Source organism: Peromyscus maniculatus, chromosome 3 (genome assembly GCF_049852395.1).
Source record: "Peromyscus maniculatus bairdii isolate BWxNUB_F1_BW_parent chromosome 3, HU_Pman_BW_mat_3.1, whole genome shotgun sequence".
NCBI lineage: Eukaryota > Metazoa > Chordata > Mammalia > Rodentia > Cricetidae > Peromyscus > Peromyscus maniculatus.
Genome location: NC_134854.1, coordinates 63034942 through 63179120, shown reverse-complemented (window position 1 = coordinate 63179120; position 144179 = coordinate 63034942). Strand labels below are relative to the sequence as shown.

The window sequence follows — 144179 nt, the reverse complement described above, 5'->3', positions numbered from 1 at the left end:
CTACCCTCCCATTGGTCATTTACTCACCATTCCAGTTATCAGATCAATCCCAGGGCTTGTGTTATGTAATAGCCAAATGCTATGTTGCAGTGCCCATTTCATTCACTTCCCTTCTCCTCACATAGGCCTTTCATCACCTCACATCACCATAGCAAAGAGGATAAGTGCATAAAACAAGTCATGTCTAGAGAAAGAGGCCATGGTCACAACTTTTATCATACTATCTGGTTATAATTATTCCAATAATCATTAATTATGGCTATTAATCTTTTATGTGCCTAATTAATAAATTAAACTTTATCATAGGTATAGAAAAATACAGTGTGTATTAGATTGGTTCCAACTTCAGTTTCAAACACATACTGTGGGTCTTAGAACCCATCCTCTAAGTTGCTAAGGAAGGGCTACTGTGGTCATGCTCTTGGTCTCTTCAACCATGAGGCATCTATTTCTTAGACTGAAATTATTATGAATCACTATTCATATATTTAAATGTCTGGAGTCTTATAATTTTCCAACATAAAAGTTATAGCTTTTAGTTTCACGAATTTAGAGAACATAGAGACATACCTATAATTTGTGGCTCCCTCAGATACAATATTCTTTCTCAAAATCTTGCACATCAAACTACTTACAAAACACTACCTTTTTCAGTTGTAGGCAAGAAGAAGGTGGAAATATCACTTAGTATTAAAATGTCATGCTCTTGTGGAACAACATCTGAAAATGTAAAGACCATGGCACAGTAGTTATAGCAGTTTAAATAGGAATGACTCCCATAAGCTTACATATTTGAAATCTTCATCAGGGAGTAGCACTACTTGAGAAGGATTAGGTGTGGCCTTGTTGAAGTAGGTATGGCCTTTTTTGGATGAAGTGTGTCACTGGAGATAGGCTTTGGGTTTTCAAAAGCCCAAGCCAGGCTCAGTGGTTCTCTTCCTGCAGCCTTCAGATCTGGATGTAAAACTCTTAGCTACTTCTCCAGCACCATGTCTGCCTGTGTGCCACCATGCTGCCCATCATGACAATAGCAGACTAAACCTCTGAAACTGAAAGCAAGCCACCAGTTAAATTCTTTCTTTTATAAGAGTTGCCATGGTCACAGAGTCTCTTCATTGCAATAGAACACTGACTAAGACAGTAATTAATAATATTGTCATGTACCACCTACATGGATTTCACAAATTTCTTTTCAAAATGGGAGAAAATGAAAAAGCAGGGTGGGGGGATCTATCTTATTCTCACTCTAGACTCTGACCCACTTCTGAGTAAAATATAAACTATTCTAAGGAATCACAGGAAGAGAGAAAAGGAGAAAGGGTTAAGCATAGATCAAACTGACTTTCTTTCTTTCTTTCTTTCTTTCTTTCTTTCTTTATTTTACAATACTATTCAGTTCTACATAATAGCCACAGATTCCCTTGTTCTCTCCCTTCCTGCCCCCCTCCCCTTCCCCCCAGCCCATCCCCCATTCCCACCTCCTCCAGATCAAGGTCTCCCCCGAGGACTGGGATCGACCTGATAGACTCAGTCCAGGCAGGTCCAGTCCCCTCCTCCCAGACTGAGCCAAGCATCCCTGCATAAGTCCCAGGTTTCAAACACCTAACTCATGCAATGAGCCCAGGACCTGGTACCACTGCCTAGATGCCTCCCAAACAAATCAAGCCAATCGACTGTCTCACCTATTCAGAGGGCCTGATCCAGTTGGGGGCCCCTCAGCCTTTGGTTCATAGTTCATGTGTTTCCATTCATTTGGTTATTTGTCCCTGTGCTTTATCCAACCTTGATTTCAACAATTCTCGCTCATATAAACCCTCCTCTTTCTCACTAATTAGACTCCCAGCACTCCACCAGGGGCCTAGCCGTGGATATCTGCATCCAGATTCCTCAGTCATTGGATGGGGTTTATGGCACAACTATTAGGGTGTTTGGCCATCCCATCACCAGAGTAGGTCAGTCCCGGCTGTCTCTCGACCATTGCCAGCAGTCTTTTGTGGGGATATCTTTGTGGATTTCTGTGGGCCTCTTTAGCTCTTTGTTTCTTCCTTTTCTCATGTGGTCTTCATTTACCATGGTCTCCTATTCCTTGTTCTCCCTCTCTTTACTTGATCCAGCTAGGATCTCCCACTCTCTTTCCCTCGACTCTCGCCCTTCATTGCTCCCACTCATGTCCATGCTGTTCATGTAGATCTCATCCATTTCTCCGTGTCTTTCTTGGGGTCCCATTTTCCAGGTAGCCTTGCTGTTGATGTGAGTAGCAGTCCAGTCATCCTTGTTCTACATCTAGCATCTTCCTATGAGTGAGTACATACTATATTTGTCTTTCTGAGTCTGGGTTACCTCACTCAGGATGATTTTTTCTAGATCCATCCATTTGTCGGCAAACCTCATGATGTCATTGTTTTTCTCTGCTGAGTAGTATTCCATTGTGTATATGTGCCACAATTTATTTATCCATTCTTCAGTTGAAGGGCATCTAGGTTGTTTCCAGGTTTTGGCTATTACAAACAATGCTGATATGAACATAGCTGAGCAAGTAGGAAGTAGTCTTGAACTCATTGGCATAGGAGATCACTTCCTAAATATAACACCAGTAGCACAGACACAGAGACAAACAATCAATCAATGGGACCTCTTGAAACTGAGAAGCTTTTGTAGAGCAAAGGATATGGTCAACAAGGCAAAGTGACAGCCTACAGAATGGGAAAAGATCTTCACCAACCCCACATGTAACAGAGGACTGATATCCAGAATATATAAGGAACTCAAGAAATTAGACATCAAAATGACCAACAGTCCAATTGAGAAATGGGCTTTAGAACTAAACAGAGAATTCTCAACAGAGGAAACTCAAATGGCTGAAAGACATTTAAGGAATTGCTCAACATCCCTAATCATCAGGGAAATGCAAATCAAAACAACTCTGAGATACCACTTTACACCTGTCAGAATGGCTAAGATCAAAAACACTGAAGATACTTTATGCTGGAGAGGATGTGGAAGTCGGGGAACTCTCCTCCACTGCTGGTGGGAATGCAAGCTTGTACAACCACTTTGGAAATCAATATGGCGCTTTCTTAGAAAATTGGGAATCAATCTCCCCCAAGATCCAGCTATACCACTCCTGGGCATATACCCAAGAAATGCTCAATCATACCTCAAACTGACTTTCTAAGAATCCTGGAAGACCTGAAAGGAATGAATTCCATGTCCTGCCAAAATTAAGCGAAGAGTCTGTCTTTTGGTTACTGTCTTAGTTAGGGTTTCTGTGAGGAGACACCATGACCATGGCAACTCTTATAAAGGAAAGCATTTAACTGGGTAGGTTACAGTGTCAGAAATTTAGTCCATTATCATCACAGTGTGATGGCAGCGATGAAACAGAAACATGGCAATGTGCAGGGAGACATGGTGCTGGAGAAGGAGCTGGAAATTCTACATCTTGACTTACAGGTTACAGAAAGTGGTCTGTCTCACTGGGCATGGCTTGAGCATATATAATACTTCAAAGCCTGCCTCCACAGTGACACACTTCCTCCAACAAGACCACACTCACTCCAACAAAGCCACACCTCTTAATAGGGCCACTCCCTTTGGGGGCCATTTTCATTCAAATCACCATAGTTACATTAACATATGGTATTGATTAGCAGCTCTTCATTTGCCACTTTGATTCCTTTTACCAGTGCTTTTTTCTGGTTTTATATACATGTGTTTAATTTTCCTAAATTTGCATGTATTTATTTGTGTGGGGGCGTGTATACATGTATCATAGCATACATATGGAGGTTAGAGGACAACTTAAGGGAGTCAGTTCTCTCTTTCCACTGTGTGGATTCCAGAAATTGAACTCAATCAGGATTGGAATCAAGCACCTTTGCCCACTGAGCCAACTCATCCGCCTTCTAACTGTGCTCTATACCTCTATTCCTGAGTCCAAAAAGGGACCTATGTAGAACCTGATGTAGCTGGAGATTTCTCCAGTCCTGCCTGGCCCATGGTCAGGACAAATCTCTCTCACCCGCCAGTCCCACAGTCGCTCAGACTCAACCAAGTAAACACACAGAGACTTATATTGCTTACAAACTGTATGGCCACAGCAGGCTTCTTGCTATCTAATTCTTCTATCTTAAATTAATCCATGTCTATTAGTCATAAGTTGCCACATGGCTCGTGACCTTCTGGTACCTTACATCTTGTTTGTCATGGCAGCGGCTGGCAGCGGCTCCCTCACTCAAGCCTTCCTGTTCCCACAATTCTCTTCTCTCCTTGTTCCGCCTATACTTCCTGCCTGGCTACTGGCCAATCAGTGTTTTATTTATTAACCAATCAGAACAACACATTTAACATACAGAACATCCCACGGCAACCTGAAAATAATAGAATGATTAGTCTGATTAGGCAGACATTGTAAATTCTGCATGTCCACTTGGCTCTCTCATAGAACTGCCCCTAGGAGAACAGTGATGCTTCAGTGGATGTTAAATTTAAAGCATTTAGTGGGTAAAAGTGATTGTTTCTGGCCACCTTGTTTTAGAAGCAGCATGTTAGACTCTGTAAGAGAGGTTACTTCTCACCTACCTAGGAGAATCTAGAATGTTAAAGTCCCACTTGTGAGGCCTAGTCAGCTCCACAGAGGCAGTAGGCAGAATCCAGCATCCATTGTTTTTACCATTCTTTGTGCAGGAGCAGGGGACTGGACTGATTGAGCTCCATACTTCATAGCACATTGTTGTGCTTGGCCCAGCAAAGCCTTTCTCTTATTTTACCTTTCAGTTTGCCTCTGTCTGCTATTCCTTTTCTGTCTTTCCTTTTCAGATCACTGGCCACATTTTTTAACGTTTAATGTGTTTTTCTTTCATTGGACCACCCTTACTCTATCCTCAAGCCTCCTCCTAATTTCGGCATCCGGTTGATAGAGGCTTATCCCATCCCTCACCTGTGGTCATTCCATGATGACCACTTTGACACTTCAGTTACTTGACCCCTGCTTCTTCACTCATTCTATTCCATGCTGCACTGGTATCATCATGAATAACTGATTCATAACCTCCTCCCAAGCTCAGGGATGTAGGCTTGAAGGATAACCTAGCAAGAAGGTTCCTGGGCCTACCAAAGATGCCTTTGTCTCCCCAGAGCCCTGCTGTCAGGGATGCTCCATATAACACATATCCAAGACATCATACTTGTGAACTATGATAATGATGTGATTTTTCCTCCTCTGATTCAAAGTAGGGAAATGTGGAGAGCAGAAGAGGACCTAAGTGTGAGAGGTTCTGAGTGAATGCATATTTTTGACATAGGCACAGCCGCAGTCCTGGAGAGAACTGGCAAGGCCTTCCCTTCTGGTCTGCATGTGGATGTTAACAGTGAGTGCAGATGTCCATCCTAGTGTTCTCCCCCTACCCCTCATGGATGTTTGTTGCCTGAAGACTGCTCTCCTACAGAGACTGCTCCTACCAAGATTAGCTAAGCCTGCCTCCTTGTTTATCTATGTGCACTAATCCCAGTTCTCTGTTCAACTCTCTATAATAAACATGCTGAGCTTCCGGGATGCTGTAGGTTCTGCATCCAAGAGCCCAGTCCACCCAATTCCCAGCATTCCTGTACATGCGTCTATATGTCTGTCTATTCTTCACTTCCTTGCTCTCCCGGTCAGGTCTATCCTTGAGACCATGACAGATGCAGCAGGGAAACAACATGTATCTTCATACTGGCATTGAGATGTACCTGAGGGGAAGATGAAAACGCAAACAATGCAAAATACCTGATTGGTTCTGCTCTTGATCAATAGTGGCCTGCCCTTCAGGATTTTCTATGCAGCCATAACATGCATGCATAGACTAGCAATCTAGAATGCAAACAAAGTATGTCCTTACTTCTTGGGAAGCATAATGGAAAATACAATTGTGCTTATATAATGACACAGAAGAAAATCATCTATGCTCTGCAAAACTAGTACGCTACTTGTGTAGGCCAGTAGTAATGACCTCTGTTGTAGAGACAAGTCCTCCATGTCCACAGAAACTCTGGTTGCCTGCTAGACATACCATTCTCTGGATAGGAATTCCCACGGCAGACATGTCTTCAAGTGGGATAATAGAAGACTGTTAATAACTGTGTCTTTTATGAGAAAGGTTTAGAATATGCAATGCCACAGAAATTCTTTGAAACTCATTTTTAAATCTTCAGTCTGGCGGTGTCAAGCAGACAAAATGTGAAGCAGCATATGTTTTTAAGTATCTCACAACTGTCATCTAAAAAACTATAGACAGCTTTAATTCAGCCAGCATACTCACTTCCTGCAAATAAAGGGTTGAACAGACACTCATATCTCTACACTAAAAATGCATGTGTCTGGGTATTATTCATTTAGACATAGCACTTTTTATTTGCAGCAGGCTTTGCAATTGCTCCAGGTACTGACTCCATATGGTAACTCTTTCAGTGGTGTTTTCTGAGACAATAGCCAAAAGAGCTCAGATGTTAAGGTTGCACCATCATGTCTAAAGGCCTGCAGGCATTGAGTCCTGCAGCTCCATGTATTGAGATGAAAAGATATTGAAAACTGTGAGATACATTTTAGAGGTCTGTGAGCCACCATTTCTTGTCCCACATATGCTCCTAGGAAGTTCTATTAGATGATAAAGTCTCTCCTTTTCCACAATGTGAAAGTAAAACTGGTCTCCATTTTACAATTTTTGCCTTCTTTGTGATGGTGTCTGTGGTAAATATTATCTCCACTTTAGTAATAGAAAGTAGTTGAAACATTGAATCATAGAACTTGGAGCCTTCCCTGGCCCCAGCCAGCTGATCATTTTGCAAAGGATCATGCATGTAGACACAGTAGAAAGCATTATTATGGGGAAAAAAATGGAACCTGCTTATTTACCTAGAATAAAACTAAGAACCCACACACTAAGTCCCACACAGAGCTCTTTGTAGTCATAGTTCTCAGTAACTATTGAATGACTATAGCAACGATGATCAGGTTGTCCTCTGCTGTCTACTTTGGCCATTTAAACTTCTTTGCAAAGCCAAAAAATATTATTAGGGTATTTTGTATCTGGTTGTATATGATATACAGGACTTTTTTACATCATAAAGTGTTTATCTAACAAAATTTTGTGAAAACATCATGAGAGAAACAGGGGAAAAAGCAATAGAGCATCTTTGGTTCCTGTGGAGCATAATTAACCAGGTACTTCTTTGCCAGTGTGCATTTATTCATTTGATTTTCCAGCTCTCTCGGGAATCCAGGTGCAAAATAGAGCACTTGAGAACAACCCACAGATTCAGAAGGCCCTCTGGGGAGTGCAAGTCCTATAAACTGAGGCCCTCTGGGGAATGCAAGGTCCATAAACTGATCCACTACCCTTGTCCATAGATGGGGTAAAAAGTACTTTTACTACCACAATATGGTCCACAGTGTTCCTATTCCTGAAATAATTCCGTATTAGTAACCAATATAGCCTCAGTAACCAAAATTTCCCTCATTTCTCCTAATTGCTTTCGACCAATGGAAAAGTAAATGCAATTGAATGGGAATTGCTTTTCAAGGAGCTGTGTCTGCACTAGAAATGTGAAGAGAGAGAGGGAACAGCCATCTCATTTCGCTGGGCCCAACACTCAGAGCTTTCTATTTGAAAATATAATAGAAAGTTCCTATGGCGACTTCTCATACTGAATTTATATTGTTTTGGTAGATGACATGTTAGATACAGTTATTTCAAGTCAATAATCAAGGGTTTAAAACTCAACCTTGACTTTTCTCATCACCGAACTTGAGTTCTAGCTCAAGCTCTAGTGATCTCTATAGCAGGAGAGTTGATCTCTCCCATTTAAATAAGTTAAAATTAGCAGTTCTTGGACTGGAGAGATGACTCAGCAGTTAAGAACACTAGCTATTCTTGCAGAAGACCCAAGTTTGGTTTCCAGAACCCACGTGGTGCATATCAAACAGGGACTCTCCTCTTCTAAAGCCACCGATAATATCATGGGAGTTCTCCCCGGTGATGTTATATGTATATGATGTATATGATACTAATCCAAAATGTCCCTCAAAATACTGTCAACATATGACTTTAGGAATTAAGCATCTAAGACATGAATTCTGTATTTACACCCAAACCTTGCAGCAGTAAAGGCTGTGGACTCATGCTTGGTTACCAGTACCTACTTGTAACTCCACTTCCGTGGGATCCAGCACCATCTCTTGGCCTTTGTGGGCACCAGGTATGCATGTAGTATACATGCAAGCAACCACTCCTACACATAAAAGATATATCTCTTATCTAAAGAATTTTTCATACAATATATTCTGATTATGTTTTCCCTTCTCCCAACTTTTCCCAGCTCCTCCCAACTTCCCCATTCATGTAACTATATGCCCTTTCTTTTCCCTTTCTCTCTAGAAAACAAACAAGCAAACAAAACAAATAAATTAAAAAAAAAACACAAGAAACACAAAATCAGAAACCATATGATACAAGCAAAAGACCAGTAAGACATTTAAAAAAAAAAAAAAAAAAAAAAAAAAAAAAAAGCTCAAACAAAGCAATATGAGACAAAAAGTCTACAAAAGTACCATTGAGTTCATTTTGCATGGATCACCTGCTGCTGGTCATGGGGTCTGCCCTTAAGTGTGGTTAATTTACCCAGTGAGACACCACTGGAGAAAACTAACTTTTCCTTTGCAGGTGGATGTCATTGGAAATAGCTTCTTGGTTAGAAGCAGGAGCCTAGGTCCACCCCCTCTCAGCACTGGGACCCCGTCTAGCTTGAATGATGCAGACCTGTGCATGCTGCCACAGTCTGAATGGGTTCATATGTGCATTAGCCTCGTTGTATCTAGCAAATACTGTTTCCTTGGAGTCATCCATCCCCTCTGGCTTTTATAAAAAGCTTCCACAAAGCTCTCTGAGCCCAGAGGGGAGGGAATAAATCTTTTTTTTTAATTAGTGCTTCATTAGTCATGTTAAGGACAAGTTAGACAAATTCAATTTCATGCTTTCTCTTTATTCTCTTTAGATAATGTCAAAATACTATAAGTTTACATGTGTCACGGTGTGGAGAGTGAGGCAGCCTCTCTGTTTACATCCAATGGGTGCATGTCCACCTGCTTGTCTTTACTTATCTGCTTCTGTCTCACCTGCATCCATTGCTGCAAGGTTTGGGTGCAAACCCCAGAATTCATACTTAGAAACTTACTTCCTCAAGTCCTCTGTAGACAGTATTTTCAGGGGCCTTTGGGATTATATAAAATCGTCAGTGTGGAGCTTCCATGACTCTGTTGATGGCTCTATAAGAAGAAGGAAGCCCTGAAGAGCACACACATTATTTCTCACCGTGTGATACCCTCCATTATGCTGCGATATAACAGGAAAGCCCTCACCTGGAGCCAGAAGCATGTCCTTAGACTTGCCAGCTTCACATGCCTAGTCTTGGTATTCAGTTACAACAAACATAAAATAGTGTAAGACATCTGCCCAGTGTATGAACCAATGTGAACCCTGCCGCAGCTACTCAGCCACACCCACAATCCCCTCAGGGACACTGAAAATTCATACAGGCTTTCTTCTGACATACAGGAGATGTAGACTGGTCACACCTAGCCATGCTCTTTATTGCCCTCTCCACTTTGTTACAATATATTCACAGAGCTTATTAAATTCTCATATTCCACCCACAAAGCAAAACATGTCTTTCTTGCTCTTGGAATCCTTCAGATCAGAAGTTCTCAATCTGTGGGTCATGGCCCCTTTGGGAGTGGCATGACTCTTTCACAAGGGTTGCCTAAGACCATCAGACAACAGACATTTACATTATGATTCATAACAGTAGCAAATTTATAGTTATGAAATAACAACAAAAATAAATTTATGGTTGGGGTCATCATAACATTAGGAACTGTATTAAAGGGTAGCAGCATTAGGAAGGTTGAGAACCACTGCTCCAAACCAATCTGAACTCTTGTTCATTCTCATTCAAGGCTTGGTCTCTCAACAAAGACTCCAGCCAGACCTCATGGTTGCGATCACTGACTCTGTCACTGTGTGTCACTTTGATTGGGACCCTTGAACTCCATGTGTCTCATTTGTTCCAACAAAATGAGATCTCAGAAGGTTGTTAAGAACAAAATGGATTAAAATGCTTAAGCACACAGAACTATGTTCAACATCTAAGAAGTACCCTGTTGCATGTCACAATATTATTGCTTCTAATGTGCAGTAAAGGCTGGGGATAGGGTTACTTTACTAGCATCATAGCAGTACCTAACCTCCAAGCCAGTTAATAGAATTAGCTTTCTCCTCATTTTTTCTTTTCAGTATAATGTTGATTAAATGAACACCTACTTTACCCTTTCAATGAACAGTAAATTTTTTTTTCATTTTTTGAGACAGGGTCTCTCTGTGTAGTTTTGGTGCTTGGCCTGGATCGTACTACACTGAACTGTTGATAGAGGAGAAAGTAAGAAGTAGCCTAGAATGCATTGGCACAGGAGACCACTTCTTAAATATAACCCCAGTAGCACACACACTGAGAACAACAATTAATAAATGGGGCCTCCTGAAACTGAGAAACTTCTGTAAGGCAAAGGACACAGTAAATAAGACAAAACAACAGCCTACAGAATGGGAAAAGATTTTCATCAACCCCACATCTGACAGAGGGCTGATCTCCAAAATATATAAAGAACTCAAGAAATTAGACATCAAAATAATGAACAATCCAATTAAAAAATGGGCTACAGATCTAAACAGAGAATTCTCAAAGGAAGAATCCTAAATGGCCAAAAGACATTTAAGAAATTGCTCAACATCCTTAGTCATCAGAGATGATGCAAATCAAAATGACACATGTTGTGCTCCTGGGCCTAAGGCCTAGAAGCTGGGGTGATTGATTGGTTAGGAGAATGATAACACACCTCTTGGTCCAATGGGAGCTGGAGCTGGCAGAGTCTGTGTCTCAGAGAGCAGCTGTGGTCTCGGGGGATGGGGAGTGTTGGGGGTGGAGTGGGACTTGTAGGTTATAGGGTCCAATGGGGCATAATGATAGTCAGGCCTGCCTGCAGGATTCTTGCCTGCTGGCCTGCACCTGGGGCTGCAATGGGTATGGGTATCCCTAATAGAGTCTTCAAACTTTTATCTGAAACTTTGTAAATCAGGCAGGCTTCCATTTTCTGCACTTCTTTAAATATTCATATCTTCCAAGTTCCCACAGAACATCCCACTAAGGTTTCAACACTAAGTGGCTTTTCTAGCCCAAAGTTCCAAAGTCCTTCTACAATTCTCCCTAAAATGTGGTCAGGCCCATCCCAGCAATGCCCCACTCCTGGTACCAATTTCTGTCTTAGTTAGAGTTTCTATTGCTGCAATAAAACACTATGACCAAAAAACAAGTTGGGGAGGAAAAGTTTTATTGGGCTCATACTTCAGCAGATCCTGGAGGCAGGAGCTGATACAGAGGCTGCCTACTGGCTTGCTCAGCTCACCTTCTCTCTTTTTTTTATTAAGAAATCTTCTGATTCATTTTACACACCAATGAAAGATTCCACTCTTCCCTCCTCCTGCCTTCCCTGCCTCTCCCCCAACCTACTCCCCCCACACAAGAAGGCAAAGCCTCCCATGGGGAGGCACATCCAGTAGAGGCACGTCCAAGCCATTCCCCCTGCCTCAAGGCTGCATAAGGTGTCACATCATTGGTAGTGGGCTCCCAAAAGCCCACTCATGCACCAGGGATGGATTCTGAATCTACCACCAGCCGCTCCCCCCTCCAAGCAGATCAAGCTATACAACTGTCTTGCCATGCAGAGGGCCTAGTCCAGTCCCATGCAGTCTCCACAGCCATTGATCCAACTTTCATGAGTTCCCACTGGTTTGGTTTGGTCGTCTCTACAAGTTTCCCCATCATGATCCTGATGATCTTGCTCATAAAATCCCTCTTCTCTCTCTTTGACTAGATTCCTGGAGCTCTGCCTGGTGTTTGGCTGTGGATCTCTGCATCTGCTTCCACCAGTCATTAGGGAGAAGCTCTATGATGACAGTTATGGTATTCACTGGTCTGATCACTGGGGTAAGCCAGTTCAGTTCAGGCTCCCTCTCCACTATTTCTAGTAGTCCAAGCTGGGGTCATCCTTGGGGATTCCTGGCAACTTCCCTAGCATTGGGTTTCTCTCTATCCCCATGATATCTCCCACTATCATACTATCTCTTTCATTGCTTTCCCCCTCCATCCCTGTTCCAGCTCAACCATCCCATTCCCTTATGTTCTCATCCCCTATCCCCTACCCTCCATTGCCCACCCCTCATCCCCAGTTTACTCATGGATATCTCATCTATTTCCCCTCCCCAGGGTGGTCCATGCATTCCTCTTTAGGTCTTCTTGTTAGCTAACTGCCTTCTGCAGTCCTGGCTGCACCCTCAGTTCCCTATGCAGTGGGCTTCAGCTCCCAGGCACCTCTGGACAGAGGGGCGTGTGCTGATATGGAGTCTTTATCTGGTTCATTGAGACCACAATCATGGAGGTTGAGGCGATGGTAATGAACCTGAATCAAATTGAGTTAGTCAAGACAAGGCCCAAGGGCCGAATGTCAAGACAAGAATGAGGCCAACCAAAGGTCCCAGAAAGGATGGCAGGAGGGTGGTTAACCAGGGAGATGCAGAGAACCAATTTTGGAACCAGCCTAGCTCTTGGTCTCTCTTTTTTTTTTTTTTTCACTTCTCTAAGCCTTCACTGACCTTGGCCATGCTATCCCTTGCTACTCCTGTGTGATCAGTATAGAAGCAGCACTCTTCCTTAAGAGCGACACCGAGGCCTCCTTGCTGTAAAAAGAGGAGGTCGAGCCATCGGCAGTTTTGGAGGACTACCTCTGAAAGGGAGGTAAGAAAGGATTCAAGGGCAGAAATGCCTCCCTCAAGCTGCGCTATATCTTCATCTATGAAAATTCTAAGCTCTGAATAATGTTGATTAGATAAAACCAGGTAAGTTATGCCCATACCAGCCCCTGAAGCCCCGACCCCCAGGAGGACGGCCAGAGTGACCGCAGTCACGGGTTCCCTTTTCAAGCGATGGGGGGGGGGCATGAGGGCAGCTGTCTCTGCCAGAGTCTTCTCTTCCCATCTTCCTGAGAATTGATCTGGGGAATAATAGATTAGCCTAGGGATAAGTTGAACCAATATACAGAATAAGGGGGCAGAGGGATTATTTAAATGAAGAGAAATGCATGGTGTTAGGCCATCAGTACAGGCCCACCAAGTATCATTGGCAGGGAGAACATATCCAGACTTAAGGGAGGTATTTAGGTTATCTGTGATATTACAAAGGGATTTATAAGGGGGGGGAGGGGAGGATGGTAGTGCCATGGGTGACAAGGCAGCAGCCCGAGCCCATAACTTGGGAGAGTGTAAGGTGAGATGTGGGTGGCTATTGCCAGCGACAATCGTGTGGGTTAGTGGTTAGGGAGAAATCTAAATCAAGAGCTACTCCTTCATAAAATGGGGAGGGGTGCAGAATGATAGCAAAGCCAGCAGGAGTCAACCAAATCAGGCTTGGAGGTATTAAGTACCTGGTAGGTTTTTGTGATAAAGATGGTAATTATATCTTTGGTAGTTGGTGGAGGAGGTGGGAACGTGGGAGAAAAACCCGTGGATGTCTGAGATTTATTAGTTGTAGGAAAATCATTGTTGCCGAGAAGAGAGCACAAATGTGGCCAATGAAAACAGAATGGGAGCGTTCTCTAAATTTTTGTTGAATTTGGGTGAAAAGGGGAGTGGCATTGGAGGTGGGCTTAATGAAGGGGGCTGTATCAAGAAGGGGAATTGAATGAGCGATGTATGCACTATCAGTGTAAATGTTAAGGGGGGAATCATGGAAATCCTGAAAAACCTGCAAAACAGCAGAGAGTTCAACCAGCTGAGCTGAACGAAAGGGCGAAGGAAAGGGGAACGAGTGACCTTGAAAAGCATAAGCTGCAGTGCCATTGGCTGACCCATCGGTAAAAACGGCCAGGGCATCAGGCAAGGGGAAAATGACTTTTGGGAAAATAAAGGGATGAGTGGATGCAAAATGAAGGACTGGGTCATCAGGGAGGTGATTGTCAAGAAGGCCCAGGAACCCTGAGAAGGCAACACCCCCAACAATCCTGTGTCTGAAACAAAAATTGAGTTTGTTCGTGGGTATAGGGGGTTAGGATGGAATCAGGTTCTTACCAAAGATCTGACACAAGGTCTGGCGACCGCGCATGATTAGGGAAGAAGCAAGTTGGGGATAGGTGGGAATGACCTTAGTATGACTGGCAGGCATATGATTCCATAAGAGGGAATGACCCTTAAGTTTATCCTGGGCCCTTAATGTGGAAGGGGAACTCTGCCAAAGGACCCCAGTGGGCACATGGGGAGTAGATAGGACAACAAAAACCAGCGGGAGGGAATAATCAATCTGAAAAGAGGCTTGGGAGGAAATGGCCCTGGCGATTAGTGACAGGGCCTTATGGGCAGCAGGGGTCAATTGACGGGGGGAGGTGGGTTCACTGGGGCCCCAAAGAATGTCATAGAGGGGTAGAAGATCAGCAATAGGGAGTTTTAAGTATGGTCAAAGCCACTGAATATCCCTGAGAAGTTTTTGAAAATCATTAAGGGTGGTAAGGTTATCTGTGTGCAGATGGATGCGAGGGACCAAGACTCGATTGGAATGCAATCCAAAGCCCAGATAACTAAAGGGCGTGGAGCGCTGGATCTTATCATGGGCGAGCTGTAGGCCAGCAGCACAAAGGGCCTGTGACAGATCTTGGAAGGCTGTTTCTAAGATGGAGGAGCTAGGGATGGCCAAAAAAAGGTCATCCATGTAATGTAAGATATAAGTAGAAGGCCATTTTTGGCGTATGGGGTACACTGCCTGAGACACGAACTTTTGGCAGAGAGTCAGGCTATTTGCCATTCCCTGGAGTAAGACACGCCAATGAAAGCGGAGCATGGGGCCCTGAAAATTAACCCGAGGGAGGCTAAAGGCAAAATAAGCTCAAATCATCGGGGGTCAGCATTGGGAGCGCCAGCGGTGAACCCACAGAGACCTCAATGACTCGGGCACAAAAGGGGGCAATGGGGGGGCATCATAAGGAGGGGGCTGAGTAAGATTATATGGTGTCTTTGTTGGGAGTGGCTTTTGTGAGAGGGGGGTTAAGGGGGCCAAGGAATTATGATATTTGGTGGCCTCTTTTTTGACCGACCTCATCGCCAGGGTTAAGGGGGGCCAGGTCAAGACCGTGGAGGGAGGTGTAGATAGACTGAGATGGGGGTGATTGGGTTCCTTCTTCCATATTTTAAATCTCCTGTATAGAGGGCGCTCCTGAAGGGGGTCAGGGGGAGTGGGAAGAATGTGAATCAGCTCGAGTCGGGGGACAAGACTGTTCTTTCATGACTTTTTGTCCCTAAGAAATAACTGACTCGATGTCAGGGGAGGAGGAGGTCCTTTGGATCCTGAGGATATTATTAACAAGGTTCCAATAGGAAAAGGTTACAACAGGGACTGTCTGGGCCAAAGACGTGGTAGTAGTCAGTAAGGCAGTCGCCCACTCTTCTCCAGTGTTTTTTCATCAATCGTCCCTTATTGGGGAAACCAGGGACAACAGTCCTCTAAGTGACTAAAGAATTTGTTGAGGTCTTTTTTATGAACCCTTATCCCTCGTGTCTTGAGGGCCTCTTTAATGCCCTTAACGAAAAGATCATGGGAAGAACTTCCTTGTCCCATGGTTAAGTCTGAAGTTTAGACTAACCTCGTCCTTCTCGCTCTCCTCCGGAAGGTCAAGAAAGGGCATGGAGTCTGTCAGTCTCAACGAACAATCAGCAAAAATATCTTCACCAGACGTCTGGACTTTCCTGGAGAAGGACATTGAGCTCCCAAAGAGGCGAGGGTCAAGGCTCATGTTGGGTGCCAGTTGCCCCGGCCAGCGGGGTCTCAATAGGGGTGACCCACCTGTGGGAGAGAATAAAAGGGACGGGAGACACGAAGGAGGACAGCAAGACAGGGTTCTGATCAAGCTGCAAATTTTATTCTCCTCAGCAAGGCTTATATATCATGGGAGGGAGAGGAGGCAGGAAGGAGGGAAGGGGTACAGGACATGCAGATATGTAGCTGAAGGGGGACATGCAGGTCGTGAAGCTGCAGGATGTTGTGCTATGTGATAAGGTCACTGGTCAGGGCCCATTGTTCTGTTGCTATGCTACCTGACCTCAGGATGTTCTTTATTTTGGAGGGCATCTGGTTTAGGGCCTGTGGCTTGTTCTCTGGCCTAGCTAGTACTTTTCCATGGTTCATGTTTGGTCCCTGACACTTTTGATCTTAGCCATTCTGACAGGTGTAAGATGATATCTCAGAGTCATTTTGATTTGCATCATCTCTGATGACTAAGGATGTTGAGCAATTCCTTAAATGTCTTTTGGCCATTTGAAATTCTTCCTTTGAGAATTCTCTGTTTAGATCTGTGACCCATTTTTTAATTGGATTGTTCATTATTTTGATGTCTAATTTCTTGAGTTCTTTATATATTTTGGAGATCAGCCCTCTGTCAGATGTGGGGTTGGTGAAAATCTTTTCGCATTCTATAGGCTGTCATTTTATCTTATTTACTGTGTCCTTTGCTTTACAGAAGCTTCTTAGTTTCAGGAGGCCCCATTTATTAATTGTTGTTCTCAGTGTCTGTGCTACTGGTCTTATAGAAGTGTTCTTCTGTGCCAATTCATTCAAGAATATTTCCTACTTTCTCTTCTATCAGGTTCAGTGTAACTGGCTTTATATTGAGTTCTTTGATTCACTTGGACTTGAGTTTTGTGCATGGCGATAGATATGGTTCTATTTGCAATCTTCTACATGTTGAAGTCCAGTTATGCCAGCACTCAGCTCACTTTCTTATAGAATCCAGGACCAGCAGCCCAGGGATGGCACCACCCACCATGGGCTCGACCCTCATGCATTGATCACTAATTGAGAAAATGCCTTATAGCTGGATCTCAAGGAAGCATTTCCTCAACTGAGGCTCTTTCCTCTCTGATGACTCTATCTTGTGTCGAGTTGACACAGAAAACCACCCAGTACAATATCACTGCCTCTTCTACTTCTTAAGGACTGGAAATATAACTTATATTCTGATCCAGCTGACTCCACTAGTCTAGAAAATCCTTTCTTAAATGTGATCATGATCCCTAGCAACTCAACCTAAGAGCTCTTTCTTAGCCATCACTCTCCTTACATATTCCATCCTGTGACCAGAGAGGTAGACATCTGCTTTTATCAAAAATGAGCCAACAGCTTGAAAATCATCTTTTTTGCTACCCTTTTCTTGTTGTGCTATTTTGAGAATAACCCAAGTCCTCATGCCATGTGTGTGTAGCTATTTCCTTATATATCTTTAAAGATAACATTACTACAATGCCTCTATCATTTAAATATAAAAAGTATTGAAAGACCCTAACCCTTCAGGCTTACACCCCCCAAGCCCCAGAAAATAAGGAACTAAAAAGAAAACTAGTTCCAAGAGCCACCTGACTCAGCCATTATTCAACATGTAACAATGTAACAATGTAAAAAGATTTCTGCTAAGAGATGTGCTCAACTGTGACTGGGATAGTTGCAAGTGTTCCAGGAAGGACCACTGTGACCTTTGTGTAAACTCCACTCCCGCCCTGATACCCCCCTTGAGGTTTCAGGAAGAATGTACATGCTGACATGTTTGTACCTACTCTGTGATTAGACCATGTTCTTATGAAATTAAATTATGTGAGAATTGTAATCTTATGGCTTTTGTGGGTTTTTCCTTTAAAAGCTCCCATGGGGCTACAGTGAGATGTGACTCTTGCTCTCAGGACAAGAGTTTGCCAGTCTGTACAGTCCCTTCAATAAAAACCTCAGGCTGTTGCATCAACTGGACTGGAGTCTGGGTTCTTGGGGCACCCACTCGAGACCCTAAACCTTTGGGGTCCAACAGTATTACCTAATACCAAATCTCCACTTGTTTAATTTCATAAATAGGTGATATTTTATTCAAATAAATCCACTGATACTATCTTTAGTAATTGCCTAGCACCCAGCAAAATCCTAACCCCAGTTAATCTAAGCTAGCAGCTCCCAAGTGGTCCACTGAACAGCATAGCGGAACACACTACTGCCCTCATTATACATGTCATAGTTGCAGAGGAAATGTCTTTCTTGTAAAATAAAGTCTTTAGACCTTGAGTTCCACATCTTAGTAAGTACATGACCCCAAGTGTCCTTGAAGCTTTACAGTTCTGAGATTATAGCATCTTGAATAAGTCAACAATCTTTGGAAACATCTTTTACAGTAAACCATATATAACTTTGAATTTGAATTTTTACCTGTATGATGGCATTCGACTGAAGTTTTCTTCAACTCAGAATTTTTCTAATAGTTGCACATCTCTCCTCCCTACCAGATTCTGACCCTGTGACAGACAAAGGTCACTGTTCTCTCCTCAACCTTTCTAGCTGGTAACACCTTCTAGACACTAGATAAATCTCATTGCATTAGAATGAAGTACACGATGTGAGGACCTTCGAATCTTAAAAGACTCATTCATTGGGTGATGTCCTGGATTGCACAGATATAATTTGAGATAAACTCTGACAAAGGAATATAACAATCAGCTTACTTGTTAGTGTAGAGAAGGAATTAGCAGGACACAGTAATCCTATTTCAAATTAAACCTTTAAAATGCTTTCCAAATTCTTGGAGAGGCTTTCAAAAATGTAAGTAACTATCTAATTTTGATTTTTTTCTTGAGGAGAGAGAATGAGACAGAGAGACAAAGAAATAAGGTGATGGATGGTGTTTGTGGCCAGAATGTTGCAAATTCAGAACTATAGATTCCATAAATCTGCATCCTTGTAGATTGACATGGAGGTTAAGGGCAATGGGTTCTCTTTAAGTTCTTGTTTTGAGATACTGGTAGATGTACCTTGAGGCTTTGGTAGAGCCAGGTGTAGCACAGCGTGGAGAAGTGAGATGGATATGTGTGGAACTCTGCTCTGCTCGAGATCTTTACATTTATACTCCAAGAGCAGCAGCTTTTTCTTCTGTTATAGGAAAGAAAGTGCATGAATAACAATGTTAAAATTAGTTACCATCAGTGTGTTCAAGACTGGCTAGGCCCATATGTTGGTTATTTAACCAAGCAGGAGGCAATATAAGCATCTAGCATTTTTGTTAATGAAATGGTTTGCTGGGGTATCCCACTGGTTTTTGCAAAGCTGTGCAGGCCTTCCTATAATAAAATACAGTTCTTTACTTCCTGGTACATAGCTTAAGAAGGATGTTGGTCAATTAATACATTAAACATATACTATTTTTCTTTTTTAAATTTAAAAATTCTGCTTCTGGGAACATGGGATAGACATACTTTTCCCCATTACTCCAAAAAGAACTGTGAAAAATCCAGAAGTTATTTATGAAATGAACACAAGAGACCTCCGAAAGGTCAAGAGGCAAAGCATACTTCTTCAGAGTATTTTGAAGCCACATTCTGTTACAAGATTCTCCTTGCAGTATCTATTTGCTCTTACATAGTAGTTTAATGTTTCTTAGTTATACCCAGGTAATAGACTTGGGAAATGTGACTCCATGTTAGATGGCTTGATGGGAAGGTTTTTCACCCTCACAAATCCTCCTTTTTACCTCTCTCCTACAGGCTTGAACAAAATCAAAACAACCTTCAAAAGCACACAAGCAGTAGTACAGTCATGGTCTCAATTAGTTATGAGGCCCCTGTGTGGCCTGACCACTGCCCTATTCCAGGATGTGAGCTTTCAAAACAGTCTCAGAATGATGAGCATCCTTGGTTCTTCACAAAAATTTAGATATTAGTACTATATGTAAGATGTGTTAAAAATTTGTTATACAATTGGCATTCTTACATGCAAGGAAAAGTTAATGTTGATCTAACGTGTGTGTGTGTGTGTGTGTGTGTGTGTGTGTGTGTGTGTGTGTGTGTGTGTTTCATAAGCCATTATACTTAAATGGTGTATTTCCATAGATTAACAGAAATAAAACTTGTGGGAATCATATTTAAAATATTGTAGGCTTTCTGCTATTTTGTTTTTAATCTTCATCTTTTTAGAGAGACTATTATGGACACACCACAGACATTGGTTGTGGCACAGCAGGATTTCCAGTAGTTTTCTGGAATTATAGGTAATAATGAGGCTCCAGGCTGGTGGGGAGGTGGCATGGCCGGGGCATGTAGCTTAGCTGTGGGAGTTGGTGGAGAGGTAGGGGAGACTGAACAAAGGGGAGAAAACACAGAGGAAGGAAACAGAACAAACTTGCCACAAACTGGGGCTGATAGTGAGGCAATTTAAAGCACTGGGTTCTGCAGGGATGTGGCAGAAAGGCTATTATGCCACATTGTCCTCCTTTCCAAGGAACAGTGGGCAGTGTGGCTTCCACTAGGGAAGAAGGAAATCAAAGATCCCAAGTAGCCCACTGTCTGTGCAGTCATTCTGGTGGTATTCTTAATGTGTGCTTCCGTGAGTCATGGGCATTTAAACAAGTCCTGTCTACTTCTGTTGATACCTGTTCCTCCGTGAACCTCACACCGCATATCCTGTGAATAAAGACAGCCTGTTTCTTCTGGCCATATCCATCCTTACAGAGCTGTTTCTTATAAGCCAATGCTCATACTATAGGACTTGGTGAACTTAAAGAAAATGTGGACTTTGGGAGACTATCATGGTACTTCTCAGGTCTTTATGCAAATCTATCGCTCTTTGAATCAGCTCTGGTGAACTATAGCACACAAGGACACTACAACAATAAATATGCAAATCAATGGTGTCTGTGATTTAAGTAGTGAGTACCCTCTTAGATGTGACACATTATTGTGCAGTAGGCACTGGGGACACACACTGCTTCCTGACTGTTCTCATGAGTAAAAGACATAGAAGAAAAGGAACTGAAGTTCTTCAGTAGGCCAGAGATCCAGGGGAAGAGGGAAACTGGGTCTTGGTTGCCATCACAGGCACCCATAAGGAGGCTGCCTTCACATTCTCCCACCATCATAGAATACAATAGCATAGAAGGTAGTAACTGACCCTCAAAACAGATCTCAGTCAGAAATAGGTTTAAAAAAATCTCAATTTTTGATTTCTCTATGTCATAGATTTGAAAGAAAATGGCCCCCAAAGGGAGTGGCAGTATTAGGAGGTGTGGCCTTGTTGGAGCAGGTGAAGTTTTGTTGGAGGAAGTGTGTCACTGTGGGGGCAGGCTTTGAGGTCTCTTTGCTTGAGTTTCCCTCAGTGTGACTTCCTGTTGCCTGCCTATGAAAAGGTAAGGACTCTCAACTCTAGCGCCAAGTCTGCCTGCATGCCACCATGATCTCCGCCATAATGATAATGGACTGAACCTCTGTAGCTAGAGTTTTCCTGCCTTGCCCACAGTCAGGACAAATCTTTGTCACCCGCCAGTCCCACAGCCGCTCAGACCCAAACAAGTAAACACAGAGACTTATATTGCTTACAAACTGTATGGCTGTGGCAGGCTTTTTGCTAACTGTTCTTATAGCTTAAATTAACCCATTTCCATAAATCTATACCTTGCCACGTGGCTGGTGGCTTACTGGCGTCTTCACATGCTGCTGGTCATGGCGGCGGCTGCAGTGTCTCTCTGCCTCAGCCTTCCGCTTCCCAGAATTCTCCTCTCTCCTTGTCCCACCTACTTCCTGCCTGGCCACTGGCCAATCAGTGTTTTATTTATTGACCAATCAGAGCAATTTGACATACAGACCGTCCCACAGCAAACCTCTGAAACTGTAAGCTGCCACCACAATTAAATGCTGTCCTTTATAAGAGTTGCTGTGGTCATGGTGTCTCTTCACAGCAATGGAAACCCTAGGACATGCCATATTTAGGAAGGCATTGAAATTAATTGAACATTGGAAGTCAGCAGAGACACTGTGGTTCCAAGTAAGTTGACTAATCTTACTTGTTACTTGGTTATCTTACTAAGTTAAAGTCAGTAAGACATTTGACTACCTTAAGAATGCTTCCTCTGAGCTGGGCCTGGTGGTGCACACCTTTAACACCAGTAATCAAAGGGCAGAAGCAGGCAGATTTCCATGAGTCCAAGGCCAGTCTGGTCTACATACTGAGTTCCAGGCCAGACAAGGCTACATAATGAGACATTGTCTCAAAAAAAAGTACCTCCTCTAACTGATTGCCAGGGATGTTCTGTAGTTTCTTCTATGAGGGATCCCTTTCAAAATATAAGACATCATCACTTGAGTGCCTGGGTAAACCATGGAAATGAGGAACATATAAAAAGAGGTATGTAAAACGAATTGCTAAATGGTCTTACTAATAGAAAACTTGGAGCCAGATACTGAGGTGAAAGCTGAAAGATCACAGACGCAGAACAGCCAGCCACTAGCTTAACTCTACAAAATCCTCAGCCTCAAGAGATCGAGTTCCTGTTTCCTCATGCCTTATATACCTTTCTGTGTCCTGCCATATTTCTTCCTGGGATTAAAGAAGGTGTGTCACCACTGCCTGGTTCTGTTTCTCTCCTGTCGCACAGTGTGGCCTTGAACTCACAGAGATCTGATGGATCTCTATCTCTCAAGTGATAGGATTAAAGGTGTGTGTCACCACTGCATGACTTCTATGTCTAATTTAGTGGCTGACTCTGTCCTCTGATCCCCAGGTAAGCTTTATTGGGGTATACAATATATCACCAAGAAAAACTATATACAATAAGTATATACAATATATACAGGCAATAAATTCACCAACAATGTCTAGTTCATTTGCATTTAACAGATTCAGAGAAAATACTCCATTATCTATCCTATCTTTGTGAATCCAAAGGACTGTATCTAATTTACCTTCTATCCTAATTTGCATTACCAACCCAAAACTATCTTTTGATGTCTTTCAAACTTATACACTTTACACTTCTTTAGTGAGTTTCTTTTCTGAATTTGTTAACAAGGAAAACTATAACTACAACTATCTAATCTTTAAATCCCTCAGAGACCTGAGTAAGAGATAATATTAACTAAGTAAACAGGAAGTGCAGGCAAGTAACTACCAAAAAATGTGAGAAATGAAAGAAACACCTGGCTGCCTGGACATTCATCCAAGGTTCCTCTGCAATGTTAGGGCATCCATATTCAGCCTACAGGCCTTGCATACCTGAAAGACTTTTCTGTGAAGCAGGATTTTTCCAAAGGGCTATCCTACTTTGTCTTGGCAAAGTACAGCAATGCTTTCTTTAGTGTCCTGCTTGTCCATTTTGGACATCATACTGTTAGCAGTCGATGTAAGGGCACTTTCTTGTCCAGTGGCTAACTTTTGCTCTTGTGGGATGTCATTCAATATGCTGTGAATATGTATTGCTCTGATTGGTTGATAAATAAAACGCTGATTGGCCAGTAGCCAGAAAGGAAGTATAGATGGGACAAGCAGACAAGGAGAATTCTGGGAAGAAGGAAGGGCTGAGACAGGAGTCACCAGCCAGACAAAGAGGAAGCAAGATGTCAAGGCAGAACTGAGAAAAGGTACCAAGCCATGTGGCTAACCATAGAAAAGAATTATGGGTTAATTTAAGTGTAAGAGCTAGTCAGTAAAAAGACTGAGCAAATGGCTGAGAAGTTATAAATAATATTAAGCCTCTGAATGATTATTCTATGAGTGAGCCACAGGATGGCAGAGGCTTGGCAGAACAGAAAAACCTTCCAGCTACAAATGGTGCCAAGATGTGGTAGCAGGAGTTTCCACCTAAAACCTGAGAGAACTTAATAAGAGATTCTAAAATGGAGCTAAAATCAGCTTCCTAATTGATATGAGCTATAGTATGGCAGGTTCACAGCATGTGGGCTTGAGCTACAGCATGATGGATTCCCACCAAGTTACACAGACATTTCTCCAAGCCATGCAGCACACTGCATGGCAGATTTAGCTTTTGCTAGTACAGACAAAAAGAAAGAGGTTTTAGGACTACATGCTGCTTTGATAAAGGCACAGACCCACTGCCTCCCAGAGTCAGTCGAGAGCATGGCTCCCAGAGCTGGCAGTGAATTATCTCTGCCATGTTGAAAAGCTGAGATGGGCAGAGTCAGCAGCCAAGGCTGCTACTTCACTACTAGCCACTGCAGTTTAAAGCAATAGATTCACAATAAGGCAGATTCAGATGGAATAAGACTTTAAATAGTTTACAGTATGTGTAAAAATGTATGTAGGCTTGGAAGAGAGAGGAAAATAAATACAGACAGTTATATAAAGAAATAGATAGTTTCAATAAATAAAATCTTTAAAGAGACAGTAAAAGTAATATAAAAAATAAGCCATGTAGTTAGGTGGTGGTGGCTCACGCCTTTAACCCCAGCACTCTGGAGGCAGAGGCAGGTGGATCTCTGTGAGTTCGAGGCCAGCCTGGTCTACAGAGTGAGTTCCAGGAAAGGTGCAAAGCTACACAGAGAAACCCTGTCTCAAAAACAAAACAAAACAAAAAATAACAAAACAACAACAACAAAAAGCCATGTAAAGATGGAAATCACACACAAAGTCTGGATTGTCTATGGGATTTTTAAATGCAGAGAAACATTTGATTATAAAGGCTACTAAGTTAAACCAATATGTACATTTTAAAGGTATCTTGACTTCAAAATTTGTGTTTAATTATATATTGCTTTGGAAAAGAGGTTCTGCTTTTGTTTCTACAAAAATGAGAACCTATGGATTGCTTCTAGACCTATATGGTTTGATCAGCCAAGACCCCCTGAAAGGTCTTCGATGACACCATGGCCCTGATAATCCAACATCCAAAAATCAGCTTCAAAGCAACTGGCTGAGATATTCCACCCTCATAGACTACAGCCAGGATTTAACTATAATTCTTAATTTAATTTTCTTAGGATTCCCATAAGATTACCAGCATCCCCTATCAGCAGGAAGTAGTATGAAAAACTATGCCCAAATTCTGAAAATATTGTTCATGAATGTTTATTTTTATTTAAAGCAGGTTGATTATAAATAAAATCTCTTTCTAAAAGAAGAAAGGGGGATATGATATAGAAATATAGAATAAATGTTTTACATTGTTATAGATTTTAGTTTATTACCAATTTATACTTAATTTTGTTATACTGTATATATATTTCTACTCTCATTTAAGGTATTATGTTTATATAACTCATTTAAATTGTAGTGGATAATTAAGAAATACAGATGAATAATTAGTCTTCTATGATAATCAAGCTTAACAGTCATGTTAGTTAATTTTTTTAGGTATACATAGATATATTTCAAAAACTTCAAAGACCTACAGAATACTGCATTTAAAATGTTTTAAAAACTTAAACTTTCTGGACAATGGGACATGTTTGCTCTTGGCAGCACTGATTTACTTCAAAGAGGAAGATGGGCATTGAATATACTCCATATGAAGTTTATCTTCTTCTTGGCAGAACTGGCCATTTGGGCAAGGAACTGTTCTTGCCTGGACTGCTTGACAAAATGTATAAACTGGACACACAGGACCCATAGGAAGGTGACTACTAAACTTTGCAAGGTGAGATGGTCCTTCAGGTTCCTGCTTCGCAGAAGAAACTTCCAGACATTCTATAGGACACAGAAAGAAGTGACTGAGAGACTAGACCTGTGGGTTAAGATGGATGTCCCAGCATTGCACAGGAACTTTGGATAACTGTCCAGGTAACCAGCTGTCTCTGTCATTCTAGAGTTTTGGAAATTGCTTATAATGCTATTCCTGTTTACTTAGGTAATATTATATTCCTCTGAGATCTTTGATGGAGTTGAAGACTGGATAGTTATAATTTTCCTTGGTTATAATAAAAGATAAATTAGATATGAAACTTTAGACTCACAAATATAGGATAGATAGAATATTTTCTTTAATTTTGCCAAATACAAATAGACTAGATATTATAACTGTAATTCTTGCTTGGTAACTGTTCTATCATATGTAATTTTACTATGTTAAAGTTAAAACCTTCCTTTTTGATTAGACAGAAAAGGGCAAGTGCTGTGAGATGTCGTTCTGTATGCTGTGAATATGTATGTGTTGCTCTGATTGGCTGATAAATAAAATGCTGATTGGCCAGTAGCCAGACAGGAAGTATAGGCAGGGCAAGCAGAAAAGGAGAGTTCTGGGAAGAGGAAAGGCTGAGTCAGGAGTCTCCAGCCAGATACTGAGGAAGCAAGATGTCAAAGCAGAACTGAGAAAAGGTACCAAGCCATGTGGCTAACCATAGAAAAGAATTATGGGTTAATTTAAGTGTAAGAACTAGTCAGTAATAAGCCTGAGCAAATGGCTGAGAAGTTATAAATAATATTAAGCCTCTAAATGATTATTCTATAAGTGGACCACAGGACTGCAGGGGCTTGGTGGAATGGAGAAACCTTCCAACTACATTTTGCCACAAAGAAAGTAAACTCCATGTGTATTTTCTTCGATACCCATCATCTTCTCTGAAGTAGATTGGTGCTTCCAGGAGCAAGTATGTATCATAGTCATAAAAAAAGAAAAAAAAAATCTATGTTATTAAAATATCTTAAATGCCATATTCTATAGATCTTTGAAGTGTTTGAAGATGACCTGTCTATCTAAAATATATTTCTGTTTAACCTTGAAAACATCTAATATGACTACAAGTTTGATTGTAATGACTATTAACTTGCATTTCTTATATCTTAATTAGTTGGTAATAATAACTTTCAAGGACTAGCAATTTGCGTTATATTTTTTTTAATTTATTTTTATTTATTTTTTATTTTATCTTTTTTTGCATTATATTGTTAAATGAACTGTATAGGCAAAATACCTTGAACAAGATTAGAAATACATATACAGTATTTTCTAACAAAATCAATCTCAAATTTGTATCAATATATATATTTTGTATACAATATACAAAAATCCAAGCCAGTGTAAAATACTTAAAACTAGTAGTTGCTTTTTAAAAGTAGATTCAATAATCTACCTTTTTATCTTATATCTATATCCTCCCCATTTTCTTTTCAGAGTGGATTCAATAATCTATCCTTTTATCCTATTATTTCTGTATCTCTTTCTTTTAAGAGTAGATTCAATAATCTATCTTTTATCTATTATCTTCTTTTTTCTTCTTCTTTTTTTCCAGACAAGAACCCTAAATCTAACCTCCTTGTTTAGCTTTTTTTTCCTGACCATTATCAATTAGCAACTTGTAACCAACCATCATAAATAATGACAGTTATCCAAAAGCAATTAGCAGGACAGTATTGAACCAAATTTATGATGGGGGCCTATGAGTGGCCCCTCAGTGATTTTACTGACAACAAAGTCAAAGGATTACTTTGTCTGTCCCTTGTTGGTCTACATTTTTTGGTCTAAAGTTTGCCTTTACCACACCTTCTGCATAATCCAGAAGGGAAGGGCATTCTGTTGCCATTGTTCCTTGAAAAAATATTATTTGTAGGAATGCCCTGTTTACAGTCCCTTTTCAGGTGACCTTGTTTACTGCAATTAAAATACCTGACATTACTATTTTTCTTCAAACCTCTAGAAATCACCTCTCCTATCCAAGCATCATCATGATCATGAGATTCATTATTAATTGTATCTCGGATCCATTCCTTCAAGGGTGCTGATCTTGCATTTAATGGCTTAATTATCCTTTTGCATTGTGCATTAGCATTTTCAAAAGCCATAGATTCAATTATTATCTGGCTAGCGTCTGAATTTAGTATCATTCTATTTACTGCTGAAGATAGTCTTTGTAAGAAATCAGGGAAGGTTTATTTTGGGCCCTGTATAACTTTTGTAAATGACTCAATTTTCTTTCCTACTTCTTCAATTCTGTCCCAAGCATTCAAGGCTGCCATTCAGCATAAAATTAGGGTGTAGTCATCATATAAAGATTGTCTTTGTATATCGGCATAATAGCCTTCTCCAAGAAGTTGATATTGGGAGATTTCCATACCTTTAGCCCTACATCATTGTTCCATTGTTTTTGCCTTACCTTTCCACCAGGTCCTCCATTGTAATTGGGGACCAGACTCGAAGACCACTGTAACCAAATCTTTCCAGTCTTGAGGGATAATTCTATTACAAATTGACCACAAGTTTAACATTCACTTTACAAACGGAGAATGCATATCATATGATACTATAGCTTCTTTGAATCTCCTCATATCTAACATTTGCACAGGAGTCCAATCAGCTCATACACAGCCTTGAGCATTTGGCAGTTCCTCTATGGTTACTGGATAGATTAAGGCTGACTATTTGAATGCCTTAGGCTGTTTCTCCGTAATCGTATAATGCAATGCTGAGATTGGTTCACCTTTAAATTCCTTTGTCTAGGTCTGAATTTCTCTATGAGCTGCTTGTTTTAACAAGTTTTTTTTTTTTTAATTTTTATCTTGGCACTCACATTAACCAACTTTTTTAATGATAAAACAGAAATGATCAAACAAATAATATTCATAATTGACATTACATTTATCCCATCAACATTAATTATCCTCTCATTTAGTAGTTCCATTTTCAGATCACCTAATGTGTTATCAAACAGAGACCAAACACCTTCCATTGTAAAAATATTTCCATTTTTTTAATGTGGGGGGAAAAAATCTCATTAAACTAATTTCTCCCTTTAAGGAATCTTAACCAACTCACCAACTCTGCTGTCTATGTAGAACAGTAGAAACCCAAGCTGATTTCAAGGCAGCTACCTTGTGTGGAAGCAGCCCAAGATGGGGATCTAGGGAGAGCCCACAACCCACCAGGAGAGAAGTGAAAGATCCAGCTGTCTGGATCCAGCTGGTTAGGGACTCCGGCCCATGTAGAGTGGAGATGCCACATGCAGCTCAGGACTGAGCTGGGGCCTGCAAGGCCACAGGCAAGTGGCTTTTTTGTGAATTTGTGCCAGAAATGCTGGGTGCCAGATGTAACACAAATCTTAAAAGGTCTTATAATAAAAAAAAAAAAAAAACCCAAAGCCAGATATTGGGGTGAAAGCTAAAAGATCACAGACACAGAACAGCCAGCCACTAGCTTACCTCTACAAAATCCTCAGCCTCAAGAGATCGAGTTCCTCATGCTTTATATACCTTTCTGTGTCCTGCCATATTACTTCCTGGGATTAAAGGCATGTATCATCACTGCCTGGTTTTGTTTCTCTCACGTATTCTTGCAGGCCGCAAAAATATATCATAGAGATTTAGTCGTGTATTAAAGCTGAACTTTGACCGGCCAAGGGTTTGTTCAAAAGGAATAAAGTTAACAGCCATTATGAATATTTGGAGTTACCCAGCCTTTAATATTCCAGCTGTCTTCTATTATGAAATCCTTGCATGCCCAGACCAATTGGTAAACAATTTAGCTCCCCAGACCTGCTGTACCTACTAAGTTACTAACTGCCCTGCTGAGCTTAGGAGACAAGATGGCAAGAGATGCCTAGCTTTGTTTCCTGTGCTAATGAAGCTCAGACCATCCCCTCTTGAGGAGGCTAAGTGGTTCTCCAGAACATTTGACTGAGAATAAAAGAGGTTTTTACATATCAAGGTGAGAGATAAAACAGCATTCCTGAGGAGGCAGGGCACCACCTGCCCAGGGAAAGAAAGAGCAAGCATTTTCTGTAGACAGGACAGAATAGCATGGTGAGAGAGAAGAGAGGACGACAGAGGTTTCATAGAGGGTAAACAGATGTCGAGTAGAATTTTCTGAGTGCCAGGAGTGTAGAGAGTAGCAGAGGTGAGAAAGAGGATACAGAGGACGAAGATGAGGTTGAAAGCATAGAAGTTAGTCATTAGATGGACTATGAGCTAGGGAGCTGGATGGAACTGCAGTTATGGAGACAGGATTTCATCCCAGAGAAATAAAGTAGACAGATATAGAGCTTGATATGTCTAGAGTTATTCCTGCCTTGAATGCCTGGTAGAACTGTAGCTGAATTGACGTAATTTTGTCTTAGAGGAATAAAGTTAACAGACATAAGAACATAGTGTACATAGATTTTTTTTCCCTGATATCCCACGCTGGACATAGCAAAGCCCCCTTGGACCAAAGGGAATCAATAATGTATCCCAGTGTGGCCTTGAACTTACAGAGATCCAGATAAATCTCTGCCTCCTGAGTGATAGGATTAAAGGTGTGTGCTACCACTGCCTGACTTCTTCTATGTCTAATTTAGTGGCTGACTTTGTCCTCTGATCCCCAGGTAAGCTTTATTGGGTTATACAATATATCACCACAGAGGTGACTAGAATGGTCTCGCCCCAGCTTCCCTTCCTCTGCTGCCATACCCCACCCCCAGCTTATTGACTGATGGCCTTCACCCATATGATAAGGAATTGCCAGCAAGTGTATTAATAGTAGCATTATCAGCCACCATTCTTATCTACTGGAGTGTGGAATGGAATTTCATTCAGGTGCATCACTTCAGCTTCAGCTGCTGCTTTTTTGCTGTCATTGTCTCCCCCCACTTCCATGTCTAGCTGGGTACAGCATGGTGTACTGAGGAGATCCTTAGGTCTAAGCATCCCCCAAGTTAAAACACAACCACACTCCCAGATGAGAAATATGAATGCCCACCCAAGGAGATCTTAGGAATGGCCTAGGATCTTGAAACCTTCCCATCCAAGCATGGTGGTATGCACTTGTATTCCCAGCACTTGTGAGGCTGAGGCAAAGGGACCATGAGTACACACCCAGTATGGGCTACAAAGTGACACCCTTTGCCATTGGTTGTGGGTTCTTTGGTTGTGTGGTTTTTTCTTTGCCATTGGATGTGGGACTTGAGACTTGGAAAGAAGTAGCCAATTAAAGGGAGTAGCCACTGTAGTCTGTTGTACTCTGCACTTCACAACTGCTTCTTCTGACAGTCAGTGATCCTCCTCTCGGAGTTTCTATCAGGGCAGGAGCCAAGGTTTCACACGTACTTTTCTGTAGACCTCTGCTCTTTGTACTTGCATTTCCACGAGTTCTTTGACACACTGGCAAGCTGCTTCAACACAATGTTTACATATTTTAGGAACTTCTGATAAAATTCTATTACTATCTTATTTCAACTTAAGGTTCTCAAGCCCAAGCATTCTATAAATTTACTATTATTATATAATAAACATAATTGAATATTTGGAATGAAAGTTGTATTTTCTGGCTTTTAAATCTTCTAATGAAATGCTTGTAATTAGTATAGACTTCTGGGTAGCTTAAAAATATTCAATTATCTTATACAAAAATTATGCTGTAAGTGTGCTGCATTTATCTACTTTGATTAATATTCTTAGTGGTTGTGCTGTGGGCTTCGAGAGACTAGTAAAAGGCTAAGATCCTGGGAGCTGAGGCTTATGAGAATGTGCCTACATTTCCACAGATTGGTTCAGATGGGGATAGACACATTTATCATCCATAGCCCGAGGTGATGGTTTAGTTTTTAGTGGGCAACTAACAGCCTCTCCAATGGTTCCATTGATCTTCTGCTCATACTATCCTTAGACTATTCTTTACTTCTTAATAACAGTCCTTTTCTCCTTTCTCAGGAAGAATTGATTTTTCAGTTTAGCCCTTATGATTCACATGAAAAAGAATATAAAGATTATTGCCTTTAGAAGATGAAAGATCATGAGGTGTATGTGGAATTAAAATGGATCCTTACTTTTTTTTTTTTTTTTTTTTGGTTTTTCGAGACAGGGTTTCTCCGCGTAGCTTTGCGCCTTTCCTGGAGCTCACTTGGTAGCCCAGGCTGGCCTCGAACTCACAGAGATCCGCCTGGCTCTGCCTCCCGAGTGCTGGGATTAAAGGCGTGCGCCACCACCGCCCGGCTTGGATCCTTACTTTTAATATGATATCCTTTCTGAAAAAAATCAATATGGTTTAAAAAGTAAAGCACACCCCCTTACAGTAGCTGCAAATGCATCTAATAATTCTAAGTCATGGAGAAACAGATCTAAGTTAACTTTATTTAAATTGAAAAAGAATAATAAAAAAGGTCTTTCCAAGAGAGAGAAAGAAACATGAAACCCTTGAGGGACTCTTGCTGCTAAATATACTCATGATGGCCTTGCTGCTTATCCCAGTTCAGGAGGGACAGCAATGGACACAGCACAAGAAAATAACAAGGGTGGTGACAGTGGCAGCAGTTAACGTTGGATGCTTTCTCTACATGTGCCAGGACATGTCTGAGGTATTCACGTGCTTTCCTTTATTCCTAAAGGAACTAAGAGATAAATACAATGCTTCTCCACTTGTGGTGGGCTGCATCCTAGTAACCTATAGTAAATTGAAAACTGCCTAGGTTGAAAAGGCACTAAGTACACCTACCACCCTATTGAACATCTGGACTTGGCAGCACAGGGCATTGCAGAGGAACAGTTGTTTATCTTTGCAACTGACTGGAAACAGCAGCTTGCTGTCACTCCCTGGGACCACCAGAGCATATTACAACACATACTGCTAGCTCAGAGATAGATCAAACTTCAAAGTTAGATTGCATACCTTCATAAGGCTGAAAATTTATAATTTAAACCAAGGCCAATTGAGTTATCATGGCTAAGGTCCATGGAGGGTAGGAATTAAATGGTCCAAGGAACAGCCAAGAAGCTGAGACTGAAGACATCTAGAACTTGAAAGTGCTGCAGAGTAAGCATGTTGGGTGGCCAGAAGTCAAATACTACAAGCAAAACCCAAAACTAAAATACAATATCTGGGAAGAAGAAAAACAGAGGAGTAGGCCTCAGCAATGGGTAAATGTCCCTACACAAGTGGAATACATAAGTGCTGATATGATATTCTCCCACATCGAATTAATAGAACTTTTAAACTATACAGAAAAGCTGGGAAATACTGTACTATACACCTGAATTCTCCCAATTCTCTCACTCCTTATTTGACAATTGTTTACACTTGACATAATATATTTATTCTTTTATCCATCCCTCTATCCATCTGTGTGCTTATGAGTTTGTGTGCTATGCTGTGTGTGTCTGTACACACCTGTGCACACACTCGTGCATGTGGAGGCCCAACATCAAGTGTCTTCCCTTTTCTTCGTCTGCACTTCCTTTATTGATAAAGGGTCTCTTGCTGAATTTTGAGCTCTTAGATTTGGCAAGGCTGCCTGGCCAATAAGCTTTAGGGATCCACCTGTCTCGGTCCCCCAGCTCTGGGATGGCAGACACACACCATCATGACTGGCTAATATATGGTGGCTAGAGATCCAAATTCATACCCATATGCTTACTCTATGGGCCCTTTACTGACTGAACCATCTCCCCACGCCCTCTATTTTTCAAATTCTGTTTTATACCCTAACATTTTGTTGTATTTAAATTGACATATTAATTCTTATACCCATACTCTATTCATCTTACTTGTTGTTGCTGTTGTTGTTGATGATGATGATGATGATGATGATGAAAATGGTATTGCTCTCTTTGAGACACTGTCTCAGTGTGCAGCCCTGCTTTGTCCAGAACTCATTATGTAGAGTAGCCTAGCCTTAAGTGTGTGGAAATTTCCCTGCTTCTGCCTCTCAAGTGTTAGGTCTACAGACATGTAATCAGCCACTGTACTTGATTTATTCATCTTATTTTTAATGCCTTTCAGAGTCAGTTTCAGACATTAGTCCATGTCACTTCTGAGTCCATCACTAGTGTACATATCATCAAGTAGAGTTCAATTTTTTCTAGCTCATTTCTCTTTTTGATAATAACTTTATATATAGTGAAGTGAAAAATTAAGACATTCATTACATATTGTCAAGTGCATACCACTGTCTAACGCAAACCCCTAACAAGTTATGGACCATTATCCCATTTCAGAGAGTTCCTTTAGATCCCTCTACAGCTAACATACTTCCCCCATATGAGAGGAAGCTATTGTTCTGAGTTTTTCATGATACATCAATTTTTTTTTAAATTTAGTTATTTTATTTTAGAACAACAATGCATTACATTACTGCTTTGTTAACATTTACATTAATATTTTTATGAAAAATAATCACTCCTTTCTCCAAAACAAAGGAAGCTTTTGTAACAAGGACAGTGTTGTTTTATATCTCTTATTAATCCCTTGCACTGTCAAGCTCAACAGAACAACTGTGTTTCCATGCAGTTCCAATCACAACCTATCATTTTAAGTGAGTATATGCAGAATAGCTGGTCTTTCATATTTTTGTAAGTGAAAGGGGGGTTGTTCTAGAAGTCTTTCCAGACCATGTTAGCCTTCTTTGATACTATACCAAAGTTCAACAAAGGTAGTTTCTTGGTAGTTCCTAGCAAAGTGTAATTTGAAACAAGAAAAAACAAAGTTCTCATGTTGTGCTACATCAAAACCTAGTCTGTGTTCTACTTTAAAAGAATCTGTTACTGGTACAGATCTATAACGTGGCTGCATTCTGGTTATTTGGAGAATACTAATTCATTGTTTGGTGCAGCTCTTCCAATATTGTCATGTCTGCTTACGTTGTAGAGTGTTATCAAACATGATAGAGCTCTGGAAAGTGCTGTTCTCTTTTGAGGCTAACACTGAAAAGGGCAAATAATATCTTAGTATTATCTGAGAAATCAAGGCTTGAGTTCATGGGGTTAAATCATTGGTCTGATGCCCCTTTGAGATGCTGTTCACCCTAGGAGCTCAAACTGTATCTGCAGCCTAAAGAAATGAATTCATGTCTCCCGGTAGTTGGCTCTCTCTGGAACAGAGAGTTGATAAGAAGGAATTCTTTGCTGCAGCCCAACCAATCCTAATTTATGCTCATACCTTGTACCTGGCTTCCTCCATGCTCTTTGTCACCTAGGTTATCCCATGTTCAATCACATGGTTGAGAAACTTCCAGTTGCCCTGAAATGATACAAAAGTCTGCTATTTTTCTTTGTCCAGGGAATTGTCATGAACGTTCCTCTCTAGGCTTCTGCTTCCCAGTCCCTGGACCCCATGGTCATGAAGCCACCATCTCTCTTTATGAAGCTCATTTCTGAAGGGCAATTTTGTTTCAGCTCCTTTCCTGAACCAATCTCTGCTCTGAGGGTCTCCAGACCATGCTCGGGAATGAGAGCTGGTAAGTCTCTCTGCATCAAATCTCATCGAACACACTCACTCACAAATGAAGCAAAGGAAAACTGCAGCTAAGGAGTGTAGCAACCTCAACAACTTCAGCGTTTGTGTGAGAAGATGACTTTTCTGTCTGTTCTTGTGAAATACATTAATACTGAGTTTCTTCTTTTTAGATCGACTGAAACAGTTTGTGAAGATAACCTACTGTAAGCATTAAGACTGCCTCAGATCAAACAGCTCTGTCAAAAGCCCCAAAACTTAACACTGTCAAACAAAAGAAAAATGTGTCTTGTCCCTGATGGGGCGCTTTTACTTTAAGCCCTCTCATAAAATCTCTGTTTAGTATCAAGATGTCTTATATATCCTATGGGGTCTACTGAAAAGGGATTTTCTATTGTGCTAATGTAGACTTTCTACCATGTTCTTTCTTCTGGAAGTGTGATTTGTGGTTATAGAATTTAACAGTGATCAATCGTTACAGAGGCCACAAAGTCCTGTAACTTCATGATGATAGTGAAACGCAGAAAAGCTAAACCAGGTGACCATGCTGAGACTGAGCAGACTGAAACCCAGATCACATGGCCTTCTGCCCAGTATTCTCTATATAGATTGAGGGCTCCCAAACTAAAACATTTTATCTTGTTTGTATTTCTCATGCATTATCCAATCCCAATTGCAGAAATGCAAAATTGTGTTCACTGATTCAGAAAAACAAGTTAGACATCTTACCATGCAAAACCAAGTGTCAATTTTTAAACTCTATTTTTGTAGCCCACCCATAAATCAGGGGTGATATTTTACTAATAGGGGACAAAGAGATATTGAAATAGTTTTTGTGATGTTCTTATACATTACAAAGTTAGCTACAATCAAAATTATTATCTACTTTATCTGTCTTGAGGATATTCTCTCAAATATAATAAACTGGGGCTCAGAGTCTTGAAATAGGCAATAAAACTGATACTTGCAAAAATGACTGAGGATAGGTGGAGTGCCATTAATTAAGCAATAATCCCTTTGAAATCAGTCATTACCAGCAGTTTTTTGCTATAGGCCATTAACACTCTAACTAGCAAGTCATTAATAGTGGTAATAACCAATTCTGAGGGGATTACTGCTTGAATAAACTATATAAAATAATTTTAAACTCAAAAAAATTCACACTTTTATGTTAACCTTTGAATCATAAGTGAGTGTGGACAGAGAATATTACCGGCTCATTTTAAAGAACATGAATACTCTCCTTCTCACTTTATCTGTTTCTGTATTTTTGTCTAACTTGTCTTTGCATTAGGATAGTATTCTTCACACTGCCAGAATATAGAGGGATTTTTCCATCCTGTGACATATAGAACCATAGCACTGCATTCACTTCTTTAAACCAAGTATTACTGTTGACTTCATCTTTAAAATACAAGCTCACTTGAAATCAATTTTTGTCCAGTGTCATTTTGCTAATTTTTTTACATTACAAAAATTTTGCATTAATTACACACACACACACACACACACACACACACACGGCCAATTGTAGGAGGTAGTGAAAGTATTCCTGATTATAAAGGTAGCCCAAATGCTCATTTCAAAACCTTGCTCTCTTCCACTCCCCATAGGCCCTAAATGCTCCAATGAAGCCTGTTTTTTTTTTCATTTTTCTGAAATTGTAATTCCATCATTCTCCACTTCCTTGTCCTCTCTCTCTAAATCTTTTCATATACCCCTCCTTGCTCTTTTTCAAATCCATGGACTCTTTATTAATTGTTGTTAAACGCACGCACGCACGCACGCACGCACGCACGCACGCACGCGCACTCCTAAATAGAGCTGACCATTTGGTATTGATAACCAATTGGTGTGCTCTTCCCTGGGGAAGACAATTTCTCTTATTATTCCTTAGGTGCCTGTACTTCTTTGTGTAGTGTTGAGGCCTCCTGAGTTTTCCCCCATCTGATTTAACATGTCTATCATGGTCCCTGTTGAGCTAATGTTTAGGCAGTCACGTTGGTGATAATTCATGGGTGGAGCTTCTGGTGTTGCTAGGAGACACAGTGTCACAGCAAACTCTCTGGTCCTCTGGCTCTGGCAATCTTTCTGGTCCCTCTTCCACAATTTTCCCTCCGCCTTGGGTGTGGTATAGGAGTTGTGTTCAGGATATATCCATTGGGACTGGTCTCCACAACTCTGCATTTTGATTGGTTGCATTTTTCTGTAACGGTTCCTATGTTTGTCTTGAGACGGAAACAATAACTGCCCAGCTCTCCTTGTAAAAGTGCCAAGGGAGTAGTTGAAAGTGACGACATGCAAGTCTTTCTCTTCCGTATTTATTCTTCCTAGGCGAGTGCTTCCTCTTCCTACATAGGAAGTCTCCTCTTGGGCATTATATCTTTATCACTCCACAGTCTTTTATGGCAAACAGTGGGTGTTCTGTGCTTTTTGTTGACCTGTGTAAATTAAGCTTCTTGTCCACAGGAATGGCCATCCGTACTTGTAACTGGGCCATATGAACTTGAGCACAGCATTGCTTAATGGAGTTTTCCAGCTGGTAAGACACTGTCTTCGTTGGGGTTTCAAATTTTGGTTTTCAGGTTACAGTCCATCATCGAGAGAAATCAAGGCAGGAACCCGAGTACAGGAACCGTAGCAGAGACCACACAGGAATGGCTGCTTACTGGCTTGCTCTCATGATACATCAATTTTTGCCTATCTAAAATTTTGCTGAAATAGAGTCAGGCATCACTAAATTTTTTTGTGTGAGGTTGGTTTTATTCCACATAATGCTTTGAGATTGATCCATGTTTTGTGGGTACTATTCCTGAGTTCTCTTTCTCTTTATTTTCAAGTAGTATCCCACTATATGTACATACCACAATTGCCCATTCTCCTCTTGAATAATACCTGAGCTGTTTCTACTAGTGAGCTACTATGAGTAAAGCTTATTTGAATAGATTTGTTTAAGACTTAAAGTAGACAAATGCTTTGATTTCCTTTATGTAATTACCTAGAAGTAAAATTTCTAAACATCAGATATATTTATATTTAATTTTATAAGAAACTTCTAAAAATTTTCGAAATTATAACTATACTTTTGCAGAGATCACAGACAGTGGGCTGTGAGGCACTGGGCAATTAGGTTGTCCACACAAGATTTGCCTTTTGAAGATGCACAGATTATTCACAAAAACATTCCTTATAATACCATACTATAATAAAGGTTGTGGTAATCTCATGTCAACAGACATCCTGCCAAGCAAGAATGATTGACAGGCCGAGACTGCTGCAGGGTTTCACTGAGGAATCTTCTCAATCTGCATTTGCTATGAGGTCCTTCAACTGTGGCAGGCCTGGAGGATGCCACTGTTGGAGGTCCCAGAAGGTCCTTGAGAGCATGGGCCAGTTGCTAGTGCTGACAGGAGGTATGTGTGAACTTAGCAACTGTGACAGATACTCAAGGACCACTGAAGCTAGAGCCACACAGTTGCCAGTCTCAAAGTCCCCATGCCTACAGGTTCTTATCAGGTTCTTTGATTTTTATGCCTACGATATAGTGCTGATGTGGGCAACTACTGGAGATAGTGGCATCCAAGAGGATGCTTGTCTACTTCTAGATGTTTCCTGGGCAATTAATCAAGAGAAGTAATTTCTGACACCCCATTGAATTGAAAGCACTGCTATTCTTTCAAACAGTCAGCACACAGCTATATTGGGGAGTGTGGAACGGAACTTTTCTGAGCACTGGGGACTTTCAGGTCTTGTCCTCATAGCTCTTTCTCTATGGATACAGACATTTAAAGGACAAGTATTGATCTGAGACAGGCCTGGCGGCGGAGACAAGCAGACGGAGGTGGATGGGCCCAGGGGCGGCGGCGGTCGCCCACAGGGACATTCAGGGGCGGCGGCGGTCGCCCACAGGGACATTCAGGCCCGGCGGCGGCCCACAGAAGTAGACAGGCCATGCAGCAGAGACAAGCAGACATAAGTAGGTCCTCAGCGGCGGCCCGCAGAGGTAGATGGGCCTGGTGGCAGCGGCCGACAGGGACATTCAGGCCCAGCGGCAGCCAGCAGAGACATACAGGCCCGGTGGCGGCCTGCAAAGGTAGATGGGCCCGGCAGCAGTGACAAGCAGAGGTAGGTAGGCCTGCGGCGGCAGCTGGCAGAGACATACAGGCCCGGTGGCAGCCCGCAGAGGCAGACAGATCCAGTGGCAGCTGACAGGGACATATAGTCCTGGCAGCAGAGACAAGCAGAAGTAGGTAGGCCTGTGGCAGCAGACTGCAGAGGTAGACAGGCCCAGGGACGGAGACAAGCAGACACAGCTTGGAACAGGGATGCCCCTAACCCCAACACCTGGGGAAGAAGCTATCTCTGTGGGTCGGAACCAGAACGAATCTGAACACTCCGTCTGAGGACAACCCAGGGCCCAACGGCTGATCCTGTGAAACCCAACAACTTGGAGGTGTTGGTGAGACTACCCGGCTCAGCTGAAACCCATCTGGGAGAGGATTCAGATGCCTACAGTTTGAAGTCTGAAGAAACAAGTACAGCTGAGGAGTTGACAAATGAACAAAACGTGACCTGGGAACACAGAAGAAGGCGCTACCCAGCCACCAAACCAGATCACCAGAATCATAAGTATATAATTCACTGACTGAAATCAGCTGTCCCTGAAGAAACAGCCCAATAGCACCAATTTAACCAAGAACCCCTACTAAACCAAGACTAAAAATTAGAACAAGAGAGGCACTCTCAGACACAGACACCACCTGCACCGCACAGAGGAAGAGATGAGTAGACACCAGTGCAAAAATACAGGCAACAACATAAAGACCTATATGGCAACATCAGAACCTAGTGATTCTACACCTGCAAGACCTAAACATACCATGACAGAAGAAACAGAAGAAATCAACCCTAAAAATGACTTTAAGAAGATGATAGAGGCCCTTAAAGAAGAAATAAAACATTCCCTCAAAGAGGAAATAAAAACTTTCCTTAAAGAGGAAATGAAAAACTCCCTTAAAGAGGAAATAAAAACTTTCCTTAAAGAGGAAATGGAAAAACTCCCTTAAAGAGGAAATAAAAACTTCCCTTAAAGAGAAAATGAAAAACTCCATTAAAGAGGAAATAAAAAACTCCCTTAAAGAAATGGAAGAAAAAACGAACAAAAAATGGGAAGAAATCAAATCAAGCCAAGAAAAAGCAATTAAACAGATGAAAGAAACATTCCAAGATCTGAAAAATGAATTTGAGACAATAAAAAAAAACACATGCTGAGGGAATGCTGGAAATAGAAATCCTGACTAAACAAACAGGAACTACAGAAACAAGCATAACCAACCGATTGCAAGAGATGGAACAGAGAATCTCTGACACTGAAGACACGATAGAGAAAATAGATTCGTCAGTCAAAGAAAACACTAAAGACAAAAAAGTCGTAACACAAAACGTACAGGAAATTTGGGACACCATGAAAAGACCAAACCTAAGAATAATAGGGATAGAAGAAGGAGAAGAATACCAACTCAAAGGCACAAAAAAATATATTCAACAAAATCATAAAAGAAAACTTTCCTAACATAAAGAAAGAAATACCTATGAAGATACAAAAAGCTTACAGAACACCGAATAGGCTGGATCCAATAAAAAAAAGTCCCCTCGCCACATAATAATCAAAACACTAAACACACAGAACAAAGAAAAAATATAAGAACCACAAAGGAAAAAGACCAAGTAACATATAAAGACAAACCCATCAGAATAACACCAGACTACTCAATAGAGACTATGAAAGCTAGAAGATCATGGACAAATCTCATGCAGACACTAAGAGACCACAGATGCCAACCCAGACTATTATACCCAGCAAAACTCTCAATCACCATAGGCGGAGTAAACAAAATATTCCAGGATAAAACCAGATTTAATCAATACCTGTACACAAACCCAGCCCTACAGAAAGCACTAGAAGGGAAATTTCAACCCAAAGAAGCTAAATACATCCATGAAAAATCAAGCAATAGATAATCCCACACCAACATACACCACAGAAGGACAACACAACACAACCACAAAAAATAACAGGAATTAACAATCACTGGTCATTAATATCCATCAATATCAATAGTCTCAACTCACCTATAAAAAGACACAGGCTAACAGAATGGATAAGAAAACAGAACCCATCCATCTGCTGCATACAAGAAACACACCTTAACTTCAAAGACAGACACTACCTCCGAGTAAAGGGCTGGGAAAAGGCTTTCCAAGCAAATGGACCTAAGAAACAAGCTGGTGTAGCTATCCTAATATCTAGAGAAAAAGGATGTTTCAAAAGAGAAGAAGTCTTGTGGCAATGCCTCAGTGGTCCAGGTAACTACCAGAACTCAGAAATCCGCGACGGAGACTAAGGCAGCAGAGACGAAACACATAGATGTACATACAGGAAATAATAAAGAAAAAGTCAGTAAAGCCAAGAAGAACAAAAGAAAGGTGGATGCTGAAGCCCATCCGTCAGATGAGCCTGTGAACGAGGAACCAGTGACAAAAAAGAAACAAAAAAGATGGAAAGCAAATCCAAAAATAGTACCGAGGTGCCAAAGGATGACAGCAAGACGGAGGAGACTAAGGGGGACAATAAAAAGCAAAATACTTCCATTAAAAAAGGTGCAAAGAAGAAACCTCAAAAAGGTAAATCAAGTAAGAAAGGCAGCAGACCTGCTCAGGAGACGCAGAAGGAGATGGCTCCGGCAGAGCCTCCTTCCATGGAACTGGCTCAGGAGGAGGTCTCTTCCGGTCCTGCGCTCACTCAGGTGGTGGTCACCCCTACAGGCTCTACTCAGCCTGGGCTTCCTTCTCCCATGGATATTGCTCAGACTGGGCCTGCTCAGATGGAGCTGCCTTCTCCCCTGGAGCCTCCTCAGAGGGAGCCACCTCCTCCCCTGGAGCCTGCTCAGAGGGAGCTGCCTTCTCCCCTGGAGCTTCCTCAGAGGGAGCCGCCTCCTCCCACGGAGCCTCCAAAGATGGAGCAGCCTCTTCCCATGGAGCTTACTCAGATGGAGCCGCCTCCTCCCATGGAGCCTGAACAGATGGAGCCGCCTCCTCCCATGGAGTCTCAGCGGGGACATTGTCAGAAGAAACTGCTTTGTCCTTTGGACCATGCTCAGGTGGAGGTTGCTCAGACAGGGCCTCCTCACATGGGATCTGTTCAGAAGGAGCCTCCTGCTGTCATGGAGCCACCTCTTCAAGTGAAACCAGTCACCAAAAGGTCTTCTCCCGGAAAAGAGAGTACCAAGGAGAAGTCGGGCATGCGGAGTGAGGTGGTGCAGCAGGAGCAAGTCCTTATTGAAGTTGGCTTAGTGCCTGTTAGAGATAGCCAGCTTCTGAAGGGAAGCAGGCACGCACAGGATCTTCCAAAGGGAAACTCAAGAAGAGACGAGACACCCAAGGACCAAGAAATTGGCTCTGATGGGGAAGGAAATAAAATGGCCCCTCTCAAGAAAGTGGGAACAGAGGAAGCTGGCAAGAGTCTAGCTATGCTTGCTGCTCCCAAGGAATCTACCAGTGTCTTATCCTTGGAACAAAACTCAAATGGGTCAGGTGGTGAAACGTTACATGCTAAGTGTCAGACTGGTTCAGCTGGGCTTTGTGAAATGGAAGTGGTCACTGAGCAGAACCCAGACAGTGTCCCTGTGAAAGCCTCAGCACCCGAACCGGCGTCACCATTGCCTCCTGTCCCATCACCAACCATAACGGCCTCGCCTCCTATCACTTTGGCTGAAAACGAGTCACCAGACATTGATGAAGATGAAGGCATCCACAGCCGTGATGGAAGTGACCTGAGTGATAATATGTCTGAGGGAAGTGATGATTCTGGGCTGCATGGGGCTCGGCCAGTGCCACAAGATGCAAGTTCAAAAAGTGGGAAGGAGGGGTTGGCAGTTAAAATAACCGAGGGAGAGTTTGTTTGTATTTTCTGTGATCGGTCTTTCAGAAAGGAAAAGGATTACAGCAAGCACCTCAATCGCCATCAGGTTAATGTATACTTCCTTGAAAAAGCAGCCGAGGGGCAGGAGTAGTGAGCCAGCCGGTGGAGGGCGGCTCGTCACAGTTTGTAAGCAATGTCTCACTTTTAGTTTAAGGCAGTAGACACACACAAGCTCCCTTTAATTAGTGTCCAGTGCTGATTTTTAAGTGACATTATTTCCTTAGGACTGTATGTGTTACCTAGTGACTTGCAAAAACCTTAGCAAATCCTAGGGAGTTAATGTAAGAAAACAGATACTTAATCTGTTAGCTTGTGCAGTGCAGTGAAGAAAGGCGGGATGGTAGGTGACGTTCTCCGGGGTGTCTACCTGTGTGGAACCGGTCGGGTGTTCTGCCCTTTTCACTTCACTTGCTATTTTTAGTTCCTTGTTTAGGCTGATAAAAATTGGTGTGGCAAATTACTTGAAGAATTTGCCTGCTTTATATAAGTAAAGTTAGCACTTAAAGGTTTCTTTAGAGATGAGAAAAGACATTTAAATTGAAGAAAATTTCTTTCAACAGTGGACATTGTATCTGTCCAGGTAATTGCTTCCTGACTTATGGTCGATATTTTGTGCTTCTATGTTAATCATTATGAAAAGTGATTTTTGGTGGGTTTTTAAATTTTTTTTATTTTGGTGCTTTACTGGCTTAAGATGTTGCACATGGTTTTCTGTTTTTCTTTTTTAACCTATGCAGTTAATTGCCCCCCCTAGAGATAGCATTGTGTTTAATAGTAACACTTTATACATATATGCATGTTATTTTTTTTTCTTTTGGGGGGTTACTTTTAGGCTTGTTTGCAAAAGGGCCATTTTTCTTTGCTTCTGTTGTCTTTTTTTGCAGAACAATAGTGTGTGCAAGTTTATGAGCAATGGAACATGCAGGTTCAATCCATTGTTTTTATTTTTTTAATCTTAACCTCTTGATCTATGCCAGAAGCAGTTTCATGTAAGTTATTTTGATGGTGAGCATATGTGTAATTCTACAACTCTCTGGGTCTGGTTTTTGCAGTAAGCCACTAGATCCCATATTGAACACAATTTAATCTCAGTATCAGCCATTAGAGTTTTTTTTTACTTTGCTGTTTCTAGCTTATTTCTTACAGAGTGAGAAGTCATTCTTTGAAGAGTTTCTTTTTTCAATAGATGGTTGATGTTGGGATGGTTACTCAAATCAAGTGATGAGTGATGAACTCCAAGTCATCCTTGGAAATAGCAAATCTATAGCCCAACATAATTATCCTTTAAACTAGAGAATATCACTTGTGAGAAAGCCATCATGGCCACATGGCTGATCTAGAGTGGAGTGCTGAGTTCTGGCAAACAGCTGCATCTTTCTTCCAGGCCTGGGGACTGATGAGGACTCCCTCATTGAAATCATCTGCTCCAGGACCAACCAAGAGCTGCAGGAGATTAACAGGGTGTATAAAGAAATGTACAAGACCGATCTGGAGAAGGACATCATTTCGGACACATCTGGCGACTTCCGCAAGCTGATGGTCGCCCTTGCAAAGGGCAGAAGAGCGGAGGATGGTTCTGTCATTGACTATGAACTGATTGACCAGGATGCCCGGGACCTCTATGACGCCGGGGTGAAAAGGAAAGGGACTGACATTCCCAAGTGGATCAGCATCATGACCGAGCGCAGTGTGTGCCACCTGCAGAAAGTGTTCGAAAGGTACAAGGACTACAGCCCTTACGACATGCTGGAAAGCATCAAGAAGGAGGCCAAAGGAGACCTGGAAAATGCCTTCCTGAACCTGATCCAGTGCATACAGAACAAACCTCTGTCCTTTGCTGACCGGCTGTATGACTCCATGAAGGGCAAGGAGACTCGTGACAAGGTCCTGATTAGGATCATGGTCTCCCGCAGTGAAGTGGACATGTTGAAGATCAGATCTGAATTCAAGAGGAAATATGGCAAGTCCCTGTACTACTACATCCAGCAAGACACCAAGGGTGACTACCAGAAGGCACTGCTGTACCTGTGCGGTGGAGATGACTGAAGGGTTCGGCATGGTGGATCACGCAGAAGTGGCCCTGCCTGTGCCCCCCGACCTAACGATCCAGAGAATCGGCCTGCCGCTAATGAACCCGGAGCTCCTCCCTGTGAAGATGACCATACGGACCCTCTCCCCATCTTAGCTGCCTTAGCATAGCCTGGCTTTCCCCTCGTTCTCTCCCTTATGCCAAAGACAGGAACATTCCGGGGAGTTGGTTATACCATTTGTGATGCGAGACACTTCACCTCTTATGTACTGTGGCGTGAATAAACCATTTTTACTTTAGAAAAAAAAAAGAAAGAAAGAAGCATCTGCCAACACACTTACAAATTTCATGATGTCATTTTTCTTTTAACAGCTGAATAACATTCCAGTGTATAAATGTACTACATTGTCTTTTCTATTGAGGGACATCTAGCATGTTTCCAGTTTCTGACTATGATGAATAGAGTAGCAATAGACATGGTTGAATAAGTGTCCTTTTGGTATGAGGAAGCATCCTTTTGGTATATGCCCAAAACAGATATCTTGAGGTAGACTGATTACCAACTTTCTGTGGAACCACCATATTGTTTTCCATAGTGACTGTACATGCTTGCATTCCTACCAGCAATGGAGGAGTGCTCCCTTTATTCCACATCTCTTCAGCATCAACTGTCACTTGAATTATTGATTTTGTCATGCCTTTCTATTAAAGAATAGTCATGGGACATTCTCAATGGACCATTTTCTTTTTAAAGGTGCAAGTGTCCAAGTAGAATAGAATGTAGCCTCATATGTGTCAGGGAAAATTACATATAGCCACTATTGTAAGTTAAATCTTACTTCTGCAAGAAACTGAATTCAAGTACAGCAATATTATTCAAGTGATATGTTCACTATATGTTGAAAAGAGTTTATAAGTTCTTTATCAGTTACCTCTTGCCCCTGTAAGAATTCTTACAAGGTTAAACAAGAAAAATTAATTTCTCCCACTTGGGAGCGCAACCCTGTAGCAGTTGGATTGAAAAATGATAAACTTTCCATGTGGAGACTGAGGGGAGCAGCATTCTGCTGCCATCTCTCTCTGCTGGATCTCAGCCCCACACATCAGTACAGTCGTGCTCCCTCTCCTTCTTAAAGCCAATATCACAGTACTTTAAAGTCTTAGTATTTGTGTTATGACATCTCTTGTCCCTAGGATACATTACTTCCAACTTTGAAGGCTTTTAGATGTTTCATCAAAATCACTAATATAATCAGGGTTGAACTACTGCTGTCAGTTTTCTCAGTTTCCTCACATCTGACAACACATTGCAAGTAATCAAAAATAATCACAAAACAAAATGTGTTTGATTATGAAATGGACTTTAGGAAAGTGAAAGAAACTTTTAATAATTGTGTCTACAAGAACACTGATCTTTGTTTCAATAAATTGTTTTATTTGCAAACTGAAATATGTTAAGTCCATCTACTTTTATCCCATGTAATTTTATGTACCAATGTTGTCAAGAATGATTACTCCACATTTAGAAATGATGCCAATAATAATAGATGAGTGGATGTCTCTTCTCACGCTATATGACAATGAATCCAAAGTAAAACCAAACACCTATCTTTATGAAATTGAATATAAATTTTTTATTTCCATGAAAATAGCATAAAAAATGACTGCTTTATTGCTGTGGTTACACTGTCAAGGTCAATGACACTCAGTAGTCACACCATTATAGCTAAAAAAAATGTTTAATCATTAGACATAGTCACTTTTTTGATAAAGCGTGAGGTTGGAGCATGGCATCATGTCATCTGTGAGGAAAATAATGTACATATCAAATTAGTTTCACATGGTTTATAAAAGAAAAAAATTAAGTCAATCAGATTAAAATATACATTGTTATAAAAACTATGTCTCTTAGGTGATGCTATTTCATTTCTCAATCCACTATATTATATATAGGAATATTTTCTCCTTTCCATAGAATGTTGATTGTTTCTTTAATTATAACTTTTAACTCATATCTGTTCTTGAAGATCCTTCTCTTTTGTTACAAGTATTCTACTCTGGCAATACCCATTGTACTCTTTCTTCATCATCTCTGTGTAAAACTATGCTACATCCTGCAATTACTTTTTATTAGGAATATGTCTTTTTCTAATTGATTAAGGATTTTAAATGTGAAAAAAAAGAACAAGTATCATGTTCATAGGTAATAGAGAAAGTGCATTCAGAAGACCAGTATCAGATCATCTTGTTTGGCTTATCTTAATGGTGATATATAATCATAGACCCTGGAGTAGTAGATAAGTAAAACATTACCAAAGGTTTGGTGTTATTTCATCTTAAACTTGGGTGTGAATATATCATCTTTGGACCCCTGCTAATACTACTAAAAAGAAACCTGCATGGGGCATTCATCATATTATTTGCCTAAAATATAATTTCTACACAGAGAAAATCATGAAAGCCATCACATGTGTGAGATTGCTAACTGTTTATCCCTTTTGGCTAGAAACAATTGAGGTTCAGGAATGGCATCAAAGTAAAACTGCAAAGTTAAGGTTTCTAAGCTGAGGAATCTTTGTAATTCAGCTCAAGCTGGTCATTAAGCACCAGCAGTTCAAGTCTGGGCTTTAACTTTATTCCCCCTCACTTACAAGCAACAAAGCTGCTTAAAGAGGAACTGTGCTAATGAGGAAGCCAACACCATGCTGAATAAAAACTGAAACCTGACTTCACGTCCTTTAAAGGGGCCAGCCAGACTAATTGTGATTGTTTGGGGCTTCAAGTCTGGGGTTGCAGTGTTTGGGCCTGACTCTCACTTGCATTATTTCCTACTGCTGCCATAACTAATGACCGCAAAGCTAGTCACTCAAAACAACACAAATTCCTAGGATACACTCAGGAAATCTGAAGTTTCATTAGGCAAAAATCAAGGTGTGAGCAGGCCTGGTCCTCCGGGAGTCTCTTCAAAGAGTCTTCCTTCCTTTCCTGTTTCCGCAGGCTGTTAGCACCAAAGAGGGCATTACTGGAACCTCAGATTCTGTCATCATGTCTCCTGTTCCAATTCTCCTGCCTCCTCTTTCACTTACCAGTACCCTTATGATTACACTAGGTCCACCTGGATTATCCAGTATAATCTCCCATTCTAAGAACCTTTTTGACTCCTTATGACATTTGCTATACTCATAGATCAATGTCTTACTCGGCCATCATCGGAGAAGCTTCCTGCTACAGCAGATGGGAACATACACAGAGACCCACAGCCAGACATTACCAGAGAATGAGAGACCTTGGGACACTCAGCCCTAAACAGAATATCTCCATAAAATACCTCCCCTCAGGGCTCAGGGAACCCTGTGGAAGAGGAAGTGGAAAGAGTGGCCTTTGCATATAAGTATGACTTGCAGTTTGGTGTTTTTTATGGGATGCCTGAGTGAGCAAATGAATGGATCCTGTTTCTTGTGCCTTCTTTTGAGCTCTTTTCCTTCTATTTGTTTGTTTTGTCCAGTTCTGATGTGTTAGTTTTTGTTTTCTCATTCATATCATATCACATCACATCACATCACATCACATCACATCACATCACACTATACTATACTATACTATACTATACTATACTATATTATATTATATTATATCATATTATTAGAGAAAGAAGAACCTGAGTGAGGGGAATCTGCTGCACAGTCCTATTTTTCTCATAAAGCACTAGAATCATAGACTTCGGGGATCAAATAGGCTTCAGGGAACATCTTTGGGGAAGTGGACAATTATTCTACTGACCCCTGAAGAACACCTACTGGCTTGCAGCTGGGAAGTGAGCCAGAGATGAGCCTCACTGGGCAATCCGTGCTCCAAGACTATGCTAGGGCACAGGATGCCTTCCTTGTCATGGAGAGAAAGGGAGGGAACATAGAGAGCAGGAATGGGGGAGAGAGATTAAGTCACTGTCGGAGGAAAGCCAGCTTCGGAGGAAAAAGGTCAAATGTTCCTGTTCCCCAGGGAAGGAACAAGCAAAATGCTAGCAGACCCTCGCTCTGCACGTGGGATCTGAAGGGTGGTGTTAATCATAAACTTCTGCTTGTCTAGAATGGAAAAGGTACAAAAGCCCCTTAAATTTTAGAAAGTGTTGTATCTGTTGGATAGATTCATTTTTGCCTATTAAGGTCAACATTTCAAATGTGGGCTTCTCTTTTTTTCTTTTCCTTTCATTTCGTCTTTTTTTTTTTTTTTTTTTTTTTTTGGTTTTTCAAGACAGGGTTTCTCTGCATAGTTTTGTGCCTTTTCTGGAGCTCACTTGGTAGCCCAGGCTGGCCTCGAACTCACAGCGATCCGCCTGGCTCTGCCTCCCGAGTGCTGGGATTAAAGGCGTGCGCCACCACTGCCCGGCTTCATTTCGTCTTTTTTAAATGTGCATTTTCAAATATGTTAGTTAATGGCACTTTGGAAATGAAAACAAAACAAAAATATTGTAGTTTCTCAGCTGTTTTGTTTTGTTTTCGGGAAGCCCTGGGCTACAGGACAATATATGACTCCTACAAGGAACATTGAGTGGAAGATCTAAGGATAATTAAGAAGAGAAAATCAACTATAAATACCTACCACTCCCAGTGATCCCTAAGCCAATTCACTATACTTTCTGTCCATTAAGAACCTTCGGAGTGGGAGATTTAGCTCAGTGGTAGAGTGCTTGCCTAGTGCAAGGCCCTGGGTTCAATCCTCAGCTCCAAAAAAAAAGAACCTTCATGGTCCCTTTCTCCTCATGCTCCAACCCACAGTTTGGGGAGCAGGACCCTGCCATACCTTTTTTCTGCAGTTCAAAAGAGACTCAACTTCAAGGTGAGGTTGGAGTTTTCATTATTTCAGAGAACAAGACATTTACTTGGGAATGTGTTAGGTGGTTTAAAATGAATAAAGAGCCTTTTTCATTATATAACAATGGGTAATAATTCATGGGGTTTGCCCAAGTGCTCATACAAGAACAGGGAAGGAATAAACCTCCACTGAGCCATTTTAAAAGAGCAGTTGAATATCACAATAGCAATTACTTTACAGTATCATACCTCAAGTTATGACCACACTACATAACTCTCGGAGATCAGGCAATCTTCTTAGGAAAGACACTAACATAATCTGAGGCAGCCTTCCAAACCTTGGTGCATTGGACTCGACAGGTCTTCTCTGTGTGGGACTTTCGCTTCCTGTCCTGTTATTACAGGACATTCAATAGCACCCGTCACCTGCAACTCACCACACTGCTACCTCATCACAACAGTCAGCCCAGTCTCTAGACACTGCTAAACGGGCATGCCCCCAGCCGAGAGCCACTGTTACAGGGGAAGCGCACCTCTTCCTGAGGCTACTCACCTAATCTTGATACCTCCGTATCAAGACCCAAAGCATCAGAAACTCCACCTTTCAGTACATTCACTCCTTATCCCATATTCTTCAAATTAAAAGTCCTCTGGTCATCAGAGGCACAAAGATCTTGGGAAGGCCTGTTGGTTCTTTGATTACCAAAACATCCTTTGACTCCAGCCTTCACCACCAATTCTCTTTCAGTAATTCCAGCCTTCACCCATATATGGCAGTAAACTTTCCAAGGTCATCCTGTGCCTGTTTTATATCCCACAAGCTCATTTTCCACATTATTTTAGAATTGTCTTTTTACTAAAGATCCACCATCACTGGAAATAAAATAACCAAGTTATTCACTAGACATACACCTAACACTTCATCCATTCTGAGTTATTTCTATGCCCAGACTTTGTCCTGCCCCTTTCCCTTAGGCTCCCCCTTTCATCTACTGGTAAAATCCATTCCACTCACAGTCAAAACTCAGATCCATGAGTCCTTGAAAACCCCTCTGTGGGTCACTCAGCAATACTGACATTCTCTTTCTATACTGCAGACAGCAGAACATATATATAATAGCTTAGCGGCAGATAGTTCTCATATATATATAATTTTATATATATAATTTATATATATGTTTATATATATATAAATTATATATATGTATATATATATATAATTTTGCCTGCATATATGTCTGTGCACCACATGTATGCCTAGAATCTGGTGCCTGCAGAAACCAGAAGGCCTGGAATTAGTTCTAAGACCATGCGGGTGCCAAGAATGAACTAAGCACCTCTGGAGGAACAGCCAACGCTCTTACCCACTCAGATACCTCTACAATCCCAATTAGCCCTACAATCTCTTTAGCCCTACTTTGGGCTGGTGAGTTCATCAGGATAAAGTGGAAGGGGATGCTGTTAGACAAGACTTCCCTTCATCCCAGGAGCCCAAAATGTAGTCTAAAGAGGGCTCAGGTTCCAGGTGGACAAATTCCTCCAATTAACAGGATCTTCTCACTGTCACTTGTCACCAAAGGGCCTGAATAAGGCCCTATAAGCATGGGGTCAAGAGCAGGGACCTCCCCTATTTTAGTCTGGAGGCAATCCAGGAACTAACTCCTCCCTGCACAAAAGGCAGCCCAAATAAAGTTTTTCTATGTGTGTTTTAAACCACCAAGAGTTAACTACCTTAAGAATCACTTAGCTGATAGAGTAAACTGTTGCCAAAACTCCATAAAATCTACAAATGGGGTTGGAGAGACGATGGCTCCTCACAGCTTGAGAGTGCTTCTGTTCTTCCAGAGGACCTGAGTTCAGTTCCCAATACCCACATCAGGCAGCCCATAGCCACCTGTAATTCCACCTCCAGCAATTTGCAATGCCTTCTTCCAGCCTTTGCAGGCACTTACATACACATGACCCACTCATGTAGATACACACACACAGACTCACAAATAAAAATAAAAATTTTAAAACTACTAACAAGTCTTATTAAAAGAAAGTGCTGCGTAAGGAAAAGTTTGAGATACCTATTTTAAAACAGACTTTCCTCTTGTAATGCAGAATTTGCAAAAGACTTGTCTATAAAAAGTAGTCTGTGAACCTCCAGATCTGCAAAATAAGCAGAAAATTTCCAAATTTGAGTGGTATGTGTGCATAGCCATATATCTATTGGTCCTAGACTTCTGAGAATACTATAAGTGAAACCAAACAAAAGCAGTGTTCTCAGTGAGAGTAGTTCTGGATTATAACAGAAGTACTTGTGCTAAGTTTAAAGTAGCAGAGGAACTAAACAAAAAGAGCAGAAGGTAGAGTCTTCAAGGGCCCCACATGAGGAGCCAGCAGCAGAGGACCACGCCTGAACAACGGGCAGCCCAGATGCCAGCAACCAGAGCAAAGAGCCCCCTCCTTCTTCCACCACTACTGAGATGAGTATCCCCACCATCTCCACTTCCTTGTGCTTTAAGGAAATGTCCATGAATAAACAGAAGCTGCTGTGGAAGACATTGAGCCTACTTCTGTCCCAAAGAAAGAGACGAGGTGTGCACTAAACTGTCTTAGAAGGAAATAAAACAAAACTTTAACAGTGCTTTTCTTTAGATAATGGCATTATGGGCAGCTTTTATTTACTTTCTGTACATGAAATATAATTTTTTTAAAAATAAACATTTTAAAATTACTTTTTCTAAGTGTAAAAGAAAGCTTTTTTACTGACAAAATTTGAGACAACATCTATATTAAAAATGTGCAATCCTTCCTGATTTCATAAATTTGAAGGGAAATTTTCTAATTATTAGATGACCTTTTAAATTTCATGTTACTTGATGGCTACGGATACCATAAACATTTTCAAGATCTTTCTTGACTTTTACATGAGTAACTAGGACAGTGAAGAAATTGCTATTTCAGTAAATTATTGGTAGTAGTGATGCCTCCAAGTTCTGCTGCCTGTAATTAGAGCTGACACTAGCCAGCACTGTTGGTGGCACCTTCCAAAGGAGAACTCTATGGTGGTGCTTGTACGCTACTTCAGATAAACTCATTTCACAGTTAAGCTCACCTCTTACAAATAAAATTGGCTCTTTATTAAAATAGCAACATAAATATTAATAAACTTATTTTTATTAAAGAAAGCAGAATTAACAGGGAAAAAATTCAGAACACTACCGTAAATTACACCAGTTAAAAATGGAGTAGAGACAGCCACTGTATCAGTAAGAGGCTCCATAATAAAGCTGTGCCTAGAGGTAAGTTTAGAGTCTTATGTCCTATTACCATATAAGAAATTTAAAAATTATCTAAGTCATCAATTACAAAGAAACACTCATAAAACAACAACTAAACTTGTAAGAATAAGAAAGAATTAGAGATAAATAATATTGATATAAGCAGAAAAACTAGAGTTAATAAAATATTTAAATGTTGGAGCCTTTAAAAAAAAACTGGCAAGTCTAATAAAAGAAAAGATACAACTAAACACTAAAAAGTTAGGAAATAAGAAAAACACTACAACCACAGATACAGAGAAAAATATTTTTAATTATAGGATAAATATATGCAGAAATCTAACATTTTTAAATTCTATGAAAATGCATGATTTTTTTTAAAAAATATAATTTTAAAGTTGCTATTCAAGAAGTATGGTTGCCTGTATAGGACAAAACCATAGAAATTTTCAAAATGTTCAGAGATTTATCTTTTGTCTTATAAACAGTGTTATGAGGGGGTTCCTCCAAGACATCAAGGAATATACAGCTCCTACCGTATTACTAATTTATACCTAAAGCAATAGAGAAATTCCCCTTCTGAAGCTAAGAAAGAAGAATATAAAAATATAAGATTGTAATCTAACCTTTTGTGAATATAAATGTAATAACCCCAATTAAAATGTAGGGAGTTGAATTTAACATTATTATACTTAAAATGTGGGAAAGTTCACCATGATTACAGACTCTGTCTTATGCAGAAAAAGCTCTGTATTAAGAAATCTGTTAATAATAGTGTATTGTGGTAATAGACCACAAAATAAAACCAAATGATAACCTCTAGTTGCCAAGAATGTTTAATATAATTCAACAAGAACATCCCCCAAAATGTTTGGTGTATTTGAACCAGAAAATCATTTCCTTTGACTGAAGGCCTGCATCTGAGTCCAGTAGTTAACATTAAAATCTGGTAAAATACTGATGGCATGCTAAAAAGCCAGGGTAAGAGCAAAGCTATTGCCATCACTTATTCAATGAGGTATAAGCATAGCAAAAGAAGCATGAAATTATTATTTATGCTTAAAGTGATCAGCTATGAAGAAAAGAATCAGTGAGGATCAGTGAGAGTTCTGAAAAGTTATCAAATACAAAATCAATTGACCCTACAAGGAACAGCTTTCACAAAAGCTCTTAAAAATGGGGGTTGGGCGTTGGAGAATGATCACAGTCAAATAGCAACAAAATATAAGACAGCTAAAATATAACAAATAAGTTTACAGCACATTAAAAAAAAATTGAAGGACACACAAGATGTCTTCAGTAACCTTGACACATGACAAGTTCCTCAATAGGAGACTTCAGAGTACAAACTTTACAACTCTTTCTCAAATAACCTAGAATCTTAAAGCAATTCTAAAGAAAATGACAGTAGACTTTCTTTTGGACTTTACCAAAATATAACTAAAGCTTATTGATGAGAATAAAGGAAAAACATAGCCAAAAAACAAAAATATTTTTAAAATAAGAGTAATATTACTTCATTGTAAACAGAGTAAAGCAACTGATACCACGGCAGTAGTTAATAGACTTCAGGAAGAGCAAACAAGTGATAAATCCAGAAACCACTCTAGGGAGAAGAATTTAATATCTGATAAATGTCAACTGTTCAAAACAGTAAAAAGGATTTTCAATAAATGATGATGTAAGAACTAAATAAATATTTAGGCCCTTAATCATACCTATGCCAAAAATAAATTCCATTTAGAGAAAATATTTAAATCCAAAAAAATGAAAATACAAGGAAACAAACAAATATGCATGTAACACTGACACAGAGAAGATATTTTTAAATATATCACCAAATGCAGGACTCATAAAAGATATTTATTGTTGTGAAAAATACAATGTTTCTGTATATCATAGACATCAAGAATTCAACTGGCACATACTGGAGAAGGGGCAGAATGTCTGCACAAACAGAATAAACAAGTGATTAGTGGTTTTAATATATAAATACCTCCTACTAAGTCAATAGAGAGTGAATCCCCAACAGAAAAAATAGCATATGTATTCCTTTATCCCTTCAACAGACATTTATTGTGCATCTAATATGCACCAAATTGCTATGGGCAGAGAATGCAGTGTTGAAGAATCCAGACATCCCCACACAGTCTCTTCTTCATACATTCTAGTGTGGGGAGAAGGAAATAAAACAGAATAAGCAAATAAATAAGATTACAAATAAACTGGGAGAGGAAATGATTGGGAGGTCATGACTACTTTCAATATGGTGCTCCAGGCAGGCCTCTCTCAAGAGGATGCACTGTGATGGAGGAGAGGGTGGCCATGAAGGGCAACTTAGAAACAGTAGCACTTACTAACCCCCTGAGGTACAGAAAGAAGCCTGCTTGGCCGGTTGGTAGAACTTGCATGGCCACACATGGTAAACAGCGAGAGGAATATACACAGGATGTCAGAGAAATAAAAAAGGGTCAGATGGTGAAGGACTTTGTGAGCCATGGTAAAGAGTTTCAATTTAATTCTATAACCAACAATTTATTTGGTTTAATGGATGAGAAAGGTCACTACCACCAAGTTATCACAAATGTCCTAAAGTAGGTCAAGAACAGTAGCTGAGAGACCATGCAGGACTGACACAGAGGTCACAAGAAAAAAATATTGGTCAGGATTAAGTGATAGTACTGAATTTGGAAGGAGGCAGATTAAAGACAATTTTGAGTCAGGCATGATTGTCCACACCTACAATTCCAGGCCTTATGAGGCAGAAGCTGGGAGATCACCACAAACTGAAAGCTAACCTACTCTACATAGTGAGTTCCAGCCCAACCAGAATTATGCAGAAAGATTCTTTCTCAGAAAAATAAAAAGGACTATTTGAGTAATAAAACTGATCGATTAGATGGTCTACTTTGTAAGGAACTAGTCACAAGAGAAGCAGAGGTGGCCTCTGGGTTTCTGACTAGAGAAACTGGCTGAAACGTGGTGCCATTTATTCAACTGAACAACTGATTAAGAGGAGGAAAAAGATGGTAACAAGAGAGAGAGAGGGGAACCTGAAGCTACTCAAAAGACCAGAAAGAATGAGATGCACAGAGCTGAGAGAAGGGCCTTCAAGCTTTTTTCACAGTCACAAAATGGAAGGTCATTTCCATACATTGTAGCAGGAAGATGAGGAGGTCTGTATACAACTCTTGTTTCTCAGAGAAATATGAAAGAAAAGGGACACTCTGAGGCGATACATGCATAAAAACAAGTAGGCCTAGACGTGGGGACCAAGATGACCACAGGGAAAAGATTTGCAATAATGTGTTCAAAGTAGGAGAGGTTGGTTGGGTTTTGTGATTTTCTTAAAGGCAATGGTCAGTTGTTCCGGTCAGGCCAGCGCGAGGCAGAGGTTACATACAGCCAGGGTTGGATTTTTTTTTTTTTTTTTGGCTAGGAAAATAACTTGGAAAAAAACTGAGGTTTGAGAGTGCTGAGAGAATTGCATTTCAAGGCATGATTACAATGGGATATGGAATCTGGGCTAGCCAAGGAAATATATACAAGACATGGCCTGCTCAACAGCAGAAAAGTGAGGTCAAGGAACCAAGAACTCAGGACAGGGGATGGTAATCAGAGGATGGAATGTCTGGTGTGTCAGGTCAGGTCCTAGCAGCAGACACCAAGACAGAGGTCACTGTGCAGCAACTGTGTTGAGGGGACACCTGAGAAAGACAAAAGAAAACAAGAGGAGAGAAAAGGGCCTCCATGCCATAAGGCAGGTCTGACTCACCTGTGAAAGGCAAGAGCAAGAGGGGCTACAGACTGAAGCCAGCAGTCCTAAGGAAATTTCCGCTAAGAGTTGAGGGGCCCCCACCCCAAAATCGTTCACTGAGGGACCATGAATGTCACATGAATGTCGAGGCTACCTTGGCTATGACCAGTCACGGGGAATAGCCCAGGAGAAGCACAACCTCCTTGTAAACCCAGGGGCAGAGTCCCTGGGAAAACAAGAGGGGCTCAGCCAACCAGCCTTCCCAGAGCAGCTTTGAGAGGCACGTGATCACCCCTGAACAACATTCTAGAGAGGGTCCAGTTTCTAAAGGTGGCCAGCTAGGTCCTTGGAAACAAGGACCGACTCCAAAGAGAAGAAGGGTAATTGGAGCTGAAGTTACAGGGAAGAGAAAGCCTAATGTTCGGAGTTCAATTACAGTTGTGCATGACACAATTCTGCATTTGTTAGCCACCCAAGGGCCAACGAGAATTTGGACAGCAGGAATCTTCGGCAGACGGGCGTGGGAGGTGGAGCTTGATGAGGCCTTGAGGTGAAGAAAACGAAGTTGGCTTCGAAGAACTAATAATGAAAAGAATCTGTGTGGGAACGGGGGGGGGGGGTGGCGGGGGGGGGGGGTCATCACAAGAATTACGGAAAAGGAATCGTGTGCGGTGAGATTTTCCAAGAAGCCGGGATTTTGAGGGCGGGCTGAAGAAACGCGTTGCACGTAGCACTGAGAGGCCCGGCGCCCCGAGGAGCAGGGCAGGAGGCGGCAGCGGGGGCCGGCGACGCCGCCCCGGCGACGGTGGACGCGGCGGTCTGCGGAGGCGACCCGGGCGCCTGAGGTCCGGCGGTGCGCGCGGCCGCGGGGGCGCGCGGCGGCGTCACGGGGCGGCCGACTTGCCGAGGGCGCGCGCCGCGTGCTGGCGCTCCCTGGCGGCGCCGCGGAGCTTGGCGCGGCAGCTGGAGGCGGCCTGGCGCGTGGTGACGGCGCCCGCGGGCGGACGCAGGATGGCGGCGCTGCGGGGCGACGGCTTCGCCAGGCTTCGGCCCCCACGGGCGCAGCGGACCCCAGGGAGGAAAGACAAAGACACGCCGGTTAGCAACGAGCGGGAACCGCGCAGCCCGGGGCTGAGGCGCCGCGTCCCCCGCACCCACCAGGTAAAGCTGCGTCCAGGAGCCCGGCACCCGCGACACCCCGCCGCACCCCGCGACGGGCAGGGTTGCAGTCACCAAACCCGCCATGAGCTTGACCCAGAAATTCTTTTAACAAATGTTCCCTTAAAGAATAGCTATGAATGCAAATAAAATTTCAAAGAATGTTCAGTGCAACATCCATAATAGAAAACGGGGAAAGGGAAGGAAGGAAAATTGAAAATTTTTCATATCCACCAATAAAGTATTATCTTGCAGTGCAAACTAACTTGCTAATAAAATAATGCTGTGAGATAATACCTAACAATATGGGAAAGTAGTCAATGACAAAATCCATTTCATCCGCATTTGTAGTGTGAGCGTATGTACTTGTGTAGTATTCAGACAACACAAATTTATAAAATGATGGAGAAAAACCACAACAGTGTGTTGTTATTTTCAGGTAGTAGGCTGAAGATAGTCTTTATTTTCATTTTATTTATAACTCCCAAAATTATACAATAAGTATATTCCACTATTAAAATAAAAAATTAATGATGTTTAAATTTTATTCCACTTATGAATTTATAAAGTCATCATCTAGGGTAGCAAGGTGGTAAGGCATAAGGAGTTTTAAAGAATGGGCTCACTGAGATCTGCCTATCTTCACTCTAAGCTCTGCAGAAATCACAGTATTACAGAGTATTATCCCTTAAACTTTTAAGTTAATCAAAATGACTATCTTTTATAAAATTATACCCTATTATATTCTGGTCATTTCTACTTGAGAAAAAAAGTTTCCTGAGCTTTTGACAGGTTAATTTCAACTTGTAATTTCCTGAGACTTCGGAACATGGTAAGCCAAAAAACAGAAAAAGCTACCATGATTTTGGAACAAACATTTTAGATAATACCAGTGTTTCAGTTTCAGTAATGGTGCCTGTATCTGAAAGCATTCAATCTAAGAAAAAATAAAATATTACATGAACTATTGGCTAACTATTGGTCTTTTAGGGAATCTGTTTTGCTAAATTATTCCAGGAAACTACAAAAGGGATAATAGTACCAATGTGTGCCAGGGCTTTGTTATTAGACAGAAAATCCATTGTAACATAATCTTCAAAAATATTTTAAACTAAAGCAACCTCCAAGTTGTCAGATGGATTTTATTCGGTGATAAGCAAATCAAAGGTTAGATGTTTATGGGCATGTGCTCTGTTGTTTAAGTTGATGACAGAATTAATCACACCACCCCGAAGTTTCCTTCCTTCTGAAGGTTTTGGATAGAATTATGCCCAGAGGCACAACTTTAGTTAAAAAAAAAAATCACATACCAGAAATAAAATTTACAAAGAGAACAAATCCTAAGAAGCCAAACATTTGTGTCAACTTCCTGAACAAAATGAAGGCTGTAAGAGCTTCTGAAGAAAGTATTAGGTCTTAAAAATCTAACCATCACCAAATGATGTCAAGTTAGTTACTTTTAATTTTTTTTAATTATTTACTGTTATGTAGTCTAGAGCATGTGGATGTCCAATAGTAAAGCCGAGTCCAGCTGACATGTCAGGCTAGGTAGCAAACACCTTCATCTGCTGAGCTAGCTCACCAGCCCTGATTTCAATTTAATTTAACATTCTGGGATGTGTATTATGTCTTAGGGGCTTTGCTCAGACAATAACAGTAGACAGATGATAGACAGACAGATAGATGATAGATAGATAGATAGATAGATAGATAGATAGATAGATAGATAGATAGATAGATAGATAGATAACCTAAGGTCCCTATTTCTGAGGATTGTCTAGAAAACTAGTTTCCCAGTATTAGGATGAGTCAGACTCTAAGGCTAACCTGAATCCCTAAAGCACACTGCAGACCTGCCAGGGCTTTTCTTCTCATATTCTTCAGATGAACCTTCTCATTTCCTGTCATTCATTCCTTTGCTCGGATTCATAAAAGCATCCCACTGTCTGCACACTAGATGAATCAATAGCTGTTAACCTTTGAGGAGAGCCAAAGACCAGTCTGAGGCTCTGCCTAAAAATGTCATCCTCCAGAAACTTGCACAGAACCGAACTAGAAACTGACTTCCTGAACACAAACGTGAGAACAAACAGCTGCTTCCCTCGAAATGCTACTTTCATATGTAGAAAACTACTGCTTCCGGGGCAGGGGTGTGTGTAATTTAAAAGGTTTTAACTGCTCAGTACTAAGTCTTGATGAGACCTGATTTACTTGATTTAGTTAAATCTGTGATCTGGCCTATATTACAGCAAATATCCTCCATCTTTACCGTCAATTGGGCCATTCCCCCTGAGGCAACAAATACCAGAAACCTTGGCTCACCAAGGTATGTAAAGCCCAAACAGAATGTCATACAGTGTTCTTGCCAGGTTAAGTTAGCCTGTATAATGGGACAACCAAATTCCTCCAAGACGCATGTTAGAATCAACACACATTATATCCTCTCCATCAAGTTCAAATAAGTGCTCTGCTAAGTCAGAAAATTTCTGTGTGCTACAGAGAAAATATACTCTGTTCCTATTTCTTGGCAAGACCTCTTGGAAAGACAATGGCTGCTGCTGATATGCAAAGTAATGAGATACAATAATGTGTGCCAGTCCTTTGCTCAGCAAACTGGAAAGCCATGCTACGTGCCTGGCATCACCAGGGCACTGTCTGACCTTCCCCTGAGCCTATGCCTTTCCCCCTCCATTGGAATATTTCCTTAAGTGGGACTGAAAGCTAGAGCGAATAGTATTTGAGGATGCTGACAGTCTTCTGCTGTGGAATACCCACAGTTCTGAAATGAATATATTTGCTGATACTAAAACAGACATGGAAACAAAAATGGATGTGCTGGGAGGCATCAAGTTTTATTCAGTTACATGCTAAAGAAAAACTTACTTCAGTTTTCTCTTATGGATCATTATTTTAGAAAATTTGAGCCAAAATATTTTATTCTTTTTACCTTAAAAAATGTTTCCCACCTGTGTGCTTTTCTTGTCATTTAACTCATTAAAGGGGGGAGGGGTCTTCCTACTATTCAAGTTCTCATTTTCTCTCTACGTCCTTCTGCCCCCCAATCCCCCCCACACACACACATATTTTCTATAGCGCTTTCTCTACTGTTTCCTACTCTATTTTGCTTTTCTTAAAAAACAAAACAAAACAACAACAAAAACCCAAGCCAATCCTCCAGATGTGTGGAGAAGAACACTAACAGCATTTATTGTTGATAGGGTGAATCATCTCTTCTGTACCCACATTCATACAGAAAGTTTTGACTTGCCTACTGTGTCTGCCAGATCAGCAATGTCGTTGTTGCCTGCTGAATTAACCAACCAATGTGCTACCTCTACTCTTAGCATTCCAGTCATTACCTCTCAACACTATGGCCAATTCCCTACTCTAAGACACTGCCTCCACTTTAAAAATAATTCTCTACTATATAAGAGAGAATTGAAGCAGAGCTTGAAATAAAAATGAATATGGCTTAATGGAAGAAGTCACAACTAATATCTACTCAAATAAAACACAAAATCAAATATATTATGAAGCCAAGCAGTAACATTAAGATCACATATCCCAACAAATTAATACTATAGATGGAAGAAACATGGGAATATAGTATTTGAGTACAAGAAACTAAAATCTTAAAGTAATAAATATCTCAAAATAGTTGTAAAATAATTCAGAGTGAAATGATATTACCCTAATTAGTTTAGAGAGCCAACATTAAGGACAAATTAAGGAAGTAAATGAAAAGAAAGAATTGCAAGAATAAAAATTACTCAGAATTGTTCAGTTGGGACTCCTGCTCCCCCTTGCACAAGCTGGGAAATCCTGTTTGCCCTACTTACTCCATCCCTCCCATGCTGAGAAAACTCTGAACAAAGGAATGCCATCCAAGTGCATGCCCAAGGACCAAGCTGGGCACAGTCCCAGCTCCTGGGTGGCACGTCATCACCTCTTGCCTAAAATCTATAAAACCTCCCTGCCTTAGCCTGGGCATGTGACTTATTTGGCCCTGCTTTTGGTGCTGGTGAACCTGCCCAGGAACTACGCCCAATAAACCTCAATTTACCAGTTTTTAATCTAGTCTGATCTGGCCGTTTGCATCAGCAGACACATATCAAAAATATGTAAGATAAAATAGAATAGTTATCTACAGAAGTGGCCCAAAAGGCTCTTTCTCACTGCATGTAACAAAGTGAGGTAGACCCAAAAGCTCTTTTGCTTATTAATAGTTACCATTCACTTGCTGGATACCAGACATTAAGCTATGTGTTTTCATATACATTACCTCAAATTTCTTTTTATTGAAGTCAGTTTTGTAAAATGCTAGTTTTAAAAAAATGTGCTCAAGGAGATAATCTATACCTCCATAAGAAATTAGGAAAGCAGAAATTGTCAATGCGCATGGCCTGGTCTAATATGAAAGGACACCAAAAATTGAAACTGTCTAGTCTGAGTAGCAATTGTGCTCATAAGAGAAAGATGTCACACTAAACTGACTCAATGCTTATCAAGAAACTAAGCTTACATTACCAAAAGAGAAACATAAACACCAACCCAGCCTCAAACCTTTTGATCTATAATAGTGTCCTGACTGCAAGATATGCTAAGTGCAATGATGGCACAAAGCTTATGTGAGTAACTAAACAATATCTAATTTGACATAAGGCCCAGTCTATGAGATGGAACGCATACCCAGCACTGCTTGTGTGATCAAGAACCTGAGACTAGATAGATATCCCAGGAACCTAGGTTAAAATTAAATACTTCTGTACTAAAACAAAACAAAAACATGTAGTAATAAAATGACTCCTAATGACATTCTACTATACTCATAGATCAGTGCCTTGCTCAGCCATCATCAGAGAGGGTTCCTCTTGCAGCAGATGGGAACAAATACAGAGACCCCCAGCCAGACATTAATTATCCAGAGAATTAGAGACCTTGGAGCACTCAGCCCTAAATGAAATGTTTCCTTCAAATCCTTCCCCTCAGAGCTCAGGGAACCCTGTGGAAGAAGAGTTGGAAAGAGTGTAAGAGCCAGAGGAGATAGAGGATACCAAGGAAACAAGGCCTTCTTAATCAACAGGACTGATGCACATACAAGTTCACAGAGACTAAGGCAGCATGCACAGGACCTGTATGGGTCCACACCAGATGGGGTCCTACAGCTGAAAGGAGAAGTGGGCATATGTCCTCATCCATAACCCAGAAGCTATCTCCAACAGATAAGCAGCTGCAAATGAAAATTTAATTTTCTCCAAGAGATTCTCACTGGGGAAACAAACTCTTAAGGGTAGGCTGTATGCCTAGCAGTAAATGACCAACAGAAAACAAAACTGAGCAGCATCTTTGCTTATCTCAATGTCATGGCAGAGCTCTTTTTTATTTTTATTTATTCTCGTCTTTTACTCTATAGGTCTTCTGCATATATATTATGGCTTCTAGTTTTGTGTTTTTATGAGATTGAGTGTGCAGATGAGTGGGTCTCTGTGTCTAAATATAAAGGCTCTTTGTGCCTTTTCTTGAGCTCTTTTTCTTCTGTTTCTTCTGATCTATTCCAATGTGTTTTTATTTTATCTTATTTTATTATATCTTGTTTTATTATTATCCCTTATAAGCCTGTTTGTTTTCCAGTGGGAAATAGAAAGGGGGTGGATCTGGATGGGAGAGGAGTTGGGCAGCAACTGGGAGGGGTAGAGAAAAGAGAAACCATAATCAGGATATATCATATGAAAAAATGTGTTTTCAATAAAAGAAAAAATATAAAAAGAAACTCATTATAATTTGCTTTGCCATATTTGCCTACTGGAGGAAAAATGCACTGACTGAATATTAGATGCCACTGTACCCAGTACTTCCTAGTGTAAATGAAAGGACTGGCACTGTGTCGTTCACACACCAGCACTTGTGAGGCCGGGTACAGTAAGTGTCCTCTAGCACTAGTCAGTTCTTTAGGGGAACCAGAGAACAGGTGGCTCGTGGAGACTGAGCATGGATCCCCAGGACCCATGAAAAGTGAGGGCATCCAGAATGCCAGCCACAGAAGGCTGGAAACAGGATGATTCCGGGAGCTCATGAGCCAGCTAGCCCAGTCAATGATGAACTCCCTGGAGTTCATTCAGGAAGAAACTCTCAGAAAATAAAGTGGAAAGCAATTTGGAAAAGCAGCCAGTGTCAACCTCTAGCCTCCACATCCGCATGTCCATATGTCTAGACCCACATGAACACAATCATACAAATACATCCACATGCCATCCACACACATAGACTGACAAGCAGTGTTGCTTCTCACTGGCCCCAAGACTGAACATTTGTGCATTACCATACAAATTTACATAAGTCTAAAAGTAAATGAATTTCTCAAAACCTTCCGACCATTTCCTTCTTAGTTTTTGCTTTGTTGTTATTTTGTTTTATACTAGGGACTGCACCAAGAACTTCACTTATATTAAGCAAGCATTCTACCACTAAGCAACATCCCAAGCCTTCTGCCATTTTTTCCTTTTTTAAATAGAAAAGTAAATATTCAGATTTCTATTTTTGGTAACTAGCAGTAATAGCTGCTTTATAAATTTCTCTAAATATTTTTAACATCGGCATGATTCATTATAAAATAAATCAACAACCATGACTTCTTTTTCTCTAAAAGAAATGTGAACAGTACATTATATTAAACAGAAAATTATTTGATATGATATACTAGAAATGTCATTATTTTAAAGTCTATTCACTTGGCTTAGCAAAAACCAATTGCCTAAATGGAATTTAGTGGAAAGTTCATGGAGAAAAAAAAATGTCTAGATTCTATAATTTTCAGGTATACTTTTGAATATGTCTTTTAAAAAAAAGATACCAAAACTGTGAATGATACAGTGCAATTTGCAATGGTTGCATTATATAAAACAGCTCTCAAAAGCCCTAGACACTGGTTACTGCCTGCCTCTTGGGGAAGGAAAAAAAAGAGAATGGATGTGGTAAAGAGAAAACTTATCTTCCACAGCACCCTTTCTGCAATGTGCTTTTTCAGATATAATGTTATTACCTAACGAAACAACCCTTATGAGACAGCTTCTTTCTCTTCAGTAACTACACATGACCTGGGCAATCAATTTTCTCCATTTTAAAATGAAGTTACACTAAGTCTCTACATCTCCATCTACATTTCAACAGAATTATGGCTCAACAAGTATACATGAAATGCCAGCTGGCAAAAGAAAACCATAAGCCTTACTTTGTGGCAGTTTACATCATGTAATTATTTACACTTCTGCCTGCAGTTTCCATGAAGGCTGTAAAAACAGCAGCGTAATCAAGAATCTGGAAGAAAATTCAGGTTTGCAAACTTAACAATGTTTTCCTTCTTTCTATTCTGTACCAAGTAAATTGTGGGTAAGTGCACATCCAAACTATTGCCTCCAACATACACATCCCAATGAATAAACAAATCATAGATGTACATACAAAGAGGTTGACTTTTATGATAGTTTAAAATAAATCCTAAAATAAGAAAATGTTGAAACTCACCCTTTTTGTACCCCCAGAATCTCCTAAAACCATTTATAATCTTCTTAAACAGAAGATAATAACAGAAGAGATAGCAAAAGTAGAAAAGTATAAAGATAGTACTAAGAACAATAGTGTATGAAGAAGGCACTATAAAGAGACCAAAACTCAGCTGCTTCCTTGCAAGGCAAGGAAAATGGGAAGAGGCCTGGTGGTTCATTCATTTATAACCATATATGCCATTGCTTCAAACTGATGGATAGTCTTGGTCTCCAAAGGCTAGATTTGATTCACAAGGACAGCAAAATTAATATGAATGCAATATTACTAAGAGTAAAAGTGAAAATAAACAGAAAGGCAGATACTGGAAGATCAATGGAAGAAGACGTGTCTGTGGGCTAAAACAGTCAGGAACAGATTTAGAGAAGACAGGCTTCGAAGTCTGTATGATCAGCAGAGGGATGGTGGCACCAGGAACAAAGGGAAGAAATCAACAACAGGAATCTCTTCTAATATGATGAAGCAGTAGTAAGATGATGATTCAGTTTATCATGGCTTGCTTCTAAGTAGTAAGTTCATTAAAAATGTTCAAAATTATTTTCTCAAATTTTCATTAGAGAATGATGGCATGCTAGTAATAGATTTCAGCTGACTACTAGGGGCTGAAGAAAGAGCTCAGTGGCTAAGAGCATTTGCTGCTCTTTCAGATGAGTTTGGTCTTGCACACACTGAGCGGCTCACAACCACCTGCAAACCCGGCCCTAGGCCATTCAACACCCACCATCCAGCCTGATGATACACACATGCATGTGTACATATAAACACATACACATAAATACAACTAAAAAATCTTTTTTAAAGAAACTGACTGTGTAATTCAACTACAAGATCAGCATGCACCTAGATCCACTTTTTAATAGGGCAGAGCCCTAGGCATGAGAAAACTGTACTTACACAGAATGTCTGGCACCCTTTCCCAGTGTTTTCTTGCAGGTACCTCATATTATTTCCTGTCATAACCTTCATACTCAGAAATCAGCTCCACCCAAAAAGCACAAAACCAGGAAATCAAGTGGTGCCAGTTTTCCATTAAAATTATGTACTGGGCCTGCTAAATGAAATAAACTCTGGGTCTTTACTACATGAAAAAGAAAGTCATCTAAATTAATATAAAACAACAACAACAAAACTCCCTTCGATCTTTGTAATCTGTTGATCTTAAAAAGTAAAGAAAAGGACAATGTATAAACAAGTATGGGCAAAATACACAATACACATTGATGGTGCTCACTGTGAGAGGGACAAAGAGTGGGTGTGCTACTGTTGATTACATACTGGTAAACCTTGCAAGAAATTTCCAAGTGAAATTTCTCTCTAGAATGTTGGCAGATAGGTGAGAAAGAACAGCATGTATAAAAATGCCATGAAACAAGTGATGTCCTCAAGTCAGAAAATATACTCTAAACTTCAACTCTACAGTTTTTTGTTATACTTTAAACACCTAAGCATACTATTACATTTATTATCATTTCCTAATGCTTTGCTGGAATGTGGGTTGGTATACGGAAGCCTGCTTGGAGGGACAGGATCAGTGTTCACAAAATTAAATGCTTAAAACTATAGTAAAATGTTATAGTTATAATACAGTTCAGTGGTACAGCAATCTGCCTTGTGTTATGTGATGGGGATATCAGGCCTTTATGCTAATTTTTAATGATTAAGTCAAAGTTAAAACATAAAAGAAACCATTTTCAAGACATTAGAACAGAAAATTATAAGCCCCCACCCCCAATTTTCTATAGCTCCTGTAGCTTTACTCTGTCTTCTAACTCATGTCTATTAGCATTCTATCGCTGAGCTTAAGTTTTAGGGTCACAACTCATCCAAAAACTTACTCTACTGGGACTTCCCACACACACAGTCTCTGGGGAATTCTTCCCTTTAAAATCAGATATTTAAAGTCAGTCCCCAAAAGTGGATAGCTCAAAAGGTATGCAAGCTTACACTTCCTGTATTAAATGAGTGGAGTTCATGACACGGAGTTGCTGACTTCTGAAAAGTCACTCGCTGTACCTTCCTGAGGACCTTGTCCTAGGGTAAGCAAGCTCCTTCATGTCTTGCGACAAAAATATCCATCTGAACTGTTGTATTGTTCAGCTCCAAGATCAAGGCAAGTTTTATTGCTAGGTTTTTCCTTCAGAAAGGTGGAACAAGGAAAGAATAGTGAAGTCCAGAGGAATGTATGTGGCAATGTATGACCCACGTTCTAACATCTAAGAATTCATCAGCCCAAAAGATGCAGCTCTGAAAAATAAAACTAGCATATTTCAGTCACTTGTTCAGCCTTTAATAGCATTTTTTCCTTATACTCTAGCTATGGTTACTAATTAATCATATGGATTATACCCTACTTAAGTACATATGTATGGTGTGTGCTGTATATGAGTTTTAGGAGTATATGTCAATGCATGCACACACAATGACCACAGGAGGATGTGGGCTATCTTCCTCTGCTTCTGTCCATCTTATTGCCTTGGGACAGGGTGTCTCATTGAACCAGAAGTTTGCAATTTGCTAGGCTGGCTGGCAGCTACTGGAATCAATCTAACTATTCCCACTTCACAATATGGGGTTACAGGTACCCCGGCCTTTTCTACATGGGTACTTGGAACTCAAATTTAGGTCCCTGTGCCCTGCCCCTACTTGATGCTGCTTAAGCTGAAACACAGGCCATTCCTTTCCAGTCAGAGACATAGAGACTGTTCATGGAAAACACCTACAGTTCAAAACTATGGGATTCAACAACAACAAAAAAATGTTCATTCCAAGAACATCAACATATTGTTTTATTTAAAAAAAATAAAATATTTCTCTTTAAAGGAGTGGTCTTTTAAAGTAAGTATCAGAGATTTACCTCAAAAGCCCTCTGAATAAAATGCATCAATTAACTCACATCTCATGCTACTACAGTTTATGTATGTGTATTTGATATTACCTTTAATTTAAGGTAATATCAAATACACATACACACATGTATAAGGAGAGGCAGACACAGAGATAACCAGTTCTTGTTAGACACCATTTCTCAATTGAACCATTAAAATAGAAACAGAGAAGCTAGGTGTTACCCTAATCACCAAGGAAACCAAAAGAACGCACGAGGTAGTAGATACAGTGACTCTATTATTCTAACTGGTAATTCTTCAAAACCTGTGGCTTCCACATCTACATCAGTACTAATGGACCCAAAATGTCTGCCCTGGGCAGTCTCTCCTGACCACTAACCTGAATGTTCTAGAGAAGAACCTCAAACTCAACACGTTGAAGTTAATTCATTCTCTTTCCTCCTCCTGAATTCCCTACCTTGGAGAATTCTGCCCAACCAAAATGCCTGACACTGGAAATCACCAGGGTTCGTTTCTTATCTTCATTGTCCAGAAAATTCCACTCATGAAATTGTGTTGGCAGCCTTCTTTTTGTCTCATTGCTATTGCCTAAATTTTGCCATTTACACATGTTTACAGGGCTGAAGCTCATTCATAATTAATTTTCCCACCACATACATCTTTTCACTCCACTCCACATCTGTCTCCTCAGTGCTATGAGAAGACCCCATTTAAAATCCTTCAATGGCTACTCCTAATCTTGAAAATGTAATTCAAAGTACTTACTGGGTCTATAACATCTCAATTTGGCCACTGTCTAGTCTCATATTCCTTCATTTAATCTAAATGTAGTTTCTAGTCTCTTAATCTAAATCTGGTAATTTTTTGTGCCTCTTTTAAAACTCAAGGATAAATTTAGGAATTAAAAGTGACTTTCCCAACCCCAGCGTGCCTTAAGATCATACCTTGTGTCCTTACAGTGCGCTTACTCCTCTTTCACAGCACCTGAGTCCACCACACAGAAAGCTGCGCTCAAGATGTCTGTAGATGAATGGTACAAAACAGCAAAAGCTGTACAAAACATATCCCATGGAATGGCTTTTGATAGCTGAACAACTAACTGCTGGGGGTGGGGAGTGTTAAGCGAGACATGGTGGCACATACCTATAATACCAGCATGTGAAAGACTGAGGCAGGAGGATTTGAGTTCAAGTCCTGCCTAAGTAGCACAGTATGTTCCACACCAGTCTGGACTATATAACAAGATCCTGTCTAAAAATCAAAACAAAGAAAATGTAATTCACTTATTACTGTAATACTAACTTCACTGTTGATACTTTAAAGTTTCTTTCACCTTTTACTAATTAAAGTTTAAACAATTTTTTAATCCCTAAAAGGGAAATAAATACCAAACTTCAGACACAACTTGTCTGACAAGTAATATACTCTTTCATTAACGTGATACAAAAGTGTGCATCAGTCAGGAATTTGGGTTAATTGGATCTAGCAAACACCTGTTTGACTACATGCCTAGGCTACTACCTATGCATCAGCAGCAAGTAAACAACTTACTGCACCACCCTCTAACCCCCACTACACTGCAGTCCTAGTGGTAAACTTCTTATCATGTATCATAGTCCCCAAACAAAACTAGTTTTCTTTTTTGCTTCCAGATTTTTTTGATGTGTTCAGTATAGAGGTAGACATAGTTTTACAGTCTTTAAATAACTAAATTACCTTTGCTGATAAGAATTCAAAAGAACCCAGCTAGGCAGTAGTACCACACACCTTTAATCCCAGCACTCAGTCGGAGGGGGAGGCAGGCGAATCTCTGTGAGTTCAAGGCCAGCCTGGTCTACAGAGTGAGTTCCAGGACAGCCAGCTACACAAAGAAATCCTGTCTAGAAAAACAAAACAAAAAACAAGCAAATAAAAGAAAGGAATTTAAAAGAACCCAATTTCACTGAAGCTGAAGATAGGAAGCTGAAAGGATCTGGGCCTATGATTAATGACAGGAAGTTTATAACAGTTTTTAAACACACAACAGGCATATTGATCCAAAAATCCAAAGTCAGAAACTTTTTGAGTGCCAATGACAACACAAATAGAAAATTCCAAACCTGACCTCATATGATGGATCACAATAAAAATGTAACCACATTAAAAATACTAAGTAAATATCTCCAGGCTATCTGTACAGTGTCAATAAAACCCAACCTAACTTCATTTTTGATGTTAGATCCCATTATTAAGGTATCCTATTTAATATGCAAACATCTAAAACCCAAAAACATCCCAAATCTAAGATGCTTCTGGTCTCAAACATTTGAGACAATAACTTATACACAGCATCACCCGCCACCACCAGAAACAACAGTATATAGACAAGGAGAAAGCCCAGGTATCTGTTGTTTCCAGTTTCAGTTTTCCATAGGAAATTCAAGTTCATATCCTGGTTAAACAACCACCCACCAACATAATCCAAGAAACTGGCTTTAGAGAATTCCTTTAAATACCAAACTCCTCTTGCACTTTGAAAGTAAGATATGTATTCACAGCACTGCAGGCATTCTGTAGTGTAAGATACAGCAAATGGTGATTTGTGTCTTTATATAAACTCCTTTTACACGAGATGCATAACATTCCTCTACAGAAAGGTTGAGGTCAACTAAGAAGAATGACTATTTCTAAAGCAGCAGTTCTCAACCTGTAGGTTGTGACCCCTTTGTGGGTCAAAGGACCCTTTCACAGGGGTCACCTAAGACCATTGGAAAACACAATTACATTACAATTCCTAACAGTAGCAAAAGTATAGTTATGAAGTAATAATGGAAATAATTTTATCGTTGGGGGTCACCACACATGAGGAACTGTATTAAAGGGCTGCAGCATCAGGAAGGTTGAGAACCACTGTTCTAAAGAGATCCATCCACAGCCAAAGAGATTGCTCAGTGGTTAAGAGCACTTGATGCTCTTCCAGAGGACTCAGGTTCAGTTCCCAGCACTCACATGGCAGCTCTGTTCTTTTCTTCCCTTCCTTCAACCATCTCTTAAGAGCTGTTATGTGCCAGGTATAGCACAAAGCACTGGCCACACAAAGAAAAGGCAACACTGGCCTGTAAATACGTTCATGCACCCACAGTAACATTACCAAGAAAAAGGAGTGGGAATGATGAGTGGAGAAAGGGAGGGACAGAGGGACTTCACATTGTACTGCTATCAAGTTACTTCGGAAATACTTTCTAGCACCTAGTTTCTGTGGGAGTTGATGACTGAGAATGATACACTGTTGAATAAGATATTACCAGTCAAGAAGCAAACTATGAAGTGGTTCTGCCAAAAATGGCATCAAACTCCCGCTCCACCACACTCCAGTCCATAAATAACATTTGCTCTAATTTAACTGCTGTGTGTCTTGGCTTTATCATAGATGTTACATCTGACTTTTCACTACACAGTTAAGAGTAATGCCTCCTCAAAAGGCAACGAACAGCAAATGGCCAGGAAAGATAACCACAGAAACTAGGTGCTAGAAAGTATTTCCGCAGTAACTTGATAGCAACTTCAGCGATCACTACAAGTCACAAGTATTTTTGACTATTAAATGAAGCAAAGAAGACTAAGTATATTAAATGCAATACAATGTGGTCTTTGTATATACTGTATCATTAATTTATAAAATTCCCACACCAAACCTATGTTGATGATAGTTTCTAAAATTGTTTTATAGACAAGAAATTTCAAGTTGATAAGTAACCTGCCCAAACTACAAAACTGTAAATAAATGAGGCAAGACTTGAACTTGAACCCTAGTTTGCAAACTCCATGCTTTAACAATGACATCATTCTCTTTTCACTAAAAGAGCAGAATGGTGCCAGGTACATCACAGGCACTATATAGTATCTGTTGTGAAAAGAATGACTAACAGAATGGAAAGCAGCTATCACAGCATGTCAAATTCCAAAAACACAAACAGAAAAGCAAGAACAATGCCTTTAGAATGTAGGGTTCACTACTCCCTATGGTGGGATGCCTCGCTCAGCCCTGATACAGGAGGGAGGAGCTTGGTCTTGCCTCAACTTGATATGCCATGCTTTGTTAACTCCCATGGGAGGCCTTAACCTTTCTGAGGAATGGATTGGGGGGCAGAAAGGAGGTGGGGAAGGGAACAGGAGGAGAGGAGAGAGGGGAAACTGTGGTTGGTATGTAAAATAAGGAAGGAAGGAAGAAAGGAAGGAAGGAAGGAAGGAAGGAAGGAAGGAAGGAAGGAAGGAAGGAAGGAAGGAAGGAAGGAAGGAAGGAAGGAAGAGCAAGAGAGAAGTGGAGGGTTCACTAAATTGCCAGCTTAAATTATACAGTGTAACAGTGTGTCTGGCAAATAGTAACAACTTGTTACAGAACAACCTAAATGCTGCTATAGGAAACACAGGGGCATTTTTATTAAAATAGCAGGATTTTTATGACTTTACAAAGCCAAAGATGGAAATGCATCAGACACTTCAAAAGGAACTGCAAACATTGATCAAAGGACTCATATTTTCTTAGTATGGTTAAGACTATTAATGTATTCAAGAACATGGGCTACCTTTAAACTAAGGTTTTCATGTATATTAGAATCCTTATATTCTAGCATTATCCTTTAAATAATACTCTCATCAAAAGATTCCTTCTATTGGGGCTCAGGAGCATGTTTTATGCTACTGACTTTCCTAAGAAGATCACATGACAGGAGCAGCAGAGAAAAATCTGTCCAAAGACTACTGCACTATAGACTAGCCAGCAACCTATGAAGAAACCTATCATGACAGAAAAATTTGCTAAATATACCTAATTCAACCAATCTCACTTTCCCTTAAGAGCCTGACAAGCTACATGAGAAAGCAGCTAAAAAGTGCAGAAAAGATAGGAAGCAGAAATAATGGGCAACTACAACTATATCGAGAAGACATAGAGTGAGATATCTTTTTAAAGTGAGTCTTAGAAGGGCTACAAGAGAAACAATACTTTTTGCTGCCAAGACAGCAACACCCAATCACTAGATTTCCCCCCAATTTTCGTATCACCTACGTAACGGAAATCTAGTGAAGCCAATTTAACTGGATTTCCACAAGACCTGGCCACTTCCTTCTCCCTTATGTGACCCACATAAAACTTTCAGAAAAACCTCCTCGCCTTACCAGATACAAGCCAGACAAAATTATGTGCTTGCAACCAAAAAGGAATGAAAGATCCTGACAGCTTCTTTACTGAGTGCACATGTACTAACACACCAGCTTCTAGACACTAGACAAGCCAGGTGGTGGCTGGCAAGCCCAGTCTTCTGATTCCCACATCTATTTTGCAGCATCTGTGGTTTAGATACTATATTACTGAGCCCTAGTTACCTAGTCTCAGAGCTCAAAAAAAGATACTAAACCTTAAAAATGAATGACTTGGGGCTGAGGAAATAGATAAAGTGCCTAGTGTGCAAGCATGAGGACTGGGTTCAGATCCCCAGCACCCACATAAAAAGTCAGGCATGGCAGCCTGTGTATGCAACTCCAGTGCAGGGGGTGGAAGTTTGGGAAAACGGGTGGAGTCCCCTTGGATAGGCTTCAGTCTATCCAAGCATTAAGAGCCAGATTCGTGAGACACCCTGTCTCAAAACATAAAAGTGGGTAGAAATCATGGAAGATACCTGATGTCAACTCTGGCCTGCATATGTGCATGCACCCATGCGCGCGCGCGCACACACACACACACACACACACACACACACACACTAAAAACTCTTCATTATAAATTCCATACTTCAATATTAACAAGAGCTCCAGAGTAATTACTAGAAATGAAACTATATCCTTTAAAAGCTCCTTGCTCTATGTGTGCATAAATGCATGTGTGAAGATTTTTGTGGTAAGTGAACTGGTTTTCTTAGAATCATATTGAATAAATGTTGATAAGTCAAGATAGTCAAGCACAAAAATGATAATTAAAAAATATGAAGATATCTTGTGGAAAAGTAAGACCCACTGGCCTATCTCACACCCTGAATCCTGTCCACACAAAGGATAATGCTAAAATATTCTCAGCATGATGCCCACAGATGCCCAATAGGCAGCACACCGTGGAACTGAATATAGCTAATAAGCAAAAACTATGAAAATAACTCCCCTACAGAAACTCCTACTTCCCTAACTACCTCTCTGTAAAAACTAGAGGACACTCCTTTCCCTGGCCACCCGCACCTCACCCTGTAATCCAGTTACTGTGCTTATTGTGCCTAGTGCCTCATTCCTTTCTCTCTTAGAGGTACTCCTTCCTTTCTTATCCCATTCATAATCAGAGCTACCAGTCACTGCCAGCACACACTGTGAGTTTAGGGCTGCTAAGGCACCTTTCTACTGAACAAGAATCTCAGTTACTTCTTAAAAACATTTGCAGAGCTGAGAATGTCTGACTAAATGATACAGTTCTGTTTCTCAGAGCTAGTTTATTTTCAATATATTCCCAGATATATTGTAGCAAAGTTCCATATTCAAAACCTAAATTATAATGAAAACTACATGCACTTAAAGTACATTCTTACATAGTAATATCTCATCTAAACAGAACATTATTAGATACTCTCAAAGTGTTTCCAGATTATATGGAGCAGTAAAGACAGAAGCTGGTTATTACTGCTCAAGCATCCAAAACAGGCTTTTTGTTTTCAGAGAGGTGGCTAATTTAACTATATCATTCTATCACTTAGACATTATTTCATTTGCCATAAATATACCTCAGCTACTAGACACAAGCTTTTGAGTACCAGAATCATCATGAAAGGTAACCTCAGCACTCAGGAGGCTGAAGGGGATAATCCTGAACCCGAGTCCATCCTGGACTAAATAAAATAGCAAGTGTCAGGCCAGCCTAAGGTACATAGTGAGACCCTATCTCAAAATAGAGAGGGCTAAAAAGGCAGTTCAGTGGTAGACCTCTGTAACACAGGCCCTGAACTCAATTCCAAGCCCCACTACACAAGCAACAAAAGCAGTCACATTGCTTTAGTTTAAGATCAAAGATTCACCTAGGCCCTCAGAGAAGCAAACTGAACCAACAAAAGCTCCAAGGTCGAAAACAGTTAATGACTGCCACTGGATGGGCTTGTTTCTTTATCTCTTTACAGCGCATTCACCAGACATTCCCAACTCAGATAAATAGTGTGCCCCTGAACAATCTATTCTTTCCATAAGTGAATGACTTCTTTCGAACAGGACTACATATCTATATGTACTTCTATCTATACTTATATCTATAAGTACTTATATCTATAAGGCTTGTCTTATTTTTAAAAATGCAACGTTATTTAATATTTGTTCCCAGTCAGTAGTTTGCACATGACCAAAAATATTTGTGTGACAGAGCAGATGCCAATGAGATTTTTGAAACAAATGGTTATGGGAGGGCCATAAAAACAAAGCTTAATTTACAATGAACATGCTTTTTAAAACTCCCCAGTATCTTATCAAGAGAAATGAAAAAAAAAACTGTAAGAAAGATAAGCTACTAACATCTGATTATTAAGTACAAATGCAACATATCTAGTGTGTAACAAAGTTCTCTTCCAATGCACAAGTTTCCATCTACACTTAATTTAGTAGTAATAATAAAGTTCCCAACTGACTATGTTGTTCAAGTCTTTTCTAGAAATAACATCTAACATTTATGGTAACATGCCAGGTACTGTTCTCAGAATTTTGCATGTAGTCTTTCTCTTCTGAAAAAACCCATTAAGTAAAATACACCGCTCCTATTTTATAAGTGAAATAACTAAGGCAGAGAACGTTAGTGTAGACTTGCAAAGGTCACAAGGGATATAATTTGTGGACCCAAAATTTTATCAACTACTCTAGCTCCAGCTCATTGTTATAAGCTACCAGTAAGATGACTAAGTAGTGAATCTCTCTGCATTTGATAAAATGTGCAAATGTTAAGGTTGTGTCAACTAAGGGTGTACACTTTATTTCCTAGTAGCTATGTGGCATAAATATGTTATTGAACTTTTCCAATCTTCAGTTTTCTTTCTATAAAATGGGAATAATAAAGAAACAGGTCTTATGTCACAGGTCTATCAGTAGGGTTTAGAGACATTACATATGTGATGTGTTAACAGAATGTGTGGTATACAAGTACAGCATAAATATTATTAGCTATCACTAGGACTTATCTTCATTTTCACAAACTCTTCTTAAAGGTAGTATTTCCTAAAGCAAATCTCCCCAACACTGGGATAATAAAGAGACCTAGAACCACACATGGTAACACACACCTGGACCCCCAGCACTGGGGAGGCTAAGGGAGAAGGATTGTGAATGTGAGGCCAGCACAAGCTACAAGGCAAAACCCAAGAATGTGTTAGGCACTGTAGCAACTTACAGTTAATCCTCTGACATCAAAAATATGCAATCAAACCAACTAATTGCAGGACAGACACAAATACCAAAAACTATCTTTGAGCTTTTTTCCTAACCAGATGTACCTATAGTTTCTAAGTTTTCCTTTGCTTCTGAAGGTGTGGTAGCAAAAATAGGTGGAGAAGCTTGAAAACTCCCTCCCAAATTCAGTGTGAAACATTGAAGCATCAGAAGAAAATGAACTGCATGTTCTTATCCTTACCTCCCCCAAATGATTTAGCTATCTGGGACTAATGGTCTCTTTTAATCAAACAGAAGGGAAAAGGGAAGGTAGGAGCTAGAAGCTCAGAAGAAAGAAATAAAGATGCAAATTAGTGAGGGGAAAATGAATTAGGAAGGGAAAATACTGGTTAGTAAGTTTAAGGAAACGTGTTGTTATTGTGCATTTTACCATGTGTCTATTGCCTCGGAAACCAATTGGCTGCTTCTAAGATTGTCTATCCTTACATATTTAGCTCATAAAACCAGAGTATAAAGAAAAGCACAGTGCACAGGAGGACTTTTATCTAAGAGCAGAGCCAACATCATACTATGTATCCTACAGCCTGGCTTTGAATCAACTCTCAGAAAGAACCATGGCTAAATGGTAATCCTCACAGACTGTGGATTCCATTAGAGAAGTAGCTTCTACAACTCCAAAATGAGGATCTAAAACATTCCTGTGGCCATAGCAGGAAACCTAGGAACCTAATTTCTAAATCATAAGGCCATTTCCATGTTGTCTTCAGTAGCCATGCTATTTGAAGACCTTTTGCAATGTCACACCAGGGAGTGATATTGTGCCTGTTTCCATACATATCTGCCACATACCTATAGGATAACTCCCTGTTCTCACAACATAAAGTCATAGCAAACCAAAAACAGCTGTCCACTGCTGCATCCACAGTTTCAAAGCAGAGCATAATGTATTGCCTATAAATTAATATAATAAATAATTTCTTTAAAAATGTTAAAGTACTTTTCAGCAGTAAAGCAGCCTGTGCAAACCAAGAACTCAGTTCATACAAACAAAACTATGTTAAAAATTAATAGAGAATGTTTGTCCAGGGGGTTCTTCTCAAAGATGAACAACAAATCCACCTGTGTATTCATTGTCTGTCTGTCTGTCTGATGAACACTTGCTTACTGTCACCCAGACCTCATCCAGTTCTCACCTGCACTATCCAATCCAGCCAAGGTGAAGTATAACTGTGTCTGTTACTGTTTCTGATCTTGACTACCCTCGGGAAGAGAAGGTGTCTTTAGAAAGGAAGATAAAGTCTTGAGAAAAATTCCTTTAAAATTTCATAAAGAGAGGTCTATTTCTTTTTTACTAAAATCTGGGTCACAAAAGATGGACAAGAATTCATTATTTTCAATTTTACAGTAGGAATCATATATTATCTAAAGCAGTCGTTTAAAATTCCCCTGCCTCTACTTCCTAACTGCTGAGTTATAGACATGTGCCATCATATCTGACTTGGAAAAAACTCTTGATCAAATAGCAGCTAAAGTGGATATAATTTTATAACCAGAGACAGGTCTAAATATAAATGACCAGTTTAGATGACTACTAACTCACTTCACAGTACACTAACAGGAAGTCATATGAACATTTGTTCATATAGACTATGTGCAGAAATACTTTCATATACCCTTATTTGTTCTACACTGGTCCCAGTTTAGCCTATTATGTCTTCTATGACAAAACGCCCCCACCTTAGGCAAGTCCTGACACAGCACCGCTTTTTCCATAATGGCCTAGAAAAAAAAATCTTCTGAAGACACATGTGTTTTCTACTTATAAGGTCCTGTTCTGTGGCACACAGAATAAGGTCCTTTAAGGGGGAAACATACTGTAAATAGCCCTGTGAGGGTAGTAAATAAAGAACTTCCAATGTTGTCTCCACCCTCCAACATCAAGCTATTTTTCTTTCCTTCCTACCATAATTAACAAGTCAAACAGACTGGAAAAGGTCAGCAGAGTATGTATTGTGTGTAGGAATGCACAAAAAAATAACACCTTGCAAATGTCAAAAATACAGGTTTAATAATGTGCAACTAATGAAGATGGTTTATAAATTAAATGCCACCTACTACACATTTGGTCCCTAAATATATTATGCTATTAGTCATTAAAGTTAGACCTCTAAGTACAAATTCTCCATCTGTGGAAAAGTTATCTGTTTTTAAATTAAAGAGAAATCATTACTTCTTAAAAATAAAACTATCAAGATATAATTCAAGTGTAGCTGCTCATAGTCACTGAGTAAGTTTGATAATAAAACATTTAAATTTCAACCAATGTACCTGTGTTGAAGCACATTTAGCTGAAATAACTTTTAGTCTGGTTTATTTTCATCACATATAGTACATTTTTCCAACAAAAACATGTACATTCAATATAGAACATTTCCAGCAACAATTACAGTCTAATTTCCTTTCACAGTATATTTTAGTGCAAAGCACTGAGAAGGGTAAATGTTTTTCTAACTATAGAAGCATTTTATTATGACCTTCTAGATCTTCAACATTTAAAAATTTTTACAAAAAGTATACAGATGGACAGGGTCCATTCTAAGTACAGCTGTGAACCTACATAAAAACATGGTATATTTTCTGCAGTACCTTTTAAAATAATTTGACACAAATTACTAAAAAATAAAATATTCCCTAAAAGTACAAAATATTGATACACAAAACCTGCCCAAAATTTCATAAAGATAAATGTATTTCTTTTTTCCTAAAATCTTGATTACAAAAGATGGACAAGAATTCATTATTTTCAATTTTACAGTAGGAATCAAATATTATCTAAAGTGGTCATTTAAAATTTTTCCTTGGGAGAAAAAAAAATTAGGATGGACACCCCTATCTTCCTTTTCCAGCAACATTTAAAGAAATAAACTAGAAACACAAGAAGTGGCTGCATATGGATTGTCTGCCCCTATAAAATATTAGTAAGCTATTTATTACCTTCATATAAACATTAGTAAATGTGTGTACTTTAAAAAAATAGGAACTGAGAAATAAGATCGCATCTATCATTAAAGTGCTTTATATAAAATTTAAAGAAAAATAGGGGAATGTTTAATTTTCATAAAAACTTCTGATGTTTACAAATGATAAATGTAATAATGATCTATGCATAAAATGAACTGGAACTTTCTTTGAAGTATGTATTTTAGAATAAAACTTTCAAACATTTAAGTGCTAAAGAAAAACTCAAATATAAATGGATGCAAAATAATTATAAATATTCAGTAGGCTACTAAATATTCATAATATATTGATACTAATTTGTCTTTTGATCCTAACATACTTTCTACAAAAAAAAAATCATATTTACCTATACAATCTAGATAAAATTTTGCATGTAAGTGAAATAAACTTAAACCACTAAAAATACAAGGTTTCTATCAATTAAAAATTAATATTTTCTTCATATTGTTGATCATTTTAATCAACAAATTATTTGGAAAGCAAAATTCCCAACATTTTTGTAGAAATTGTAGACCATATATACAGGGTCTATGAAGACAATATAGAATATCACAGCTACTCGAAAGTGCTGGAATGGGCATTGCCTTAGAAACTGGTTGGATGGTTATTGTTTTAGTCAGAAATCAGCAGTTACAGTTGAAAATTTATGAAAATGTTCTTTTTTTCCTCATAGTACCATGTGAAGACGTTTAGTGGTTCTAACAACTTAAAGTCTTTCCACAAAAATGAACTCCAAACCTTTTCGTACATCACTTGAAGTTATCTGAGGAGAAATAGGAATAAATGAACACTTTTGAGTTTACCAATAAAACCTTGGTCTTAAGTTACACAACAGTAAATAACTTCTAAAGGACGGCTTCATCTCAAGTTTTGCACACAAGTAAAACAATGTGACAATCAAACCACACTAACACCTAGGCACCCAAACTAAAAGACCTTTGCTCTAGAGCCTGTATCTCAAGCGTGTTTAATACTAAGTACATTAAATGTCTCATTGCAAGGGGCAAAGGTGCTATGAGCAAAACCTAAAATATCTAGACTTACAAAAAACAAGTATTGGGAGTCTACTCCTTACTTTATATTGCATTTAAAAATCTTTAATTTGTTCCAGAACTTTCTTTAAAAAGTAGAACTGTTCTTTCTTCCAAATGGGAGTTTTGCCTTCTGTTTGCACTCGCGCTTCCCCCCCCCACACACACACACACAAACACACACACACCTACTGAACAATACTAACTACGTTGAAATGATCACTGATAAGTTTATTAAACAGAAAGGGAAACAGGAGTGTATGTACCTAAAAAAATCTTTCCCCTATAGATCAAAACTTAAAAACTCACTAACACATACTCCCAAAGAGAAGACAAAAAATTCAAACTTTTGTTTGCTAACTTTTCCCCTTCCCCTGGAAGCTAAAAGTAAATAACAAGTGCTAATTCTTCTAAATTCCATCTGGGGATTTTTTTTTTTTCCTAAGTGATACACTTTATTTAACCTACAAATTTTTATAATTACAGTGCCTTAAAATGTTTTTCCTACAATTATCTCCTTCATAAATTCATTATGATATACTTAACTTTCCTACAATGCGTGAGGATTAGTAGACTAAATAAAATTGGTAGACTGAGTCAAATTAAACCTGTGCAAGTTAGTTCAACATGAGATTCTATGTAAACATAGACCAGAATAAATGTACTTTACAACGTTAAAACAAAAGCACTGACCCTGTGTCATCTACCTACAACTACATTGCATTGTCCTCTGGAAGGCAAGTTCTGAGATTAACTTTTGTTCCCAAGCTACTGGAATAAAGGTCACTGAGAGATAAAAGCAATAACCATCCCTCTTGCAGTTCCTACTGCTATATGATTTATCAAAGAAAGTGTTAAAATGGAACCAGCTATAAATTATGGCCAAATGACTTTTTTTTTTTTTTTTTTTTTTAAGTTCGATGAGGGGGAGGGGGAACAAAACTCTGTAACTGTTCCTCACCAGACAAGAGCCTTAGATCTTGTACTTCGGCCTTTGGTTTTGTTTCCTTCAGGTGAATTGGTAGCATTTGCCTTATGAGTTTTCTTATGATGTTCAAGGTAAGTCTTTTTGGCAAATGCCTTTCCACATTTATTGCATCTGTGAAGAGAAAAGTTTTTTGTGACTTTCACTTCAATACCGACGTCAGCTACTTCATACTTTTTACTAGGAGAATTGGAAGTGCCATCATGTTTTGAATCACTGTGTTTCGCTTCATCCCTTGAAGGGCCTCTTTTTGCCACTTTGTTTAGAACAAAATCAATAGGCTTTTTTATAGCTCTGATTTCTAAACTGGCTGTTATTTTCCCAAGGTAGCGAGATGACTTTTTATGAACCACAGTTATATGTCTTATCACATCACGTTTCCGACGAGTTTCGTAAGTGCAGAGAGGACACTTGTAGAATTTAACATAAATGTTATTTCCATCTGTGTGCAACTCAATGTGTTTAGTCAAGTTCTGCTTGGAAGTAAACTGGCGTTTACAGAGTTTACAGTAAAGTTGCTTAAAGTCAAAGCCAGCTGAAAGTTTTGGTTTCCTGACTTTTTGCTGGCCACCTGCAGCCGAAGGACTAGCTGATTTAGGGCTTTCAGAGTCCTGTTTAACTTTATTCTTCTGTGTTGCCGGTGTGTTCTTTTTCTCATTTGAATGGTTTGTTCCCTTTAATTCATTCTGTGGAGAATGGGCAATAGAAGGGGGTGAAGATTCCACAGACTCTGCTGGTTCAACTTTAACTTTTATTTCAGAACTGCTGGCAGTATTATTCGGGCCTTTCTCTCTCTTAGAGTTCACTCCAGAAAGAGTTATCTTGTGGACAATTTGCATATGTCTCTTAAGCATTATTTGTGAACTGTATTTCCTCTTGCAAAGGAGGCATTTGCATGCAGTTAAATTGTATTCAGCCTTTGAAGACTTTTGTTTCCGAGTCTTAAAAGATTTTTTAGGAGAAGCGGAATCCAGGAACAAAGGCTGCCCAGGCTTTGTTGCTATATCAGGAGTAATTGAATCCCTCCTCAGTCCTCGATGAACTTCATCAAAATGCCTCCTAACATTCGCCTTTGTAGCAAATGATTTACAACAAACCGGACAGCTCCTGCTTAATGAAACTAGAACACTCTTACTGCGTCCTTCCGAAGACTGGTTTGGAGCCTTCCGTGTTTCAATGTACTTTTTCAGTTCCTCCATCTTTTTCTTGTGCACTTTCCGAATGTGACGACGGACTCCTCGTCTAGAATTGAATTCTTTTCGACAAAGACAACATATCAACTGGTGACCAAGGTCAGAACTATCAGACGTTTCCACGTCAGCCTGGGATTCCTGAGGTTGCTCCTCAGAGGGAGGTGCAGCTTCATCTACAACAGTCTCTACAGGAGGAGGCTCCACAGCTTCCACCACATCTGGATCTGTGTCTGGGACTGCTTTTGGCTGCTCCGTGCTTGTCTCCTGTACTTGCACTTCAGTTTGTTCTGGGGTACTGCTCGACTCTGTGACTTCAGCAGGGTTATCAGTCCTTGAAATATATTGAAACACTGCATTCTGATTGGTTTCTATGGGTTCTAGCTTAATAATATACTCTCTCTTGTCCACTCTTGGATATATGGCTTCTAGGAGATCATTTATGGCTTGGCTTTGCTTATCATTTACATCAGGAAGGTCTGTTAAGGGAAAAAAAAATTGTTTTTAACCTGACATGATTAACCTATTCTAACCCTCTAATATTTTAAAATATATAATGAAGTTTACCTTTTAGTAGTATGTTTCTTTTTATAGCATTATCTACTTTTCAGCATTTTATGAATATAAAACCTAGTTATTAACTAAATTAAAACTTTGCTTTAATTTATCATCAGATGCGAAAGATAAAATATGAATCATTACTTCTAAGTTCCCTTATTATAAAATACATAAGCACATGGATAGTCCTAAAGAATAAAAATACTATTACTTATTTATAGTCTGAAAATTTTAGAGAACCAAAGCCAACTCAAGTTCTTACAACCTGGGTTGGATAAAATATCAGGAAGGATGCTATTATATATAAATAATTTTTAATACAATATAATAGTATTCTAGCTAATGTAAGTCTAATAAACAATGTAACTTAATTTTACTGGGACAGTTGAACATCTCATGGAAATAAAAAATGTCTGCAAGCCAACATAAATGGCTTGAGGTATAAAAACCCAGTCTTTTCTCAACATGACAAAATTTTACTCAAACAACCAGTTAGAAACTATTAATCTACAAATAGAGCTAGTTTTACTTACTTGTACAATAGCAACCTCCTCTATAGGCAACCAAATAGTCTACTGCAACAAGACTGGCTGACATCCGTTATGTTTCCACATACAACTCTAAAATCTAGTTACAAATATAATACTAAATCTAGTAACTATTTAGAAATCAAAACATAATCCATTGTAGTTCTTCTAATCCTCTTTCCCTTTTTCCTCATTTTTCATGGGTGTGTTTGGGTGTGAGTATGTTTACATGTATGTGTGTATGCATACGAAGGCCCAAGGTTGATGCTGGGAGTCATCCTCCATCAACATCACCTTATCCATTGAAGCAGGTTCTCTTAATCAAACCTACAACTCCCTAATGTGTCTGCCTGCTTTAGCGATTCCCGTTTCCACTTTCTGAGGCTGGACTTACAGGCAGGCCACCATGCCCACCCTGTATGTATGGGGGTTTTGGAGACACGAACTCTGACCTCAGCCTTGTGTGACAAGAGCCATTCTTTGTTTTTGTAAGTAGTAAAGCAGCACGGTAATACTTTCATAAAAGTATATGTAGAACTGCCAAAAGAAAGTACGTGTAGAAATGCCAAGAAGAATGCACAATAATCTGGCAAGTCCATTTATAATTTACACTATGTAAATTACCTCTACATCCTAAATATAATGAAAAACATCAAGAAATAAAGTACTACTTTAATTAAAATGTTAAAATTTTAAACTGATTCCTCTAGAATACCTTTTAATTTATAGCTCAATAATAAAAAGTTCAGTAAGCTCAAATACAAGTACATAGATTGTCTTAAATAATAAAAAGTGGCCAGATAATGGTGGCCCACACCTTTAATCCTAGCACTTGCAGGTGGATCTCTGAGTTCAAGGCCAGTCTGGTCTACAGAGCAAGTTCCAAGACAGCCAGGGCTACACAGAGTAACCATGTCTTGAAAAAACAAAAACAAAAATAAAAACAAAAAAAAGAAAAAGATTTAAAAACTAAAAATGTTACTATTTTTAGTCTCAAAGTTGTAGACTGGCAAAACCAACCCAAAGTTTCCATAACCCAGGATGGATAAACACCATGAAGAATTATCTTATAAATGAGTTCCATAAAATATAACCATATTCTTCATGTAAAAATTTCTAGACAAATATGAAATATTTATTCAATCTATAGCACACTTAACATAGTTTGATAATAATTAAAAAAAAATACTCCACTATTCAGTTTTTGCACTATATCTCCTTACCAAAAAACTTAAAAATAAAAAAGGTGAGTTGAGAAATGCAAAAGATCCAAAATATATCTATGGTATCAGGCTAATAAGATAAGTATCTCATTTTTTTTAAGTCCACAAAGTTTAAATCCCTGAACAAGAAAAAAGGAAGTTACTTAGTATTACTATGTTTTAAAGAATGAGTTAATTCTTTAAAGTAAGAAAATAATAACACTGTACATATTACTTATTTATTCATACAAATAAAGTACATTTAATTCAGACATTTGGTTCTACAAAGACTACTAGCATGTCACTTGCCTTCATCACAAGAAGTACTAATCCTGTTAGTCTAGATATACTCTAACACTGATTATGTGACATCTAAATAAATTCCACTAAGAATAAATCTGACCTTCAAATTAAGATCCAGAAAACACTAGAAAAATTAATAAATATTTTTAATGCTCTCTGCGATTCCCAAAATATCAACTAATTTTCTCATTCTCTGCTATTTATTGGAAACATTCTCATTTACTTAAGGAGAATCTAAGTAAGTGATCAATCACATTTAGCAACAAGTTGTTAAAAGAAATATACCATGAAATTGCTCCCTAAAAGATAGCTTAATATTGTAACTTTCAAATACTAACTAAACTATATGAACCACATAAACATTCAAAAACAATATTTCAATACAAATAAATATACTCACAGATACAAATTCATAGATTAGGAAAATCCAAATGGAAAACACTGATATAAAAGTACTATCCAAGGAACTAAATATAACAATGTCAAGTGATTCATTTTATTCTCCATCACTAAATTATCTATAACTAGAATACCACTTTAGTGCAAAATACATAAAAGCAGTAAAAAAAAAAACTTAACTCTAAAATGCATATAAATAAAACTTACTGTCATCCATTTGGAGACTTGGTGGGCAGTAAAATTTCTTATGGGTAATTAAATTTGGTAATCCTCTAAAAAGACTACGGCATAATTTACATTCAAAAATAGTGTCCACATCTTTTAACAAAATATGTTTAAGTTGTTTGGTTCCTGGAGGGAAAAGAAATACATGAAAATTAACTCTGACCAGCACTTTTAAATAAGGTATTAACTGTTGATAATTCAAAAACAGTTACTCTGAAAACAAAATACAGAAATAATGTCAATTTCTACCACAGAATATTTATTAACTAAGTGATAAAGTAAGTTCTAAGCAAATATTATATGATTTGGCAATTTACACAGCCAAAAACGATGCCCTTTTTCTACTTCAGTAGCCAATCAATTCACTGGCTATACGAAGGCAGTGGTTTTGACATCTGATTGAACATTCAAGTGAGGTGAGAATAAAGATATACATGGCCCTTCCTAGAGATTCTAAGTCAGTAGGTCTGGAATAGGGTGAGAAAATGTTTCCTATTACTCTTGAAAATTTTCTGCTAGTTCAGCCAGCTCTTTTCTAAATCTGCAAGTGAAAAATAAGAGGTTTTGGTTTTGGTTTTTATCACATTTCCCAATTCATTAAAGGTCTAAATTCTTATCACAGGATTATTTATAAACATCCTTTTAAATTTCAGTTATATTACTTCAGGCTCTGGGCCAATATAGAGTTATATTATTTCATGATAAAGCAGAGAATCTCTTTCTCTACTGAAAGAATTTTGAATTTTGCTCAGGCTTCTTGATAGCGTTATCAATTTATATATCTCAATCCTTTATCCATGAGAACTCTTACCCCAATTCCAATTACTTATCAATATAATTACTGTAGTCCAATATCTGTCTTATCCATTGATTATAAATCCTCAAAGCAGCCAACACAAAGCTTACTATATTTATAACCACAAGGTGTTCGGTTCTAATAACAGAGAAATGCTACTGACCTAAGGAATCTAAGCATTATGGTAGAAGATCAAAAGACATAAAATAATTGGCAAAAATCATAAACTCTTTAAAGCATCCACAAGGAATAAAGCATAAGACTTTTTGTTGTTACTTCCGACAGGTCTTTGCTATAGTAACTTACTAATTAATAATAAATACCTTAATTTTGTTACTTTCATTGACAAGGTATCCTGCATAATACCCTTAAGAACACTTAAGTACTGAATGTTCTATCATTTAACACGCATTTGACTGTCTACAAAGCTCTGGTACTACTGAAGAATATAAACTACCTTAATATAGTGAAATTAAAACTGTAAGGTCTGTCACACCCAAAGCATTAGATGGAGCTGGTAGATCTCGGAAGAGGAGGAGGAACAACTGTAGGAGCCAGAGGGGTGGAGGACACCAGGAAAGCACAGCCAACAGAATCAACTATGCAGGGCTCACAGGAGCTCACAGAGATTGAAGCAGCAGTCAGAGAGCCTGCATGGGTCTACTATAGAACCTCTGTATTCATACTGTGGTTGTTTAGCTTGGGGTGTTTGTGGAACTTCTAACAATGGGAGTGGGGTATCTCTGACTTTTTTGCCTGGGACCCTTTTCCTCCTCCTGGGTTGCCTCGTCCAGTCTTGATGTGAGGGTTTGTGCCTAGTCTTACTGCATTTTGTTATACCATGTTGGGTTGATATCATTGAGAAGCCTGCTCTTTTCTGAAGGGAAAGGAAGGAGCAGTGGATCTGGAGGGGGGGGGGGGGGGGACTGAGAGAAGAGGAAGGGGAGGCTGCTGTCAAGATGTATTGTATAAGAGAAGAATAAATAAAAAGATAAAAGAAAAACATCGTAGGGGCTATAAAAGTTCAATGTGTCTAACCCAATCTTTAGCAATCTATCTTTACTTAGCGCTCTACCACTGAGCTAAATCCCCAACCCCTTATCATCATTTTAAAGATGGGTCATATCTCAAAATTCTATTGCAAAATACTGCTTAAAGGGTTATTAGAACATTACTAGGTGTTTAAAGATAACAAATCTGATCCAGTCTAGTTATATTATCTTAAAGAGCTATATAATATCTGCATTTTTGGTTCATCCACCTTGTATCACAGAGCAAAACGAACCAAAACTAGTTATTTCACATGACAAAAGAATTTCATGATAGACAGCTATATTTGGTTCCTAACTAGCCCCAAAATGATTAACAAACTAGATGTGGTAAACCTGGGACTGAAATACTTTGGTTAAATCTCTATAACAGATGTACATTTAGTTTCACAAAATGTAGCTGAATATAGGACTAGTGGGAAGAAAAAAAAATGAAAATTTTACATACTAATTCTAAATTAAAAGATCCACTATATTCAAAATAGAGATTGAATCTTGCCTTTAAAAATTGTCAACAGAACCTACTGTGGTAAATGCACCAGCAGCAGGATATACTGAAGAGGCAGAGGCAAGAGGATCATGAGCAAGGCAATCTGGACTACACCTTTGGGGCTCAAGAGATGGCTCTGCAGTAAAAAGTACCTACTGCCTTTACAGAAGACCTGGGTTCGATTCCCACCACCCATGTGGAGGCTCACAACCATCCATAAATCCAGTTCCAGGGGATCCAACAACCTCTTTGGCTTCTGTAGGTACCAGGGATGCATATGGTACCAAATATGCATGCAAACAAAACACTTGCACACATAAAATAAAAATAAATAAATCTTTTTTTTTAAATAGTCAAAACATTGAAGGAAAAAAGGTTGAAGAAAAACAAAGGAATCTATTTAACTAAAAACATGCAACTAAAGGGGTTAGAAAGACAGCTCAGTGACTAAGAGCATGTGCTCTTGCAGAGGACCCAAGTTTGGTTCTCAGCACCCTCATCTGGCAGCTCACAACTGCCTACAACTCCATTTCCCCAAGGGTTCTAACATCTCTGGCCCATGCAAGTACCTACACTCATATGTATACCCACACACATATACACACACATAGACATAATAATTAAAAATAAAAAAACTAAGATTTAATTCAACTTTAAATTTAAATAAGTGAATAGCAGCATATTGAAAACATTACCCATCTTATATAAACATGGTTATACTTAATTTAAAAATAGTGAAGGGTAAAAGCTTATATCCTTAAATTAAGTAACCACTTTGTTCACTAGGATCTCTCAATCATAGAAAAAGAAAGACATCAATTTCTTAATTAATCCTAGTTAAATAGTTATATTCAGTAGCGAGCATATTACTTACTCCCAATAGGCATCAAAAAAATTATCTCCTCTAACCTATCAGTTATAAACACTTTCCTCAAAATGCAAACACACACACACACACACACACACACACACACACACACACACACACCAGTTACTGTTGACTCAGGCACACCAATTTCTTTTGGGTCAGAAATACAATAAACCCTTTCTGAATGGAGATGGAGGAGGAGTGGATAGGGGATAGAAGGGAGGTGGATGGGAGGAGAGGAAGGAGGGGAAACTGTGGTTGGTATATAAAATAAATTTTAAAAATTTAATAAGAAATACAACAAATGTTCTCTTGCTCCTCAGTCCTTTGTATTGCCATCACCCATGTTATTCTTACTATAACGTCTCCTTCCCTGGTCTGACCCACTTATGATACTTCAGATCCAGGTAAGAGGGCACTTCTGCCAGTGTGCCTTCTCTGACCTTCCTGTAAGATGCTCTCACCTGCACTCCCAGTACCCCTTACATCTACCCAACCTTCCCCACTCTCCTGTACGTAGTTACTGTTCTGTGTACCTACTGTGCTACGATTCCTAAGGGTAAAGTTCTCTTGGACATTCACCTGTACCACTATCCTCAGGACAATGCCTGAATGACTTCTAGTATAACTTTCTATATATTTATGAGTATCACTGTTTTCAATCTATGTGTAGTTGACTTGATAATCAAAAAGGTTTTCTAATTCCACATACAAACATTTTACAAAGGAAAAGGTAAGATGTGTCTTGTTGCATAAACAGATATTAAAAGATTTCCTCTAGTTTCAGCCACCATTTAAGATGTTATATTTTTCACATCAGAACAGAATGGATTTCTTCAAAGTCAGCTGTTGCTGGAGAGCTTCTCTCCAGGTTCCACCAAGCCCTGCAGTCCCACAATCCATGTATAAAATAATCACTCAGACACTTATATTGAAAAAAAAAAAGGCGAAAAGTGCTGTTGGATGGTCTGTATGTCAAATCTGTTGCTCTGATTGGTCAATAAATAAAACACTGATTGGCCAGTGGCCAGGCAGGAGGAAGTATAGGCAGGACAAGGAGGAGAAGAATTCTAGGAAGTGGAAGGCTGAGTCAGAGAAACGGCCAGCCGACACCATGACAAGCCGCATGTGAAGACACCAGTAAGCCACAAGCCACGTGGCAAGGTATAGATTTATGTAAATGGATTAATTTAAGCTATAAGAACAGTTAGCAAGAAGCCTGCCACGGCCATAGAGTTTGTAAGCAATATAAGTCTCTGTGTTTACTTGGTTGGGTCTGAGCGGCTGTGGGACTGGCGGGTGACAGATGTGTCCTGACTGTGGGCAAGGCAGGAAAACTCTAGCTACAATCAGTTACCATTTTTCTGACTGTCACAGCAGACACAGCCTCTGTCATACTAAAACTCCTCCTTACCCAAGAAACAGGCATGGTCATCTAGACAGCAACATAAAGTTTGTCTACATTCTGAATCCTGAGAAACAGAACCATGCTGATTTTCTCCAAACAATTCCTTTTTTTAAAAAATTTCTCTCTTTCTTGCTTAGGTTCTTAAATTAAATTAGAAGTCACTGCTAACTGCTTAATAGATCATCAACCAGGATCCAAAAAAAAAAAAAAAATGCCAAAGGGTAAGAGTTTTGATAATGGAATACTGGCACATAAATTTATAAGTAGGATAAAATTACTTTAAAACTATACCTACTTGCCGGGCATTTTTTTTTTAAGATAATATAACTTTAGATATAATACATATATACCAGAGGTTGAAGAGATAGTTTCAGGATTGAGAGCACTTGCTGCTCTTCCAAATGACTACTTTCAGTTCCCAGAATCCATGTCAGGTGGCTCACAACCGCCTATTAACTCCAGTTCCAGGGAATCGGATGCCCTCTTCTGGACTCCTCAGACACTGCACTCATGTACACAGGTGTACACACACACACACACACACACACACACACACACACACACACACAGAAAGAAAGATCCCATCAAAGAATCGAGCAATCTCTGTTATATACCTTTCACAGACCTTACTTCCATGCTAAGCTTATCTAGAATTAAAAACAAAGCATCATAAATTCAGTCATGGCTTATACTAACTTTAACTCAAGTTACGTCAATCAGAAAAAAAAGTAACTTTGAGATGATAAAATCTAGGAAGGCAACAACAAGAACCATTATACAAAATACTTATTTTTCACCAGCATACCACAAATTAACAATTTATTCTTTCCTGGGGAGAGGATGATGAAGTTCTTTGCATGAAGTAGTATAGTATATTCTATATGTACAGAACCTTTTCTCTATAATTTGATATATTATTTTTATAATACATTTAAATTTTAACATGTCAATTTCATATTAAAGACTAGTTTTGTTTGAATGCTGGACACCTTCCCTCATTTTCCTGTTTCTAACTTTAGGGCATTCTACAGCTTCTTTGCCTCTGTAAGATGACTAAGAGACTAACAAAATATAATCTCAACTAAATCAGTGTAAATAAATACCTAAAAGATGTTCAGTAAATATCTAAAGGTGTTGTGTTTTTTTTCTTCAAAACTGTGTTTTGAAGGGAGTGAGAGAGGAAGGAAGATCAGCCAAACATGTTAAGAAAAGGAGGGAAGCCTGAGGACATCACATCTCAGGTGTGATCCTACAAGCATATACTCAGGCATGATAAGACTCCTGGAAAGCATAGGGCATGGAAGAGGTAGTACCAGAGGCTAGTATTTGGAGCAAACAGTGGGTTTCAAGTCATTCATCAGGGTTCAGAGTAGAAAATCTAGAGCCACATTTAACTCTACAGTAATTTCAACAACCAAATCTACCCACAAAGCAAAGCTAGACAAGAATGTACATCTGCTACCATTTCTACTGGGAGGAAACAAGAATATGCTTATGCATGGATAAAAGGAAGAGGACACAACTAGGCACCAGTAGTCACTTGTGCAAAGGGGTAGGGGAAGCTTTCTTTTTGCCCTATAAACTGTTATATCCACATTATCACTTCTTACCCCTCCCCCACAAAAAAAACTACTTGAATTTTACAAATCAAGCAATTAGAAATAAATAGATAGCAGAGGTCAGAAAGAATTTTTTTGAACATTAATTTATTTTTTTTAATTTTCTTTTACAATACTATTCAGTTCTACATAATAGCCACAGATTCCCTTGTTCTCTCCCTTCCTGCCCCCCAGAAAGAATTTATTTAAAGCCAAGAAACTAGTGCAAAGCAAACACAAACACTGAAATCTAAAACAGTAAGAATGGGTTAAAACTGCCCAGGAGTCAATGCAGCACACATGAACTGGTGAAGATGAGTCAACTTCTTCTCCAGACAGAGGCCTTTATTGGTTTCCAGTTTGGGTAGGAATTAGTATCAGCTCAGGGACAGCCCAGTGTGGGAGGAAGAAAGTAAGAAACTCAAAGATGGCACAGTAGTTGAAGACCAACATCTGAGCTTGAAGATGAAGGCTGATCCTACAGCACTCCTATCCAACCTGAGTTAGCATGTCACTTACTAAGCAGACTCAGGGACTTCATGGTTGTACTGTCAAGTACCTATTGGATACACAGCACTACCAGGATAGTTTTTTCAACACAAAGTTGTGTGACCTAGATACAGTGGAAAGAGGCTGGAAAGAGATGAGTCACTGAGGGTGTGCTTATAGAAGACTGGGTCAGGGAGGAACTGAATCTCAGGTTAGAATGAACATTAAACCCGTAAATCAGTCTCCTAAGGTTTACCTTAGCCTGAAACACCTTTGTCCTACAAAGAGCTGCTTCAGTAGACTTTAGATTGACTAGGTATGTGAGAGATTATTGTCCTGAGGAAATAAAAATTTCTGATTTATGGGACACAATAATGAATTAATTCTCCCTTAATCCAAAATTAATTTCTCTGCACAACTCTGCACATTTCTAAATCACCTCTAATTTAAATTATAGTTATTTTCAGAATTTTTCTATTATTAAAAAATTATATATTTCAGAATATTTTCTATATTAAAAAATAACTCAATGTGTTGGGGAAATTTTTTTAAAAGCACTTGTAGCTAGTTTTGTATCAACTGTTTGTCAAGTTAGAGTCATCTGAGAAGAGAGCCTCAACTGAAAAAAATCCCCCAACTAGATTGGTCTCTAGGCCTGTCTGTGGGGCATTTTCCTGATTGATGACTGATGTGGGAGGGCCCAGTCTACTGTGGGTGGTGCCATCCCTGGGCAGGTGGGCCTGGGTGCTGTAAGAAAGCAGGCTGAGCAAGCCATGGGAAGCAAGCCAGTAAGCAGCATTCCTCCATGGCCTCTGCATCAGCTCCTGTTCCCAGGTTCCTGCCCTGACTTCTTTAATGAAGGACTGTGATGTAAAAGTATAAGATAAACCCTTTTCTTGACCAAGTCGCTTTTGGTCATAGTGTTTTATCACAGCAATAAAATCTCTAACTAAAACAAACACATTTCAGAAGACAAACAGCTATGGAATGACATCAATTCCGATCACCTATCTCAATGCCCCATCTTTAGCTTATGTCGTAAAGAACTGGCAAACACAGACAACCAATGACTGTAGTGCAGGAAGAAAACACTAATTTCATCTTTAGTTTCCTTCTCTAGTGGTTTGAATGAGAATAGCCCCTGTTGTGGAATACTGTTTTTAAGATGTGTTTGTTTATGCTGTGGAACATTTGTTTAATAATGCAAAGCTGTGCTGCATTCTTTTATGATGCATTTGTTTAACTCTGTGAAGCTGTGTTACTGTGCCTGTCTAAAACACCTGATTGGTCTAATAAAGATCTGAATGGCCAATAGCCAGGCAGGAGAAAGGATAGGCGGGGCTGGTGGACAGAGAGAACAAATAGAAGGAGAAATCTGGGAGGAAAAAAGAAGAAACAGCAAGAAAAGGAGCCAGCCACAGAGTAAGAGTGAAAGTAAGATTTACAGAAGTAAAAGAAAAAGCCCAGAGGCAAAAGGTAAATGGGATAATTTAAGTTGAGGAAAGCTAAGCCTGGGCATTCAAAGAAATAGTAAGTCTCCCTGTGTACTTATTTGGGAGCTGGATGGCGAGCCCCGCAAAAGAGAAAAACAACCATCAACAGCCCCTATAGGCTCATATACTTGGATGCTTAGTCACCAGGGAGTGGCACTATCTGAAAGGATTAGGATTAGGAAGTGTGATCTTGTTGAAAAAAAATTGTCACTGGGGGTGGGCTTTGAGGTTTCAAAAGCCCAACCCAGGCCCAGTGTATCTCTCTCTCTCCCTCTCTGCCTGTGGACCAGGATGGAGCTCTCAGCTCCCGCTCCAGCACCATGCCATGCATACCTCAATTCTCCCTGCCATGATGATAATGAACTAAACTTCTGAAACTGTAAGCCAGCCTTGATAAAGTCTTTTGTAAGAGATGCCATGGTCATGGTGTCTCTTTACAGCAACAGAACACCTTCCAAAATTTAAAAAACACACAAACTTTGTATACATAATCTTCTGAAAAGCATTTTATGAGATAAATCATTTATGTAGTAATCATAAAATAATACAGTAATAAACTAAGGCAGTAAAAAGTAACCTTAACTCTAAATTTTGAATTTTTTAAAAGAAACCAAGTTATACTACTAAATGGGAAAAACTGTTATTCTCATTTTCATTACAAAGAACAAAAAAATATTTATCTCTGTTTTAAAACTGCTAAAACAAACAGAAATGAACTAATATTCTCTTATGCAAGAAATATAAACCACTCCTAACAAATGAAAGTTGTTTATTCATCATAGGTGACTTTGACTTTAGATTCTTCTGTTAATCAAGGATGGGTATCAAAAGTAACAACAACAAATATTCAAAATCAGGTAGACACCTAGCATAAAGATAGGCATAAAGACAGGCACTGTGACACTTCTTGTAGTAAAGACAACAGACATAAAAGCCATGTCTAAGTCCACAAAATGGTTCTTGGAGCTCAGAGAAAAAGTTAATCTATTTTTTGAATCATAAAATAAAGCAAATGTTTATTTCACTTCTCTACAATTTTTTTCTTTAAAAACAATTTATTAATGTATTTTGTGTGTGCCTGAGTGTGTGTGTATGTATGTATACATACATATATACATATCACATGTATGAAGTCACCTGCATGAGAAGAGGATGTTGGTTCCCCTGGAATTAAGAGTTACAGGCAGCTATAAACTGTTACATAGATGCAGAAAACTGAACCTGGGTCTTCTGCAAGGATAAGCACTCTTAACCACTGAACCAACTCTCCAATCCCTCCCTATACTATTTTTAAACAAGGACTTCAAAAAACTTATTTTTTTAAAAAAATAATGATGAGATCCTACTATCCATTAATTAGGTGCCAATTCATTATATTTATCTGCTTATTGATGCTTGACTGAACGGTGATGTCAGAACATAAATCTATGAAAAATACATAAGGAGTTGTAGAATCATAGCAATCTATGATCTCACTGGTAACAAAGAAGCCCTCACTTCTCAATCACTTAAATGTAATGCATAACACCTATTCTAAAGCATTGAACTGTAACTGCACAAATATAACATAGCCAATTCCTATAATAATCTACAAGAAACAGAAGCTTGGGTTTGGACAAGTGGATGAGAGGTTAAAAGCACTCACTGCTCTTCCAGAGAACCCAGGTTCAATTCCCAAGCACCCACATGGCAGGTAATAACTGTTTATAACTATACTCCAAGGGCTCCAATGCCCTCTTCTGGCTTCTGTGGGCACCAGGCAAGCAAGTAGTACACAGACATACAGGTAGTCAAAACATTCATAGATGTAAAATAAAATTTTAAAGAAAAGGAATAAATCTTAATAAACGTATCTGAAGATATCAGGGCTAGAACAAGTCTTTTTTTCTATCCTGTGCTCTAGTAAAGATAATGAAAAATCCAGAGTTTGGCAGGAGGTAAGCCCTTAAAACAGAAATGATAAGAAATTAATCTAGAATAATATCTCACATAATTTAATATAATTTACACCAAAGTTTATAAAGAATCAGAATAATTGACTGCCTTAAGAAGTAACAGCATTTTATCTTAAAATATACTAGATTGGGGCTGGAGAGATGGCTCAGAGGTTAAGAGCACTGACTGCTCTTCCAAAGGTCCTGAGTTCAATTCCCAGCAACCACATGGTGGCTCACAAACATCTGTAATGAGATCTGGTGCCCTCTTCTGGCCTGCAGTCATACATGTTGTATAATAAATAAATAAATCTTTAAAAAAAAAAAAAAAATATACTAGATTCCTCTAAACTACAGTAAAAAAAAAAAAATTTAATTACTATTTAGTAGGTAGTATTGAATAAAAATTTCCAGACTAGGTCAATATTTATTCATTTGTCTTAAAAATATGACAACTCAAATATACTATAAAGAAAACCAATATACAGGCTTTCTAGATAGTCTTTAATTACTGTGTGATGTCTGAAAAATATAACTAAAATGTTCATACCTGATCGAAAGCACTCAATTATTTGTTGAATACCAGATTTGGATGTCTGTAGTGGTTGCTGTAACAAAGGAGGATCTCCAGGCTCCAGGATATAAACTACATGGGAGACAAACACACACCCCAACCCACAAAAAAGGGTTATTTAAATCACTTACTATTAAATCAAACAATAGTTTGCCACAATCATGTTAATAATGAGAATTATAAGACAAATGAAGCAATGGAGGGAAAATCTCAATCATTCTCAGTATTAAAGACTCAATCAAGGCTAGTTATTAGGTCTAACAGCCAACGCTTACTCCTTTGGCATCAGTATATACTGTTTGCCTTTTTATTCCCCTTAGAGAACTACCTTAACAAAAACCCTTAAGGCTATGGTGGCTTAACTATACCCAGTTAACCCTTCCAAAAGCCTTAAAAAAAAAATCACCTGATCAAGCACCCTGGACAATCATGAGAACAAAACTCAAACCCAACTGCCTAAGAAAGAAATAGACAAGTATACAATTATAGGCATACAAGACTTCCATTCAAGTACTCTGTAGCACTGTATTAACTGAGAGAAACTTCAAATTTCGAAGTCTCTTTATAGGGACCAAACTAAAAGCTATAAAATAGTCACGTAACAGCTGAAAAGCACCAGCCAGTACAGCTCCACTGTACTGACAACAAAGGATGTCAGTATTGTTAAATAATAAAAACAGGGTATAGACTATGACCTATTTACATTAATACATATTTATGCAGATACAGAAATACATAACTTTAGTTGCTATCAGTATGTGTGTAGATGGTAAGAGAAAGTTATCTTGGAAGGGTACCAACAGAATTTAGCAAAGGTTCTGTCAGGGAGGTTTATCAAGGATAATGTTCACTTTCTGCCTTGCATTTCTATTACTTCAGAGCATAAAAATTAGGCATTTTAGAAGTAAAGTAAAAATAACTTTTCCATTTTAAAAATAAAAATTTTCACTTTCATATCTAGTGCATTACTGCCCCTTCCCTTTGCAAAATTCTCAATGAGCAGAAAAATAAGATCATGTGACACAAGGTAGCTGTGAAGGACAACTGTGTTTCTATCACTTGTCAAATAGCAGGCTGTAGTGAAGAAAAACTGGCCAATTTAATTCCTTTTTAAGAATATAATGTCCTACCCAACTAATGCCATCATAACCCAGGGACCATTGTTTCTGTGTAGGGGTTGGGGCAGCAAGTTCCCTTCAACTGGATGTGCTACTGCTGCTTTACATCTTAGGCCTGGAGAGCAATTCCATTCCTGACACAGATTAGCTGAGGCTATGGTGTTATGCGTACAGATGCAGCCCTAGACTCTCCTTCATACTTCAAGTACTCAAGTAAGAGGAACCTCTTCTCAGGACCGTATCATCTCACCAAATAAAATTGTAAACACTTTAGGTACGTAAAAAGAATTTACACAGACAACTAACGCAGTCTGTGAACACTGACAGTAACTGCAGTAATAAGAAATTTAAGACTCCAAGGCACACTCCTGCATGTCAATTATGTGGCTCTTTGCTGAGGTATAACTAAGACAGCTAAATGCTCAGTCAGATCCCTTTTCCTTGTCTCTAACATGGAGCTAACAAATTACCAAAGAAAGGTACTTTGTAATTATTAAATAAGATATGACGAAAAGTAATCAAAACACAGCCTGGGATATAGCAAGTGCTCAGTAAACATTCCAGCAACATCAGCAGTATCACGTACAACTGTTTTCCTTGCACCAAAAACAATCTTTTCACAAAATGTAAGTCAAATCAACCTTTAAGAGAGACAAGAGCAGAGGTTTATTAGCAGTCTGTTAGTGCTGAGTTAGAGGGATCACTTTTCAGAACTTGTGTATGATAGCAATTAATAACTTTAAAGCATAACTATCTACAAAGAGAGTGAAAATCTACCAACTGTAGAGAACTACAGTTTGGCTTTCTAAGGGACAAGAAGCAGAGAAGCAGAGAACAGAAAAAAAGAAAAATAATAGAGACGGTAAAGGAGAGCTCTGAGGAGAAAGAGACTTTGTCAGAGTTCCTCATTTGGGAGTGTGCTCCAGAAACTTTCTGTAATACACCACTTCCACTTCCATGTGACAATATCCAACTTCAGGACTAGAGCAAAGTGTCTTATCAACCACCTCACAACACTTCCACTAGAGCACATACACACCCTGAGACAACATTCTAAATAAGCCTGATGTCTTGGCTCTGTCTGCATGGACACATTTATTCAGTAGACATATCTGTGTAGCTCCCACTGTTAAAATATACTTTTTCATTTGAAATGTGTTTGTAAATATATGTATGTATATGTATACATCTATATGTATACATGTGTGTATACATCTATATATACATATATATATACATACATGTAACATTCTAAAATGTCCTTTTATATAACCTGTTAGCTGTTCCAAGATCAAATGACCAGACTCATCCAGGCTATAAACATTTCAAAAAAATTATCTCCCACAACAAAAAACACCCAAACCCTCAGAACATTTTACTTTACACTCTTCCGAGAGCACCTGTTTTTGTAGTTCTTGCCTGCCTTAAAACAAGCTCCTTAAAAGATCTTTCTAATTATGATATCCAGGATTTGTTACCAAAATACAGAAGTTGGGGGAGCAGTTGGAGAATAGAAAAGAGAATTGTCAGGGAAGGTGAAGAAAAGATGATGGAAAAGAGATTTTCTATGTACTGATAAATGATTAAGTGCATGATGCTTACATCAGATTCCTTGTACCATTGTGCTTTTAACGGCTGAAAACTTCTTTTTAAAAAATTGTCAAAATGAGAATGTGTGTGTGTGTGTGTGTGTGTGTGTGTGTGTGTGTGTGTACTGACAGACTTCTAATGCCACCTCTCACTATAAATTGACCCATTCCATCAAAACATAATGGTCTCTTCAGGAACATTCTCATCTGAGGTCTCACCCTCTGTTCGTAATGCAAATGAAGACAGACCACTCATGAAACCCATTAAAGAATTTCTCAAACATCACATCATCATCCCTCCATCTGAGGACATCTTAATCACTATTATACCATACTTCTTTCAGATCTGGAAATGTCCCCACTCAGCACAGGCCTTTCCTGAAATAATGATAATGAACTAACCTAAAAGTCAGCAAATGTCTAGCTTTCCATTGAAATAAACATTCCTAAGTATTTAGTTTTACCTAAGGAAGAAAATATTAATAAGCAGTAACTTTTAATTTTTTTAATTAATGGTATTTACTAATTTCTTATTAATGGGAAAGAAAAAATTCAATCCACCTTAGAAAATTAAATTCCAGGAAGCATTTTTAAAGGCATTAAGTCTTTTAAATACTTAATTAACATAAATCATGTTCAGAAATTACCTTATTTATTTGTTTAAATCTATCTCTTCCCACTCAAAAGCTATAAAGAAAGCACTGTCTCCTTCACCATTTATATCCCCATTGCCTTGGGTAACACCTGGCACCTAAGAGATGCTCAATAATGACTTGTTAAAGAAATGAATGAGCAAATAGTAAATGCTATTCAACTCCAGACTGTAAGCAATACATCTTCACCTCAGATACACAAGATGTCAGCATGAAGGGAGCTGACGTTAGATGGGCCAGGAGCTGAATAAAAACTGGAGGCAAGTGTTCAATTAGGTTATTACTGATACAACAAAATACAAGAGACATAAGGCTGGAGCCAAATGGTTAGTGTCATGTTCAGCCATGTTTTCTTAAAAGGAGTTTCTTCCCCTTTATTACTACCATTTTTCCCTTCTCAAAAAAATTATTTAAAATAAACTATGGTAAAAACCTAAATACACGAGTGTAATTAAAATATTTCAATTAAAAACAAGCCAAAGTAGAAAACAACATACCAACTCTGGTAACTTTTAAGTAAAATGCGATAAACACTTGTCTTTGAACTAGAATAAAACAGCCTTTATCTGTAGTGACAGTATGTTTTCCATGATGCCCTTTTAAGTTAAGGCCAAAGTTCTAAGAACAATCTTACAAGTACAATCAATGTCTATCAAATTAGAATCCACTAATATTTTTCATGAGTCAAAAAGTTTTAATATCATAAATTTAACCGAATCACTTCAACTGAGAATACCTGAAATATACTTAAGTATTCTAAGTAATTTGCAATACAATAAATTCTATCCCAAACATTTTAGATGTTTTTAAATTTAAAAAAAAATTTTTTTCCCCTTCAAGTACAATCAATCTTCTTGACCCAAACTAAACATTTGAGGGTTTGGGGAGGGGGGCGGGGCATAAACATTATCCTACGGTTAAAAAAAAAAAAACAGCTTGGGAAACTTACTTCAGTGATAAGCAATTTTCATGAAGATGAATGCTAGCATTCCACCACCTGTCTATCTAGCTTTGCCTTTTCCTTCCGTTTGAAACATTCAGAGCGTGGAGTAAACCACTAACTGAAAGCTTTGAAAAAGGAAAAGCAGCTGACTGATCTTGTGGAAATGATTGACGGTGACACTTGCAGCACTTTCTCTAGGGGATCAAGCAAGGGAGATCTCTAGTTTGTCCAGGCTTTTGGTTTTACGCTAGAGAAACAGACCCTGCGTTAGTTAGCAAAGACTTCTTAGAGACAACACTGAAGGCACAGTGGCTCTGAGGAGAGCAAAGACACTGGGCAAGAAAACGGACTTACCTGGTTCACAGCATCCGTGATGGTGGTGGTCAGTTTGACAGTATTTGTCCCTCAAAGGCATTTTTAATGAGTACGACCTATTTTCTCTTTACTGTGAGAAGCTCTTCATTGCGGCTTGGCTGTGGACAGAAGCACAAACCCGTCACCGACCCTGAACTTCGCGGGGTGGCTGTGGCTGCAATCTCCACCGACCATTCCCACCAAGCGCCCTCTGCTCTCCCACCCCGGGGCCCGCACCTTCTGCTCGGCAAAGAAACGGACGCCCGCCGGGCCTCTAAGCCTCAAGTCCCCCCGCACAGGTTCATCGCCCTACCCGGAAACGCAGCGTCCGGCGCGCCGGCCAAGGCCTGGCGGGCTGCGCAGGCGGCTGCGGCCTCGCTGGCCGGGCCGGGCCGGGCGGGCGAGCGCGCGGAGAGCGGGGCGCGACCGGAGCCCCTGCGCGGCCGAGGACAAGCTCGCGCCCTCCCGCCACGCACGTGCGTCGGGGTCTCCCCGGAGCAGGTCGCGTCCGCGCCGCCAAGTGCGCCCAACTTACTCAACTCCCGGGACGGGCGGCCGGCCGGCCGAGCGGGCAAACGGGCCGCGGCACCAGCCGGGGCGCACGACGCGGCGGAGGGCCCCACCTGGCGCAGCCCCCCCCCCCACCGGCGCACCGCGCCAAGCCCAGCGGGCTGCGGCCCGGCGCGCTCCCAAAGAATCCCCCGGCGGCGCGGACGCGGAAGCGCTAGAGCTCACCACGTCCTCGGGCCGCGGCTGCGGCTCAAGGCGGCCCTCGGCGCTCCGGGCCGGCGAACTGGCGGCGCGCGGGCGCAGGCAGTTGACAGGAGGAACCGCCGGGCGCAGTAGCCGAAGGAGCTGGAACCAGAGCGGGCAGGACTGAGGCGCCCCTCGCCAGAGCAACGGCCGCGCCGAGCCCGGCTCCCCTCAGCGCCGCTCCACCTGCAACGGTCCCCCGGGCTTTGGAGAGGGGCGGGTAGCTGCGCGGGTCCCCCACCTGGGGCCTGGCGGGTAGCAGATGCTTCGGGAAACTTTATTGAAGTCAGTCCCGTTCTTCTCTCGGCCGCCCCCTCCCCGGACAGCCGGAGCGACCGCCGTGGAGAGGGTAGGAAGGGGGAAGCAGAGAAGTCTCCGGCTGCGACAGGGAGCGACTGACTGACCCCGGACGGAGATGGGGCGAGGGCAGGAAGTGACAAGCTCACGGAGTGGGTGGGGGGAGTGTGGCCGGCACGCCCGGCAGCGCGGCGCGCATGCGCTTGGCGGGCAGCCCCGGTGGGGAGGCGACGCGCGCGCGGGGCCCGCCTCGGGGGGGGGGGGGGGCGAGGCTGCGGGGCTGGCGGCGCCGAGGGCGGCGGGGCGGATGGCGGGCCTCGCCGGCGCGCGCCCGTGCGTCCTCCCGCCGCCGCCGGCTGCGGAGCCCCGGCCCCAGGCTGCGTGCGTCCGGAGGTGTGAGAGCCGCGGGCGCGTCCTCCTCCGGGCACGCGCTGTTCTCACTCGGCCACCAAACTGTTGCTCGCGCTGCGCGCTTCGGCCGACCCGAACCAGGCAGGCTGGGGAAGGCGACGCAGAGTGTGAGCCCGAAGTAGACTCGATACGAAAAGGCTGCCAGGTGTTGGCTAGCCAACAGTTGTGTAAGTGTGCCTTCTGGAACTTGGGAGACAAGAGTCTCCATCAGGCTCCCAGGAGGAGGACGATTGGTAGGAGATTGGTACTCCTGCAGAGTCCTGATGGTGCAAACCTGAAAGTGAGGTTGGATCCCTTGGCTAGCACGCACTTTGCTTCTTTGGAAAATCCCCGAAGGTTGAAGATGACCATCTTCTGTCAAGTCTGCAAACCTCGAGCTGCTTCTCATGTCGAGGAGCTGCTGCCCTTATCTTCCTAACTCTGAGAATGGAATTCTTGCCCTTGATAACTTCAAGTGTGTGTGTCAGGATAGTTTAAGAGCGCCCATTTGCCCTTATTAAGAATAACGAAAACCACGATTATCTTACTTAAGCTTCCAGTTTGCGAGCTTCCGAAACAATAAATTTTAGGAAGATTGGCTCTATTTTTGACATGGTCTTGCTAAGTCACTCAGCTGGCCTGGAACTCACTTGAGTAGTCCAGGTTGACCTTCACCTCAGGATTCTCCTGCCTTTGTTTGCACTTTACTTCTCAAAGCTGGGGTTACAGGCTGGCCACCCCACTCAGCTCTGTGTTTGTAAAGAAAATCACCAAAATCCATTTTGAAAATCCCAAAGTTTATAAACAAATGGAGTTTGTAAACAATTAGTAGGATTGTTAAATAGAATGCTTGCATAGGTCCTGTCCAATTAGAACAGAATAGGATAGAAAAATGATCTGCAGATCTGTCCCACTGTCAAGAAACATGGAGATTATAGGTCAATATGCTATAAATTGCTCCTTCTATGTGATGGTATTATACAACCTCTAAAAATCGAACTTTGGGAAGATGACATTGTCAGTAAAGTGCTAGCAAGAAAACCTGAGTTTGATCCCAGAACCCATATTAGAAAAAATACCGCAGAGCGGCGGCAGTGGCGCACGTCTTTAATCCTAGCACTCAGGAGGCAGAAGCAGGCGGATCTCTGAGTTCGAGGCCAGCCTGGGCTATGGGGTGAGTTGCAGGACAGCCAAAGAAAGCTACACAGAGAAATCCTGTCTCAAAAAACAAAAAGAAAAAAAAATACCACAAGGGTGGAGGGCAGATATGGACGGACTGGGAAATGAGTGTGATTGGGGTACATGATGTGAAATTCACAAAGAATCAGTAAAAAAAAAAATATGGGGAAAAAAAGAAAAAATACCAAGTCCGTGGTGGCAGTGCACCTGCAATCCCTGTGCTAAGGAGACCAATACAGAAGAATCCCGGGGCTTGCTGGCCAGCTGGCATAACCAAACGGATGAGGCCTGGGTTCAGTTAGAGACCTGAGAGCAACTGAAGACATACAACATGGACCTTTATCCTGTTCACACACAATCCGTATATCACATATGCACAAAAATTATCTTGTCCAATATTAGCTGTATGGAACCAAAATGATGGGTTTTTTTGAAATGTAATGGAGCTACAATTATAGACGCTTTTGTCTGAAGCATAGAAGATTTTAATAAGAGTTAACAGTCGAAAGGAAAGCTGTTAACATATCTTACAGTGTTCTGTAAATAGTTGAAATTCCACTCTTTTAAATGGCTATAGTTATGTGAAATTATATAAAATAGTAAAACACAAAATAAATACAAAAATATACACACCACTCAAAACTTCAATGGAAAAAATGAGAGACAAGACTATCAACGTTGGAGATAGTTGAGTGGTTAAATTTGAAGTAAAATATTTTTGTTTCAAATGATATTTTCCTTAATTTTATACAATTAAGTATTTATCCCATGCATAAAAATAAATACTAAATTTTTCTAAGCCTGGAAAGTACTATGTATGGGAATTTAAATGTTTGCTTGCCAGGTATTAGTTTTAAAACTTGTTTCATGGAGGCTGGAGAGATGGCTCAGTGGTTAAAAGCACTTGTTGCTCTTGCAGAGGACCTGGGTTTGGTTCCCAGCACCCACATGGTGACTCACAACTATAACTCCAATTCCAGAGGATCCAACCCCCTTCTGACCTCCAGAAGCACCAGAAACATGTGGTGCAAATTACATACATGCAAGCAAAACACTCATATAAATGTTTTTAATTTTTTAATAAAAATTATCACTTATAAGCGCAGTGTTACCAATATCTGGTCATCACTAGAAGGTCCTAAAATTGCTAAGTAAATTTTTTAAAAATATGAAAAATACAGACAAAATTGAGATATAGATAAAACAGACCCTAAACACTGGGTCATAGAATTTTAAAAATGAAAATAAATTATGTAGTAAACCTTACTTTATACCTAAGAAGACAGAGACCCAGAAATACTAAGTGACCAGACTAACTGCTGTCCAGACCTGGGTAGCTCCCTACTGTAATGAGAGTACTAATATAGAAGACGGCATTTAGTCCTTAAAATGTTTTCAAGTACTAACTCTTAATCCCATCAGCAATCCAATGATATTTCCCTCTTCCATTCTATAGTGAAACTGAGGTTAAAAAAAAATAGATTTGCAGCTGACAGGCTGATGAGCCAACATCTGAAGCAATTTGACATGGGAACTCATGAATTTAGCCACTATTGCCCTCACTATATCATAGCTGTTTGGGATCCATCACATTTATGTGAAGGATGAACCAATAGATCCCGTCAGCTTGAAAGGTGTGATATGTCAGGATACTATGTACACAGTGGACATAGTGATCCCAGGAGGCAAAGGTAGAAGGAGTTCAAGGCCATTCTTGTCTACATGACAATTTGAAGCCAGCCTGAGCTACAAGAGAACCTTACTCAATAAACATGAAGTCAAAATGGAGTAGCTAAGTCATAAGCACTTAGCTGAAATTTTATGGTGCTCTAGAACTTAAAGAAATTTTGGTTACCTAGAATTTTCACTCTACCTTTATAGACAGTGTTCACAAATCATCCCAGGTATGAATGTGAACTATATCCCAAGGGTCCATATATTGAACATTTTTTCCCAATTTGGTGACACTGTTTTGGGAGGTGTGAAAACTTTGGGACTCAGGGTTTGTCTGGAGGAAGATCACTGGAGATGTAACAGTGAAGGTTATATCTGGTCCAGGTCTCTTTCTCTGTTTGTTCTTCCTGCCTACCAGGAGATGAACAGTTCTGCCATATGATTTTGCTTGTGATGTTCTGCCTGCCTCACTTTGGGTCCCAGAGCCAATGAAGCCAAGAAGTATGAAATGGGACCTCTGAAAACATGAGCCACAGGCCCCCTACTGTTTGAGTTATTTGGTCACAGAAATGAGATATTTGGTCTAGATAATGAGATATCAGATATTTGGTCACAGAAATGAGTGGTCTAGATAAATTATAACAGCTTTGATTTTTTTTGGGGGGGGGGGACAGAATCTCTCTGGCTCAAACTGATATTACTTCTTAAAGTCTAGAAGTACATCCTATTGAGTAACCCAAATTCTACTATATGGTTTAAAGTTACTCTTTCTTATTCTCAGTGTTAGAGACTAAGACACATTCACACACATAATTATTGCATACCAAGCCACCACTGGAGCATCAAGCTATTGTATATGCTCTCAATTTGTAGATCAGTAATTTGGGTTAGCCTTGTCTGAGTCACCAAGTTGCTGCTCATCTGGAGGCTTGACTGAATGTATCACATAGCTGGCAGCTAGTGCTGTGTGATGACTGGAATCCTTCAGTGTAGCCTTTGATCCTCAAGGTGAGGAGCTTGGACTTCCTCATGCAGTAGCAGCATGCCAAGCCAGTCCAGTGAGAGCTGTAGCACCTCAGGAGTTCTATAACATCATATCCACCACATGCTTTTAGTCAAAGCAGGTCAAAAGTCCAGCATACTGTATTACATTCCCACAAGTGATGTATAAGGGCTCCTGTTTCCCACATCCTCAACAGTGTTTGCTATTGTTTTTAATGATACTTACTTTTTAATGGGTGAGACAAAAACCTCAGCAGTTTGTGTTTCCATGGTGACTAGATGTTTAGCATTTCTTCATGTATGGATTGGCCATCTTATATTTTGTCAGTTCATTAACTGAATTATTTGAGTTTGGGGTTTGCTTATTGTTTGTATAGTCTAAACATTAGTCCCCTGTCAGATGTGTAGCTGGAAAAGATTTTTCTCCAATTCCACAGCTGTCTTTTCACTCTGTTCATTGTTTTCTTTGTTGTACAGAGCTTTTTTTAAATGCAATCCTATTGTAATCATTGCCTCAGCTTTTGGTCCCTTTTTTTGTTTTTTGTTTGTTTGTTTGGTTGGTTTGGTTTGGTTTGTTTGTTTGTTTGGGACAGGGTTTCTCTGTAGTTTTGGTGACTGTCCTGGATCTCACTCTGTAGTATACTGGGATGAAAGGCATGCACCACCACTGCCCGGCTTGGATCCCTTTCAAAAAGTTATTGTCTATACCTGTATTTTGAAGTGTTTTCCTAAAGTAGTTTGATAGTTTCAATTTTTAATTAATTTATTATTATTATTATTATTATTATTATTATTATTATTATTATTGGTTTTTTGAGACAGGGTTTCTCTGTGTAGCTTTGCGCCTTTCCTGGATCTCGCTCTGTAGACCAGGCTGGCCTTGAACTCACAGAGATCCGCCTGCCTCTGCCTCCCAAGTGCTGGGATTAAAGGCGTGCGCCACCACCGCCCAAAATAAATAAAAAAAATTATATTTGTACATAGTGAAAAATATGTACAAATTTAGGATTTAGTTTCATTCTTCTATACATATATATCCAATTTTCCCAGGACCATCTATTGAAATCACTATGGAAGTTCACAAAAACTAAAAACTACCTTGTGATCCACCTATACCACTCTTGGAAATATATACAAAGGAATATAAGTCAGCATATTATAGAGACATCTGGTCATCAGGTTTCTCATGATACTGTTCATTATGGCTAAGTTACAGAATCAGCCTAGATATCCGTCATCAAATGGATGAAGAAAATGTGGTACATATATACAATGGAATGTTATTTAGCTGTAAAGAATGAAATGACAGTTTTAGACTAGAGTGAAACTGGAGATCATTACATGAGATAAACTAGATTTATACAGCTAGCACATATTTTCTCATGTAGAATCTAGTTTTAAATATATATACAGACAGGGATAGGTATATAGATAGATAGGTGGGTAGGTAGATGATAGATAGATAGATAGATAGATAGATAGATAGATAGATAGATAGATAGATAGATGATAGATAGATAGATAGATAGATAGATAGATAGATAGATAGATAGATAGATAGAAACTGAAAAATAGAAGTCTAAAGGGAAGGGGACTATAGAAAGAAGATAATGTGTGTGACACAAGCAGAAAATGGAAAGAGGATGGGGTAGGCAATAGGGATGAACAAGAGTAGAGTTTAATAATACATATTTATAAAGATTCCATCCTGGAACAGTGTTTTCTATGGTAACAATTTACAGAAGATTGAATGCACATCCTCCAGGTAATGACTCTCACACCATTATGATCCTGATCTGCCACTTGAGGACCACTGGTCCTGAGCACCCCCAAGTAGCCCCCACCTCTGCTACAGTTCCACCCCTGCATACCTCCCTCAGGTAATAAATACCACTCACTCCCACTTGGACCCTAGCCCTTGACACCTAAGGACCACCTATAAGACACTGTGAGCCTTCTACAGACTTCTGAGGATCTGCAACAAAAATCTACCCCTACAGAAGGTTTTCTCTTAGGCTCACAAGCTGCACCCAGCCCTAGCTGAGCTAGGACTACTTCTGATACCCTGTTTGCACATCAGCATTGAGTGGCCCCAAGACTGAAGTAAGCACCATTCAGCTTGTCCACCACCTGACAAGTTGTCATAACAAGAAAAAATATCAACTCAACAAAGGTAGGATAGATAAACCAAGAAACACTACCAGTGGCCTAACTACAGATGCCTAAGTCTCATCACAAAAATACAATATGAATAACTAAGACAATATGTCTGCTTTGAAAAAATAGTACTCTCATAGTAATGTCCCTAAACAAAGCAAATTAGATGACTCACAATGATTTCAAAATAGCAATTATAAATATATTCAAGGAACTCATAGAGGATATAAATGCTGATGTGGACACAAAGCAACAAAACAAGATATAAAATTTAATATAATTTTTGAAGTGCAAACTAAAATGAAACTGAAAAATTCAGTAAGTCAAATGAAAAACTCAATGGAGAAATTCACCAACAGAGTGATCTAAGTAGTCAACAGAATATCAGGACTTGAAGAAATAGTAGAGGAATTGGATTACTCATTCAGAGAAAATGTTTAAAAAAATGAATGGAAAATGTAAAAACTCTGGGACAGTATAAAAAGACCAAATAAACTAATTTGGAGAAGAACCCCAGATTAGGTGGAAGGCACAAAATATTTTCAACAAAACCATAGAAAAAATGGTCTCAAATCTAAAGAAATGCATGTCAAAATTCAAAAGGTATACAGGACACCAAGTAAAAACTGCACATATAAAGTACCCAAAAAACTAAGTGTACAGAACAGAGCTTTTAAAGCCACAAGAGCTAAAGACCAAGTCACATGTAAAGGAGAGCCATCAATGTAACAGCTGTTTTTCAATGCATATACAATACAATTTAAAAGCAAGAAGAGCCATGATAGGTATTCTACACATTCTGAAAAGCCATAGATGCCATCTAGACTACTACACCCAGAAAAATTATAGTAGGAGAAATAAAAACCTTCCATGATTAAAACATTGAAGGAATTTTTGCCCACTAAGCCAGTTTTACAAAGGATACTGGAAAGAATAGTTCGGTCTAAAGAGAAGGATAAATATACCCAAGATGGTATTGGGAATAGTCCTAGAACAGTTAATCAAAAGAGGTCTAAAAAATGCACAAAACAACAAAATGATAGGAATTAACATGTTGTTTGATAATAACGCTTAATGGCCTCAATCCTCAGGGAGGACAAAAAACAAAGACTAACAGATTGGATTGGAATATAGAAATCATCTTTTTGCTCCCAAGAAACATATTTCATATTGATAATAGGCATCACTTTAAGGTAAAATAAAGGGGAGTAAAGGGTGTTCCAAGCAAATGGAACTCTTAATATCTGGCAAGATAGACTTCAAACCAAAACTAGTCAGAAGAAAGGTCACTTCAAACTCATTTAAGGAAAAAAAGAAAATATTAAAATTCAAACCACAGATGAGCCAAACACAAGTACTCAATACTTTTAGATCTAAAAATATATTATGTCAAAGCCAGTGATAGTGATTTTAATAACCCACTCTTACCAATAGGTCATCTGGGAGAAAATTAAAAGAAACATTGAAGTTAAATAACATAAACCAAGTAGGTCTAACAGACATTAAGTAGGTTTAACAGACATCACCAGATGTCCACCCAAATGCTAAAGAATACATATTCTTTTTAGAAGCCCATAGAACTTTCTCAAAGTTGACAAAGTATTATGCTACAAAACAAGTCTCAACAAATATAGGAAAGTTGAAATAACTTTCATTCTATCTGATCACAATGAAATAAAATAGCAACAGCAATAGAAAGCACCAAAATTTAAGGAAATGAAACAATATTCTACTGAATAAATATTGGGTCAAGGATTTTTTAATCAAAAATTTTCATACAATATATTTGATCATGGTTTCCCCTCAACCAACTCCTCCCACATCATCCCCACCTCACCACCCACCCAACTCCACTCCCTTTCTTCCTCCTTCCCTCCTCCTCCCCAAAAAAAAACAGAACTAAAGAAAAAATGCACACACGGACAGACACAAACACACACACACACAAAAAAAAAAACATAAAAAACACAAAATTGGAAACGATAACATATAAGCAACAGGCAAGTAAGACAAGAAATGCCCAAACAAGGGAGTATGAGGTGGAAAGTCTGCAAAAATCCCAATGAATTCATTTTGTGTTCGTCACTACTGCTGAGCATGGGCCACCCTTTAGGTGTGGTCAATATACCCAGTGAGACTCCATTGGATAAAATTAAATTTTTCTTTGTAAGCAGATGTCAACTGAAGAGTGCTTCTTGGTTTATGGATGGCAATCCGTGTCCACTTCCCCCTCTCAGAGCTGGGACCTCATCTGGTTAGAACCTGTGCAGACCCTATATATGCTTCTACAGGCTCTGTGAGTTCATATGTACATCTTTCCTGTTGTGTCTGGAAGACACCATTTCCTTGGAGTTATTCATCCCCTCTGGTTCTTATAATCTTTCTGCCTCCTCTTCACCAGAGTTCCCTGAGCCCTGGGGGGAGAGGTTGGATGAAGACCTCCCACTTAGGACTGAGTGTTCCAAAGTCCCTTACTCTCTGCACTTTATTCAATTCTGGGTCTCTATATTTCCATCTACTTCAAGAGGAAGCTTTTCTAAGAGTGGCTGAGTGAGGCTCCAATCTATGGATATAGCAGAATGTCATTTTATCGTATCACTATGTTTCTTTAGCAGAACAGTAGTATTTGGTTTTCCCCTAGGCCCATGACCTATCCAGTCTCAGGTTCTAGGCCACACAGTATCAGGCATGGGGTCCATCTCATGAAGTGGGCCCTAAATCAAGAGAGTGGTTGGTTACTCCTACAACATTTGTGCCATTATTGCACTAGCAAGTCTTGCAGTCAGGTATCTAGTGTAGATAACCAGGTTTGTAACTTGGTTGATGGTTAAATTTCTCCTTTGGTATGCAAAGTAACTTCCAGTAACATGAACACTAGTCAGGAGAGGTAAGCCTCTAGATAAGCATCAGTTTAACTTCTCTATGTTCAACGGGATATATGTTATTAGAAGGAAATTTTAAAGTTCCTAAAATTGAATGAAAATGAAATTGCAATATACCAAATCTGTGAGATTTTAATGAAGTTCTAAGAGAAAACTCTATAGGGCTAAATGCCTATATCAAACACGTTGAGAGATCTCCAATTAATAATGATGTACTTGAAGACCATGTTTTAAAAAAAAAAAAAAAGAACAAGCACAAAAATATGTATATGGGAAGATACAATGTATTGGACTGAAATTTTAAATCAATTCAAAGAATTGTTGGAACAAATTGTGTCTTTGATAAAATTAAGAAAGTTGACAGAACTTTAGACAAATTAACCAAAAGAAAGAAAAGATCCAAGATAATAAAATTAGAAATGGGAGAGATTACAAAACCATTATTCTTACCCCTGAACTATGGAAATTTCACCTGAAAGGGACAAATTACAACAGACACTGAGGAATTACAAAGACTCATAAGAATACACTTAAAAATCTACATTCTTCTAAACTGGAAAATCTAAAAGAAGTGGGTAGAGTTATAGATGTATATGACCTACCAAAGTTAAAAAAAAAGATTAAGTAAATAAGTAAAAAATATTAATCAACAAGATGGAGCAGTATTTTAAAATTTCTCAACTAAGAAAAAAAGACCAAGGCTAGATGGAGCCATCACAGAGTTACCAGATTTTCATAGATGAATATACACCAATAATCCACCAATTTCACACAATAAAAAAGGAAGAAACATTCCAAATTATCTTCATGAAACAAGTATTGTCCTGATAGCCAGACCAGATAAAGACTCCTCACAAAAAAAATATATAAGCCATATCTTTTTGGTGATTATAGTAACAAAAATTTTCAATAAAGTACATCAAAAAGATCATCTACCACAAATCAGCTTCATCACAGAGATGCAGGGTTCAACATATGTAATACAACAAGTGTAATTCATCACATAATATGACTAATGGACACAAACCACATGACCATCTCATTAGATACAGTAAAGGCCAAGAACAAAATACAGCATCCTTTTATGATAAAAAGTCTAGGGAATTTAGAGATATAGAGGACACAACATCATAAAGACAATATGCAACAAGCCCACAACCAACATCATGTTAAATGGAGAAAAAGCATTTCCACTAAAATCAGGAACAAGACAAGGATGTCTCTTCTCTCCACTCCAGTTCAATATAGCACTTGAAGTTTTAGCTAAAGCAATAAGCCAAATCAAAGGAGAGATAAAGGAGATACAAATAGGAAAGTAAAAAGTCAACATATTTTTATTTGCTGATGTTATTCTATACATTAAAGACTCTACCAGAAAACTCTTACAGCTGATAAACACATCCAGCAAAGTAACAGTATAAAAATTGGCAAACAAGCCAGGTGGTGATGGTAGTGCATGATTTAATCCCAGCACTTGGGAGGCAGAGCCAGGCATATCTCTGTGAGTTCGAGGCCTAGTCTACAGAGCAAGATCCAGGACAGGTACCAAAATGACACAGAGAAACCCTGTCTCAAAAGAAAAAAAAAAGCAAACAAAAGTCAGTAGGCTTTCTATATACAAACAATAAATATATCAAGAAAGAAGTCAGGGAAACAATTCCATGTACAATAGCTTCGAAAAAAATCTAATCAAAGAAGTATACAACTTTAAAGCATTGATGAAAGAAAATGAAGATACCAGAAAAATGGAAAGATCTCCTATGCTCATGGATTGGTAAGATTCATTTTGTGAGCCACCATGTAGTTGCTGGAAATTGAACTCATGACCTCTGGAAGGGCAGCCAGTGCTCTTAACCTCTGAGAGCCTACAGATTCAACATAATCACCATCAAAATTCCAATGCAATTCTTCACAGAAATTGAAAAAATATTCTGAAATTTCAGATTGAAATCCCAAAGATTCAGGATGGTCAAATTAATTCTGAACAGTAAAATCACTCTTGGAGGTATCACTATCCCTTATTCCAAGTTATACAACAGAGTGATAGTAATGAAAATCTAATACTGACATAAAAGCAGACATAAGGATCAATGGAATAGAATTATGGACCCAGACACAAAATCACTCACCTAAAGCCATCTGATTTTTGACAAAGAGGCCACAAATACACATTAAAAAGAAAAGAGCTTCAACAAACAGATGTGGTCAAACAAGATAGCTACATGTAGAAGAATGAAACTAGATCCTTACCTCTCACCCTGGAACTCAATTTTAAATTGATAAGGACTGCAACCTAAGACATAGGTAACATAAATCTGATGAGAAAGTGGGGAATACACTTAAATGTACAGGCATAGAAAGTGACTCCCTGAACAGGACTCCAGTAGCACAGGCATTGAGACCAACAACAGACAAAAGGAACTTCATGAAACTAAGACTTTCTTATAGAAGGGCACTATCATTTAAGTGAAGTTACAACATAAAGAATGGAGGAAATCTTTACCAGCTACACAAAAGGTTAGTATCTAGAATAAAAAAAACCTAAAAAACAAAAAACCCTAAATATTAAGAAAACAAACCAAGTAAGAAATGGGGTATGGCCAGGCAGTGGTGAAGTACGCCTTTAATCCTAGCACTCAGGAAGCAGAGGCAAATGGATCACTGAGTTTAAGCCAGCCTGGTCTACAGAGTGACTTCCAGGACAGCCAATGCTACACAAAGAAACCCTATCTTGAAAAAAAAAAAAAAGGAATGGGACATGGAACTAAACAGGACTCTTAAAAGAAGAAAAAGGGAGCTCCCATCCTGCCCCCGACTTCCCTTCTGGACCAGAGGTGAGTATCCGAGCCCTTCCCGGACCCCCTCCCTGGGCTCCAGCCACCCCTGGGAACACCTGCCCAACTTGGCCCCAGGTTCTGGCCACCGGGCAGGTCCCCTTCTAGCCCCACCGGGAAGGATCCCCTTGTCCAAGCCCCCGGCAGCCCCTGCAATCTCTGCACAGAAAATAATATTCAACAAAATCATAGAAGAAAACTTTCCCAACTTAAAGAAGGAAATGCCTATGAAGATACAAGAAGCCTATAGAACACCAAACAGACTAGACCCCCAAAAAAAGTCCCCTCAACACATAATAATTAAACAACTAAATGTACAGAATAAAGAAAAAATATTAAGAGCAGCAAAGGAAAAAGGCCAAGTGACCTATAAAGGCAAACCCATCAGAATAACACCCGATTTGTCAATGGAGACTTTGAAAGCCAGAAGAACCTGGACAGATGTAATGCAGACACTAAGAGACCATGAATGTCAGCCCAGACTAATATACCCAGCAAAACTTTCAATCATCATAGATGGAATGAACAAGACATTCCAAAACAAAGCCAGATTCAAACAATACTTATCCACAAACTCAGCCCTACAGAAAGCACTAGAAGGAAAATTCCAACCGAAGGAAGTCAGATACACACTCGAAAACACAGGCAATAGATAAAGCCACAGCAGTAAACCCCAAAGAAGAGAAGTACACACACGCTACCACAAAAAAATAACAGAGATGAACAATTACTGGTCATTAATATCCCTTAATAGCAATGGACTTAATTCACCTATAAAAAGACATAGGCTTACAGAATGGATACGAAAGCAGGACCCATCTTTCTGCTGCATACAAGAAACATATCTCAAATTCAAAGACAGACACTACCTAAGAATAAAAGGCTGGGAAAAGACTTTCCAATCAAATAGTCTTAAGAAACAAGTGGGGGTAACCATCCTGATATCCAACAAAATAGACTTCAAACTAAAATCAATCAAAAGAGATCAAGAAGGGCATTACATACTCATCACAGGAAAGACCCACCAAGATGAAGTTTCAATTCTGAACATTTATGCCCCAAACACAAGGGCACCCACATATGTAAAAGAAACATTACTAAAGCTTAAACCACATATAAAACACCACACATTAATAGTGGGAGATCTCAACACCCCACTTTCACCACTGGACAGATCTCTCAAATCGAAAATTAACAGAGAAATTGTGGGAGCCCATTCTGGGGTTCCTCGTGGCTTTACCCAGCAGGTCCGAATAGAGGATGATCAGGACCACAGGCCTGAGTGCAGGTGTCTGAGATGGTCTGCACTTGGCTGTCGTCTCTATAAAATCCCTGGACCAGAGACAGTCGGGGCCCATTGGAATAGGTTCCAGGCCCTCTCGAGGCTATCCTTTATTTTCTATCTGTTTATCTCCGCAAGATGCTCCGCTATAAATCCTTCTATCTAATATTTCCTGCTGATCGCACTCAAGAAAACTCTGGGAAGCTGTGAGGGTGGTGGGTAAATAAAGGACTTAACTGATGTCATGACCCAAATGGACCTAATAGATATCTACAGAACATTCCATCCTAACAAAAAAGAATATACCTTCTTCTCAGCACCCCATGGAACTTTCTCTAAAATCGACCACATACTTGGCCACAAAGCAAATCTCAACAGATACAAAACAATTGAAATAACCTCCTGTGTTCTATCAGACCACCATGGTTTAAAGTTAGATTTCAACAACAACAAAAACTACAGAAAACCTACAATCTCATGGAAGCTGAATAATGCTCAACTGAATCACCAATGGGTTAAGGAAGAAATAAAAAAAGAAATTAAAGACTTCCTAGAGATCAACGAAAATGAAGACACCACATACCCAAACTTATGGGACACTATGAAAGCAGTGCTAAGAGGGAAATTCATAGCACTAAATGCCCACATAAAGAAGTTGGAGAAATCTCACACTAGTGACTTAACAGCACACCTGAAAGCTCTAGAACAAGAAGAAGCAAAGTCTCCCAGGAAGAATAGACACCAGGAAATTATCAAAGTGAGAGGTGAAATTAATAAAATAGAAACTAAGAGAATAATACAAAAAAATTAATGAAACAAAGAGTTGGTTCTTTGAGAAATCAACAAGATAGACAAGCCCTTATCCAAACTAACCAAAAGACAGAGAGAGAGCATCCAAATCAACAAAATCAGAAATGAAAAGGGGGATATAACCACAGACATTGAGGAAATCCAGAGAATTATCAGGTCATATTTCAAAAAACCTCTACTCCACAAAACTGGAAAACCTAAAAGAAATGGACAATTTTCTGGATAGTTACCACATACCTAAGTTAAATCAAGACCAGATGAACTATTTAAATAGTCCAATAACCCCTAAGGAAATAGAAACAGTCATTAAAAGTCTCCCAACCAAAAAAAGCCCAGGACCAGATAGTTTCAGTGCAGAATTCTACCAGATCTTCAAAGAAGAGTTAATACCAATACTCTCTAAATTGTTCCACATAATAGAAATAGAAGGGACATTACCAAACTCCTTCTATGATGCTACAATAACCCTGATTCCCAAACCAAAGAAGGATACAACAAAGAGAACTACAGACCGATCTCCCTCATGAACATTGATGCAAAAATACTCAATAAAATACTGGCAAACAGACTCCAAGAACACATCAGAACAATTATCCACCATGATCAAGTAGACTTCATCTCAGGTATGCATGGGTGGTTCAACATACGAAAGTCCATCAATATAATACACCATATAAACAAACTCAAAGAAAAAAACCACATGATCATATCACTAGATGCAGAAAAGGCATTTGACAAAATCCAACATCCCTTCATGATAAAAGTCTTGGAGCGATCAGGAATACAGGGAACATACCTAAACATAATAAAGGCAATTTACAGCAAGCCAACAGCCAACATCAAATTAAATGGAGAGAAACTCAAAGCAATTCCACTAAAATCAGGAACGAGGCAAGGCTGTCCACTCTCCCCATACTTATTCAATATAGTACTTGAAGTTCTAGTCAGAGCAGTAAGACAACATAAGGAGATTAAGGGGATATAAATTGGAAAAGAAGAAGTCAAGCTTTCCCTATTTGCAGATGACATGATAGTATACTTGAGTGACCCCAAAGATTCCACCCAGGAACTGATAAAGCTTATAAACACCTTCAGCAACATAGCAGGATACAAGATCAACTCAAAAAAATCAGTAGCCCTCCTATATACAATGGACAAAGAAGCTGAGAAGGAAATCAGAGATACATCACCCTTTACAATAGCCACAAATGACATAAAATACCTTGGGGTAACACTAACCAAGCAAGTGAAGGACCTATATGATAAGAACTTTAAGTCCCTGAAAAAAGAAATTGAAGATGTCAAAAAATGGAAAGATCTCCCATGCTCATGGATAGGCAGGATTAACATAGTAAAAATGGCAATTTTACCAAAAGCAATCTACAGATTCAATGGAATCCCCATCAAAATACCAACACAATTCTTCACAGACCTGGAAAGAATAATACTCAACTTCATATGGAAAAACAAAAAACCCAGGAAAGCCAAAAGAATCCTGTACAATAAAACAACCGCTGGAGGCATCAGAATCCCTGACTTCAAGCTCTACTATAGAGCTACAGTAATAAAAACAGCTTGGTATTGGCATAAAAACCAACATGTGGACCAATGGAATCGAATTGAAGACCCTGACATTAACCCACACACCTCTAAACATATAATTTTTAACAAAGAAGCCAAAAGTGTACAATGGAAAAAAGAAAGCATCTTCAACAAATGGTGCTGGCATAACTGGATATCAACATGTAAAAGGCTACAAATAGATCCATATCTGTCACCGTGCACAAAACTTAAGTCCAAGTGAATCAAGGACCTCAACATAAATCAGCTACTCTGAACCTGCTAGAAGAGAAAATAGGAAGTAGTCTTGAACGCATTGGCATTGGAGATCACTTCCTAAATATAACACCAGTAGCACAGGCACTGAGAGAAACAATCAATCAATGGGACCTCTTGAAACTGAGAAGCTTTTGTAGAGCAAAGGATACAGTCAACAAGGCAAAGCGACAGCCTACAGAATGGGAAAAGATCTTCACCAACCCCACATCTGACAGAGGACTGATATCCAGAATATATAAGGAACTCAAGAAATTAGACATTAAAAAGACCAACAGTCCAATTAAGAAATGGGCTATAGAACTAAACAGAAAATTCTCAACAGAGGAAACTCAAATGGCTGAAAGACATTTAAGGAATTGCTCAACATCCCTAATCATCAGGGAAATGCAAATCAAAACAACTCTGAGATACCACCTTACGCCTGTCAGAATGGCTAAGATCAAAAACACTGAGGACACTTTATGCTGGAGAGGATGTGGAACTAGGGGAACTCTCCTCCACTGCTGGTGGGAATGCAAGCTTGTACAACCACTTTGGAAATCAATATGGCGCTTTCTTAGAAAATTGGGAATCAATCTCCCCCAAGATCCAGCTATACCACTCTTGGGCATATACCCAAGAAATGCTCAATCATACCACAAGAGCACTTGCTCAGCTATGTTTGTATCAGCATTGTTTGTAATAGCCAAAACCTGAAAACAACCTAGATGCCCGTCAACTGAAGAATGGATAAATAAATTGTGGCACATATACACAATGGAATACTACTCAGCAGAGAAAAACAATGACATCATGAGGTTTGCAGGCAAATGGATGGATCTAGAAAAAATCATCCTGATTGAGGTAACCCAGACTCAGAAAGACAAATATGGTATGTACTCACTCATAGGAGGATACTAGATGTGGAACAAGGATGACTGGACTGCTACTCACATCACTAGTGAGGCTACCTGTAAAACAGGACCCCAAGAAAGACATGGGGATCACCCAATGACGGAGAAATGGATGAGATCTACATGAACATCCTGGACATGAGTGGGAGCAATGTACGGCGAGGGTCGAGGGAAAGAGAGCGGGAGATCCCAGCTGGATCAAGAACAGAGAGGGAGAACAAGGAATAGGAGACCATGGTAAATGAAGACCACATGAGAAAAGGAAGAAACAAAGTGCTAAAGAGGCCCACAGAAATCCACAAAGATACCCCCACAAAAGACTGCTGGCAATGGCCAAGAGACAGCTGGGACTGATCTACTCTGGTGATGGGGTGGCCAAACACCCTAACAGTTGTGCCAGAAACCCCATCCAAGGACTGAGGAATCTGGATGCAGACATCCACAGCTAGGCCCCCAGGTGGAGCGCTGGGAGTCTAATTAGTGAGAAAGAGGAAGGTTTATATGATCGAGAATTGTTGAAACCAAGGTTGGATAAAGCACAGGGACAAATAGCCAAACGAATGGAAACACATGAACTATGAACCAAAGGCTGAGGGGCCCCCAGCTGGATCAGGCCCTCTGAATAGGTGAGACAGTTGATTGGCTTGATCTGTTTGGGAGGCATCTAGGCAGTGGTACCAGGTCCTGGGCTCGCTGCACGAGATAGCTGTTTGAAACCTGGGACTTATACAGGGACGCTTGGCTCAATCTGGGAGGAGGGGACTGGACCTGCCTAGACTGAGTCTATCAGGTCAATCTCAGTCCTCGGGGGGTGGCCTTGATCTGGAGGTGGTAGGAATGGGGGGTGGGCTGGGGGGAAGGGAAGGGGGGCAGGAAGGGGGAGAACAAGGGAATCTGTGGCTGTTATGTAGAACTGAATAGTATTGTAAAATAAAAGAAAAAAGTATATAAAAAAAGAAAAAGGAATGACTGAGAAATATTATTTTGAAGGTTCAACATCCTTAGCCATCAGAAAATACAAATTAAAATCACTTTGACACTCCTGCCAGGAAAGCAGATAGGTCAATTGCAGATCTTCACCTGTTCCTCCTCTTCTCCAAATCCCCAGTCTCATCCCCAACTCTGTAGCAGATTGCCTGCTGAAACCTCCCCCTCTTCTGTGACCCCATCTCCAGTGGTCCATGCAGATCGTAATCTCAAAACTCCCACTCCATTCATCCCATTATCCCAGCTGCTAACTCCAGCAGACATTCCCCAGGAACCTTACACCCAGGCCCACCAGAGAAGCTGGGAGGACAGTGAAGAAGGTAGGCAAGCATCAGATCTTCACTCTACCACCTCTCCTCCAAACCCAGTCATCAGCTCTGCAGCAGATCACCTGTTGTGGCCTCTCCTAACTCTGCCCTCATCACAGGAGACTAAGCAGGGCCTGGTGGAACACCCTGCTTTCCTACCTCCTGTGGATCCACCTCAGTCCTTCCCTTCTAGCCCATACCCAGTCCTAAGTATCAGCTCCCAATACCTAGAAATATATGTTGCTCAGAACACTGAGAGGCAACAAATAGAAGGATCACAAAATTCCTACCAGGCAACACACAGCCACCACACTTTCCTAAGAACCATAGAGGGCAACAAAAACCAAAGAACAAAACATCTACCCAACAAAGACAAGACTAGATATCACACATAGAATCACAATTATCCCAAACCCAGATACCTAGACACAAGCCTAAAAACATTAAAAGCCAGGACATTCTGTCTCCACTAGAGCCCAGCAACTCTACCACAGTATGTCCTAGAATTGCAACATACTTGAAGGACAAAACAAAGTCCTTAAAATAGCCTTTATGAATACTATAGAGGTCTGTAAAGAGAAAATGAATAAATACCTTAAAGAAATCTGTGTAGCCGGGCGGTGGTGGCGCACGCCTTTAATCCCAGCACTCGGGAGGCAGAGCCAGGCGGATCTCTGTGAGTTCGAGGCCAGCCTGGGCTACCAAGTGAGTCCCAGGAAAGGCGCAAAGCTACACAGAGAAACCCTGTCTCGAAAAACCAAAAAAAAAAAAAAAAAAAAAAAAAAAAAAAAAAAAGAAATCTGTGGAAACACAGTGTAAGGAAATAAATAAACAGTACAAGACCTGAACGTGAAAATAAGATCAATAAAGAAAAAAAAAAACAAACTGAAGGAAATCTGGAAATGAAAAATTTAGGAACTCAAACAGGAATCTCAGAGGCAAGCCCCACCAACAGAATAGGAAAGGTAGGAGAGAGAATCTCAGGCATTGAAAACACAATGGAAGACATGGATACCATGGTCAAAGAAAATGTTAAATCAAAATTTAAAAAATTTCTGTCACAAAATATCCAGAAAGTCTGGGACACTATAAAAGATCAAATCCATGAATAATAGGAATAGAGGAAGGAGAAGAAACCGAAGGCAAAGGTCCAGATAATTCTTTTTTTAAAAAAAATCATGGAAGACAATTTCCCCAACCTAAAGAAGGATGTGCCTGTAAGGTACAAGAAGCATACAGAACAGCAAAGAGACTGGTTCAGAAAAGAAATTTTCCTCAACACATAGTAACCGAAGCATTACATAACAAAGAATATTAAAAGCTGCAAGGGAAAAAGACCAAGTAACATATAAAGGCAGACCTGTTAGAATAACACATGACTTTTCAATGGAGACTCTAAAAGCAAGAAGGGCCTAGACTAATGTTTTTAAGACTCTGGGAGACCACAGATTCGATCCTAGACTACTATACCCAGATAAACTTTCAGTAACAATAGATGGAGAACACAAAGGCATCCATGATGAAACCAAATATAAGCAATGCCTATCTACAAGCCCAGTTCTACAGAAGATGCTAGAAGGAAAATGCTGACCTGGAAAAGTTTACCCACACAAAAATTAATTAAATAAATAAATAAATACAAAGGCAAAGAATAAATAACCCCAGACCAGCAAATCAAAAGAGGTAAAACACACACACCAAAACAAATTAACAAGAATTAACAAATACCACTCAATAATCTCTCAATAGAGATGGTCTCATTTACCTCAGTAAAAAGACACAGCCTAACAAAATGGGTGTGAAAACAGGAACCATTTTTCTGCTACACCTACCATGAAGGATAGACATCATTGAAAAAGATATTCCAAGAAAATAGATCTAAGAAATAAGCTGATTTAGCCATTTTAATACCTGATAAAATAGACTTCAAACCAAAACTAGTCATAACAGTTAGGGAAGAACACTGCATACACATTCAAGGAAAAATTCACCAACAGGACTCACCTGGAACTCTCTCTATAGACCAGGCTAGCCTTGAACTCACAGAGATCTGTCTCCTGAGTACTGGGATTAAAGGCCTGTGTTATCACTGTTCAGCATGAAACTGCAACTCTTAACATGTATGTAACAAACACAAGGGCACTCAAGTTTATAAAACAATACTACAGCTTAAATCACGTACTGACCCTCATACATTGATAGTGAGAGACTTCAATACCCCACTCACACCAATAGACAGGTCATCCAGACAAAAACTAAACAGAAAAATGCTGGAGGTAACTGGCATTATAAACCAAATGGACCTAACATATCTACAGAAGATTTTACAAAAACACAAAATAAAATACCTTCATCTCAGCACTTCTTGTAACTTTCTCCAAATTAACTGCATACAAACCAAGTCTCAACACAAATCAAGTCTCAACACATAAAAGAAAATTGAAATAACACAAACACTGCATCCTATCTGACCACCATGGATAAAAGCTAGATATAAACAAAAACAGAAAGCTTACAAACTCATGGAAACTGAAAAACTCTATACAGAATTAAAAACAGGTCAAGGCAGAAATTAAAGACTAGAACTGAATGAAAAATAATGTACAACATACTCAAACTTAAAGGACACAGTAAAGGTAATTCTAAGAGGCAAGTTCATAGGATTAAGTGCCTACATAAAAAAAATCAGAGAATTCACACAACACACATGAAAGCTTGAGAATAAAAAGGAGGTTATGTACAGAGTAAGGGAGTAGGGGACAGATAGATCTTCCTAGGGAAGATAAATTGAATAGGTTTTTCTAAATGGATGGAGAAGGGATTGGAATGGGAGAATCAAGTGAGGAGGAAGAAGGAAGAAGGGGATGAGGGAGAGAGCATAGAGAGACAGCTGAAATTAAGGGCCATTTCTGTGGTAGTATGATAACCTAATACAGTAAAACCTTCCTAAAATATATACATATATGAAGGCAATCTAAATGAAATCACCAAATGGTGGAGGTGACAGAGCCCCAACTGGCCATCTCTTATCCCCAAATGAAGTTTTCAGAACTGAGAATGTCTTACATCTAAGTGAATTGTTGGCCAAATGGGTCCCATGAGATTCCCCCAAACAACCCAGGCTGATGTCAAGCCTATAGGTTACTCTCCACAAATTGATTGCCAGGCCTTATTGTTGAAGACACCTATACACAACTCATTGAACACAGAGAAGTCAATCTGGTACCTACATAAAGCCTTCATGCTACATTCTAGCAGGAAGGAACTCTGCACACTTACAGAAAATAAACATGAACACCAATCAGCCACAAATCTTTTGATCTAAAATAGTGTCCTGCCTATAAGGTATGCTAGAGCAATGATTTCACAAAGCTCATGGGAGTAACCAACCAACATCTGATTGGATTTAAGACCTGCTCCGTGAGGTAGAACCCATACCCATCACTGCTTGGGTGACCAAGAATATGAGATAAGGTAGGCCAGGGATCTAGGGGGAAACCAAATACTACTGTTCTGCTAAAGAGACATAGCCATAAAATGACATTTTGCTATATCATAGATCACTGCCTTGAGCAGCTATGACCAGTGAAATTTCCACAAGTAGATAGGTGGAGGGTCTTAGCCTACCTGAATGAGGATGGACTGGGTCTGAGGAAAGGTAAGTGTACCACTGCTCACCTGTTCCCCAGGTTACTTTTTGTCCCAGAGACAATCAGACACTGTAAAGCAGGAACTCATTTATTATTAAGCAATGAGCATCTTTTAAAGTAGAAAACTGCAGAACCCTAGGAGGGGGTGGAAGGAACCAGTCATTTTTAAGGTCACCCTATACTCATTCCTTCATCCACAAGCTGTTTATGTGTTGACATCATCTTGCCTGATTTTTGTATCCAATCTAATCTCAGCATAAACAACTTGGGATCCACCTGTCCAACTTCCTCTTGGTGCCATCATTGCAGCCCATGTGCCCCACAGATGGGAACAAACACAAGAGACCTATAGACAGACTATACATGTAGAGAGAGATCTTGGAACACTCAACCCTAAAAGTATGTCTCCATCAAATCCTTCCCCTCAGGATTCAGGGAACTCTGTTGAAGAGTTCAAAAGAGTGAAAAGTGCTAGAGGAGATGGAGGACACCAAGGAAATTGGCCCTCTAAATCTCGTGGTCAATGCACATATGAACTCACAAACAGAGGACACATGTACACGACCTGCACAGGTCTGCCCCAAATGAGGTTCTAGAGCTAAAAGGAGAAATGGACACATGCCCCCATTTCTAACCCAGAGGCTATGTCTAATTGATAACCACTTGCAAATGAAAACTTAGTTTTCTCCAAGGGAGTGACACTGGGGAAATAAACTACTCTTAAGGGTAGGCTGCATGCCCAGCAGTAAATGAGGAACTCAATGGCACCTCTGGAGGTTCCTTGTCTCATGTCTCATGGCATGTCAGGGCTTTTGTTCTTATCTTTTTATTTTATTTATATATTTTTCTCTATTTTAACCTACAGGTCATTTGTGTATACATTATAGCTTCCAGGTTAGTGTTTCTGTGGGATTCCTGAGTGTGTGAATGAGGGGACCTCTGAGTCCTTATCTGTTTCTTGGGCCTTTTCTTGCGTTCTTTTCCTTCTGTTTGTTTTTGTCCTATTCTAGTGTGTTAGTTTTTGTTTTATCTTATTATAGTTTCTTTTATTATTATCCCTTAGAAGCATATTTGTTTTCTAGTGAGAGACAGAAGCGGGTGGATCCATGTGGAAGGGGATGTAGAGGGTAACTGGGAAGTATAGAGGGAGGGAAACCATAAGCAGGAGCTATTCTGTGAGGAAAAAAATCTGTTTTCAATAAAAGAAAACAGTAAATAAATAAATACACTTTGAGATGTCATCTAACCCCGGTCAGGATATCTAAAATTAAAAGAACAAAATGGCAGCTGGGCGGTGGTGGCGCACGCCTTTAATCCCAGCACTCGGGAGGCAGAGCCAGGCGGATCTCTGTGAGTTCGAGGCCAGCCTGGGCTACCAAGTGAGCTCCAGGAAAGGCGCAAAGCTACAAAGAGAAACCCTGTCTCGAAAAACCAAAAAAAAAAAAAAAAAAAGAACAAAATGGCAACAAAGCTGTTATTGATACAGAAAAGGGGGAAATACTATGCACTTTTGGTAGGAATGTAATTGTTGCAGCCACTATAGAATTCAATGTCCTCAAAAAGCTAGAAAAAGATTCAACTATAACACTCTTGGCATGTATATCCAAAGGACTCTATTTCCAACTATACAGATAGTTGTTCATCCATGTTCATTGTTGCTCTATTCACAATAGCCAGGAAATGGAAACAGCCTAGTTGTCCATCAATTTATCAATGGATAATAAAAGTGGGTATATTTACACAATGGAATGTTACTTAGCTGTTTAAAAAAATGAAATGTGCAGGTAAATTTAGAGCTAGAAATCATTCTTAGTGAAATAACCTAGACCAGAGAGACAAATATCTCATGTTCTCTCTCATATGTGTAAACCAGCTTGGAATCTTTAGATATGTGTTTAAATTGGAGTACCCATAGAATTCAGGAAATGGGGAGCAATGGGATGGTTGAAGGGAGGGGAGACAACATAAGTGGCATGAAGGGGGAATAGGGAATAATGGAGCAAGAAGAAATAAGTGGGGTGGGGGAGAGCAGTGCAGGGTAAAAAAAGAAATATGAGGAGGGATAACTAACACCAAGGACCTTTGAAATGCCGTATATAAACCTACTGTAGAAGCTTCCCAAAATATAAACATATGCATATATGAAAAGAATTTAAATGGAGTAACACCATAACAAGGAGTATAATGCCCTCCTAGACACTGTAGGCTATAAAATTAAAAGTTCAATGCCAGAAATGAGTTACCTCTTTCAGAGTTGTCGGTCTATTGGGTCTATAGCTCAGACATTACAGGCCATTACTCTTGGTTGCCCTCCAGAACTTGACAGTAAGACCCTATTGATGAAGATACCACATACTTGAGTCATACAGTGTGGAGAAATCAAGCTGGTACTGATCTAGAAGCTTTATCTCTACTGGCCAGCTTTCAGTGATAGACAGTATTGTGTATGCCACCAGAGGGGAAATTAATCATCACTCTTATCTACCTATCAACTCTGAAAGCTACAATAACAACTCCCTTGGAAAAAGAGGCCCTCTGATGCAATAGTGGCATGAATATTATGGGAGTAACCAGCTATTTTCAGATATATTTAAGGCCCACTCCACAAAATAGTACTCATTCCTGGTACTGTCAGTGGGGACAAGAACCTGTGACTAGGTAAGTTATATGACCAGAGGGAGAACCTGCTACTTTCATTCTGCTAAATGGACACAGTCTTAAACCAACTTCTAAGATTTATTATATCCATAAACTCATGTATCTCTCAACTTCATCAGAGAAGCTTCTTTTTGCAGTAGAGAGCAATTAACACAGAGGCCCAGATGGGTCAATATGCAGAGAATAAGAGACTGTGGAATGCACAGCCATAAATGGGGTATCATTCCCCCTTTCTGCAATAACCTCTGAGCCTTGTGGGAGAGGCTCAGAGGTTATTGCAGAAACGGGGCATCAGAAATTCTAAGAGACAAAGGAATGGATGGCTAGAGCAGAACAGTGTTTTCTGGACACAACAGGGCTGTTGCACATATGAACTAGAATGATTTGACAATCTGCACAAAATTGAGCAAACCAAAATCCCAGAATGGACAGAGGATGGGGCTCATGAATTCCTACCTCCTGGCTGAAGAGCTATTGGCAGTTAATGGCTTCTGGACAAGGAAGAGAAACATTTCTTCAAGGATGAGACCCCTGAGAAGCTATCCATGCTCCAGTAGATGGCCCTACGCCCATGTACATACTGGCAGCAGTAAGTGTGCTTAGTGCACTCTAAAAATATATACATAAAATTGGGAGGGAAAATAGTGGTTGGAGGTTATCAGAGAGGAGATGGAGGGGAGAGAATAGGGAATGCACTTGACCAAAATGTATTATATGCATGTAAGAAATTCACAAACATTAAAAATTGAATATTGTTATAATGGAGTTTTTCATAAGTACCTCTATCATAATCTAATCATAACGATGGCAAATTCATCACCAGATTCAGACAATATACTTGTATTTTTCTCTCTGAACCCTCACAAAGATACTGAGTTAGATAGTATCTATTTATAAATAAGGAAACACCATTCTGAGCTAGCATTAAATCCCAAATTCAGAGTCTGTGCTTCAAGTTACCTGTAATCTGATGGTTCCTAAAATTTTAGCTACAGCTCAGACTTGCCCTTGGAGCCAATGAGATGTGTTTCTAACTGCCCATGAAACAGACTATGTGCACTTCCCCAGGCGTCTCAAAATAAGCACAGCCAAAACTAAGTTTATCTTCTCACCAAACCTGTTCTTCCCCTTCCATATTTTAATAATAGTGTTGCTATCCATTCAGCCACTTAAGGCCAAGTTCTGACTCCAGGGAATATTGTAAGGCTGTAAAAGCAATGAAAATTACTGATACAAGATCTCTCTCCTACTAACCCCTGACATCTAACCTGGAAAGCTCTTGGTTATAAAAATAAAATTCCCTGTCCAAATATGCACCATCATTTTTGTTACCCAAATTTCATTTCTAGGCCACTGAAATAACCACCTCTTTGGTCCTGGTAACCACCAATCACTCTAATATTCCATCAGTCAACACACACAATTACAGTCCAAAGGAGTCTAATGTTACTGCCGTAATTTTTTTTTTTTTTTAGACAGGATCTCACAATGTATCCCAGGCTGGCCTCCAACTCACAATCCTCTTGCCTTGGGCTCCCAAATATAATTACACCTGGCTTCAAAACATCCCTCTTGACTGCCAACTGCATACATAGTTAAGGTAGATATTGACAAGAAGCATTAGTTTAAAATGGCAATTGTTTTGGAGACAGTGAAACTTGGGAGTTCTATCTTCATCCCAAGGTTTTGTTTTATTTTTGGTTTTTGGTTTTGTTCTTTATTCTAAGCAGGTGAAGCTTTTCTTAGGCTTCAGTGGCCTCAGCTAATTTTAGGATCATGAGAAATCAGTTAATGAAGAAAGTCCCACAGAGCTAGACCACAGTACATACCGTGTGATGCTGCACCTTGTACCCCCTCAAGTTCACATGCTCAGTCCTCCAAACACACTAGGGTTCTTATCCTTTGGAGAACTTAAAGCAACATTGAAACTGGATAGGAAGGGAATATGGGACACATAATTTTAGAGGAAGAAATATGATAGAGTTATTAGTTATGTGATTGTTTCTGTTAAAATTGTACCACTAACATTTTTTCAATGTATGCACATTTAAACAATTAATAAATGGGAGCTCATGGAACTGAAAAGCTATGTGGGAAGAACACCATCATTCAAACAAAATGGCAGGCCACAGAATGCAATAAAGATTTTTTTACTAACTACAAATCTGTTAGAGGCCCTGCTAATATCCAAAATATGTAAAGAACTAAAAAAAATGGACATCAGAAAACCACCCAATTTTTAAAAATGGGTCACAGATCTAAACAGAATTCTCACAGGGTGAAATACAAATGGATGAGAAGCACTTCAAGGAATGTTCCATATCCTTAGTCATCTGGGAAATGCGTATCAAAACTACTTTGAGATTTCATTTTTCACTAGTCAGAATGACCAAGATCAATAAAACAAATCACAGCTCATGCTGAAAGCTGTGGGGTAAGGGGATACTCATTCATTGCTGTTGGGAATGCAACCTTGTACAGCCACTGCTGAAATCAGTGTGGCAAATCCACAGGGAGCTAGGAAAATATCTACCTAAAGCCACTGTTGAGCATATACCCAAAGAACATTTCATCCTACCACAGAGATACTTGCTGAACCATGTCCATTACTGTTCTATTCATAATAGCCAAAAATTGGAAATAGCCTAGAAAAATAAAGAAAATGTGGTACATTTACAAAATGGAGTATTAGCTGTTGAAAAAGTGGTGTGGTGGTGCACGCCTTTAGTCCCAACACTCAGGAGGCAGAAGCGGGTGGGTCTACATGAGTTCAAAGCCAGCATGGTCTACAAAGCAAGTTCTAGGACAGCCAGAGCTTACTTCGAGAAACCAAAAGAAAAGGAGGAGGAAGAGGGAGAGAGAGAGGAAGAAAAAGGAGGAGAGGGGGGAGGGAGGAGAAGGTAGAGGGAGGGAGGAGAAGAAGGAGGAGGGGGAGGAGAGTGATGGGAGGGGGAAGGGGAGAGAGAGGAGGAGGGGGAAGGCGAGAGAGGGGAAGGGAGGGGGAAGGAGAAGAAGAAGAAGAAGAAGAAGAAGAAGAAGAAGAAGAAGAAGAAGAAGAAGAAGAAGAAGAAGAAGAAGAAGAAGAAGAAGAAGAAGAAGAAGAGGAAGAATGGAAATCACAAGTAAATGGATAAAGCTAGAAAAAATTATCCTGAGTGAGGTAACCCCGACCTAAAAGGACAAATATGCAAACATGGTATATATTTGTTTATATGTATATGCTAGCTGTTAAAGACTTCAATAAGCAAGCTATATTCCATATAGTCACAGAGGTTAGGTATAGGGTAAGGGAATATGGAGGAGGCATGGATTTCCCTAGGAACGGGAAATCGAATAGACAGTTATGGATGAACTGGGGTGGGATCAGGAGGATCAAACTGGAAGGAGGGGGAGAGGGAGGTAAGGGAGGAAATAAAAGAAGAGACAGCTAAAACTAAGGGCCGTTGGAGGGATTATATGGAAATCTAATACAGTAGAACCTTCCTGAAATATATACATGTATGAAGGTAATCTAAATGAAATTGCCAAATAATGGGACAGAACCCCAACTGGAAATCTCTCACCATCAAATGAAGTTTCCAGTGCTAGGAATGTGTTACATCTACTCAAGTTGTGGGTCAAAGGGTTCCCATGGAAACCCCCAAACAACTAGGCTGTTGCCAAAGCAATTGGTTGCTCTCCACAAAATTGACAGTAAGGCCTGAAAACAACACCTACACAACTCACTGAACACAGAGAAGTCGAGCTGGTGCCTACCTAGAGTCTTCACCCCTATGAACTAGTGTTTATGCTACTGGAAGGTACTCGGCATGCTATTAAAAGAGAAAGGTAAACACCAGCCCAGCAAGAAACCCTTCAATTGACAATGATGACCTGCCTTCAGATTGTGCTACTGCACATAAGACTTCCGAGAGTAACCATTAGCCGATTGGATTTAAGGTCACTCAGGTGGACCCATCAATAACACTGCTCAGGTAGCCAAGACTCTGAGAGCAGAGAGGCCAGGGACCTAGGGCAACAAAGACTACTGTTCCCCTAAAGAAATGTAGCCATAAAATGACTACTGATGACATTCTACTATACTCATAGATCAGTGCCTACTATATGACATTCTACTATACTCATAGATCACCTATCATCAACAAAACTTCCTCCTGCAGGAGATGGGAACAAATACAGAGACCCACCACCAGACAATGAGCAGAGTGAGAGACCTTGGAACACTCAGTCCCAGATGAGATGTCTCCATAAAATCCCTCCCCTCAAGTCTCAGGGAACCCTACCAAAGAGGAGGCAGTAAGAGTGTAAGAGTCAGAGGAGCTGGAGGATACTGAGGAAGCAAGGTCTTCTAAACACAGCAGGACCAATGAACATATAAACTCACAGAGACTGAGGCAGCATGCATATGGCCTTCAGGGGTTTATGCCAGATGGGTCCCAGTGCTGAGAGGGGAAGTGGACACAAGCCCACATCCCTAACCCAGATATATCTCCAACTGATAACTGCTCGCAAATGAAAAATTAGGTTTCACCAAAAGCGTCTCACTGTATCCAAATGACTCTTAAGGCCAGGCCCCATGCCCAGCAGTAGATGACCAACACAAAAAAAGGCTTGATGGCATCTGGGATATACTTTGTCTCATAATGTTTTGTCAGGGCATTTTTTGTTTTTACCTTGCAGATCTTTTGCATATATATTTTGATTTCCAGTTTTGCATTTTTCTGAGATTCTTGTATGTACAAACGTGTATGTCTCTATGTCTATGTGTTTCTTGTATTTTTTTTTCTTTGGTTTGTTGTTTATTTGTTTGTTTTGACATATTCTGGTTTTTTCTTTTATGTTATTTTATTTTATTATTATTCCTTAGATACCTGTTTGTTTTTTAACAAGAGAAAGAAACTCCCCCGAGATTCTCCCCACCTCCCCTCCCATCCTAGTCCTGGAGGGGAGGTGGGGAGAATCTCGGGGGAATTGGGGGAGGTGAAACTGTAATCAGAATAAATTTTATGAGAAAATCTATTTTCAATGAAAGAAAAACAGAAACTAGAAGGTTGGGCCTAGCTGGAGGAAGCCAGTGATTGGGAGTGTACCTTTCTCTCTGCCATGAGGTAGCCACATTGCCACAGTGTCTGCTTCAGCATACATAGGCCCTGAATCCCTGGAGCCAAGGTCTATGATCCGTCAACCACAGTGACAATGGACCCCTCACTACACACCTCCCACTGAGACTTCAAACCCAAGAGCTCTTCCCCCGGCCCTGTCTAGGAGGTTGCAGTCTATCGTTCATTTCCATAAGTCTTTACTAAAAGGAGGATGTTATTTGCTCTTATGTAAGAGCACGGTCCACAAATTTAGAAAACTTAACATTGATGTAGAGCTGTTATTCAACCTACCATCTGTATCATAATCGTGATATGCCTCTTACTATGTTTCAGGCTTTGCTGACATTCCTGTTTTTCTTTTGATGTAAGGCCCAACTTGGGCATGCTGTTAGTATATCTACTATCCTTTAATCCATACCAGTTCTTTGGCCTTTCATGGTCTTTGTGACATTTGAAAGAATTGAAACAAATTGTTTTATAGGATGAGTCACTTTAGATTCATGGTTCTTCAAGACTAGATTGAGTTCATGCACTTTTAATAAAGTGGAAGATAGATCTTTCTTGGGTTGTCACATACAGAAGCAACATATCTATTTGATATTAATCTTGATCACTGGCTCTAAGGCAGTGGTTCTCAACCTTTCTAATGTCCCTCATGTTGTGGTGATCCCCAACCATAAAATAATTTTGCTACTACTTCATAACTGTAATTTTGCTGTTATGAATAGTAATGTAAATATCTGATATGCAGGATATCTAATATGCAATTCTTGTAGGGAGCATGTGTTGTGGAATATTCCCTTACATGGTATGAGGATATGTCACTGTAATTGGTTTAATAGAAAGCTAAATGGATAATAGCTTGGCAGGCTTTTGGGGACAGAGAGAACACTGGGAAGAAGGTGAAGTCACCAGCCAGATAGAGAGGAAGCAGCATGGAGAGTACAGGGTAAAGGTAACTGAGCCACATACAAGAACGTAGATTAAAAGATATGGGCTAATTGAAGTTATAAGAACTAGTTAGGAGCAAGCCTAAGCTATCAGCTGAGATTTTATAATTAATAATAAGTCTCCATGTCATTACTGGGGAGCCAACGGTCCTGATGAAAAAGTCCAACTACAGTCAGGACCCACACATTGAGAACCACTGCTCTAAGGGATCGTTCACTCTTCCACACTACACACTTACTATTTTTTTTCCTTTTGTTATTACTGTGCAATTTGTTAGAAGGATCAACGCTTTTAGAAAGTTCTTTTTAAAGTGCTTGTCATGATGCCACTTAGTTTTTAATCATTATCTGTGTCAAAGGAGTTAAAAAAGAATGAACAGTGACTGAATTAAATGTGTAATATTATAAGAAATCAATGTTACATCATAGAATCAGAAGTTTTTTTCCAGTTAATTCATGTAATATGAAGTTAGAAAAGTTTACATCTACCATAGGGATTAAGTCATTATCAGCAAATCCATTCTATCAACATTTACTAAGTGTCATATTTCAAATGCCATGACCAGACTGGGAGTATATTAAGGAATAAGAAAGTCTCTTCAGTAAATAAAACTCCCTTAGTGTCTGGGTACTAGATCCTACAACTATATCCATAGATAAGGAGGTTCTTGTTCATAGAGATTCTGATACAATGGTTGAGGGACTCCCAGCCTAAAAATGAAGGTGAGAAAAATTGCATGTTTTTGTGATAATCACATGGCATAGGAACAAGAAAGATGGTTAAAGCCGTGGAACACAGAAGGTACTTAAGAGGTTGGTCATGAAGACAGAAGAGGCGGAGAAGGAAATGTGCAGAACTGGCCTTTCAATCCACTTGAATCAAAAAAGAGATAATAATAGGTGATGAAGACAATGTGTTATTTCTTTCAAAGTAAATATTATGTTAGCAAGATGTGTTTTGTAGATACCTGACTAATAATCCTAGCTATTGTTATAAATTAGAGGGTAGTTCATCCCAGTATGTAACTTGGAAATGCTGTGATTCAAGTCGAATGGGCAATCACTACACAGGTTTGGACCCCATGTCATCAAAAGGTGTTTGTGTTTTTCATCCATTCTCCAGTTGCTCCTCCTCATGGGCAAGGAGATCTGTTTGCACAGTGAAGTTCAAGGGTGTGGAACACAATGAAGTTGGCTCTCACACACATGGACTTGTTACTCTAATTTCTTTATCATCTTGATGGATCTTCCTTAGAAAGTGGAAAGGATGTCTTTCCACAGTCTTATAAAGTCAAGATTTAAAAATACATACCCGTGTCTCAGGTCTCAAGTCCAGAAGAACACATTGACTATAATAAAATCACAATTTTCAACAAAACTCTCCACTAACAGAACATTTCACTTTGATGATGAATGGTTGTAGACATCACAATTCTCTGTTTTTAAGAGGTCCTATAAATGGCACACCGGTTTACAAAATGACCATATTTTCATCTTTTAAATTTAAAAAATTTTTCTCATTCAGACTCCCTACTTTCTTCCAATTAAGATTGCATCTGAGAAAGTTCTAGAATAAGAGCATAGGAATATATTTTGTATGTAGTCAGGGGCTCAAAGAGCATTTCTTCCACCTGAAAGTCATTAGTTATTGACAGTCAACATCCTTTTCATACAGCAATGTCAGTGTTGCTATTGTCCTCTACAGAGTGAAAGATGAGGTCAGTGAAGGATTTTGAAGAAGGAGATCAGGGGAGCCTTCCAGGTAGGAGAAAGCCCCCTAAAACCATTGTCCAGATCCTTGCAAGTCTGATGCACTGAATATTACTTGGAATTGAATTTTCCCCATAGGTTCCTGTTTTGAATGCTTATGTCACAATGTGTGGCAATATTTTAGTAGGAAACGGGAACCTTTAGGAGGCAAGACCTGGCTTGGAAAAGCAAGTTACTAGGGGCCATCCTTTGACATCACAGCCCCAGGCCCAGCCACTCTGGCTCCTGTTCCACCCTCAGGTAAGGAGTCTCTACCACAATCCTTCCTGTCTTCCTCCTCCATGCCTTCTCTGCCAGGACAGACTGAAACTTACAAAACCATGATCAACCCTCCCTCCTTTAGGTTGTTTCTGGCAGGTGTTTTGGTCAAACTTCTGAAGGCAAAAGTAACTAATATTATCAGTCAGCATCAAATCACTCAGAGACACCCAGCTGTGGGGGTTGGAGGTGGCACCACTATTTTCAATGCTGCTCCAAACCTCTTCTCGGCACTGGTTGGGGAACGCCTACATGAAGAACTACTCCATTTTCTAAAGTTGATGTTTTTGCCCGGAACAGATTACTCTGATGTTCAGTGATTTTTTTTTTATGATCTTATTCTTGGGAGAGCTGCCAGAGCTCTGGGTAACCAGGTTTCATCTATACAACAGGAACAAAGTTGTTTCCTTTCTTTCCCTCTCAGCAGTGAAACAAGTACTGTAGGATGTTCAAAAATCCCCCACAGCATTAGTTCACTTTTCTTAATCTCTTGTTAGACTAAGAACTACACAGCACTGTAATTGAGGTGAGAAAAGGCATCATTGAAACCCTTCAAAGCTTGTTCTTCCTCATTTAAAACACACAACCCAGCAGAGAAACAAAGATACATTCGTGCACATGTAGGATGTATGTAATATGTAAGATGAAGGAGTAGAATTTGCTAAACTGGAATGCTCCATTTGAAAATATTGGAAGCATATCTTGCTTTGTATTTATCTAGCTGGCTCTTAGGATTTTGCTTAAAGAAAAAGAAGAAATCCCGTCTTCTGGGAAGTAAAGGAAAGCCAACAATCTACCACATGCTAATTCATCCCTGAATTTCCTTCGTGCTAACGAGACAGAAAAAAAATCCAAGAAATACAAGGAGGGAGAGGAGGAAAAGAAAACTGACTAAGACTTAATGAGTCATTTTTTATGCCAGAGAGCAGGCTGGACACATTAGATTCAGAATCCACATATAAGCAAAAGGAAAACTATTACCAGGCTTTACTTTAACCTTCATATGACCTCTGAGCATGTGATAAAGAAAATACGTACTCTCTTCCATAGTTTGCTCTGAGATCTAGCAAAGAATCATTTTCCCCAACCTGAACTGCTCTCACGCTGACACGTCTACGAGACAAAGTTGGAGATTAGTAGGAATTGTCAGTACACTATCAGGAAAAAACAATCTTGGACCCCCGAGGCAGATGCATAATGGCTACACACAACCCACACCTAAAATTCTGGCAAGCATGTGTGTGCCACACACTTTTTAAAAGTCATGGACAGGAACACAGTCCCCAAAGGGAGCTCAGAAAAGGGCAGACTGGAAACTATGCTCTACTTACAACATAAAATGGAGATATGGTAGTAACTTCAAATACATATGGGGATGTTTGATGGAAAAGGAAACAGGTATATTTTAAGTACATAGTCTTGCTGTAGTGTGAAAAGCCTAGAAAGATAAAGTTTAATAAAATAAATGCTTAACTAACCTGAAATAAAATTGAGCAGACTGTCGTGGGAGGTAAGTTCCCCTTCACTTGAAATCTTGGACTATGTCCTTGGCAAACTATTGTAAAGATTAGGTGGGAGGTTGTGGGGGGAATAACATTGAAGTTCTGTCTAACCCTGGAATTATATAAAAATGGAAGGGGTAGATTGATATCAAATCTTAATCCAAATTTCCAAGGCTCTAAACTCAAAAGCAGAAATACAATAATTCTGAACTATGCAGTAAGGATCGATTTACATTTTTTTTTATTTTTTTACTTACTGATTTCTTCTGTAAACTGAGACACGAACCAATAATTTCACCTATTGATGCGTACAGCACTGGGATCAGGCGTTGTGGCTCTATCCTCTGTGGGTATCAAGTATGCCGTGTAAGCATGGCCATTCATTTGGGTAACATATTTATCAAAGGTCTACTATATGCCAGTCACAGGACTACACACTCCAAAAAGGGACGGAGGCTCCACCTCTCAGAACTTATAGTCTATGGTTCTTGCTCTCTCTCCATAGATTATATCGAGGCTGCTGTTGTCATGTTTTTGTTAACCTACGTTCTGATTAAAAGCACCAAACTAATTTTTTTTTTTATAAAAGGATGAAGCAATATTCTTCCATGAGACATTCAGCTGAACAATGATAGTTATCAGCTTAGAGGAATCCAATTCACAGAATTTGAGAAACCATTTTTATTTAGAAAAAAATATATTACTACTTATGCTTCTGGAGTTAAATGAATATGTATGTCATTCTTTTCTATATTTAATATACATCAACATTAATTTGCATTGACTTCATTCATTAAAAGAATACAATTGGTTAAAGGACTAAACGTCATTAAGAAAGCTGAATTGCTGCCTTTTGGCAACTTCAGATGGGCAGAGAATGTCTAGACTAGGAATAGAAACATTTCTGGGCATTATGTCTCCTTACATATACCAGTAGCTTGATTTGCTGCAAAATAATTGAGTTGGAATTTTATGCAGTAGGATTTAGGTTAAGACCTTTTAAAAAAAACTTCAAGATTATGTTATGTTATTGGTTGCCTGACACTATCAAAAACAATGTACTAAAGAGTCCAAAGGGGACTGGGATGTTGATCAGTGGAAGAGTGCTGGCCTAGCATGTGCAAGGTCCTGGATTCAATCCCAAGCAGAGAGAGATGGTGGTGATAGGCGGAGCGGGGAGGGAGAATGATCTTAGGTAACCATTCCTGTATTCTTCCTGGGACCCGTTCCAAATCATCCTGAGGTAAAAATGACTCTTTCACTCTTTTTCCTGATTATCATTTCACAAGCAACTATTCACTGCTTGGTACACAGAAGACAGTCAGTGGACGTTTTTGGTGAACAAATGAATAGGCATTGTCAGAAATGAACTAAACTGACCTTACAAGGACAAAAGAGGATCCATTTCTTTCCTTAACTCATTTAACAGATACCAATTACTACAGATCAGCTAAGTACTAGATGTTAGATACTGTAATGTATCTAAGGATCATCAAAACCACTCTAATACTAGCCTTCAAGGAGTTTATAGTCTAATTGGAGAGATTAATTCAAACAATGCCATTAAAATGCAAATTTAATGTGCATAATATGTTAAGTGGTCTGATAAGAGATGGAGCCTGTGAAAGTTATAGCAGGGATTTGACCTTGACAGGGAAGACAGAGGAGGCTTCTTTAAGGAAGTAACAAGGAAGCACACTAAAAGAAAGTGAAGTAGAAGGTCCCAGGAAAAAGTTCTGGCAGGTGCAAAGGTCTTCATGTAAGAGTGAGGGTCGATGTGACTGCTGCACAGGGTTCACATGTGACATGAGGCTAGAAGACCCCGGAGGCCACGTAAAGGGGACCTTAATCTTAAGATTGGATTTAAAAAATGAAATGAAAGGAGGATGACATGGGTGCTCCTAAAGTATGGAGAAGACTTTTATTGTAGAGATAAGGGAGAAAGCAGGCAGAGAGAAGAATCCAGGCTGAACACGGTCAGCAGACTAAACTGGACCATGTGGGGTGGGGGAGAGAACAAGAGAGACACCACAGACCAAGAGGCTGGCCAGGCCAAGAGGCCGAGAGACTGGCTTAGCCAAAATGACTGGATTGTATAGGGACCAGGCTAGGGGGAGTGAAGTGGAAGCATGTGGGCGGGAGAAGTTTAGTGTAGGGAGTGAGTATACCAGCCATACCCTATAACAGACAGGGACTGAGGGATGCTGGGAGAACCTGGAGGCCAGGTCCACTTTGATATGTTAAACAGGCACCACAGTTAGCCATTTGTCCCAGGTTTGAGACCTAACAAAGATCAAAATAATAGCAGCAGAGTGTGTAGTAAGCACACACACACACACACACACACACACACACACACACACACATCACTCTTCATTCAAAAGTGTACATTAGATGTAGCATTTTGTTATGTGCCTATATGCTCATATATAAATATATCTCTTCATTGCAATATCATTGGCATACAATTAACTTCACTTTTTGAGATGAATGATCTAGTGGGCTTTATTACATTTACTAAATTGTGTGACCATCCACAGCCTAAATGCGTAAACATCTAACTATCCCCCCAAAGAAATCCATACCCCTTAGCAGTCACTCTCCCTCTCCTCCTCCAGGACGAGAAAGTCTGGAAATCATTAACCTGCTTCAGCTTTCCTCTATGGAGTTGCCTACCCTGGAATTTCATAAAAATCATAGACATGACCTTTCCTCTTTTTTTTTTTACTTACATTTTCTGTTTTGTTTTGTTTTTTGTTTTTGTTTTTGTTTTGTTTTGTTTTTATTAAATTAATTCCGTGACAATTCTGTGCATGTATATAATGCATTCTGGTTACTCTCTCCTCTACACTTTCATTCTCTCCCTCCCATTCCTATTAACCCCCAATCTGCCCTACCTGTGCCTTTTCCAGATTCATGACTTTCAGTATTGTTATGTGGCCATTGGTTTAACCAGAGCCATATATGTGGATGGCCATTGGATTAAGACTATCCATCGAAGCCTAGTGAGGTCACCAGTCAGTACACCACTGAAGACTTGCCCTTTCCTTGAAATATTTCAGCTGTGAGGAGCTGGCTCCTGAATCCGTCCTCCATCTTTGTCTGGCTATTAATGGACCCATTCTTGTCATCCGAAGTAGTTGATAGTTCATGATTGCACTGGCTGTGTATATCCAGAAGATGGTGTTTCACTACCCTCCTCCATACTTCTAGCTCTTACTTAGTCTTCCTACCACCTCTTCTGCAGTGTTCCCTGAGTCCTGGATGGGATGGTTTTGTTTCTGGCTTCTTCAGCTTAGTATAATGCTTTCAAGGTTCATGCAGGCTACAACATACACTTTATTTCTGCTGAACGACAAATACTATGCTATGGTTTTAATATAGACCATATTTTATTTATCCTTTGTTGGACATTTGAGTTGTTTCCAGTTATAGACTACCATAAATAATGTTGGCATGAACCTTTTTTGCAAGTTTCTTTTAGAATATATATTTTAATCTTTCTTGAGTGTATTCCAAGCAGTAGAATCCTGGGCCAGCTAATATTCTACTACTGTTCACTATTAACATGTGTGGGAGATGAACTTCTAACCTGTCCTTTATTGTGCCCAGAAATTTGTGAGGAAGGATGAAGATCCAGTGCATGTGGTCATCACTCAGCCTCCTCTGAGCTCACTGGTGCACTGATCACACACGCCCATACAGCCACTTGTCCACACTGTCCACTGCAGCTGACATCATTAAACTCAGCATCCACGTCACTTAAGAACAGAGAATCAGCTTGTACACTGCACCCCTCTTTAATTGACCACACAGCACCACTCTTTCGGTGGGTGTGGCATTGCCCTGCCCTGAAGCTCCTCCCTCTCTGTATCTACACAGTAAATCAATCATCCATATTGGGGGCTCCTCCTCCTTAACTAATACATTTGTGTATAATGAGAAAATCAAAGGGAAGGCCAGCATCTCTCTTCTCTCCTGTGGAGTTTTAAAGCTTCAAATAAAGAGAGGAGAACTTGTTCAAAAATTTTCCCATCCTACTTTCTGTCCTCATCTTTCTGGTCCATCAAAATGGGTAGATTTCTCTTTTTTAATTTTCTTACACCTTGGCAGTTCTTACTATGGGCAGTTCTGAAATGGGGAGAGGAGTGGTTAGTTGTCACAGTGGTGGATGAGGTATGGTCAGCATTCATTTGAACAGGATAGGTGACATGAGATGTCTCTCTTTGCTTGGACCACCTCTTACAATATTCTGCTCTGACTTCTTTAGTAACAGCTTTATTGACATACAAGTCGCAAACCATAAAATTCACCTACTTAAAGAATTATTCAAGACCTTTTATTTGTTCGTTTTATGCATATTTAATAGGATGTACATTGGCTTTAACATAGATTTTGCAATTCTCCCAAATGTGTCAATAGATTTTCAACATTAAAATGCCTTGAGTAGCCAGTCCTGGAGCTTACACCTTTAATACTAAGCAGATATTTGTGAGTTTGAGACCAACCTGGTCTATACAATGAGTTCCAGAACATCCTGAGCCAAGTAATGAGACCCTGTCTCAAGAGAGAAAGAAAAAAAAAGCCTTAAGGGTTTTTTTTTCTCATTGTTATTTGTGATGTTGTATTTTATTGAGTATTTGTTTTAGGGTTTCTATTACTGTGAAGAGGCACCATGACCATGGCAACTCTTATAAAGGGAAACATTCAATTGGGTCTGACTTACAAGTTTAGAGGTAGGAAGCACAGTGGGCCGCACGCAGACATGGTGCTGGAGAAGGAACAGAGAGTTCTACATCTGGACCTGCAGGTATCAGTAAGAAAAAGAGACACTGGGCCTGGCTTGAGTATTTTCAGCTTCAAAGCCCACCCCCCAGTACACTACCTCCTAAAAGTGCCACTCCCTTTTAGCCTATGGGGGCCATTTTTATTCACATCACCACAGTATCGCATTTATTTATTTATTTATTGTTTGTTTGTTTGTTTGTTTGTTTGTTTATTGGTGGTACACATGTGCCATGGAACTTAAGTGGAGGTCAGAAGACAATCTGTGGGAGCTGGCTCTCTCCTTCCATCATGTAGATCTTGGAGATCAAACTGAGGTCATCAGGCTTGGCAGTGCCAATGCCCTTATTCCCTAAGCCACCTCTCCAGCTCTCTTCCAGTTTTTTTTTTAAATACATTATCAATAGTCATCTCACTATGCAATACAACAGCATAACTCTTTGTTCCTAACAATAACTATATCACTATACAAATCTTTCCCCATCCCTCCTTACCCTCAAAGGCTTTTAGTATATTCAGAGTTATGCAACTGTTGCCAATCTTAGAACATTTGACCCTGTGCCTTTTTAACACCCACTCCCCACTTTTCCTCAACTCCCTATCCTTAGGCAATCAAAAATCTGTTTTCTGTAGCTATGGATTTGCCTATTATGTGCATTTCACATAAAAGGAATCATCCAGTGTGTCCCTGACTTCTTTCACTTTACACAGTGCTGTTAAGGTTCATCTATGTAGCATCATATTGAAGTACTTATTTAATGTCTGAATAATATACTATTTTACTGGTATACTTCTAAGTTTACACTGCTGTAGACACTTAGGTTGTTTCCATTTGGGGGTATTATGAGTTAAGTTGCTAATGAGCATTAGTATGGAAGTTTTGTGTGGGCAAATAGTCTTTTTTTCCTGGATATATATCTAGGAGTGTAATTTGGGGTCACATGGTGCTGTGGGATGATCTGTATGTCCTGTGGGAGCCCTTCTTGGGTTCTTTGTGGCGTTACCCAGCAGGTCCGCATAGAGGATGATTAGGACCATGGGCCTGAGTGCAGGTGTCTGAGATGGTCTGCACTTGGCTGTGCTGGGGGATGGTCTGTATGTCAAGTTGTTCTGATTGATCAATAAATAAAACCTGATCGGCTGTGGCTAGGCAGGAAGGATAGGCGGGACTAACAGAGAGGAGAAATAAAAGGACAGGAAGGCAGAAGGACTGACTGCCAGATGCCGCCATGACCAGCAGCATGTGAAGATGCCGGTGGGCCACCAGCCACGTGGCAAGGTATAGATTTATGGAAATGGACTAATTTCAGCTATAAGCACAGTTAGCAAGAAGCCTGCCACGGCCATACAGTTTGTAAGCAATATAAGTCTCTGTGTTTACTTGTTTGGGTCTGAGCGGCTGTGGGACTGGCGGGTGACAAAGATTTGTCCTGACTGTGGGCAAGGCGGAAAACTCTAGCAACAACATGGTAACTCTACAATTGAGATTTTTTTAGGGGAAATTATTGTTCAGTTTTACTGTCCCATTTTACAATCCTGCTGGAAGTGTATGAAGATTTCAATTTTGAAGCATTGCCAATACGTGTTATTGTCCTTTTATGATAGCCATCCTCAGTGGTGGGAAAGAGTATCCCTTTGTGGTCTGATCTGCATTTCCCAGGTGGCTAATAAGGTTGGGCATCTTTCCATGTTGGTTTTTGCCATTTGTATATCTTTTTGTTGTTGCAGTGGTGGTAGAAGTGGTGGTGAGCATGCTTATGTATGCATGTGTTCACGTGTGTGTGTTTGTGTGTGTGTGTGTGTGTGTTCACGTGTGTGGGGGGAGGGGAGAAGAAGAGGGAGAGAGGAAGGAAAGGTTGGCTCCAGGGGTCTTGCTCAGTCCTTCTTGACTCTATTTACTGAGGCTATGTCTGTTTCAGAACCCAAGCTCCCCCATTCAGCTGGTCTAGCTATCCGTTTGCCCTGGAGACCCTCTGTCCCTGCATCCCACATGCTGGAATTACAGGTAGGCCACCACACCCCCAGCTGGCAGTGATGTCAGTGTGAGGAGTCTAAACTGTATGCTCAGAGGACACAGCAAGGTGCTATCCTCTGAGCCACCTTCCCAGCCCCACATTTGTGCATCCTTGTTGGAGAATTACCGTGCCTGTCTCCGGAATACCCCAGTAAACTTTCCTACAGGTGAAGACATCCCTTACCACCATCTAAGCCTAGCATCTAACACCAGTCCACATAGAATGATCATGTGCACAGAGACATATACAATGAGTTTGAGGGATGCAAGAACCATGTGAACAGTATCAATTACACCTTGTTTTATTTGGAAGAACTGTTCATGACTTAAAAACATCACATCATCAGTGACAGGCAAATGTCCTCGTGGTATTTGAATTGCTAGTGCAGCATCTTTCTCTATCAGTGTGCATTTGTCCCCTTGTCACACACATATGTCCCCGACAGAATTCAAGACTCCTTTCTAACACACTCAGAAACATCGACATCTCATTGAATGGTAGCAATGAGTCATTATTAAAATACTCAGCCATTGCCAACTCAAATATTTCA

General features: G+C 39.7%; 1 protein-coding gene and 2 pseudogenes across 6 annotated transcripts; 2 read left to right on the top strand and 1 right to left on the bottom strand.

Moving 5' to 3' along the window:
- Positions 1 to 41368: 41368 nt before the first annotated feature.
- Positions 41369 to 43185, top strand: LOC143272214 (RE1-silencing transcription factor pseudogene; annotated as a pseudogene).
- Positions 43186 to 44413: 1228 nt separating this feature from the next.
- On the top strand, positions 44414 to 45229 carry LOC102916821 (annexin A2 pseudogene; annotated as a pseudogene).
- Positions 45230 to 57705: 12476 nt separating this feature from the next.
- On the bottom strand, positions 57706 to 102920 carry Znf800 (zinc finger protein 800). 6 transcript variants are annotated; one of them, XM_076566603.1, is made up of 6 exons: positions 102388 to 102529; positions 101653 to 101771; positions 96972 to 97067; positions 86279 to 86422; positions 81869 to 83561; positions 57711 to 57956 (listed from the first exon to the last, which is right to left on the bottom strand). In XM_076566603.1, the coding sequence occupies exons 2-6, from the start codon at positions 101711 to 101713 to the stop codon at positions 57797 to 57799; spliced, it is 2154 nt and encodes a 717-aa protein (XP_076422718.1). In that variant the 5' UTR covers positions 101714 to 101771; positions 102388 to 102529; the 3' UTR covers positions 57711 to 57796. The 6 variants fall into 6 exon arrangements, with proteins under 6 accessions (XP_076422719.1, XP_076422718.1, XP_076422717.1 ...); XM_076566602.1 differs by lacking the exon at positions 102388 to 102529 and adding an exon at positions 102647 to 102787 and having other exon boundaries at positions 57712 to 57956; XM_006979367.4 differs by lacking the exons at positions 57711 to 57956; positions 102388 to 102529 and adding exons at positions 78902 to 80639; positions 102647 to 102920.
- Between the last annotated feature and the right edge of the window lie 41259 nt (positions 102921 to 144179).

Bases quoted from the DNA above. Each gene is read 5' to 3' on its own strand.
- Znf800 (XM_076566602.1), bottom strand. From the start codon at position 101,713: ATGCCTTTGAGGGACAAATACTGTCAAACTGACCACCACCATCACGGA. The intron at 83,562-86,278 runs GTAAGTTTTATT...TTCCCTTAACAG, and splicing joins AAGTCTCCAAATGGATGACA to ACCTTCCTGATGTAAATGAT. The intron at 57,957-81,868 runs GTGAGGAACAGT...TGGGGGCCGAAG, and splicing joins AGATCTAAGGCTCTTGTCTG to CCTGGCGAAGCCGTCGCCCC.